General features: G+C 45.8%; 3 protein-coding genes and 1 long non-coding RNA gene across 7 annotated transcripts in view; 2 read left to right on the plus strand and 2 right to left on the minus strand.

Annotated features, from left to right (window-relative positions):
* The first annotated feature begins 18,364 nt into the window (after window positions 1-18,364).
* Window positions 18,365-46,849, plus strand: NFKBIE (NFKB inhibitor epsilon). Its single transcript, XM_068232646.1, has 7 exons — window positions 18,365-18,510; window positions 20,417-20,916; window positions 31,561-31,663; window positions 33,944-34,145; window positions 34,593-34,681; window positions 37,183-37,431; window positions 40,251-46,849. The coding sequence occupies exons 2-7, from the start codon at window positions 20,441-20,443 to the stop codon at window positions 40,314-40,316; spliced, it is 1,185 nt and encodes a 394-aa protein (XP_068088747.1). The 5' UTR covers window positions 18,365-18,510; window positions 20,417-20,440; the 3' UTR covers window positions 40,317-46,849.
* A 24,809-nt stretch (window positions 46,850-71,658) lies between these two features.
* On the minus strand, window positions 71,659-75,233 carry LOC137504349 (uncharacterized). The gene is made up of 2 exons (XR_011019468.1): window positions 75,014-75,233; window positions 71,659-72,092 (listed from the first exon to the last, which is right to left on the minus strand). It is a non-coding gene; the product is annotated as an uncharacterized lncRNA (long non-coding RNA).
* On the plus strand, window positions 72,356-108,719 carry SLC35B2 (solute carrier family 35 member B2). 4 transcript variants are annotated; one of them, XM_068232648.1, is made up of 5 exons: window positions 89,367-89,617; window positions 91,300-91,362; window positions 101,214-101,407; window positions 106,610-106,767; window positions 107,504-108,719. In XM_068232648.1, the coding sequence occupies exons 1-5, from the start codon at window positions 89,445-89,447 to the stop codon at window positions 108,440-108,442; spliced, it is 1,527 nt and encodes a 508-aa protein (XP_068088749.1). In that variant the 5' UTR covers window positions 89,367-89,444; the 3' UTR covers window positions 108,443-108,719. The 4 variants fall into 4 exon arrangements, with proteins under 4 accessions (XP_068088750.1, XP_068088751.1, XP_068088749.1 ...); XM_068232649.1 differs by lacking the exons at window positions 89,367-89,617; window positions 91,300-91,362 and adding an exon at window positions 72,356-72,421; XM_068232650.1 differs by lacking the exons at window positions 89,367-89,617; window positions 91,300-91,362 and adding an exon at window positions 75,137-75,249.
* Window positions 108,720-130,730: 22,011 nt separating this feature from the next.
* Window positions 130,731-144,179, minus strand: part of HSP90AB1 (heat shock protein 90 alpha family class B member 1) — a 15,135-nt gene continuing 1,686 nt past the window's right edge. Inside the window, exons 2-12 of the mRNA XM_068232652.1 lie at window positions 140,501-140,647; window positions 140,208-140,414; window positions 139,960-140,119; window positions 137,812-137,945; window positions 137,200-137,508; window positions 136,136-136,301; window positions 135,737-135,921; window positions 133,447-133,600; window positions 133,097-133,365; window positions 131,520-131,853; window positions 130,731-131,324 (exon numbers count right to left, since the gene is read on the minus strand). Of these exons, the coding sequence (XP_068088753.1) occupies window positions 131,215-131,324; window positions 131,520-131,853; window positions 133,097-133,365; window positions 133,447-133,600; window positions 135,737-135,921; window positions 136,136-136,301; window positions 137,200-137,508; window positions 137,812-137,945; window positions 139,960-140,119; window positions 140,208-140,414; window positions 140,501-140,647 (2,175 nt within the window). The 3' untranslated portion in view covers window positions 130,731-131,214. The remainder of the gene's footprint in view (window positions 131,325-131,519; window positions 131,854-133,096; window positions 133,366-133,446; window positions 133,601-135,736; window positions 135,922-136,135; window positions 136,302-137,199; window positions 137,509-137,811; window positions 137,946-139,959; window positions 140,120-140,207; window positions 140,415-140,500; window positions 140,648-144,179) is intronic.

Raw genomic sequence — 144,179 nt, forward strand, 5'->3', positions numbered from 1 at the left:
AATCATCATTGGACAAATGACAATCAACATTGGACAATGGACAATCATCAATGGGCAATAGACAATGGACAATCATCAATGGACAATCATTAATGGTCAACGGACAATCGTCAATAGACAATAGGCAAGCATCAATGAACAATAGACAATGGACAATCAACAACTGAAAATGGAAAATCATCAATAGACAATGGAAAATCATCAGTAGACAATAGACAATCATCAATGGACAATGGACAATTATCAATAGACAATGGACAATTATCAATGGACTATCATCAATGGACAATGGACAATTATCAATAGACAATGGACAACCATCAATGTTCAATAGACAATCATCAATGGACAATCATCAATGGACAATAGACAATCATCAGTGGACAATGGACAACCATGAATGGACATAAGACAATCATCAATGGACAGACAGAGGAAAATTGAAAATCGACAATCATCAATAGACAATGGACAATCATCAATGGACAATCATTCATGGACAATGGACAATTATCAATGGACAATCATCAATGGACAAAAGACAATTATCAATAGACAATGGACAACCATCAATGGACAATAGGCAATCATCAATGGACAGTGCATAATCATCAATAGACAATGGACAATCATCAATGGACGATAGACCATCATCAATGGACAATCATCAATAGAAAATGGAAAACATCTATGGACAATCAACAATAGACAGTCGACAATCGACAATCATCAATGGACAATTGACAATCTACAATGGACAATCTTCAATGGACAATCATCAGTGGACAATGGACAATGAACAGTGTAGAATCGACAATCATCAATGGACATTCATCAATGGACAGTTGACAATCGACAATTATTAATAGACAATGGACAATCCTCAATGGACAATTGACAATAGACGCTCATCAATGAACAATAAACAATCATCAATGGACAATTGACCATCATCAATGCACAATTGACCATCATCAATGGACAATGCACAATTGACCATCATCAATGGACAATGAACAATCGACAATCATCAATGGACAATCGATCATCATCAATGGACAATAATCAATGGACAATGGACAAACATCAATGGAAAATGAACAGTCATCAATGGACAATGGACAGTCATCAATGGACAATCATCAATGGACAATGGACAATCATCCATGGACAATAGACAATAGACAATCATCAATAGACAATGGAAATCATCAATGGACAATTGACCATCATCAATGGACAATGCACAATTGACCATCATCAATGGACAGTGAACAATCGTCAATCATCAATGGACAATCGACCATCATCAATGGACAATAATCAATGGACAATGGACAAACATCAATGGACAATGGACATTCATCAATGGACAATGGACAGTCATCAATGGACAATCATCAATGAGCAATGGACAATCATCAATGGACAATAGACAATCATCAACAGACAATGGAAATCATCAATGGACAATAGACAATCATCAGTGGACAATCGACAAAAGACAAAGGACAACCATCCATGGACAATCATCAATAGTCAATGGACAATCATTAATGGACAATGGTCAATCACCAATGGACAATAAGCAATGGACAATCATCACTGGACAAAGGACAATCAACATTGGACAAGAGAAAATCATCAATGGACAATAGACAATAGACAATCATCAATGGACAGTCATCAATGGACGAAGGACAATGGACAACCATCAATGGACAATAGACAATCATCAATGGACAATGGACAATCAACAATAGACAATCTAAAATTTAAATCAACAGAGGACAATCGACAATGGGCAATAGACAATGGGCTATTATCAATAGACAATGCACAATCATCAATGGACAATGCATAATCATCATCAATAGACAATGGACAATCATCAATGGACAATGGAGAATCATCAATGGACAATAGACAATGGACAATCATCAATAGAAAATGGAAATCATCAATGGACAATCAACAATAGACAATCAATCTAAAATTGACAATCAACAAAGGACAATCGACAACCATCAATGGACAATGGTCAATCATCAATGGACAATCAATAATAGACAATGGACAATCATCAATAGACAATGGACAATTATCAATGGACAATAGACAATAGACAATCATCAATGGACAAACATCAATGGACAGTCATCAATACACAATCATTCATGGACAATGGACAATTATCAATGGACAATCATCAATGGACAATGGACAATTATCAATAGACAATGGACAACCATCAATGTACAATAGACAATCATCAATGGACAATAGACAATCATCAGTGGACAATGGACAATCATGAATGGACATAAGACAATCATCAATGGACAGACAGAGGACAATTGAAAATCGACAATCATCAATAGACAATGGACAATCATCAACGGACAATAGACAATGGACAATCATCAATGGACAATCATTCATGGACAATGGACAATTATCAATGGACAATCATCAATGGACAAAAGACAATTATCAATAGACAATGGACAATCATCAATGGACAATCATCAATAGAAAATGGAAAACATCAATGGACAATCAACAATAGACAGTTGACAATCGACAACCATCAATGGACAATTGACAATCTATAATGGACAATCTTCAATGGACAATGTAAAATCATCAGTGGACAATGGACAATGAACAGTGTAGAATCGACAATTATCAATGGAAAATGTACAATGGACAATCATCAATGGACAGTTGACAATCGACAATTATTAATAGACAATGGACAATTCTCAATGGACACTCATCAATGAACAATAAACAATCATCAATGGACAATTGACCATCATCAATGGACAATGCACAATTGACCATAACCAATGGACAATGAACAATCGACAATCATCAATGGACAATCATCAATGGACAATTGACCATCATCAATGGACAATAATCAATGGAGAATGGACAAACATCAATGGACAATGGACAGTCATCAATGGACAATCATCAATGGACAATGGACAGTCATCATTGGACAATAGACAATAGACAATCATCAATAGACAATGGAAATCATCAATGGACAATGCATAATCATCAATAGACAATGGACAATCGTCAATGGACAATGGTCAGAGGACAGGACTATCATCAATAGACAACGGACAATCATCAATGGACAACAGGCAATTATCAATGGACAATCATCAATACACAATGGACAATCATCAATAAAAAATGGACAATCAGCAATGGACAACCATCAATGGACAGTCAGCAATGGACAATGGACAATGATCAATGGACAATCATCAATGGACAATAGACAATCATCAATGGACAATCCACATAGGACAATAGACAACCATCAATGGACAATGGACAGTCATCAATGGACAATCCACATAGGACAATAGACAACCATCAATGGACAATGGACAGTCATCAATAGTCAATGGACAATCATTAAAGAACAATGGACAATCATCAATGGACAATAAACAATGGACAATCATCATTGGACAAAGGACAATCAACATTGGACAATGGACAATCATTAATGGACAATAGACAATGGACCATCATCAATGGACAATCAATAATGGATAATGGAAAATCATCAATAGACAACAGCAAGCATCAATGGACAATCAACAACTGACAATGGACAATTATCAATAGACAATGGACAATCATCAATGGACAATCGACAATCATCAATAGTCAATTGACAATTATTAAAGGACAATGGACAATCATCAGTGGACAATAAATAATGGACAATCATCATTGGACAAAGGACAATCAACATTGGACAATGGACAATCATCAATGGACAGTCTCTGAAGAAGCAAAGTTCATCTTTGCGAAACAGCTGTCAGACATCACTTTTCCCCCCCACTGCTGTAACCACAGTGTCTACCCACCACAATAAAGGGTTTTTATGCAGCAGATGCCCATCATCTCCTTCTTTTTTCTTGGACAACAATGGAGAATCATCAATGGACAATCGACAATGGACAATTATCAAAGGACAATGGACAATCATCAATCGACAATCAACAATAGACAATCTATAATTAACAATCAACAAAGAACAATCGACAATGGACAAAAGGCAATTGACAATAGACTATCATCAATAGACAATGGACAATCATCAATGTAAAATGCATAATCATCAATAGACAATGGGCAATCATCAATGGACAATGGTCAGAGGACAATGGACAACCATCAATGGACAATCAGCAATGAACAATGGACAATGATCAATGGACAATCAGCAATGGACAATCCACATAGGACAATGGAAAACCATCAATGGACAATGGACAGTCATCAATAGTCAATGGACAATCATTAAAGGACAATGGACAATCATCAATGGACAATAAACAATGGACAATCATCATTGCGCAAAGGACAATCAACATTGGACAATGGCCAATCATTAATAGACAATCAATAACGGATAATGGACAATCATCAATAGACAACAGGCAAGCATCAATGAACAATAGACAATGGAGAATAAACAACTGAAAATGGAAAATCATCAATAGACAATGGAAAATCATCAGTAGACAATAGACAATCATCAATGGACAATGGACAATTATCAATAGACAATGGACAATTATCAATGGACTATCATCAATGGACAATGGACAATTATCAATAGACAATGGACAACCATCAATGTTCAATAGACAATCATCAATGGACAATCATCAATTGACAATAGACAATCATCAGTGGACAATGGACAACCATGAATGGACATAAGACAATCATCAATGGACAGACAGAGGAAAATTGAAAATCGACAATCATCAATAGACAATGGACAATCATCAATGGACAATCATTCATGGACAATGGACAATTATCAATGGACAATCATCAATGGACAAAAGACAATTATCAATAGACAATGGACAACCATCAATGGACAATAGGCAATCATCAATGGACAGTGCATAATCATCAATAGACAATGGACAATCATCAATGGACGATAGACCATCATCAATGGACAATCATCAATAGAAAATGGAAAACATCTATGGACAATCAACAATAGACAGTCGACAATCGACAATCATCAATGGACAATTGACAATCTACAATGGACAATCTTCAATGGACAATGGACAATCATCAGTGGACAATGGACAATGAACAGTGTAGAATCGACAATCATCAATGGACAATAATCAATGGACAGTTGACAATCGACAATTATTAATAGACAATGGACAATCCTCAATGGACAATTGACAATGGACGCTCATCAATGAACAATAAACAATCATCAATGGACAATTGACCATCATCAATGCACAATTGACCATCATCAATGGACAATGCACAATTGACCATCATCAATGGACAATGAACAATCGACAATCATCAATGGACAATCATCAATGGACAATCGATCATCATCAATGGACAATAATCAATGGACAATGGACAAACATCAATGGACAATGAACAGTCATCAATGGACAATGGACAGTCATCAATGGACAATCATCAATGGACAATGGACAATCATCAATGGACAATAGACAATAGACAATCATCAATAGACAATGGAAATCATCAATGGACAATTGACCATCATCAATGGACAATGCACAAGTGACCATCATCAATGGACAGTGAACAATCGTCAATCATCAATGGACAATCGACCATCATCAATGGACAATAATCAATGGACAATGGACAAACATCAATGGACAATGGACATTCATCAATGGACAATGGACAGTCATCAATGGACAATCATCAATGAGCAATGGACAATCATCAATGGACAATAGACACTAGACAATCATCAACAGACAATGGAAATCATCAATGGACAATAGACAATCATCAGTGGACAATCGACAAAATACAAAGGACAACCATCCATGGACAATCATTAATAGTCAATGGACAATCATTAATGGACAATGGTCAATCACCAATGGACAATAAGCAATGGACAATCATCACTGGACAAAGGACAATCAACATTGGACAAGAGAAAATCATCAATGGACAATAGACAATAGACAATCATCAATGGACAGTCATCAATGGACAAAGGACAATTATCAATAGACAATGGACAACCATCAATGGACAATAGACAATCATCAATGGACAATGGACAATCATCACTTGACAATCAACAATAGACAATCTAAAATTTAAATCAACAGAGGACAATCGACAATGGGCAATAGACAATGGGCTATTATCAATAGACAATGGACAATCATCAATGGACAATGCATAATCATCATCAATAGACAATGGACAATCATCAATGGACAATGGAGATTCATCAATGGACAATAGACAATGGACAATCATCAATAGAAAATGGAAATCATCAATGGACAATCAACAATAGACAATCTAAAATTGACAATCAACAAAGGACAATCGACAATGGACAACCATCAATGGACAATGGTCAATCATCAATGGACAATCAATAATAGACAATGGACAATCATCAATAGACAATGGACAATTATCAATGGACAATAGACAATAGACAATCATCAATGGACAAACATCAATGGACAGTCATCAATACACAATCATTCATGGACAATGGACAATTATCAATGGACAATCATCAGTGGACAATGGACAATTATCAATAGACAATGGACAACCATCAATGTACAATAGACAATCATCAATGGACAATCATCAATGGACAATAGACAATCATCAGTGGACAATGGACAACCATGAATGGACATAAGACAATCATCAATGGACAGACAGAGGACAATTGAAAATCGACAATCATCAATAGACAATGGACAATCATCAACGGACAATAGACAATGGACAATCATCAATGGACAATCATTCATGGACCATGGACAATTATCAATGGACAATCATCAATGGACAAAAGACAATTATCAATAGACAATGGACAATCATCAATGAACAATAGGCAATCATCAATGGACAGTGCATAATCATCAATAGACAATGGACAATCATCAATGGACAATCATCAATGGACAATCATCAATAGAAAATGGAAAACATCAATGGACAATCAACAATAGACAGTTGACAATCGACAACCATCAATGGACAATTGACAATCTATAATGGACAATCTTCAATGGACAATGTACAATCATCAGTGGACAATGGACAATGAACAGTGTAGAATCGACAATTATCAATGGAAAATGTACAATGGACAATCATCAATGGACAGTTGACAATCGACAATTATTAATAGACAATGGACAATTCTCAATGGACAATTGACAATGGACACTCATCAATGAACAATAAACAATCATCAATGGACAATTGACCATCATCAATGGACAATGCACAATTGACCATAATCAATGGACAATGAACAATCGACAATCATCAATGGACAATCATCAATGGACAATCGACCATCATCAATGGACAATAATCAATGGAGAATGGACAAACATCAATGGACAATGGACAGTCATCAATGGACAATGGACAGTCATCAATGGACAATCATCAATGGACAATGGACAATCATCATTGGACAATAGACAATAGACAATCATCAATAGACAATGGAAATCATCAATGGACAATGCATAATCATCAATAGACAATGGACAATCGTCAATGGACAATGGTCAGAGGACAGGACTATCATCAATAGACAACGGACAATCATCAATGGACAACAGGCAATCATCAATGGACAATCATCAATACACAATGGACAATCATCAATAAAAAATGGACAACCATCAATGGACAATCAGCAATGGACAATGGACAATGATCAATGGACAATCATCAATGGACAATAGACAATCATCAATGGACAATCCACATAAGACAATAGACAACCATCAATGGACAATGGACAGTCATCAATGGACAATCCACATAGGACAATAGACAACCATCAATGGACAATGGACAGTCATCAGTAGTCAATGGACAATCATTAAAGGACAATGGACAATAAACAATGGACAATAATCATTGGACAAAGGACAATCAACATTGGACAATGGACAATCATTAATGGACAATAGACAATGGACCATCATCAATGGACAATCAATAATGGATAATGGAAAATCATCAATAGACAACAGCAAGCATCAATGGACAATCAACAACTGACAATGGACAATTATCAATAGACAATGGACAATCATCAATGGACAATCGACAATCATCAATAGTCAATTGACAATTATTAAAGGACAATGGACAATCATCAGTGGACAATAAATAATGGACAATCATCATTGGACAAAGGACAATCAACATTGGACAATGGACAATCATCAATGGACAATAGACAATAGACAATCATCAATAAACAATCATTCATGGACAAGGGAGAATCATCAATGCACAATGGACAATTATCAATGGACAATCATCAATGGACAATGGACAATTATCAATAGACAATGGACAACCATCAATGGACAATGGACAATCATCAATGGGCAATAGACAATCATCATAGGACAATGGACAGAGGACAATGGACAATCATCAATGGACAATGGACAATCATGAATGGACAATTGACAATCCACAATGAACAATAGACAATGGACAATCATCAATAGACAATGGACAATTATCAATAGACAATGGACAATTATCAATAGACAATGGATAATCATCAATGGACAATAGACAATGGACAGTCATCAATGGACAGCCATTCATGGACAATGGAGAATCATGAAAAGTAAAGGAAAAAGCATTGGTACTAAATGCAGCAGGGAGGATATAACCACAAGCAGTCTTACCTGCAGCGTGCTCCACAAACGTTTCAAATTGCAGTCCAAGAAAAAAGAAGGAGATGATGGGCATCTGCTGCATAAAAACCCTTTATTGTGGTGGGTAGACACAGTGGTTACAGCAGTGGGGGGAAAAAAGTGATGTCTGACAGCTGTTTCGCAAAGATGAACTTTGCTTCTTCAGAGTCTCTGAAGAAGCAAAGTTCATCTTTGCGAAACAGCTGTCAGACATCACTTTCCCCCCCCCCCACTGCTGTAACCACAGTGTCTACCCACCACAATAAAGGGTTTTTATGCAGCAGATGCCCATCATCTCCTTCTTTTTTCTTGGACTACAATGGAGAATCATCAATGGACAATCGACAATGGACAATTATCAAAGGACAATGGACAATCATCAATTGACAATCAACAATAGACAATCTATAATTAACAATCAACAAAGAACAATCGACAATGGACAAAAGGCAATTGACAATAGACTGTCATCAATAGACAATGGACAATCATCAATGTAAAATGCATAATCATCAATAGACAATGGGCAATCGTCAATGGACAATGGTCAGAGGACAATGGACAATCAGCAATGAACAATGGACAATGATCAATGGACAATCAGCAATGGACAATCCACATAGGACAATGGAAAACCATCAATGGACAATGGACAGTCATCAATAGTCAATGGACAATCATTAAAGGACAATGGACAATCATCAATGGACAATAAACAATGGACAATCATCATTGCGCAAAGGACAATCAACATTGGACAATGGACAATCATTAATGGACAATCAATAATGGATAATGGACAATCATCAATAGACAACAGGCAAGCATCAATGAACAATAGACAATGGACAATCAACAACTGACAATGGACAATTATCAATAGACAACGGACAATCATGAATGGACAATGGACAATCATCAATACTGTCAATCAATCATCAGTGGACAATAAACAATGGACAATCATCATTGGACAAAGAACAATCAACATTGGACAATGGACAATAGACAATGGACAATCATCAATGGACAATCAATAATGGATAATGGACAATCATCAATAGACAATAGGCAAGCATCAATGAACAATAGACAATGGACAATCATCAATGGACAATCAGCAACTGACAAGGGACAATGATCAATAGACAATGGACAATCATCAATGGACAATGGACAATTATCAATAGACAATGGACAATCATCAATGGACAATGGACAATCATCAATGGACAACAGGCAAGCATCAATAAAAAGTAGACAATGGACAATCAACAATTGACAATGGACAATTATCAATAAACAACGGACAATCATGAATGGACAATGGACAATTATCAATAGACAATGGACAATCATCAATGGACAATGGACAATCATCAATACTGTCAATTGACAATCATTAAAGGACAATGGACAATCATCAGTGAACAATAAACAATGGACAATCATCATTGGACAAAGGACAATCAACATTGGACAATGGACAATCATCAATGGACAATCAATAATGGATAATGGATAATCATCAATAGACAATAGGTAAGCATCAATGAACAATAGACAATGGACAATCATCAATGGACAATCAGCAACTGACAATGGACAATGATCAATAGACAATGGACAATCATCAATGGACAATGGACAATTATCAAAAGACAATGGACAATTATCAATAGACAATGGACAATCATCAATGGACAATGGACAATCATCAATGGACAATCAACAATACACAATCATTCATGGACAATGGACAATCCTCAATAGAAATGGACAATTATCAATGGACAATCATCAATGAACAATGGACAATTATCAAGAGACAATGGACAACCATCAATGTACAATAGACAATCATCAATGGACAATAGGCAATTATCAGTGGACAATGGACAACCATCAATGTACAATAGACAATCATCAATGGACAATCAGCAATGGACAATAGGCAATCATCAGTGGACAATGGACAACCATGAATGGAGAATAGAAAATCATCAATGGACAATGGACAGAGGACAATTGAAAATCAACAATCATCAATAGAGAATGGACAATCATCAATGGACAATCATTCATGGACAATGGACAATCATCAATGGACAATCATCAATGGACAACCATCAATGGACAATAGACAGTCATCAATGGACAATGGACAATCATCAATTGACAATCAACAATAGACAACCTAAAATTTAAATCGACAATTGACAATAGGCAATCATCAATGCACAGTGCATAATGATCAATAGACAATGGACAATCATCAATGGACTATAGACCATCGTCAATGGAAAATAATCAATGGACAATAGACAATGGACAATCATCAATAGAAAATGGAAAACATCAATGGACTATCAACAATAGACAGTCGACAATCGACAATTATCAATGGACAATTGACAATCTACAATGGACAATCTTCAATGGACAATCATCAGTGGACAATGGACAATGAACAGTGTAGAATCGACAATCATCAATGGACAATGTACAATGGACAATCATCAATGGACAGTTGACAATCGACAATTATTAATAGACAATGGACAATCCTCAATGGACAACTGACAATGGACACTCATCAATGAACAATAAACAATCATTAATGTACAATTAACCATCATCAATGGACAATGGACAATTGACCATCATCAATGGACAATCGACCATCATCAATGGACAATAATCAATGGACAATGGACAAACATCAATGGACAATCATCAATAGACAAATATCAATGGACAATGGACAGTCATCAATGGACAATCATCAATGGACAATGGACAATCATCCAATGGACAATCATTGATGGACAATGGACAAGCATCATTAGACAATAGGCAAGCATCAATGGACAATAGACATTGGACAATCATTAATGGACAATCATCAATGGACAATGGACAATCATCAATGAACAATGGACAATCATCAATGAACAATGGACAATCATTAATGGACAATTATCAATGGATAATCATTAATGGACAATGGACAGTCATCAATGGACAATCATCAATGGACAAGGTACAATGGACAATCATCAATGGACATTGGATAATCATCAATAGACAATTATCAATGGGCAATGGACAATAGAGAATCAACAATGGACAATCTTCAGTGGCAATGAACAATCATCAGTGGACAATTGACAATCATCAATGGATAATGATCCATAGACAATGGACAATCATCAATGATCAATGCACAATCAACAATAGACAATCATCAATGGACAATGGACAATCAACAGTCATCAATGGACACTGGACAATCATCAATAGACAATCATCAATAGACAATCATCAAGAGACACTGGATAATTATCAATGGACAATGGACAATGATCAATGGACAATAATTAATGGACAATAGACAATCATCAATGGACAATCATCAATGGACAGATGACAGTCAACAATCATCAATGGACAATTGACTCATCAAAGGACAGATGACAATCATCAATGGACAATTGACAATGGACTTTCGACAATGGACAATTCTAAATGGATAATCATCAATGGACAATGGAAAATCATCAATAAACAATGAACAATCATTAATGGACGATTAACAATGGACAATCATCAATAGACAATGGACAATCATCAATGGACAATCATTAATGGGCAATGGACAATCATCAATGGACAATAGACAATCATCAATGGACTATCATCAATGGACAGACGACAATCAACAATCATCAATAGACAATTGACAATGGACAATAGACAATTATCAATGGACAATAAATAATGGACAATGGACAATCATCAATTGACAATGGACATTCGACAATGGAGAATCCTCAATGGACAATGGACAATCATCATTAAACAATGAACAATCATTAATGGACGATTAACAATGTACAATCATCAATAGACAATGGACAATCATCAACGGACAATGGACAATCATTAATAGACAATCATCAATGGATAATGGTCAGTAGACAATTATCAATGGACAATAGTAATTGGACAATCATCAATTGACAATGGACAATCATCAATGGACAATGGACAACCATTAATGGACAGTTAAGAAATCTGAGCCACACAGTCAGCGGGTCAAATCCACTCCGATCTTCACATCCGATAATCCTCATGACAGAAAAACACAAAAGAGCGCAATCTTCATCGCATAGACTATCAACTCAATGAAACCAATCTTCCACCAATTGTGGCCCATGCAAAGTTCTGTAGGATGTCACTACTTATTCGTGCTCCACCACCTATAGGGACCGCCCTCACCCTAGGCTATGGCTGCCAAGACCCACAGACAGCTAACACAGCATATGACTCCAACCGACCAATCCGTTTCTCATTTCTTCCAATACAATTCACAAGCGATTCTCCCATAAAACACAAATATTTCAAAAAATCATTGCGCAGGCTGCAACACTAGCCTTATGGAGGGAAACCACATGCCAGGATAAAATCACTGTGCTTTATTCATGGGGGACCACCTCTTATGCACACTGTGTCACCCAACATGTTCAGGGATCGTGCTCACCTTTTAAACAGGCTGCCCCAGTCATAGACAGCTTAACAGCATATGTGTGCACGATCCTGTGACTCCCAGCATTCCTTCCTCACTAGTGGTTATACTCTCCACAGCTTCAGCACAAACTGCAGCCCACTGCAACCACAAAGGCTCATATAGCATAAAACCTTTATTAAGAATCATAAAAAAATCATAAAAAATGGTAGTGCTACTCACAAACGTAGATAGAATATAGGCATATCATCAGTAAAAATAAAAGTCCTTTATTTTTACTGATGATATGCCTATATTCTATCTACGTTTGTGAGTAACGCTACCATTTTTTATGATTCTTAATAAAGGTTTTATGCTATATGAGCCTTTTTAGTTGCAGTGGGCTGCAGTTTGTGCAGAGATATTTCTCCCACCCAGCATGGGTATGTGTAAAAATACACCCCAAAACACATTATACTACTTCTCCTGAGTACGGCGATACCACGTGTGACACTTTTTTGCAGCCTAGGTGCGCTAAGGGGCCCAAAGTCCTATGAGTACCTTTAGGATTTCACAGGTCATTTTGAGCCATTTGATTTCCAGACTACTCCTCACGGTTTAGGGCCCCTAAAATGCCAGGGCAGTATAGGAACCCCACAAGTGACCCCATTTTAGAAAGAAGACACCCCAAGGTATTCCGTTAGGAGTATGGTGAGTTCATAGAAGATTTTATTTTCTGTCACAAGTTAGCGGAAATTGATTTTTATTGGTTTTTTTTTTCACAAAGTGTCATTTTCCACTAACTTGTGACAAAAAATAAAATCTTCTATGAACTCATCATACACCTAACGGAATACCTTGGGGTGTCTTCTTTCTGAAATGGGGTCACTTGTGGGGTTCCTATACTGCCCTGACATTTTAGGGGCCCAAAACCGTGAGAAGTAGTCTAGAAACCAAATGCCTCAAAATGACTGTTTAGGGGTATAAGCATCTGCAAATTATGATGACAGGTGGTCTATGAGGGGCCGAATTTTGTGGAACCGGTCATAAGCAGGGTGGCCTCTTAGATGACAGGTTGTATTGGCACTGAAGTGCAGGAAGCGCAGGATGTTCTCAAATCGTGACCTGGACATGGCAGCAGAGAACATAGGCATGTGATGTATTGGGTGCATAGACCAATAAGACCGCAATATATTATTTTTGACTAGACCCATGTTAAAGAGAAGGCCCCAAAAAATGTAATGTTAGGAAACTTGGAGTGGTTTCCACCAAAAAGGCTGGGCATGGTAGCTTCTTGGATTTGCGGTTGCGTTTCATGTGTCATAACGGTTGGTCTCAGCCACAATTAAGTCTTAGAGACCAGCAGTGATCAGAAAAAAAAATTCTGTCACTGCGGTGGGGCGGGTGAGGGTTTGGCCGGGTGATCAAAACCCCGCAGGGGGCAGATTAGGGCCTGATCTGATGGATAGGAGTGCTAGAGGGTGACAGGAGGTGATTGATGGGTGTCTCAGGGGGTGATTCGAGGGGCGAATAGATGCAATCAATGCACTGGGGAGGTGATAGAAAGGGGGATCTGAGGGTTTGGTCGAGTGATCAGGAGCCCACACAGGGAAAATTAGGGCCTGATCTGATGGGTAGGTGTGCTAGGGGTGACAGGATGGGGATTGATGGGTGTGATTAGAGGGGGGAATAGATGCAAGCAATGCACTGGAGAGGTGATCGGGGGGGGGGGGGGTCTGAGGGCAATCAGAGAGTGTGGGCGGGTAATTGGGTGCCCACAAGGGGCAGATTAGGGTCTGATCTGATGGGTAGCAGTGACAGGTGGTGACAGGGGGTGATCAGTGGGTGATTAGAGGTGAGAACAGATGTAAATAATGCACTGGGGAGGTGATCAGGGGAGTTCTGAGGGAAATCTGAGGGTTTGGGCGGGTGTTTGGGTGCCCGCAGGGAGCAAATTAGGGTCTGATCTGATGGGTAGCAGTGACAGGTGGTGACGGGGTGATTGATAGGTGAGCAGGGTGTGATTAGAGGGGAGAATAGATGCAAGCAATGCACTGGCAAAGTGATCGGGAGGGGGTCTGAGGGCGATCTGAGGGTGTGGGCGGGTGATTGGGTGCCCGCAAGGGGCAGATGAGGGTCTGATGGGTAGCAGTGATAGGTGGTGACAGGGGGTGATTGATGGGTGATCAGTGGGTGATTAGAGGGGAGAAGAGATGTAAATAATGCACTGGGGAGGTGATAAAGGGGGGGGGGGTCTGAGGGCAATCTGAGGGTGTGGACGGGTGTTTGGGTGCCCGCAAGGGGCAGATTAGGGTCTGATCTGATGGGTAGAAGTGACAGGTGGTGACAGGGGGTGACAGGGTGATTGATAGGTGATCAGGGTGAGATTAGAGGGGAGAATAGATGCAAGCAATGCACTGTAGAGGTGATCAGGGGGCGTCTGAGGGCGATCTGAGGGCGTGGGCGGGTAATTGGGTGCCCACAAGGGGCAGATTAGGGTCTGATCTGATGGGTAGCAGTGACAGGTGGTGACAGGGGGTGATTGATGGGTGATCAGTGGGTGATTAGAGGGGAGAACAGATGTAAACAATGCACTTGGGAGGTGATCTGAGGGCGGGTCTGCGGGCGATCTGAGGGTGTGGGTGGGTGATCAGGTGCCCACAAGGGGCAGGTTAGGGTCTGATCTGATGGGTGGCAGTGACAGGTGGTTACAGGGGGTGATTGATGGGTGATTGACATGTGATCAGTGGGTGATTTTAGGGGAGAATAGATGTATATAGTACACAGAAAGGGGGAGGGGGTCTGGGGAGGATCTGAGGGTGTGGAGGGGGGTGATCAGGAGCCCCCAAGGAGCAGTTTAGGACCTGATCTAAAACATAGCGTTGACAGATAGTGACAGGGGGTGATTGATGGGTGATTAGGTGCAAACAGTGGTCTGAGGGGGGGATCAGAGGGGGTCTGAGGGGTGCTATGGGTGATCAGGGGGCAGGATCAATGTGTATTGTGCTTATTAGGGGGGCTGTCTCTTGCCCTGGTGGTCCCTCGATCACTAGGACCACCAGGGCAGGAGGCAGCCTGTATAATACACTTTGTATACATTACAAAGTGTATTATACACTTTGTATGCGGCAGATCAGGGGTTAACAACCCGCCGGGGCTTCTAAACAGCCGGCGGGTTGACGTCGCGGGTGGGCGGAGCCTAATGCCGGTGGATGCGTGCGATCCCCGGCTACTTAGTCCACCAGGAGCCGACGCCTATGGGTTAGTGTTGTCCGGATCATGAACGATTTGGATCTTTGATCCAAATCTCTTTTGTGAGTCGAATCATCCGAATCATCAAAATGAGTGATTCGGATCGCAAAAGGGGAGGGGACAGGAGCGACACGCCCCCCTCTCAGCGGGGTCCTGGAAGCAGAGCAGAGATGGATTGCTCTGTTGGAGGGGAGCCAGGGACAGGTAGATGAGAGAGAGGGGACATGGGTGCCACTGCCAGATATGTGTAGAGCACACATACTGGCTATAACGTGCTGCTGATTATAGGCTGTCTGTTCCGTAGTGCTGCACAGTGAACACATTGGAAGCTTTTGGCTCAGCTCAGCACAGCTCAGTAACTTTGCAGGCACTGTGATTGCAGGGCAATATGATCCTTCTGCACTTGGCTCTAAACAGCTGCACTTCTGGGAATGCTTTGGGGAATGCTTTCTTTCACTGTGCGAGGTTTGCTTTCAAAGTATACAGATGAACATATAGGTGAAATATATGTAAAGCATGTGATTGCAGCATGTGGGTATTGTGTGCAAACAAACATTTCTGCTCTCTGCTCGTCCCTCCTTCCTTCTCTGTCCACTCCCTGCCCTCTGTCCACCATCTCCTCTTCTCTGTGTGTCCACCCCCCTCCCCTTCTCCTGTCCTGCTAGTCATTTCACCCCCGAATGCTTCCCTTGTAAAATGATCCGAGATTCGGATCAAAGATCCGGATCTTTTCAATGATCCGATTCGAATCATCCGGATCATTGAAAAGATCCGAACTTTGCATCTCTACTATGGGTGTTAGGCGGTCCTGGGCGTGCCATTTTGCCGACGCCCATAGGTAGTGGGCGGTCGGCAAGTGGTTAAAGTGCCAAACACTTGATGCAGCCGAGATAGGAGACTCCTACTTCAGCTGAATCAAACATTTGGCACTTAAACCAGTTGAGGACCACAGGCTTACATCCCCCTAGTGACCAGTAGATTTTTTACAATTCAGAGCTCTGCAGCTTTGACAGCTCACTGCAGAGCCATACAACTTTGCACACAAATGAATCTGCCCCCCTTTTGCTGCCAGCAACAGAGCTTACTGTTGGTGGCATCTGATTGTTACTGCCATTTTTTTAATTAATTTTATTTTGTGGGCCACTCAAGGAGACAGCTTTCTCACAAAGTTGTCCCCTTACAGCGCTGCGCATAGATCGCAGCGCTGTAAACAGAATACACTTTTTTTTTACCCGTGACCGCGGGCTAGCAGGCTGTTAGCATGGATGCGCACACATCGGCACGCACAATCCCCGCCCACCACTCTTGACGCCTTTTGGCGTTAAGAAGTCCTGGGGCTGCCACCTTCCCGACACCTATTGATGTTAGGCGGTCGGGAAGGGGTTAATCGTCTAAAAAAGTGGGCCTAGACCTACGAAACACATTACCAGTGCATAATAAATGTCCTTGATATATGAAGTTGTTGTTATTGAGGTAAGCCACCTCTTCTTTCTTTCATTTTTATTTGCTTTTAAATTAGTTTTATATACCTCTGGGCGCCTCTTACCCCCGTTGTCCTCATTACATAAGATTATTATCACTGCCTTATTACTGGGCAGATATCTGTTGGCTTGGTTATAGTGGAGCCCAGGTGTACTTAAGAGGGGCGGGGAATACTGTTTAGCGGCTGGGGTCGGCTCCCGTATCCCGGGAGAGCCTGTGATAGGCTCTGCAGCCAGCCACTGAGAACAATCACATAATCCGTCAGCGATTCCATCCTCAGTGCTTATCACAAGAAAAAACAAATATCCCTGTCCCGGCTACGCCTACAAACGTCATCTGTAACGCGCGGAGGGGCGGAGTTGCGTGCTGCGCGCTTCCTGCAGTCCCGGAAGAAGGGGGCGGGGTCATTCGGTGATTTCCCCGGAGAGGAGTCCGGGCTGCCGGGAGAGACGCCGCTGCCGCCTGGTGAGAGATTCCTTCCCCCTTTTCCGGTACACCGGAAGTGTTGATCACTAGGGGCCACACTTCCGGGGGTTTCTGCACATCTCTCCTGGGGGGAGGGTGTCACTTCCGGGGGTCTCTGCGCGTCTCTCCTGGGGGTGGAGTGTTACTTCCGGGGGTCTTTGCAGCTGTCTCTAGTGTAATTGCAGTTGTGTCCACAGCTGAATATTTTTATTGTACTTTTTCAATACAGATAGAAAGAGTTGCTAATGTGATGCTTTGGGAGACATCTCAAGCTCACTCCAACCTGAATTATCGGAAATTCTTTCTGTTTTAAGAAAGCAAACTTTTGTTTTTCTTAGCATTGTAATAAGGGGGCTTTTAGGACCATTGTAGTCCCTTACACACTCCAATGAGTTCTGGTTCAGCATGAGCTTGCTGGTTTTCTGTACCTAATGTGTTGTCTGCTGGAGAGAGCGCACAGCTAACGCTCCAATGTGACCCAGGCAATTACTATTGTTTATTAGTATTTATAAAGCGCCGGCATTTTCCGCAGCACTGTACGAAGTATTTTACTTGTTATCTGTCATTTAGAAGGACTCACAATAATGGGCTCTATTCACAAAACTTCTCATAAATGACTTATCTAATCCCTACCATCTTCGTATGTCTATATATGTAGCGTATTTATTGAAATCTAGGACCAATTTAGGGGAAAACCACTTATTTGTATGTTTTGGGGATGTGGAGTGCTCGGAGGAAACCCGCATAGAAATGGGAAGAACAAACTCTGTGCAGATAGTGCCCTGGCTGGGTTTTTAACCAGGGACCCAGTGTTGCAAGGTGAGAGGGTTAACCACTATGTCACCGGGCTAACACCTGTCAATGGTATCATTTGTAAAGTCTCCAAAATCACAAAAAAATATTCTCATGACAGAAAATCAGTAAGATTCTTCCTCTATATACCGGCAAATTTTGTATGAAAGTGTATGGAGCCGTTTAAAATGGACCATTCAAATCTTTTAAAAGTGGAACTTAATTGGTACATTTTCTAGCTGCATACATTTGTATAAAACGTTTGCATAAACCTGCATCAACACAGAATTATTTGTATTTTATTGACTATCCCTACTAGTGACACAACTACTCATTGGGCTTTATTCCTACAGTGGAAATGATATGTATTAAACAGAGGCGGGACAAGGTCCTTCAGCACCCAAGGCTGAGACACCAAAGTGCGCCCCTCCATCCCTGCCACCCCAGCCATCCCACACTGATTGCTATTAGACTAATAGGTGCCCCAAGGCCCCCAACCTCCCCAATACCTTAATCTCTAGTTATCTGGCTTGCAGTCACTGTCATGTATCCCCTTTTCTTATTTCTTTCTGCTTCAAACACAATTGGGAATGACAGCTGAATGAATTGAGCGCCCCCTCCTACACTGCGCCCTGAGGCTGGAGCCTCTCCAGCCTCTGTCTCGGCCCGGCCCTGGTATTAAAGATTACAGTGTGTATTACAGTATGTATATCTGATTTTAAAAATGGGTGACTGCTTTATTGCAGGAGCACAAGTAACGCTTTCAGTTTTGTGGACCATGCACTGTCTGCTATTACTGTATATAAAAGTTATTTATGTTGACTGTTATATGAAAAATAGAACATTTTATCATATTGTTTTTTATCATTATTGTTTAAATGTATAACTAGTTTGAGTAAAAAATATTTTTTTACAACTCCAGGTACCCACAAATTGCTCCAACTCAAGAGCCCTGGTGTTCACTACAGTAGAATTTCATTATAGTAAACTCTGATATAGTAAACTACTTGGCCAGGCACCCTGACGTTTAGAATAAAGGGATTTTACTGTTAATACTTTGTATACAGCTCTATGATGATGTATATTCAGACTAGCTGTCTCATTTCTCCTGCAGGTGGCAGTGTGGTAAGATTGGAAGATGTCAGAGGATTGGGAGGAGAGGAAGCTGTATCCAGAAGAAGGGCGCTATGATTCTGGGCTTGCGGATTCTGTCCAGTCGCTCCAGGATGAAGTGATTCCACGATTTCCTGGGCCCCACAAGCCAGACCCTTCCCACACTCATGATTCCAGGTCCATAGACAAGCTGTGTGAGGCACAGGACTCTGAGCGGATAGACTCTTCCTATGGATCTACCTCCATTATAGAGGGATTTCCCTCTGCTGAACTCTCAGAGAGCAGTACAACAGACACACAGCCCACCCCACAGACCTCTAGTGTCTCCCCAGACCCGGATGTTGTGGTAGCAGGGTTTGCCCCAAAGGTTGGCAGTCTACCCCCTGTGGAAGGCATTCCGGATTGTGGCACAGAGCCTGGACCAGACATTGCCAGCCTGCCGGCAACTGGCGCTGCACAGCAAATCGACAGTCTGGCTTACTTGTCAGAGGAAGGCGATACGTGAGTATATCCCGCATCACTATTCTATGCCAGCGAGAAAGATCACACTGCGCATGATTGTTTGAAGGTTGATAGATGGGCAGCTATTCAATTTTTCAAGATGCTAGTGATAACCGCTGCATCTAGAGACCCAAACACATGTCACATGTTCAACCACCATTGGAATAGAAACGAGCGATCTCTGCGGGTTAGCGACGAACGAATCACGTCAGAGCACATTGGCACGACGATGTGTGAAAATGAGGACCCAAAAGATTGAAATTCGACACACGTTAAGTGCTTTGAATGGTTCTGTTGTTTATTGTTCATTACGAACGACTAACCCTGATTATCATATGGACAGAACCGCCAGAACAGATCTGTCTAGTCTACTTGGATGATAATCGCAGCCTTTGGGACTATTTATTTTTTGTAAATGATTCTTAGCCTGTGATTCGTCATTCGTTTTGGGCGACAGCAGTCAAGCGTGTGTAATAAGCTTATTACCCCATAACATAGGTGTGTTAAGTTGGTGAGTGGGGCTGGCGGTGTGTTGGTGACATCAGTTTTCTGTGTAATTGCATCAGCATGGCCAGCGTTTCAAATCCATTATTGAGGCGTTAACCAGTAATAATTAGTGTATGTTCTTCATACAAGCTGCTAGTTTCTTGGCTTCCAGGAGGTCTGCTTTCTTTGGATTTGGTTACCTGGAACATGTGTGCAGATCAGGTGTTTTATCTTTTTTTTTAGCTACAGATGGAACAGATAGGGCTAAATCACAACGAAAACGCAACAGTTTTGCATTTTTGTGTACTTTTTTTTTTTTTTTTTAACCCATTCCTGGTACTCCACTACGTGCTGCATTTCTGGTAAAAGCACTTTTCCAGAGCGGTTTTAGCGCCCCTAGTGTGAACAAGCCCATAGTATTTTAAGGAGGAGGTCACAAATGATGGAATCCATCATGTTTTCATTATATGTTTAGTGATTTAAGAAATAACAACCCTCTATTAAAAGGAACCCAAGGTGAGCGGTATTTCAAAGCTGCAGTGTTTTTTTTCCTGTGTATAAACAATGCCAGTTGCCTGGCAGTCCTGCTGATCTCTTTGGCTGCGATAGTGTCTGAATCACACACCTGAAACAAGCATGCAGCTGGTCCAGTCGACTTCGGTCAGAAACATCTGATCTGCATGCATGTTCAGGGTCTATGACTAAAAGCATTAATCCTTGTACGCAAGCCTGACTGAAGTCGCCTGAGGCGCCCGATAATGGCGGCCTCAGTTGATAGTCAGGCGTGGGTACAGTGGCCGCTGATTTGCGACCCCCAACCTGCAAGCAAATGGCGGATCAAGAAACACCCTTGACCGACGATTCCTTTGAAGACGCCGCTCCCCTGCCCGCCACGTGATGTGATGTCACGCATGCACTGCTGCGTCGAACCTTGACCCTCCTGCATAGCAACAGAACCAGGCCAGCCCAGCAATGTCGCCCAAGAGGATTGGGTCCCGATCCCGGATGGGTGACATGAATCAAGTGTGTACACCTTTAGAAGCAGAAGATTAGCAGGACAGTCGGGCAATGTGCATTGTTCAAAGGGAAATAAATATATCAGCTTCCATTTGTCACCTCTGGTTCCCTTTTAAAGGATACTGCAGCCGAAAGGCTGCAGAGAGATAAAACCTGCATTGTGTAGGTAAAGAAAAAGACATACTCACCGCTCCTCACGCTCCCTGCCGTCGGGTCCCGCTCGTCAGCCACAGCTCCCGGTACTGGCCGACTCTCCTGACCCCTGACCCGGACGTACTGCGCCGCACATGCGCAGTATGTCCTGTAATCTTCGCTTCTGGCGTCGCATCATGACGCCAGAAGTACGGACACGCCCCCGCCTCCTGCGTGTGCGCTCCAGCGGCTCCACTATAAAGCTAGCATGCGAGTGATATGGAGGCTGCCATATTTATTTCCTTTTTAAACAATACCAGTTACCTGGCAGTCGTCCTGATCTTGTGTCTCTAATACTTTTAGCCATAGACCCTGAATAAGCGTTTGCAGATCAGGTTACTCTGACTCAGGTTTTACTGGATTAGCCATATGCTTGTTCCAGTTCTTTGACTCTACATATGCCAGAAGATCAACAGGACTACCAGTCAACTGGCATTGTTTACAAGTAAATTAAATATGGCCGCTTCCATATCATTCACATTGGAATCCCTTTAAACAATATTGGGTCACCTGTACCAGTGAGAGCGTCTTAGATGATGATGATGATGATGATATATTCTTGGCTGATAAAATTCTAGTGTGTACATCACTTTACATGAGCACATGTCTCAGCAGCGCTGCTGGTAGCAGTGAGGCATGGTGACACACTTCTGTAAGATGGAACATGGCTGCTGGACTCCATTGTGTGTTAATTCCCTCTAAATACCCCCCCCCCCCTCGCACTGAATATTATCAGCTGGCCGGATCAGCTGCTCGATACACGGTACAGAAACGTACCGGGTATACCCAGCATTAGGCCTGGAACCCACTGAAATCCGCAAACGCAAAACGCAACCGCTAGCGTTTTGTCTGAGCGGTTTGCAAGCGGATTCATGCGCGTTTTTGGTCGTGTTTTGCAACATTGTATTTTTTTGCCCAGCGGGTGCGTAGCGTTTTGCGTTTTTATCCTGATTGGTCCTGTGAATTATTTTTCATTTTGTTACAGTGTGCTGAACCGCAAAACGCTAGCAAAACCGCTCAGTTTAGGTTCTGCTGAGTGTTTCCGCTAGCGGTTCAATACTTTACATTGAAGCGCTAACGCTCCCAAAATGCTGCACGTCCTGCGTTTGCGTTTCTGAGAAACGCAAACGCTCCTGTGGAAGTTGCCCCATCCATTAATATTATATTAGCCCAGCGTTTTGGCAAACTGCTAGCGTATTGCAGTGCTGCCAAATGCTGCCAAAAGCGCTCCTGTGGGTTCCAGCCCTCACACAGCACGGTGTCCGTGAAGGTGCTTAGTGGTGAGATTAAGCCATACAAAGCAGTGTGAAGTGGCTTAAAGGACCACTATTGCGAAAATTGTAAAATACATGTGAACACATTCAAATAAGAAGTATGTTTCTTCCAGCGTAAAATGATGCATAAATTACTTTTCTCCTATGTTGTTGTCACTTACAGTAGGTAGTAGAAATCTGGCAGAGCCGACAGGGTTTGGACTAGTTTATCTCTTCATGGGAGATTCTCAGCATGGCCTTTATTCTCTATAAACACACTCCCTGAAAAGGATTTATACAAGAATGCTGGGCATCCTCCCTGCACACTTTTTTTTTTTTCTTTTTTTTTTTTTTTGACAGTTGGACAGAGCAACTGCCATTCACTAAGTGCTTTTGAAAATAAAGAAACCCTTAAAATCCCCCATGAGGACATGGGCTAGTCCAAAACCTGTGGATCTGTCAGATTTTATTATCTGCTGTAAGGGACAGCAACATAGGAGAAAAGCAATTTATGGCTCATTTTACTCAGGAAGAAACAAACTTATCTGTATGTGTTTACATGTATTTTACGTTTTTCACGATGGTGGTCCTTTAAACTGTAACTGTGTAACTCATCGCTCATTTAGAGAGATGAAGGTGCTGTAAGGCTTAGGGTCTTTTTCCACTGCAAATCACAATCACTAACATGCAAGTACAATTGTCTGTACGTTGCAATTTTTTCATACAATTGTTATCCATGGTGGGAATGCCATATCCCGAAGATAAGGGGAGGGGCTTTATGCAGCATAGGAAAATCACATAGTAACGTAATGCATTGCCATAACGTAATGCATTGCCATAGTAATGGGCGCATTATCCAAGTAGCACGTGCCAGACCTGCTTATGACTAGTTACGGTGGTTTGCAAAAGTATTCGGCCCCCTTGAAGTTTTCCACATTTTGTCACATTACTGCCACAAACATCAATTTTATTGGAATTCTGCGTGAAAGACCAATACACAGTGGTGTACACATGAGAAGTGGAACAAAAAGAGGAGTGGAACAAATCATACATGATTCCAATTTATTTATTTATTTATTTTTTTACAAATATAACTGCAAAGTGGGGTGGGCGTAATTATTCAGCCCCCTTTGGTCTGAGTGCAGTCAGTTGCCCATAGACATTGCCTGATGAGTGCTAATGACTAGAGTGCACCTGTGTGTAATCTAATGTCAGTACAAATACAGCTGCTCTGTGACGACCTCAGAGGTTGTCTAAGAGAATATTGGGAGCAACAACACCATAAAGTCCAAAGAACACACCAGACAGGGATAAAGTTATTGAGAAATGTAAAGCAGGCTTAGGCTACAAAAAGATTTCCAAAGCCTTGAACATCCCACGGAGCACTGTTCAAGTGATCATTCAGAAACAGAAGGAGTATGGCACAACTGGAAACCTACCAAGACAAGGCCATCCACCTAAACTCACAGGCCGAACAAGGAGAGCGCTGATCAGAAATGCAGTCAAGAGGCTCATGGTGACTCTGGACGAGCTGCAGAGATCTACAGCTCAGGTGGGGGAATCTGTCCATAGGACAACTATTAGTCATGCACTGTACAAAGTTGGCCTTTATGGAAGAGCGGCAAGAAGAAAGGCATTGTTAACAGAAAAGCATAAGAAGTCCCGTTTGCAGTTTGCCACAAGCCATGTGGGGGACACAGCAAACCTGTAGAAGAAGGTGCTTTGGTCAGATGAGACCAAAAGTGAACTTTTTGGCCAAAATGCAAAACGCTATGTGGCGGAAAACTAACACTGCACATCACTCTGAACACACCATCCCCACTGTCAAATATGGTGGTGGCAGCATCATGCTCTGGGGGTGCTTCTCTTCAGCAAGGACAGGGAAGCTGGTCAGAGTTAATGGGAAGATGGATGGAGCCAAATACAGGACAATCTTGGAAGAAAACCTCTTGGAGTCTGCAAAAGACTTGAGACTGGGGCGGAGGTTTGCCATCCAGCGGGACAGCGACCCTAAACATAAAGCTAGGGCAACAAAGGAATGGTTTAAAACAAAACATATTTATGTGTTAGAATGGCCCAGTCAAGGCCAGATCTAAATCCAATCGAGAATCTGTGGCAAGATCTGAAAACTGCTGTTCACAAACGCTGTCCATCTAATCTCACTGAGCTGGCGCTGTTATGCAAAGAAGAATGGGCAAGGATTTCAGTCTCTAGATGTGCAAAGCTGGTAGAGACATATCCCAAAAGATTGGCAGCTGTAATTGCAGCAAAAAGTGGTTCTGCAAAGTATTGATTCAGGGGGCTGAATAACCACTTTGCAGTTATTTTTTTTTTTCTTTAAATGTTTAGAATCCTGTATGATTTTCGTTCCACTTCCCACGTGTACACCACTTTATATTGGTCTTTCACGTGGAATTCCAATAAAATTGATTCTTGTTTGTGGCAGTAATGTGACATAATGTGGAAAACTTCAAGGGGGCCGAATACTTTTGCATACCGCTGTATCTGTGCTTGCTTATCTGCGCATGAAGTGAGGGGTGTTTTTCAGCCTGGTCACAGATAGCAGTGAAAGTTTGTGAACACAGAGCATGTGTGTGGCGTGTACATGATGGGATCACCGGGAACAAGGCAGCCTATCAAATGCCAAGCTTGCTGGAAGTGGGTGGAGTTATTTCCATAGGGGTCACAGACAGCAATAATAAACAGATAGTTGGTGATATTCTTCCTGCTGTTAGGACTTCCACTAAGGGTAGGAACACACTAGGCAGTGCAGAAAAGGTAGCGTGTTGCTGCATATGCATTTGTGCGTCCTCTGTGTGTTTGTATTGTACGGTTTTTTTTGCGTTTGCTTTTAATGCATTTGCGGTTGGCATATATAAATCGCATATGCGTTTTGTATGCGTTTTTTTATGCAAATCACTAGGAAGTCAACAGGAAGCAGAAATGAATAATCAAACTAAGTTGTTTTTTTTTTTTTGTTTTGTTTTGTTTTTAAACCATCATTATGTGCGTTTTGGAAAAATATGCAGCAAGACCAGCGTTATTAAAAACGCGTATTGCAGAACGCAAACACTTGTGCGCTTTTTTTTTTTTTCATGTGGCCCATTGTCTTGCATTATACACGTTAATGCTAGCGGTTTACCACCTTGGCTGGGGTTCCGGTGCTGTGACTCTCTTGGCAGTATTCATATTTGTATGTCTTTAGGTGGGGTGTGTTACCTGCTTGACTGCTCCTCTCGGAGGGATGATCCACCCCCACCCTGTGACTGCCACTCTCCTTTAAAACCAGATGCTGAGAGCTGTAGAAAGTTGCTATGAATAAGGACTGAGGTCCGAAACATGTCAGCATTGTGCTTTTACTGTATTGAGATATGTCCTGAATAAAACTTGTTACCTTGAGACAACAGTACGGACCATCTTCTCCTTTTGCATGACTCTGTTGGCAGTCAGGTTCAGCAGACACCTGTGGCAGGGGTTCCGGTGCTGTGACTCTGTTGGCAGTCAGGTTCAGCAGACACCTGTGGCAGGGGTTCTGGTGCTGTGACTCTGTTGGTAGTCTGGCTCAGCAGGCACCTGTGGCTGGGGTTCCGGTGCTGTGACTCTGTTGGCAGTTGGGGGTCAGCAGGCACCTGTGGCTGGGGTTCCGGTGCTGTGACTCTGTTGGCAGTTGGGGTCAGCAGGCACCTGTGGCTGGGGTTCCGGTGCTGTGACTCTGTTGGCAGTCTGGCTCAGCAGGCACCTGTGGCTGGGGTTCCGGTGCTGTGACTCTGTTGGCAGTTGGGGGTCAGCAGACACCTGTGGCTGGGGTTCCGGTGCTGTGACTCTGTTGGCAGTCTGGCTCAGCAGACAGCTGGGGTTCTGGTGCTGGGACGTCTGGGTCAGCAGACACATGTGGCTGGGGTTCCGGTGCTGTGACTCTGTTGGCAGTTGGGGTCAGCAGGCACCTGTGGCTGGGGTTCCGGTGCTGTGACTCTGTTGGCAGTTGGGGGTCAGCAGGCACCTGTGGCTGGGGTTCCGGTGCTGTGACTCTGTTGGCAGTTGGGGGTCAGCAGACACCTGTGGCTGGGGTTCCGGTGCTGTGACTCTGTTGGCAGTCTGGCTCAGCAGACAGCTGGGGTTCTGGTGCTGGGACGTCTGGGTCAGCAGACACATGTGGCTGGGGTTCCGGTGCTGTGATTCTGTTGGCAGTTCGGGGTCAGCAGACACGTGGCTGGGGTTCCGGTGCTGTGACTCTGTTGGCAGTCGGGAGTCAGCAGACACATGTGGCTGGGGTTCCGGAGCTGCGACTCTGTTGGCAGTTGGGGGTCAGCAGACACCTGTGGCTGGGGTTCTGGTGCTGGGACGTCTGGGTCAGCAGACACGTGGCTGGGGTTCCGGTGCTCTGACTCTGTTGGCAGTTTGGGTCAGCAGACACCTGTGGCTGGGGCCCCAGTGCTGTGACGTCTGTGTGGTTTCAGGTTGAGCTGTGCTCAGCATGTGATGTGCAGGAAGCTGGTGCTGTGCTGGGTGCAGGGAGTGAGTCACACAGCTGGTGCATCCAGCCATGTGCAGGGGAGATGAGGAACTTCTGCGTGTGATGAACTGCAGGCTTCTATCTAAACTTTTCATTGTTGTTTTCTGATAATGTTCCTCGAAGGGGCCAGTCACACTTGTAGCATGGTAGACAGTGGACAGCCGGTGGGCTTCATGCCGGGACCCCATCACACATATTCCTGACACATTGTTTATACAGTAAAATCTCATTATAGTAAACTCTGATATAGGAAACTCAGTCTTCCGGTCCCAGCAAAATGTATCTGTATGACAAAATCTGATATAGTAAACTTATGATATAGTAAACTACTTTTCCTGGTCCCTTTGTGTTTACTGAATGGATTCTACTGTAAAAAGTGTGTCTGCCTGAATGTATGTACACCAGCCACACATGCAGATAAAATCCTAGCCTGATCTAAAAGCTTTCATTCTCTGTACATAGTCATGTCATTGTCTGTCCTCAGTGTAGCTCAGTCTAATCCTCCCATAGTCATAGGCTAATGGCCTACCATATTATTATTATTATATATTTATATAGCAATGACCTCTTCTGCAGCACTTTACAGAGTACATAGTCATATCAGGAGCTCGCAATCGAATCCCTACCATAGTCATAGTCTCCTGTCCTAATATATTATGTATTTACATAGTACTGACACAGGAGATCAGGGACATAACTACCGGTATGTACTTTGTAAAGTGCTTCTGCAGCACTTTACAAAGTACATACCGGTAGTTATGTCCCTGACTGTCCTCGGAGGAGCTCACTCTAATCCTACTATAGTCAGTCTAATGTCCTACCATATTATTAGTATGTATTATTTATATAGCACTGATATCTTCTTCAGCAACACTGAGTACATAGCCGTGTCACTGACTGTTCTAAGAGGAGCTCACGATCTAACCCCTACCATAGTTATACTGCAAGCCCAATTTTGGGGGTGGGTGTTAATTTTATCTACATCTCCTTGGAATGTGGGAGGAAACTGGAGTTCCGGGAGGAAAGCCAAGTAAATACAGAGAGAACATCAAAAGTTAGTGCAGATAGTGTCCTATCCCACACTTGAACCAGAGACCACATATACAGCATATATGGGTCGGGTGTGTGAGCACCGCTGGTTCCTCCCCAGATGAATGTGCTGATGTTTGGCGAGGTGCGTCCGGGTATGTCTGGCCTCATTACCAGCATTGTGTTTTTTGGCGGTTGCATTTTGCTGCTGGGCATTCCACAACATTTCAGTGACCAGAGGGAAAGAACATTCTACAAGTCCTGCCTGTCACACTGTGCATTCTCCAAGCTGCAGGAGGTACACATTGTTATAAGTGTGTGTGCTGTAACTTAATAATCTGGCATGATGCCTGTATCAAGAAGTGTAAATCCCTTCTGTACATTTGGAGAGCAGAGACAAAGGCTTGGCACCCTCACAAACCTTGTGCAGCTCACAAGCACAACATCCCCACTGACTGCACATCAGGAGAATACCTGAGCTTCTCTCAGTCATCTGATCATTGTGGGCAGTTACACAGAGGACTGGGGATTTAGGGAAGGGGTCACACAGTGATTTGTAAGAGTTTTTGTGCTCTGCAGAAACCGGTCGGACCGCCTGCTGTGTATGAGAAAGTGAAATGACAGGAGGATGTGGTGACAGTTATTTCAGACATTGGAAATCCCCAGTACAGAGGCCAGTGTGTGATATGCAGGGAGGGGGTGTCTGCCCAACAGGAGGAAGTAGGAAATTCCCTGTCTTTGCAATATCTGAGCTGCCAGTCAATCTGTACACTATAATACTGTTACACTGTGTATATCCCAACATACTGCCCCAATCCCAGAGCATCTGTACACTATTTACTGCTACACTGTGTATATCCCAACATACTGCCCCAATCCCAGAGCATCTGTACACCATTTACTGCTACACTGTGTATATCCCAACATACTGCCCCAATCCCAGAGCATCTGTACACCATTATACTGCTACACCCTGTATATCCCAACATACTGCCGCCATCCCAGAGCATCTGTACACCACTATACTGCTACACTGTGTATATCCCAACATACTGCCCCAATCCCAGAGTATCTGTACAACATTATACTGCTACACCGTAAATATCTCAGCATACTGCCCCCATCCCAGAGCATCTGTATACCATTATACTGTTACACTGTGTATATCCCAACATACTGCCCCCATCCCAGAGCCTCTGTACACCATTATACTGCTACACCCTGTATATCCCAACATACTGCCCCAATCCCAGAGCATCTGTACACCATTATACTGCTACACCCTGTATATCCCAACATACTGCCCCCATCCCAGAGCATCTGTACACCACTATACTGCTACACTGTGTATATCCCAACATACTGCCCCAATCCCAGAGTATCTGTACAACATTATACTGCTACACCGTAAATATCTCAGCATACTGCCCCCATCCCAGAGCATCTGTATACCATTATACTGTTACACTGTGTATATCCCAACATACTGCCCCCATCCCAGAGCTTCTGTACACCATTATACTGCTACACCGTATATATCTCAACATACTGCCCCAATTTCAGAGCATCTGTACACCATTTACTGCTACACTGTGTATATCCCAACATACTGCCCAAATCCCAGAGCGTCTGTGCACCATTATACTGCTACACCCTGTATATCCCAACATACTGCCCTAATCCACAGCGTCTATACACCATTATATTGCTACACTGAATATCCCAACATACTGCCCCAATCCCACAGCGGCTGTACACCATTATACTGCTACACTGTGTATATCCCAAAATACTGCACCCATCCCAGAGTATCTGTACACCATTATACTGCTACACACTGTATATCCCAGCATACTGCCCCAATCCCACAGCGTCTGTACACCATTGTACTGCTGCCCTGTGTATATCCCAACATACTGCCCCCATCCCAGAGCGTCTGTGCACCATTATACTGCAACACCGTGTATATCTCAACATAATGCCCCATCCCAGAGCGTCTGCACCATTCTACTGCTACACCCTGTATATCCCAACATACTGCCCCATCTCAGAGCTCCTGTAGGGGCAGAGCTCTGTCTCCTAGGTAGAGGCCAGTGTAATGTATATGGAGGATATTGTACACAGCTGATGGTAACTCTCTGTTTTCCAATGCAGGCTTCTCCATCTCTCCATCATCCATAATATCACCCCATTGTCCCTCTCCTTCATCTCACTGGCTCCCCGGGAAGTACTGGACATCCAGAACGATCTGTACCAGGTATGTCACCAGAGAAACCTGGTTTGCAGAGCTGACTCAAGTTCCTGCATGAATGCTCCTCCCACAGCTAAGCCACACCCCATGGAGAAGTGGAAATAAATGGTTAAAGGGTATCTGAAGTGATGTGGGGCCTGACGGACAAAAGACCGGTAATTTTGCTATTGCACAGGCAGCACGAGGCAATACTGGCCCTTCACTCTTACTGCACACATATTGACATGGTAACGTTCATGGAGTTAATATAGTAATAGTTAATGCTATCTTGTCATTAGGACTAGCAAAATTGCTGTGCGCTGCCTGCACACTGCAAAATTACTGGCCTTTTGTGCATCAGACCCATGAGATAAACATGGGTACATACAGTACTAGCCCTACTTAGAAATTACTGGACCTTTCTATTTTCAACATCTAATTTGAATGTCGCGACATTAGGCAGTAGAGTAGAGTATTGTACTGTGTTAGCCATCAGTAAAAGCAAGAAGTTTTGAATCGGGATGATACCATGACGAAGGCTGCACAGCCGACAGCTTGCTTACGCTTATTCTGTTAAGTTAGCCAATAAACTGTATCCTTCTGATTCAAAACCTCTTAATAACAACACAAGCACACTTTTACCTCCCTGTCTTTAATTTCTGCTGGATTTCTGTGCAAAAAAACTGGTTCCATTTTTTTCATGAAATATTTGCCTGTAACTTACCAAAATGTGTCTAAAAATTAATTTAATTGAGCCCAACTGTCCTTTTCTGCACTCCATAATTTTCCCACTCTTCAGCTTTTTGGCAGAAAACAAGTTTTTTTCATATTAAAATTCTCGTTTGTGTGCAAATATCACCATGCAGGTTTCCAGAGCATGCAAATATTTGCATAGGAACACAAACTTTAGTGCAAAAAAACAAAACAAAAAGGGAACCCTGCCTTAGAAGTGCCGGACGAGTCTGACTCCTCCATACTGACAGATCATTCATACTGACCGTTTCTAGTACAAAAATGGGGCTCACCAACGTCATGCCCAGGGTCGGTTCTAGGCTTTTTGCCGCCTGAGGCAAATTTGTGGGGATGCCAACGATGCGTACCACCGCTCATCACTTCCTGTATTGCTGCCTACAGTACAGTGGGCGGCATTACAGGAAGTGATGAGTGATGGTACGCATCGCTTGGCAGGAAGAGGTGAGTAATTACCTCCTTGCCGGCTGCTGAAAGGAGCAGATGTCATTGGCTCCTGACCCTGTGACCGGCTCACAGACCTCTGCTGTCATAGCGACACCAGAGCGAGTGGGCTGTAGCGATGGGAGATCTGTGCGACCGGCAGTAGCGGCTGGAGTGCACGCCACGGTAACGGAGATCTATGCCTTAGCAGGGATAACTGGTCCCAAACCAGGCATAGATTCCAATTACCAAAGCCCAGAAGAGGTTAATGTGGACCTGAGGTGACAAAAATAAAGAAACAAATGCATACTTCAAGGGGTTCTGTGGTATTATAAAAATCAAACCAGCTGACACTTACCTGGGGCTTCTATCAGCCCAGCGGTAATGTCCCACGCAGTCCTCCTCCTCCAATGCTCCGTTCCCCGCTGCAGGTCCCGGTGTAATCACGCAAGTGATTACACTGTGGCTGCGTGGCCATGCGCGCTCCCACTGGCGTCATCGCTGCTGACGCGTCGGGAGTGAGTATTATTCGTCTGTTTAGACTAATATTAAACCTGGTGGCGGTGGGGAACCGGTGATCGGAGGAGGACGGCGCTGGACATTACCACTGCACGGGGCCGATAGAAGCCCCAGGTAAGTGTCAGCTTGTTTGATTTTTTTTTTTTTATTTTTTATTTTTTTAATACCACAGAACCCCTTTTAAGAAGAAGGGAACCTCTGAATCATGCAGACACTTCTCACATCCTCCTGGTCCCTACATTGTTGCATGTGGCCCTGGAAGAAATGTGACGAGCTTGTCTGATTTGTGACCGCGGCTGTGGACTTCGAGAAGATGCCAGGCAGCGGCTGGAGTGAGGATTATGCAGAGACTTCCCTGCTCCAAGATATATTTTTTTGTTTTTTGAGGGGGGGGGGTTCCTTTATTTTATTTTTTTTGTCACTATTCCCCGAGTGCACTTCATGTATAATATCTGGTCTATATGAAATGATGAGCTCTGGTAGAGAATCTTTCCCGGTTGGTTCCTCAAAGAGTTGTTTTGTAGTGTTAGTAGAAATCTGTCACTTTTACCCCTGGCTTGTACAGGGCTTCTCAGGCACATAACGTCACATAATTATGTCTCCACCCCCTGACAGTCGCCGCTGCATCTGGCAGTCTATCTGAATCAGCTGGAGGTGGTTGCGGCGCTGGTGGGAAAAGGCGTCAGCTTGGACCTGCAGGATCGGAAGGGGGACACGGCTTTGCACCTGGCTTGTGAGAACCAACGCCTGGATTGTGCCCGGATCCTGCTGCGGAGCCCTCGGGGCCCACAGAACCTACAGCTCCAGAACTGGAAAGGTGAGGTGGACAGTTCTGCCATATTACAAGCAAGAGAAAAAAAAACAGACTGGCATTGTTCAGCTCCCTGCCCTTCTGTTTCCCACAATACAGTGCAGGTGCTTCTGTGACCTGTAGAGAACCAGGTGCATTGCATTATAGGAATGAGAGGTGTGGCTAAGTTCTGTATTGGTGTACTTCGCTCTTACATTCAGGAGCTCTGGGATGCCAGACCTTTTTCTTTTTAGTGGGGGCATAGACATAAATAAAAAAAAAATTCTAAACAGAAAGAAATAATCCCTATTTTATCCCAGGAGTACTCCTTATTGGTACAATGTGTTCACACCCTGCAACAAAGGAAGGAGGGTGCCCTGCTGCTGGTCACATGACTGCTGTGCCTGGTTTTCTCTTGCAGACCTCACAGCTCATCTGTATTTGTTGTCACTGATGAGTCTCCTTTCTCTTCAGGCTTGTCCTGCCTACATGTGGCCACCATGAAGAGGAATCTGTCTCTCATCTCTATTCTGCTGGATAATGGGGCCGATATCAACAGCCAGGTAACAATTCCCTGCCCCCACTTCTTACATTTTAATGGGCTATAAAACTAGACTGCCCTCCTGCTGCCCTCGCTTACCTGTTCCACTCCCCAATGCCCGCCTGGATATCTTTCTTCCCGCTGCCTGCTTTCCTGTCCTGCCACCTGCCTTCCTGTCCCATTACTCACCTTCTTGTCCTGGCACCTGCCTACCTGTTCTGCTGCCCCTTTGCCTGTCTCATTGTCCGTCTGCCTGTCCCGCCGCCTGCCTGTCTTGCTGTGTGCTTGTCTCACCTGTCTATTTTGCTGCCTGCCTTCCTGTCCCGCCACCCACCTGCCTTTTCCACTGCTCGCCTGCCTGTCCTGCCGTGCGCCTATCTGTCCTGTGCCAACACCCATCCCCGCGTGCTAGCCTATATTGACACCCACCTGCTTGCCCCATTGTCACACCACCCACATGCCCCGCATGCCTTCCTGTCGTTTCACCCCCCGCATACCTTCCTGTCCTGCTGACTGCCTAACTGTTCCTCCTTCCTGTCCCACCTGCTTTTCCTGCCGCCTACCTTCCTTTTCCACCTGCCTTTTCCGCTGCTCGCCTGCCTGTCCCACTGCCTCTCTTGGTGCCCGCCTGCCTGTCTACATACCTGTCATTGACGCCCTCCTGCCTGTCCCGCCCTTCCTGTCTTGCCATCTGCCTTCCTGTCACACCACCCGCCTTCCTGTTCCCCAACATGCCTTTTTGTCCACTTGTCCAGCTGCCTGCCTAACTGTTCCCCCTTTCTGTCCCGCCGCCTGTCTTCCTGTCCCACCCGCCTGTCCTGCTGCCCACCTTCCTTTCCCACTGTCCACCTGCCTGTCCCTCCGACTGCCTTCCTGTTGCAATGACCTCTTGCTTGTCACGGCTGCCTGTCCTGTTAGCCTTCCTGTCCCCCTACCTTCCTTTCCCACCTCCTGCCTATTTGTCCGTCCGAAACCACACTGCCTGCTTTCCTGTCCCACCTCCTGCCTTCCCCCCCCCGCCTCCACTCACTTTTCTCTCCCTCCCCTTGCCCACCTTCTTGTCCCATCATCTGCCTTCCTGTCCTGCCGAATGCCTATTTGTCCAGCCACACAACTGCCATGATAATTCATCAAGTAGTCAATTGGCAGCAGATTTCCCGACAAAATGCAATCAGATTGGCAGCAGATATCCCCACAAAATGCAATCAGATTAGCAGCAGATATCCCCACAAAATGCAATCAGATTGGCAGCAGATATATCCACAAAATGCAATCAGATTAGCAGCAGATATCCCCACAGAATGCAATCAGATTGGCAGCAGATATCCCCACAAAATACAATTAGATTGGCAGCAGATATCCCCACAAAGGCAGGTCCCCAGTTAGTGGGGGCCCCCATGCTGGAAGGGGGGGCAGCAGGCACAGAGTGGCGGGGAGGGGGGAAGCCTCCCCCCCCCCCTCCCTCACCTAGGGCCCCCCCTTCCGCGCTCCCCCCTCCAAAATTGCAGCGGCAGCGAGCGGGAATCGCTTACCGAGAGAAGAGCTCTGCGTGCCGCTGCTGGTCTGGTCTCCTGCATTGCAATGTCCAATCGCGCTCTTACAGGAAGTACTGCGAGAGCGTGATTGGACAGTGTCAGTGCAGAAGACCAGACCAGCGGCACGCAGAGCTATCGCTCTCGGTAAGCCGTTCCGCTGGCTGCAATTCTGGAGGGGGGAGGAGCGCGGAAGGGGGGCCCTAGGTGAGGGAGGGGGGGAGGCTTCCCCCCCCCCCCTCCCCGCCGCTCTGTGCCCCCCTCAGCACTGGGGCCCCCAGGAGGCGGGGCGGCTGAGGCCCCCCGATGGAAAGATCGGCACTTCGGTGGCTCAGTCCGAGCCTGGCTGGCTCTGTCATCCTCCCTATCGCTGCCCGCCTACCTGTCCCACCGCCTGTCTTCCTCTCACACTTACCACAATGCAAAAGAGTGTCTGCGGGCTTCAGGCAATGAATGTATCACAGGGAGTTCCTATGGTAGGAAGGGTCACCAATCCTCCATATCAATCAGATCAATCCATGCAAATCCCATAAGGAACTCAACCCTCAGCGGATTCTAATCCAATGATATCCATTTATTTCAATGATAAATCGGTGATTACAGCATAATACAACCAACACCACACTCACACTTCCCACATGTCTGTCATGCCTGCCTGACCTGCTGCCTGCCTGCCCATATTCACCTCTATCCCACAAAGAGGGAGGCATTCATGTGGTTCATACAAGCTACAAATAGTATCAGGAAAGCTTGCTATTCTACCTCAGGCCTCTATGCAGACTACAAGAAAAGCCAAAAGCCGGTTACACAGGTAGAGAGCTGAAGGGTCATTTTGCTAAGAAACTACATACTCAGGATAAGGCTGTCTGGTCGGGATGTGATCCCTTGCTGATTGCTCTTCCTAGGCATTGAATATGTAGTTAGGTTGGGGGCAGGATATGCTGGGCAGCTCTGTCTGTCATGTGACCCTTACCCACTTCTCCCCCTCCAGGAAGGCACCAGTGGGAAGACTGCCCTGCACCTGGCAGTGGAGATGTCTGATGCTCAGCTAGTGGCTCATCTGTTACAGTACCGCCCTCATGTGGACGCCCTGATGTATAACGGCTGCACCCCCCTCCACCTGGCTGTGGGCCGGAAGGATGCGGACTTGGCTCGGCTTCTTTGCCAATCAGGAGCCGACATATTACAGAGGAACAGAGAAGGGGAGACCCCACAGGACCTGGCGGAGGGAAATAACCAGGTAGGAGCGTCAGATCTCCTTCCATAGAAGCAGCATTCAGCCAGGAACGGGGGGGGGGGGGGGGGGGGGAGGATTATATCTCATGGGAGGCATTTATTTCTGTTTGTCTCCCTGAATTTAGAGGGGTATGAAGGTGGCTATATGTATTTCCTTTTAAACAATACCAGTTGCCTGGCAGACCTGCTGAACTCTTTGGCTGCAGTAGTGTCTGAATCGCACATCTGAAACAAGCATGCCGCTAATCCAGTCAGACTTCAGTCAGAAACCTCTGATCTGTATGCTTTTTCAGGGACTATGGCTAAATGTATTAGAAGTAGATGAACAACGGGATATCCAGGTAACTGGTATTGCTTAAGATGAAATATGTCAGCCTCCATATTCTTCTTAAAGGTCTTACTTCAGGTGTGCTTTAGGCAGATTTGCCATCACTTCTTGCAAAGTAACTTCCACTAGGACAGCTGTCACTGGAACATTGGATGGTTACCCCGCTCCTGCTCTGTGACAACTGTTTTGGGAATTAACTTAAAGTGAACCTCCGGACTAAAAATCTACTCAGCAGAACTGAAAAGGCTTGGTTTTTCTTTAACAGTTTCACAGCATCAGAACTTTGTTTTTCTTACAAAAGCATCATTTTTAGCTGCATTTTTAGCTAAGTTCCACCCATCAAAGAAAACTGCCCGGGCTTTTTTTCCCTGATGCTGTGCAAAGCATGATGGGATTTCTTATGTTGTTGTTCACGTTGCCTAGCAACTGGGAGGGGAGATCAGCACACAGGACAGTTGGAACTGTGTCTCATGCTCCCTGTCACCTCCTTTCAACCAAAAAGATGGCTGCCCTCCATGAAATCAAACATTTGCCTTTTCTTTTAAAACAGGGTGGGTAAGAGATTATATTACCTATCTATTTTAATTAACATAACTAATGTAACTTAATGACAGTATGTTTGTTTAGGCTGAAGTTCCTCTTTAAGGTGGCCATACACTTATAGATTTACAGCAGATTCAACCATCAGATTTCTGTCAGATGCCTGTCAAGTCGAATCTGACAGGAATCTATCTGATGTGTGCCACACACTAGGAACAGATTTCCAATAGATTTCAGAATTAAATCTATTGGAAATCTATTGAAAATCGATCTAAATGCGTTATTGCACCATTAGATCCAATGCAACTTTATGGGCCATCGATCTGCTGCCAGCAGCAGACCGACCTAGATCTTCTATCCTGTCAGATCAAATCAAAATCGGCCACAAATCGATCGAATGGGGCATTTGACAGAATCGATTTCTGATCGATCGATTTTATAGAATCGATCGATGGCTAAAATCGACCAGTGTATGAGCCCCTTTACTTTGGCTTCAATTCAATAAGACACATTCTGTAAAAAAAAATTAAGAGTTGGTAAAATACCACATTCTGTCTAGATTTTCCATCCTGTCAGATCAAATCGATCTAAATTGGCTGCAAATCGATCAATCTGGGAATTTGATAGAATCTATTTATGATTGATTCTATAGAATCGATCGATGGCTGAAATCGACCAGTGTATGGGCCCCTTTAGACTTTTTTTTCCAAAATCAAGGGGCTTGATCCTCTAAAGAGTGATAACGGCTATCACAGCAGTTATCATGCGAGCGATCACGTGAAAAGCGCACAAACAATCGCTTATCACGCGAAGTAATGCTGTCCGGCAGCTCGCTTGATAACTGCTGTGAAAGCAGTTATCACGCTTCAGAGAATCAAGCCCAAGGGGTGATAGTTCGGTAATTTACTGAAAAACTGCATGACAATTCCCTAAGATTTTAACCTCATGAGGTATTTCATTCGGTATTTGCTGGATTATTGTAGTGCAGAGAAAATGGATGAAAGATGTGATACAGATTACGTTGTTTTTTGTTATATTGACAAGTAAAGAGGAAGGCCAAGCTGCATAAAATGAACAAAATTTATATCGGCTCAAAAAATTCTCATTTTGCAAATAGTTTAGTTTTCTCCCGTTTCTCTGTTCTGTTTCCTCCCTTCTGTAACGTTACCAAATGGCTGTTACTGACTGGCAGCTCCAGGTTGAAGACCCCAAACCTCTCACTTGGTTTACCCCATGCTCTAGTTCAGTGATTGCTAACCTTGGCACTCCAGCTGTGGTGGTGGAACTACAAGTCCCATGAGGCATTGCAATACTCTGACAGCTCTAAGCATAACTCGGGGAGGCAGAGGCATGATGGGATTTGTAGTTTTGTTACAGCTGGAGGGCCAAGGTTAGCAATCACTGCTCTAGTTTTCGTGAATTTACATTTATTAAGGTATCTACCTCACAAGTCAGTCATTTCAGTTTTCCCTGCGGTAACAGCCGGAAGGTACCTATACACTTGTTCAACTTTCCGTCAATATACAGCAGATTCGATCACTGTGATCGGATCTGCTGTGAAAAAGTTAACGCAAATGTCGACAGATTGACAATTTTTTTTCCAATCTGGCAGGGGTCGATTTAGTCAAGATAGTAAATTTTAGAGACATTCGATTAGGCGAGGACCGACGCAGCATAGCGGCAGCAATACTATCGCCTGTCCGCTGGCGCAAGTTCCCGGGTCCGTGCTGTCACTTCTTCCGGCTGGCCTTCTTTTCCATGTCTTCCTTGCTTCCTGTCCCGTCCTGTAACGAGCCGAAGTTTAAACAGTAGAGCGCCCTCTGCTGTTTGAAGTTTGGCTCAATCTATCAGTAATCAGTCAGAGAAATTGATGTGTGTATGGAGTGTTGATTGATGGTGGGCGGGGGGAGTGGCCTGCAACGTCTTAATTAATGGTTCTCCTTTCCCTCCCCCAGCTTCTGGCTCTTCTTCCCTTCGATGATTTGATGATCTCTGGAAAGCCAGTTGTGACCACAGCATGAGGCTGAGCCAGACGTCTCCCCCCTACAAGTGTGACTGTTCTGAAGCCCACCACCCTGGCCGTACAGATTGATACACATGGACTGTCTTTTTCACATAGAAAGAGGCCTCAGACGACGGCCACTAGGTGGCGCTGTGGAGCCAAGATGACCAAACTTTCTGCCTCCTATGGAATTATATAGTGCTGAACTGTGTTATGTAGGTGATAAGGGCTGAGGAAGTTTCTGGGTATCTCCAGCTCTCAGCTGTCACTATAAGCAGCCTATGACATCACACACCATTGTCACTATGCTCGTTCTGTGACATTACACACCACTGTCACTATATGTAGCCAGTGACATCACACACCGCTGTCACCATATGTACTCTGACATTAAAGCAAACCTGTAATTTTTTTAAAAGTAGAGAAAATCAGTAGAGGGAAGTGTCTGAATCTGCCAGCAGCTTCCCATGTCCTTCTCCAGACCAACACTAGACGCTGGGATTCTGTGGCGGCTGCTCTCCTGTACTTTACAAGTGTGGTTGCGCTGCATAGGATGCCCCGTGCCTGCTCAGTAGCACTGAGCCACTCGGGGTGGGCTTTTTCTGCTGAGCTGGTGTACCTCTGTGCTGCTGTGCAGGCGCGAGGCATCCTGTGCAGTGCGGCCCTGCTTGTTCACTGACGGGAGCGCAGCCGCACTCACTCTTAGACGAGCACTTGTTGAAGAGGTTCGGGGAGTCCCATAGCTGGTACAGAGGAGGCAAGGGGGATGGGGGAAGCTGCTGGATTATACAGAGGCTTCCCTCTACTGTGGTTAGTATCTTTTTATGGCACTTTATCCCCTTTTTAGCTTTCCTTTAAAGGAATACTTGAGTGAAAAAAAATATTAACTTACCTGGGGCTTTTTGCAGCCCCCTGGAGTCGTCCTGTGCCCACGACGTCCTCCTGATCACCTCCGGCCAGCAGCGGCGAGCCACGTAATGCTGGCTCATGGCCATCTTCTGCTCATGCGCAGCCTCAAGCCGCACACACACTTCGATCGTGTTCCTGGCAGCGATTTTTGCATACTGTGCATGTGCAGAATGCTCCTGGCCACTGGGCCTCAGGGAGATTGGGGACGCGCATGCACAGTAGCCGGCGACGGGAATCAGGACGTCGTGGGCACAGGATGACTCCAGGGGAGCTGCAAGAAGCCCCAGGTAAGTTCAAATCATATTGTTTTTTTTCACTTAATTATTCCTTTGAGAGAAATCCCCTTTGTTCTTTGCCTTCTATCATTTTATATAGTAAGACTTGTATGCGACCCCTTTATTGGGATGTGCCAATGTATTCTTTCAGGTGATTTGGAAGAATTTGGCAGCATAGAGCTGAGAGTTGGGAGAGGAGGAAGAGAGGGTTTTTTTTCCCCACGTAAGCCTTCTCCCTGTTTCTGTGTTATATTTCATGTTCCCATACCCCCTCCCCCCCCCCCCCCCCCCCAACACCCATACCCTCTGACACTGCAGCTGGTTCTCCTCTGTTTTCAATATGCCAAGGAAGCTTATGTTCTGAACGTGTGTACTTAATTTATTCCTTTAGACACGTTAAATTTGGGGTCCAGCTATTGCCAGCACCCGATTTCCAGAACATACAGGGCATCCGGAAAGCATTCACAGCACATCACTTTTTCTACATTTTGTTATGTTACAGCCTTAATTCAAAATGGATTAAATTCCTTTTTTCCCTCAGATTTCTACACACAAGACCAATAATGAAAACAAGAAAAAAGTTTACTTGAGGTTTTGGCAAATTTATTTAAAAAAACAAATTACAATGAAATCACATGTACATAAGTATTCACAGCCTTTGCTCAATACTGAGTTGATGCATCTTTGGCAGCAATTACAGCATTAAAGAGACTCTGAAGTGAGTCTCAATTTTCTTTTTTTAACCAGTATTAATGTTAAGCCCCATAAGCACAGCTAAACCGCTGCTATCCCGCGGCAAAACGAGGGGTTAATACCCCCAAATTCCCCCAGCAAAATCCACGACTTTCTTGGTCGTGGATTTTGCTCTTCCTGGAGGCAGAGCTATGAGCTGTAGCTCTGCCTCCATGCGCTTCAATCACCGCGTGGATCTCCGCCTCTCCCCCGCCCATCTCTGTGAAGGCAGATGAGAGAAGCGGCGATCAGCGGGGATTGACGCGCTTAAGGCAGAACTTATGGCTGTAACTCCGCCTCAATCAGAAAGCGCTCCCCCGACACAGGAGAGAGGATTTGGGGGGTATTTACCCCTCGTTTTGCCGCAGGATAGCGGCGGTTTAGCTGTGCTTATGGGGCTTAACATTAATATAGGTTAAAAAAGAGAATTGAGACTCGCTTCAGAGTCTCTTTAAGTGTTTTTTTGAATTGATGTCACAAGCTTGGCACACCTATCCTTGGCCAGTTTCGCCCATTCCTCTTTGCAGCACCTCTAAACCTTCCTGGCGGTAAGCCCGAGCTCAGGCTATGCCGCGCAGGAGGATATCTCAGCCCCCCGGTGGGGCGATTTGCCCTATTTAAAGTGCTGTACGCGCAGCTAGCACTTTGCTAGCCGCATGTACAGCTTGATCGCCGCCGGTCTGCGGCGATCGCCCGCACGCAGCGGCGGAAGAGGGCCCCCCGCCAGAGCCCTGCGCTGCCCGGACCAATGAGTTCCAGGCAGTGCTAAGGGCTGGATCGGAGGCGTCGGACGTCAGGACGTCCATGGCGTCATTCCGATCGTCGCCATGACGACAGGAGAAGCCAAACAGGGGAACGCGTTATATACGCATTCCCCTGTTTGCTATTGATGCTGACGACGATCGCACTAGAGCAGGCATGGGTAAACTCAGCCCTCCAGCTATTACGGAACTACAAGTCCCACAATGCATTTGCCTTTATGAGTCATGACTGTGGCTGTCAGTCTCCTGCAATGCATTGTGGGACTTGTAGTTCCTTAACAGCTGGAGGGCCAAGTTTGCCCGTGCCTGCACTAGAGGAACACATGCGCCCTCTAGTGTTTCATGTAGCTGCCACTCTGGTAGCTTTACATGAAACTTTAAAAAAAAAATTAATAAATGAACCACCAGGAGGGTTAAGCTCCATCAGGTTGTATGGGAAGCGTGAGTACACAGCCATTTTAAAGAAGCAGGGGTCAGCCATAATTTGCCAGAAAAAAATAACACATAAAACACATGTATAAGTAGATAACTACTTGTTCTACTTAAATAACAGATGTATTGTACTGTCCATGTTTTGATTTCAGTGAATTTTATATAGTAAATAAAGAGAATTCTGTTTCAGGTGTTTGCCATCTTGGATTTCCTCTAACTGAAGCCAATACTGATGTAATTTCCTCCCTTACTACTTTTTTCCTAGAATCTGCTCTCATAGCTAGCTTGCTTTGCAAGCATGTGGGCACAGCAAGATCATATTTCAGCTTCATGTCACATTGAACTGCCCTCAGCCAATCAGGAGCAGAAATGTAGGAGGGGAGATGACAAGCTTCCTTCTCGTCGGCAATGTACCAAATAGAGCCAGTCTGACTGAGAGAAGATTTATTACAGCAGAAATTTTTCTGATTAGTTTGGGATGCTTGCAAAGCAGGGTAAGGCTGCAGGCTGCATAATAAACACAGAGCAGTGGGTAAATGGAATTTGATTTTGAGGCTGACTATCCATCTTTAAGATCTCTCCAAAGATGTTCAATTGGATTCCAGTCTGGGCTCTGGCTGGGCCACTCAAGGACATTCTCAGAGTTGTCCTGAAGCCACTCTTTTGATATCTTGGCTATGTGCTTAGGGTCGTTGTCCAGAGCGCTCTGGAGCAGGTTTTCATACAGGATGTTTATGTACATTGCTGCAGTCATCGTTCCCTTTATCCTGACTAGTCTTCCAGTTCCTGACGCTGAAAAATATCCTCAGTATGATGCAGCCACCACCATGCGTCACTGTAGGGATGGTTTAGGCCTGGTGACGAGCGGTGCCTTGTTTCTTCCAAACGTGACGCCTGGCATTCACACCAAATAATTTAATCTTGTCTCATTAAAGTGAATCTCCAGACTAAAAATCTGCTCAGCAGCACTGAAAAGGCTTGGTGTTTCTTTAACAGTTTCACAGCATCAGAACTTTGTTTTTCTTACCGAAGCCTCATTTTTAGCTTCACAGAAGAAAACTGCCCGGGCATTTTTACCCTGATGCTGTGCAAAGGTGCAAAGCATGATGGGATTTCTGATGATGTTCTCCTCCTGCTGTTTTGGCGCAAATTTGTTTTTTTCTAATCTTGAATTTGAGATTTGAAGCCTAGCGCACACAGCTGGGAGGGGTGATCAGGACAGTTGGAACTGTGTCTCATGCTCCCTGCCACCTTCTTTCAATCAAAAAGATGGCTGCTTCCATGAAATCACAAACATTTGACTGTTCTTATAAAACAGGGTGGGTACGATATATCACCTATCTATTTTTAATTAAAGAGTAACTGTTAGGCATTAAATACAAAATTAATTTTCTAGTGCAGGCTGTTACAATAGTCAAGAGGATGCTAACCAGGCAATTCCAAACTTTAAAATCACTCTTACTGGGCTCCTTTTCTCCCCATGCCCCCAGGCTCTAAGATGGTACGCAGACTAACACAGACGCAAAAGAGAAGTGACGTGCTATGCTGTATCAGCCTGATTGGCTGAAGCCTCTGTCACTCACCTCTCTGCGCTGTGATTGGATGCCTGCCCTCCCCTTCACTCTCTGTTTCAGCTGCGTTAGTGCGCAGGGAGGGGGACCAGAGGCTGTCTCCTGTCACTGTCCTCTGCCCCCCTCCTCCAGAGGCATGTGGGCTCCCTCTCTTCTGCATCTGCCGCATGCTGCCCGCAGAATTCTCTCTTCCCCGTGCTGAATATTGGGGAAGGATAAAGGAGCTGCACACAGACTCCCTGAATAATGGTTCCAGGCGCTGCAGTTCCCTTCTATACTCTCTGCACTGCCTCCAGTGATAGTGCAGAGAACAGATGGGAACGCCAGCACTTGGATACATTATTAGGTGAGTCTGTGCCTGCTGCCTTTATCCTCCCAGCTGTGCTTTGGAGGAGGGGGGGATTCTTTAACCTGGAGGGCACAAGATGGCCCCTGCCAGGAAAATAATATACATTGAAAATTAAAAGAAACCAAAACGTGGACAGTGCATTACATCTGATATGTAAGTAGAGCAAGCATTTATCTTCTTACATATGTATTTTTTGTGGGAGGCATATGATGGCTAACAGTTGTTCTTTAACAGAACTAATGTAACTCAATGACAGTGTTTGTTTAGGATGAAGTTCCCCTTTAAACGAGATAATTTTGTTTCATGTTCTGAGAGTCCTTCAGGTGCCTTTTGGCAAACTCCGGGTGGGCTGCCATGTTCCTTTTTATTAAGGGGTGGCTTCTGTCTGACCACTCTACTATACAGGCCTGATGGTTGTCCTTCTGGGAGGTTCTCCTCTCTCCACAGAGGACCTTCCAGAGCTCTGACAAAGTGACCATCGGGTTCTTGGTCACCTCCTGACTAAGGCCCTTCTCCCCAGTTGCTCAGTTTAGATGGCCGGCCAGCTCTAGGAAGAGTCCTGGTAGTTTTGAACTTCTTCCACTTACGAATGATGAAGGCTACTGTGCTCATTGGGACTTCAAAGCAGCAGAAATATTTCTGTAACCTTTCCCAGATTTGTGCCTTGGGACAATCCTGTCTTGGAGGGCTACAGACAATTCCTTTGACTTCATGCTTGATTTGTGCTCTGACATGAACTGTCAACTGTGGGACCTTTATATAGACAGGTGTGTGTCCAATCAACTGAATTTACCACAGGTAGACTCCAAATAAGCTGCAGAAACATCTCAAGGATGATCAGTGGAAACAATGCACCTAAGCTCAATTTTGAGCTTCATGGCAAAGGCTGTGAATAGGGATGAGCTCCGGATTAATTAGCTGCACTAATTATCTGGATAAAATCCGAAGGCAACTCGTTCGGATTTCAACCGGAGCTCATGCCTGGCTGTGAATATTTGTGTACATGTTCTTCTCCAAAGCCTCAGTTTTTTTTTTTTTTCTATGTTGTTGTTATGTGGTATTTTGTGTGTAGAATTCCACAGGGAAACAAAATAATTGAATTCATTTTGGAATAAGGCTGGAGCATAACAAAATGTGGAAAAAGTGATGTGCTATGAATACTTTACTTTCCTGAAGCACTGTACTCAATTCGGGCTGCTCTGCTATTGCCGTAATTAATATTAATACGGCCTATGGTGGCACCTAAATCTGGCACCAAGTGGATGCCAAATTCACCTGTCTTGTCTGTACCCCTTTTTGTGCTGTTACGGGGGACAGAAATTGAAGGGGAAGCTCTGTCTGTGTCACTCTACTGACAGAGACAGTAATACAAGCTTTAGGCGGGTTCTAACGCTCCCCAGCTCTGTATATGGTGGTGGTGGCGGCATTGTTCTTGTATATATGTCATTCCCATGTTTATACTGGCCAATACCTCAACAAATACTGTGCTTATTTCCTGGAATAAAGTCAGTTGTAAAAGGTCACACTGCCGCTGGTGTTGCAAACCTTCTTAATCTTATTATTGTATTTTTTACCTTAGTATGTATGTAATCCACAACCAGGAAGTGCAGATGTGATGTAATTTCCTGTCTAGAAGAAGTTACAGCTCGCTGCAGCTTGGTGGTTTTGCTGCACAGGAGTGAATGAGTCTATTAATGTTATGTATGAATGGTCCACAGAGCTTACACAAAATCAGGGCTTTTTCAGGAACAATCTGTGATGCATTTCACCTCTAAGGGATACATTTTGTACTTTGGAAGTTCGAAAAACTTTACCTGTTAGTCACAATCTCTAATATAATTATAATACACTATCAGCCTTATAATATAGTGCAGCTCCCCCTGGTGGTCAGGCCTGTAGTATTGGCACTAAGGCATTAGCAGTGAACCTGTAACTCCTGCAAGCTGTGAGGTGAGGCCTCCTCTATCAGACTTGTTTCTCCAGCACACCCAAGAGATTATCAGACCAGGCCACCTTCTTCTATTGATCCACGATTCACAATGCACTTGAGATTTTGTAAATGTATTAAAAAAACAAAAAACTAAGAGATCACATGTGCATAAGTATTCACAGACTTTGCTCAATACACCTTTGGCAGCAATTACAGCCTCAACTCTTTTTGAATATGATGCAACAAGCTTAGCACACCTATGCTTGGTCAGTTTCACCTATTCTTTGCAGTACCGATCATGCTCCATCAAGTTCAATGGGAACAAACACAGAACATTTATATCCCACTTATCTCCTGGCGGACTTACGGTAACCTCCTTGCTGGTTATCCTGAGCTCAGCTCGGGGTAACCCGCCGCGGAGGATTGCTCTGGCCCTGCTGGGCCGATTTGCATAATTTTTTTTGTTACATGCAGCTAGCACTTTGCCCGGCGGATCGCTCAGAAACAGCCGTATCAGTCCGCCAACAGACTGTACACACGCCGTACTGTCTGCTGAAAACCCGCCCAGCGGGAGGTGACGACGGACCCGTCCTTGCCTGCAGTCAGGCGTGTGTACGCATCCAGCCTGCTCCCTGCTGCATTAAAGCTGTTTGGACTTCCTTTGCCATTATACGGAACCATTTGGTAGTGGCTGTTAGCAGAGTTTCACACCTAGCTGCTAAAAGAAAAATCCTTTTGTTCCCTTTGGCCTCCCAGGACAACAGCTGTAGTCATATGAATAGGATCTATTATCTCCTGAAATATACATACTCCGGAGGATTGTCTGAGTGGTCCCTAGACATGCTATGATAAACTGGAATCGTGCCAGAAAACCGATTGATTGCGTTTGTGACAGGCCAGGTCACACTAATCTAAAAAACGCTATGATGGAGGAGGGGAAAGCCAATGTGCAAACAATTGATATGTTAAGGATAGGATCCATTTACACTTCCTACTTAAAGGACAAGCAAAGTGAGAGGCACATGGAGGCTGCCATATTTCTTTCATTTTAAGCAATACTAGTTGCCTGGCTGTCCTGCTGATCCTCTTTCCCTGCTGACCCTGAACAAGCATGGAGCAGATCAGGTGTTTGACAGATTAGCTGCATGCTTGTTTCTGTTGTAATTCAGACACTTCTGCAGCCAAATAAACCAGCAGGACTGCCAGGCCACTGGCATTGTTTAAAAGGAAGTAAATACAGCAGTACCCATATACTTATTGCGGAACAGAGTGGGAGCAGAGTGCATGTTCGACAGACACAAGGGGCTTGATTCACTAAGACAAATAGCATGCCTTATCAGAGTTAAAACACCTTATCAGAGATAACATGCCTTATCAGAGTTAACATGCCTTATCAGAGAAGCATAGCAAGTGCTATGAACCCACAGGGGCTCAGGGCAGGATGAGTGGAGCTCTCGTCATTGCCAATTAGCAGGCATACGTTTTTAGCGCTCGCTATGCTACTCTGATAAGGCGTGTTAACTCTGATAAGGAATGTTCACTCTGATACGCCGTATAAACTCTGATAAGACATGCTATTTGTCTTAGTGAATCAAGCCCAATGTTTCCAGAGCCCGCATACGTGCGGATGCTTATGGAATCAGTGCAAGCCTATGGGAAAGCCTATGTCCATTCTCACTTATCTGCTTTCCTGTCTTCTGCTGCCATTCAAGTCCTCTGCTGTTGCTGGCACTGCTGCTGGGGAACAAGTGCCAGTATATATCTATCAGGAAAAAAGAAGCTCCTCATGATCGCTTGGCCAGAGGGTTGCTGCACACTTAGGAAGGGGCAGGACAGCTCCATAGTAGTTATCCGCCACACAGCTGAGTGTTGCATGCTCCTTGTATCCCCTTATCCGCTATATTAGCGGTAATTGGTGTTTATAGAGGGCTGGCTGCCATTGATCTTTTTAATTGTGTGTGATACAATGGAACTTTATATTTTACTATTTTTTTTTATAATAAAACCGGTATGCTTTTACGCTACGAGGAGCTTCTTTTTTGCACATACAGCCTTGGATCATCTAACGGTGGATTGCTAGTGAGGCTGCGGGGTGGCCAATACCCCGGAAGCGAAAACGGGCCCTGAAGGCTGTGGTATCTGGTGAGTCTTTTCCAGAAGGGGGGGGGGGGCTTTATTTCTATTGCTATTAGAGAAGAGTTAACACTTATGAGCGCTTATCCATCTACTTAAAAGACTCTTGTATCGATGGTGCATGCATCAAGGAGGAGCGCCCCCACAATTTAATTTGTTCTCACAAGGACTTATGTGTGGTTTAATGCTTAGCTAATTGATTTATTTTGGTCTATATTAGATCTCACTTGCAGAACTATAATAACTTTTTGCACACGAGTGCAGTATCTTAGTGCTAACTGCTGGTAGAAGCATCAGACTCCTATTGGATTGAAAAAGACCAATGGGAATCCTCGCTAGCACCAGGGAGGATACTCATTGGTCTTTTGCAATCCAGTGGCTCTGGCTCAGAGCTATATACCGGTTCCTGTCCCCCGAGCCCAGCAGTGGCGGAGGGCTCAAAACGGAAAATTGAATACTTACCTTCCGTAATTTTCCTTTCCTGGATCAAACGATGGCGGCATACCTATGGGTATTGGCTCCGCCCCCCAATCCCGATAGGACAGATCATCTATAAGTTTTTAGCGCCCGCCCCCTCCAGCCATTCTGGTCTAAATCAGTCCTCGAATGGACAAGAGGGAGGGATTCGTATGCCGCCATCGTTTGATCCAGGAAAGGAAAATTACGGAAGGTAAGTATTCAATTTTCCGTTTTCCTGGACCAAACATGGCGGCATACCTATGGGATATAACAAACCACACTTGAGGGAGGGAATGCTGCAAAATATACGTATTTATTTATACAGACAACACAGCTTTGCCAAACTCGACAGAAGACAAAGAGGCGGGATCAACATGATAGTGCCTCAAAAACGTATTCACAGAAGACCAACTGGCCGCTTTACAAATAGATTCTACTGACACTTTTGAGAAGCATGCCCAAGAAGCAGCCATGCCCCTGGTAGAATGTGCATGAATCTCTTTTGGGGCAGGCAGCCCCTTAACAGTATAACATTTCTGAATAATTCTAACTAGCCATGAAGCCACAGTTCGGGTAGTTACAGGAAGGCCCTTTCTTGGACCTCTGAAGTTGACAAATAAGCGATCTGAGTTTCTGAATGAAGCTGTAGTCTCTAGATAAGACTTAATAGATAGGCCAACGTCCAAAGGATGACATTCCCCCTCTGAGGTGAATGTGGGCAAGGAAAGCTCTTGGTTAATGTGGAAACCAGACGCTACTTTTGGTACAAACTGTAATACTGGCCTAACTACTACCCTATCCGGAAAGAATTCCAGAAAGTTATCCGAGCAACCTAAAGCCTGGAGGTCTGACACTCTCTTCCCAGAGGCTATGGACTGTAACGGAAAAAAAGGTGGAGAAGAGAGGACTTCCAACACCATAGGCAGATCCCACTTTGGGAAAAATGGCTTTCTTGGAGGGCGTATCTTAAAGACTGCCTGCACAAACTGTACAATCAAGGGATTGAAAGCCCATTTCTGATTTGTCAAGGCCGAAAGAGCTGATATCTGAACCTTGATAGCTGCCACACTAAGACCCTTTTCTACTCCTGACTGAAGAAAGTCCAGGATGTTCTGAACTTCAGGTAACATACTATCGAATCCGTTTTCCAATGAGAAGAAAATGAATCTTTCCCAAATGCGATAGTAAGTTGCGTTAGTGGAAGGCTTTCTTGCTCTTAGAAGTGTCTCTACCACCTGACTGGAACATCCCAAGTTTGCATATTTTTGCCTTTCAATTTCCAGGCCGCTAAACACAGGCCTTTGACTCCTGGATGAAGAAGGTTCCCCTGAAGTAGAAGGTTGTGAGTCGCTGGTAACTTCATTGGTTCCTCTATGCTCAGGGACATTGCCAGAGGAAACCATGGCCTTCGCGGCCAAAAGGGCAGGATAGCAATGATCGTGCATGATTCCCTGCACAGTCTTTGCAGAAATCTGGTAATCAGTGGAACTGGGGGAAAGGCATATCCTAGCAGGAAGTCCCACTTCTGAACTAGACAATCCACTCCCGCTGAGGTGGGATGATGGTAAAGTGAAAAGAACTTCCGAGCATTGTTGTTCTGCGGGGAAGCCCATAGATCCACCTGCGGCTGACCCCACATGACGACTATCTTCCTGAAGATCTTTTCGTTCAAGGACCACTCGTTTAGGACTTGCGAACTTCCTGCTCAACTGGTCCGCTAACACATTCATTTCCCCTGGAAGGTATGATGCCGTGAGGTCTGACAGATTTCTCATAGCCCAATTCATTATCAGGATAGATACTTGGAGCAATGACTGACTCCTCGTCCCTCCTTGCCTCCTGATATAAGCTACTGCCGTGATGTTGTCTATCCTCAACAAGACCGATTTCCCATAAATGAGATGACGAAAAGCCTTCAGGGCCAAAAAGGCTACCCTCAACTCCAGGAGATTCGAAGGTACACCCTTTTGTACAGTTCTCCACTTTTCCTGCACTCGGATCCCATTGCAGTGGGCACCCCGACCCTTCAAACTGGCGTCCGAGGTGATGACAACTGGAATCCCTGTCTGAATCTGACAACAGTTTCTCAAGTTCCGTTCCGTGGACCACCACAGAAGTGAGTCCCTCACAAGCAATGGGAGATGGAACTTTTGAAGCAAGTTCCTCTTGTTCCAACGATGCAGAAAGAATATCTGAAACTCCCTGAGCGCCCAATGGGCCCATTTCACCATTGGGATACAAGATGAAAAAGTCCCCAGCAGGCTCAAACACTCTCTGGCAGACAGGGACTGACAACTCAAGGCCCCTTGAACCTTCCTCTGAAGAGCTGTAATCTTCTGCTCGGGGAGGCACACTTGATTCTGGACTGTGCGAAACCTCGCCCCCAGGAAAACCAAGTCCTGAGACGGCACCAGCTGGCTCTTCTTGAAGTTGACTAGCCATCCTAGGTGTTGCAGTAGCTGAAGCAGCCTGAACTGGTGTTGGATCAACTGCTTCTGATCCTGGTGAAGTAGTAGAATATCGTCCAGGTAGTGGAATATCCTCAGACCCTGGATCCTGAGCTATGCGATGACTGGTAGAAGCACCTTGGTAAATGTCCGTGGAGCGGTCGACAGACCGAATGGCAGGCACTGAAATTGATAACCTCTCCCTTCTACCGAGAATCTGAGGAATTTCTGAAAACTGGGTTTTATGGGAATATGCAGGTAAGCATCTGCCAAGTCCACTGTTGTCATCCAATCGCCAACACTTATCATTGGGATGATGGATTGCAGAGACTCCATCTTGAAGTGATTCAACTTTATGTGTCTGTTCAAGTATTTCAGGTCGAGAACTGGTCTCCAACCCCCTGATGCCTTTTCCACCAAGAACAGAGGAGAAAAGATTCCTGCACGGCATTCTCTTTCTGAAAGTGGAATGATCGCCCCTTGATCCAGTAAAGACCGTACGTACTCTGTGAGGGCAAGGTTTCTTTCCCTGTGTTGCGGCACTCTTATTGGCATAAACTTGAAGCGTGGGGGTCTCCTTTTGAATTTCCAAGAATGACCCATCTTCAGGGTATTCAACACCCATGAATCTTCCACTATTCCCACCCAAGACTCCCAAAAGAGGCTCAGCCTGGCCCCCACTTGGCAATCTTGAGTGGTCGTCCCATCAAAAGCGCTTCTGATTTTGCTGCGCATCAGACGAGATCTTGGACTTCATCCCCTTTCCGAAGGTAGATTGAGTCCCTTTCCAGCTTCTGTCAAACTGTCTGCCTGGCCTGTAGGATCTTGACTGTTGAAATCTACTGCTAAAACCTCTCCTAGAGGTTTGTTGCCTGGAGGATCTCTGCTTCCTGTCTTGCGGAATTAATCCCGACTTTCCTCCTGTCACTTTCGAGATGGCATTGTCCATTTCGGGGCCGAACAAATGAGCTCCATCGTATGGAATCTTGCACCAATTTGACTTCGAAGACTGATCGGCCGACCAAGGCTTTAACCACAAGGCTCTCCTGGCTGTTACACTACATAGCATAGATCTGGCTGCTAGTCTGATTATGTCAATAGCCGCCTCTCCCATGAAATCTCCCGTCAGTTTTACTTCGTCCAGGGCCCTTATGATTTCCTCTTTATCTGCCCCTGAGTTCAAAGCTGTCTCTATGTTGTCCACCCAGACACGAGACGCTTTAGCTAATGAGGTTAGGGCAATAGCCGGTTTACAAGCAGCTCCCGCATCCAGAAAGGCTCTCTTAATATCAGTATCAATCTTCCTTTCAGACGGGTCCTTAAAGGCAATGGCATTCTCCATGGGCAGAGTCATGTGCTTAGTTAGTCTCATCACTGAAGCGTCCACCGCTGGTGCAGAGTCCAACAGCTTGCAATCCTCTTGCCCCAGTGGATAAAGTTTTGATAATCTGTTGTTCATGGAGGGCTTCTGCTCCACCTTACTCCATTCCTTAAGAATTACCTCCTTTATGACTTTCATGAATGGGAAAACCTGCGGTTGTTGGTCTAGGTTAGAGTTGGGCCGAACCTCCGATTTTAGGTTCGCGAACCTGGTTCGCGAACTTCCGCGGAAGGTTCGGTTCGCGTTAAAGTTCGCGAACCGCAATAGACTTCAATGGGGATGCGAACTTTGAAGAAAAAAAAAATTATGCTGGCCACAAAAGTGATGGAAAAGATGTTTCAAGGGGTCTAACACCTGGAGGGGGGCATGGGGGAGTGGGATACATGCCAAAAGTCCCCGGGAAAAATCTGGATTTGACGCAAAGCAGCGTTTTAAGGGCAGAAATCACATTGAATGCTAAATGACAGGCCTAAAGTGCTTTCAAACATCTTGCATGTGTATACATCAATCAGGTAGTGTAATTAAGGTACTGCTTCACACTGACACACCAAACTCACCGTGTAACGCACCGCAAACAGCTGTTTGTGTAGTGACGGCCGTGCTGGACTGGTGCGCACCATGGCGAGAGTGCAGGTTTTGGTGGCTTTACAGCCCATATGGTCGCCTGGCTGATGTAGCTGAATGACAGAACAGTGACTGTCCAGCTGATCAAATTTGGTCTGACCACAATGAGGCAACGACCTTATTATCATGGGTGTGCCCCCCGAGACACTCATCTAGGCGCCGGTCATTGCTTCATTGTGATACGCAAGCCCCTTCACCACGGCAAGGTAATGATCACAAAGGGGAATGGGCGCATGTACATGCCTTTTCTTTTGTTGTTGCAGCTGCCCGCAGTGCAGCCAGAAAAATTAGGCAGTCATGTACACGCACATGCAGTGGCGGGTTCACTAAACAGGTATACAGTGGCGGGTCCACTGAACAGAACAGGTATGCAGTGGCGGGTTCACTAAACAGAACAGGTATACAGTGGCGGGTTCACTAAACAGAACAGGTATACAGTGGCGGGTTCACAGAACAGGTATGCAGTGGCAGGTTCACTGAACACAACAGGTATGCAGTGGCGGGTTCACTGAACAGGTATACAGTGGCGGGTCCACTGAACAGAACAGGTATGCAGTGGCGGGTTCACTGAACAGGTATACAGTGGCGGGTCCACTGAACAGAACAGGTATGCAGTGGCGGGTTCACTGAACAGGTATGCAGTGGTGGGTTCACAGAACAGGTATGCAGTGGTGGGTTCACAGCACAGGTATGCAGTGGTGGGTTCAATGAACAGGTATACAGTGGCGGGTCCACTGAACAGAACAGGTATGCAGTGGCAGGTTCACTGAACAGGTATGCAGTGGTGGGTTCACAGCACAGGTATGCAGTGGTGGGTTCACAGCACAGGTATGCAGTGGTGGGTTCACAGCACAGGTATGCAGTGGTGGGTTCACAGCACAGGTATGCAGTGGTGGGTTCACAGAACAGGTATGCAGCCAGACAGGAACAAGTTAAGCCTAACTAATCTTTCCCTGAGAGACAGTCTGCAGCAGCTCGCCCTACTCTCACTAACGCAGGCAGCACACGAGTGACCGTAATGGCCGCCGCTGCCTGCCTTATATAAGGGGGGGTGGGGCTCCAGGGGCTAGTGTAGCCTAATTGGCTACACTGGGCCTGCTGACTGTGATGTAGAGGGTCAAAGTTGACCCTCCATGTGCATTATGGGGCGAACCGAACTTCCGCAAAGGTTCGCCTGCGGGAAGCGAACGCGAACCACGGAAGTTCGCATGGAACCGTTCGCAGGCGAACCGTTCGGCCCAACTCTAGTCTAGGTGCGGGTAATATTTGTCTGGCTCTGGGACTGAACCTCCCTCATCCTGCCACTCTATTGCCGACCTGATAGCCGTCAGGAAAGCAGGTACTAGAGCAAAACTAAAACCTGCTGCTGATACTTCCCCTTGCGCGAGGGCATCCTCCCCTGGCGCTTGCGGCATTGCCGCCGCCATAGGTTGTGGAGGAGTCCTATTCTGAAAAGTCTCTTTCACAGCTTACTGGATAAAGGCTAACACTTGCTGGTTATCCGTGTCTCTCTCTCTACCCAGTTCCGCAAAACAGACCTCGCAAACTCTTTTGCCTGGCAACGCCGGCTGAGTGCAAGACCAACACAAGTTCTGAACTGGCCTCTGAAAAGGTTCCAAAGGCTCAGATTCAGGGGAAATGTCCCTGTCTCTTCTGGCCCTCCTAGGGGACCTATCTCTTCCTCGATATTGTCTACGAGGGGAATAGCGCTCCGAAGACCGTCTTCTTCTCCTGTCACGGGAACGTCTATGAGAGGACCTGGACCTGGACCGGTGCCTTCTCCTAGAGGAGTCCCTGTAGCGTCTCCTACTTCGGGACCTGGATCTATAATCCCTTGAAGACCTCCTCTTGTCCCGAGAGCGATGACTTCTACTTCGTTCCCTTGATCGAGGACGGGACTTCTGTCTCCCAGTCGAGGAAAGACGTTCCTTAGGGACCGCCTGACCACTTCCTCCTTCCCCTGGACTGTGGAGACATAATATAATGTTCCACTGTCATATCCACCATATAATTTATAAATGGGGAACACTAGCACTCTTTTAAACTCCCACAGGGCCTGTGCAAAGGATACTTTTAACAACAGACACCAGGTGCATATGATCAGAGAAAGGCTGCATTTAGCCGCCTGTTACCTGACAGGGACCACCTCCTCCGCATGCTCAATATCCTCCATTCTCTATTTAAGAGAAAGATAGATAGAGCCATCAATACAAACAGAGCAACCGAGCTTCAGCCAAAAAGTCAAACCTTGCAGAGCAAGGAACATTACATACCTGCATCCAGCAGACCAGGACAGGGCACAGTAAAGAACAGCTTTCCGAGTAATTTCTGGGCCGACAGCGTGGTACCAGCGCGGAAAAACACGCTACCCACCGCTATCACGCCGGTAACAGCGTGCATCATCTCTCTGCTCTTCCTGGAGGCCTGAAAAACACTTCCCCTGGCCAATCAGCGCTTGCCAGCGCGAAATCTCGCCTCTCGCGAGACTTCCAGCGCTGCAATGCGCCGGACATGATGCGGAGAGGTCCGGCGGCGCCATCTTGCATAAGGGCAGCCACCACGCAGCCTGAAGGCTGCCATGCACCCTGGAGTCGCCGTTCGCCCTGTTTAAGGGCTAGAGATGCTCCAGCCACGCGGGAGAGGCTGAACCCGCACAGGTAACCCACACAAACGGGGAAAGAGGGAAACAAAAGGACCTAAAATAAAAAAGAAACCAAACAAAAATTAGCACTACTATATAGACGAAACTGTCCATTCGAGGACAGAAAAAAGAATGGCTGGAGGGGGCGGGCGCTAAAAACTTATAGATGATCTGTCCTATCGGGATTGGGGGGCGGAGCCAATACCCATAGGTATGCCTCCATGTTTGGTCCAGGAAATGTCAGCAGCTGCGAAGCAGAGGCACAATGGTGAGTAGTGAGACTATCTAGTGCACAGCCTATCCGCACTATTGTGCATCCGGCGTAGCCCAAATCCAGCCTGAGTGTTCCCAATGTGATCTGACACCATGCTGCCACACACTCATAGACTTCTATGGCAGCACAATCTTAGCCAATCACTCACCATTTTCTGCAGAGACGATTGATATCCCCTGAGCTGCTCAGTGAATGGATAATCAGGTCTTTGTAAAGATGTGATCCTTTTACCAAATCAGTTATTTCAGTGTCATTTCCACACCAGGAGTACAGAACGGAGATTTGTAACACAGAGGTGTAATATTGCCTGACATGATCATTCATATTGTCTGTACAGAAGCATAGACACTACCATCTTCAGTAGGCAGCCATGTTGGCTTTATGCGGCTGACTGCTGTTCGCTGGCCATTGTACACATGCTGAATTATCGGTAGAGGCAGTTGTTATTGGCCACCTTAGCTGACTTTAATCTAGCGGGTGTATGAGGCTTGAATGACCAACACGATAAAAAACACACAACCTGATGAACCACACAACCTGTTTAGATGGCTAAACAACCAACTCAATTAACATACAGCGCACACAAGAGGAATGACGGACTACACATTCAAAACAAGTACAAGTCTTTTAAAAAACTTGTACACACACCAACTAACTACATGGTATCAGACCACCATAGATCCGACAGTTGGATCGGGCAAACCGCCTCTTACCAGTTGCTCATCAAGTTGATTGCACATATACACATGCCTGATGATAATCAGGCTGCAGGTTGGTGTATGTGTATGTAGCTTAAAGGATACCCGAGGTGACATGTGACATGATGAGATAGACGTGTATGTGCAGTGCCTCGCACACAAATAACTATGCTGTGCTCCTTTTTTTCTTTCTATGCCTGAAAGAGTTAAATATCAGGTATGTGGCTGACTCAGTCCTGACTCTGTCAGGAAGTGACTACAGTGTGACCCTTACTGATAACAAAATATAACTATAAATCCTAGCAGAAAATGGCTTCTGGAGAGCAGGAAAGAGATAAAAAGGGTCAATAGTTCATAGATTTTTAGCTCTGGCATCCTTCAATGAATGTGTCGTTGAGCAAAAACAATAAAACAGTTAAAACTGTCATTTTTAGGAGAAGAAAGATAGATATCTCATTAGTCTATTTTTGCCCTGGGTGTCCTTTAAAATACCCCTGACCTCTTATTTAGATAAATTGTTGTTAATGCTTTTTTATTTGTTTTATTTGTTATGCTGTGACATATTAGCCACAGCACCATCCTCCCCCTTTAGTGTCCCCGCTATTAGTACACTATCATTCCCAGCTCATTTAACTCAAGGCCGCACACAGCGCAGCTCCCCAGCACACTGTGCACATAGGAACTAATAGTGGCGAGTGCAGGGGGGGGCGTTACTGATGACGGGCGGAGAGGAGGAAATACTGACACTTCCTTCCCGCCCATCCTTGACATACTGCTCCAGTCGAAGGGGGGTCGCTAAAGGGGGAGGAAAACACTGTGATTCATGTAATTAATGTAAAAAAAACTTAAAAGTGTGGTATTTTAAAGGGAGGTCAAGGGTGCTACTAGGATTTCATCATCTCTTATCTTCTGCAGCTCATCACAGCAAACCCTCAGAACATCAGGATATCTTTGGCCAGGATTATTAGTGTCATTCTGAAAACACACCAGTAGGTGGCGGCAGAGTCTGGGCAAGCAACAAGGCTGACACTGTACCTTAATAAATTGGCCACCTTATCAGCACCAGGACTACTTTACGCAGATGACGTCTAATTGTTATCACCGACAGAGAGCGTCCCTCAAGACAGCCTGGAAATCATGCAGAAATTTAACACAATTTGAGCACGACCCATTTGTCTACAGAAAACCAAAACCACGGTGCTACAGAGGAAAAACACAAAGCTAGCCCAGAGCCCACCATTTAGACACAATGGGGTCAATTCATAAAAGGCTGTGCGAAAAAAATATCTGGTCGGGAAAATACCGCATTCAGTATTTTAGACTATTGTGTGCCAATTCATAAACATTTTCACAGGTGCGGTAAATTACCGCAGCCCATTGAGCGGTAACAGCAGAAGAGAGTGGTGTGTCTCTGTGTTACAAGCTGTTCCGGGCAGTGAGGACAGTAAGAGGCATCCCAACCAGTGCAGTTTCTAGGCTAAAATGCACCCAGGGCGAGGGTGTAAAAATTGCGCCCCCCCCCCCCGGAGCAAGGTATGGGTGCCCGCAGTATAGGTTAGCCAGGTCTAGTTTCACTTAGTATAGGTCCCCCCAGTATAGGTAGCCAAGAATAGGTACCCCAGTATAGGTAGCCAGGCATAGGTGAGCCAGTATAGTTGCCCCCACTATAGGTTAGCCAGGTAGGTGCCTCCAGTATAGGTAGCCAGTATAGTTGCCCCCAGTATAGGTTAGATAGGCAGGCGCCCCCGGTATAAGTTAGATAGGTAGGTGCCCCAGTACAGGTTAGCTAGGTGGGTGCCTCTAATATAGGTAGCCAGAATAGTTGCCCCCAGCATAGGTTAGATAGGTAGGTGCCCCCAGTATAGGTCATTTAGGTAGGTGTCTCCAATATAGGTAGCCAGTATAGTTGTCACCTGTATAGGCTAGCTAGGTAGGTAGGTGCCCCCAATACAGGTTAGATAAGTGCCCCCAGTATAGGTTAGATAGGTAGCTGCCCCCAGTATAGGTTAGATAGGTAGGTTCCCCTCAGTATACGTTAGATAGGTAGGTGCCCCCCAGTATAGGTTAGATTAGGTAGCTGCACCCCCCCCCCCTTCCAGTATAGGCTAGATTACAGGTGCCCCCCAGTATAGGTTAGATAGGTAGCTGCCCCCCAGCATAGGTTAGATTAGGTAGGTGCCCCCCAGTATAGGTTAGATAGGTAGCTGCCCCCCAGTGTAGGTTAGATAGTAAGCTGCCCCCCAGTGTAGGTTAGATTAGGTAGGTGCCCCCCAGTATAGGTTAGATAGGTAGTTGCCCCCCAGTGTAGGTTAGATTAGGTAAGTGCCCCCCAGTATAGTTTAGATTAGGTAGCTGCCCCCCAGCGTAGGTTAGATTAGGTAGGTGCTCCCCAGGATAGGTAGCTGCCCCCCAGTGTTGGTTAGATAGGTAGCTGCCCCCCAATCTAGGTTAGATTAGGTAGGTGCCCCCCAGTATAGGTTAGATAGGTAGCTGTACCCCAGTGTAGGTTAGATTAGGTAGCTGCCCCCCAGCGTAGGTTAGATTAGGTAGGTGCCCCCCAGGATAGGTTAGATAGGTAGCTGCCCCCAGTATAGGTTAGATAGGTAGGTTCCCCTCAGTATACGTTAGATAGGTAGGTGCCCCCCAGTATAGGTTAGATTAGGTAGCTGCACCCCCCCCCCCTTCCAGTATAGGCTAGATTACAGGTGCCCCCCAGTATAGGTTAGATAGGTAGCTGCCCCCCAGCATAGGTTAGATTAGGTAGGTGCCCCCCAGTATAGGTTAGATAGGTAGCTGCCCCCCAGTGTAGGTTAGATAGTAAGCTGCCCCCCAGTGTAGGTTAGATTAGGTAGGTGCCCCCCAGTATAGGTTAGATAGGTAGTTGCCCCCCAGTGTAGGTTAGATTAGGTAAGTGCCCCCCAGTATAGTTTAGATTAGGTAGCTGCCCCCCAGCGTAGGTTAGATTAGGTAGGTGCTCCCCAGGATAGGTAGCTGCCCCCCAGTGTTGGTTAGATAGGTAGCTGCCCCCCAATCTAGGTTAGATTAGGTAGGTGCCCCCCAGTATAGGTTAGATAGGTAGCTGTACCCCAGTGTAGGTTAGATTAGGTAGCTGCCCCCCAGCGTAGGTTAGATTAGGTAGGTGCCCCCCAGGATAGGTTAGATAGGTAGCTGCCCCCCAGCGTAGGTTAGATTAGGTAGGTGCCCCCCAGGATAGGTTAGATAGGTAGCTGCCCCCCAGTGTAGGTTAGATTAGGTAGGTGCCCCCCAGCGTAGATTAGATTAGGTAGGTGCCCCCCAGGATAGGTTAGATAGGTAGCTGCCCCCAGCGTAGGTTAGATTAGGTAGGTGCCCCCCAGGATAGGTTAGATAGGTAGCTGCCCCCCAGCGTAGGTTAGATTAGGTAGGTGCCCCCCAGGATAGTTTAGATAGGTAGCTGCCCCCCAGCGTAGGTTAGATTAGGTAGGTGCCCCCCAGGATAGGTTAGATAGGTAGCTGTCCCCCATAATGGAGGGGGGAAGCACAGTAGCCGCGGGGAGGGCAACCCGACCTCTCCCGGGCCGCCCTCCGTGCTCCCCCCTCAGATGTATAGTGAGCAGCAGCAGCAGCCAGGGAGGGAGCGCTGTATACAACATACCTCCCTGGCTCCAAGCGCTGCTCTCTCGCCGCCGGTCTTCTCCCATCTGCCTACACGCGTATACATACGCTGCTTCCGGCTAAACAGGAAGCAGCGTGTGTATAAGCGTGTATGCAGAGAGAAGAAGACCGGCGGCGAGAGAGCAGCGCTTGGAGCCAGGGAGGTATGTTGTATACAGCGCTCCCTCCCTGGCTGCTGCTGCTCACTATACATCTAAGGGGGGAGCACGGAGGGCGGCCCGGGAGAGGGAGAGGGAGGGAGAGGTCGGGTTGCCCTCCCCGCGGCTACGGTGCTTCCCCCCTCCATTACAGCGCCCCCCTCCCAACAGCGCCCCGGGCGGTGGCACGCCCCGCACGGGGCTTGAAATGGGCATGATCCCAACATCCCTTTAGATGTACATGTTTTGTTGTTATACTGCCTCTGCTGGCTCTGAATCTCATCTGAATCTGTCTATTAAGCCCCATCAACACCATACAATTTTTTGTACGATTCAATTCAATCCGACATGTCTGATCAGGATTCGATCGGTAGTGTGATCGATTTACCATTGTTTTGCAATGACATTCGACCACACTATCGAATCCCGATCGGACATGTCAGATTGAATCGAATTGATGAATCGAATCGCACAAAAAGTAGTATGGTGTAGATGGGGCTTTAGTCTTTCTTGACATTCTATTTAATTGCCACAGCTTTGATTAACTTCCAAGAAACTTTACACATGCCATACTTAGGTGATTTTCTGTTATAGCTCCGCCTCCTACATCAGTGGCGTAGCTAAGGAGCTGTGGGCCCTGATGCAAGTTTTACAATGGGGCCCCCCCTAGCACTCTATACATAACAATTGATACAGTGCACCAAAACCTGCCAATGGCAACTACAGTGTCAGAGGTGCAAGAAGGGGATGGGGAACAGTGTGTTAATGATTACCACTAATAAAAGTATCTATAGAAGTGATTATTATGAGCACAGGACTAATAGAGAGCTAATACTGTAATTGAGGGAGGGCCCTTCGGGGCCCCTCTGGCCCAAGGGCCCCGATGCGGCCGCTACCTCTGCACCCCCTATTGCTACGCCCCTGTCCTACATATTTTCAAACAGGTACCCAAGAGGTTAAACAGACACACAGCCTAAGGTATTCAGGGGATGCCCGTTTAGTTCCAATCTCGTTCTGCTGCTGCCTGGAGGGTTTAAAAGCTTGTCCTGCCAGCGAAGGCTGTGGGTCCTATCAGATTCCATCATCCAGAGTTTCAGAAGACAGGAGCTGTTTATTTTGGCTGCCTGTTGCTGTCAGTCACAGCTGCCTCTGCTTCTGCTTGTGAGTCACGGCTCCCAGCACAGTCTCCTTGCACAGATACCGCATTCTTTTCACCACTTCAAAGCAGACAGTATTGCTTAGTGGCTTTACCGCTTGGTGTAGGCTTTATGAATTGACATTTACTGACATGTGTTGAGGTAATTACCGCACAAGTCAGTAATCTACCTCACTGATCGAGAATTTCAGCTTTTCATGCGGTAACTGCTTTTATGAATTGACATTTTCCTAAGGTAAAGTCAGCTGTTTTCTGCCTTACCGAATGCGGTAATGCTTTATGAATCGACCCCATAGACTGTGAAGTCTGTGAAGACATGTTGCATATTCATAAAAAACATCTGAGAGGCAATCTCTCATTCATGCTACTTGGAGTTACAACATCCATAGTATGTATCCATCTGCCTTCTCTTTGCTTTAAAGAGAATCTGTATTAGTGGTGCTCAAATACCCCTTTTCAAAATTCGAGTTAGGTCGAATTCGAATAGTAAATTATTCGAGATCAGTCGAATATTCGAGTCGAATAATTTTTACTATTCGATTCGACCTCGGAATTCGAGCTCACTATTCGAGTCGGTATTCAAGCTCATTATTCGAGCTGACTATTCGAAATGGCCTTAAATAGCTTCCAACACTTGTTTTGAGGGTGAATGATGCAAGAAACCTCTTTTTTTCCAAGTAACAACAGCAAGTGATTATGTGGGGATGTTCCTTTAAAAAAAAAAAGTTGAAAAGAGAAGTTGTGTCCAGAAATTTGTTCAGTACTGTATATACTTCTTCTTCTTCTTCTTTATCTTCTATATCTTCTTCTTCTTCTTCTTCTATATCTTCTTCTTCTATATCTTCTTCTATATCTTCTTCTTCTTTTATATTGTCTTCTTCTTCTTCTTCTTCATCTTCTTCATCATCATCTTCTTCTTCTTCATCTTCTTTTTCTTCATCTTCTTCATCTTCTTCTTCATCTTCTTTTTCTTCATCTTCTTCATCTTCTTCTTCATCTTCTTCATCTTCTTCATCTTCTTCTTCTTCTTCTTCATCATCTTCTTCATCTTCAACTTCTTCATCTTCTTCTTCTTCTTCATCTTCTTCATCTTCTTCATCTTCTTCTTCTTCTTCTTCATCATCTTCTTCTTCATCATCTTCTTCTTCTTCATCTTCTTCATCTTCATCTTCTTCATCTTCTTCTTCTTCATCATCTTCATCTTCTTCTTCATCTTATTCTTCTTCATCATCTTCATCTTCTTCTTCTTCATCTTCTTCATCATCTTCATCTTCTTCTTCTTCTTCATCTTCTTCTTCATCTTCTTCTTCTTCTTCTTCTTCATCTTCTTCATCATCTTCATCTTCTTCTTCTTCTTCTTCTTCATCTTCTTCATCTTCTTCTTCATCTTCTTCTTCATCATCTTCTTCTTCTTCATCTTCTTCATCTTCATCTTCTTCATCTTCTTCTTCATCTTCTTCTTCTTCATCATCTTCATCTTCTTCATCATCTTCATCTTCTTCTTCTTCATCTTCATCTTCTTCATCTTCTTCATGTTCTTCATCTTCTTCATGTTCTTCATCTTCTTCATCTTCATCTTCTTCTTCATCTTCTTCTCCTTCTTCTTCTTCTTCTTCTTCTTCTTCTTCTTCTTCTTCTTCTTCTTCTTCATCTTCTTCTTCTTCATCTTCTTCTATATCGTCTTCTTCTTCACTTATTTCTCTTTTCAAATTTTTTTTTTTAAAGAAATGCAGCTATTTTTGAGCGTAACAAATAGCTGGTGGCGCACGCATGTTGGAAGCGCCATTGTATGTGCTCCCTGGCAGTGGAAACACACAGACAGCAGGAGGTAAATTCAGCAGCAGGAGGAGGAGGATGAGTGTGTGGCAGCAGGCAGTCAATGAGGCAGGCAGCGTGACATAATAGCCCTGGTACCTAGCGGTGATACCAGGGCTGTAAATAAACACAGCAGGCAGGAGGTCCCAGACAGCGGTCGTGCAGCCCACATTGTGTCCAATACACAACTGGGACAACACAGTTTTCAACCCGGGCACCTCAGAAAAATTAAACCTTTTTTTTTTTTATGGTTTTGTAGTTTTGTTTTTACAACAAATTACACAGACAGATATAGCTATTTTTTGACGTAATAGCTGGTGGCAGAGTGGCAGCAGAAGGTAAATCTGTGTACCCTGGCGTTGGGAAACACAGACAGACAGACAGCAGCAGCAGCAGCAGGAGGAATGGAGAAGTAATGTGAGCAGCTATTGTTTGACGTAATAGCTGGTGGCAGAGTGGCAGCAGAAGGTAAATCTGTGTACCCTGGCGTTGGGAAACACAGACAGACAGCAGCATCAGCAGGAGGAATGGAGGAGTAGTGTGAGTGTGGCAGCAGGCAGGCAGCGTGACATAATAGCCCTGGTACCTAGCGGTGATACCAGGGCTGTAAATAAACACAACAGGCAGGAGGTCCCAGACAGCGGTCGTGTAGCCCACATTGTGTCCAATACACAACTGGGACAACACAGTTTTCAACCCGGGCACCTCAGAAAAATGAAACCTTTTTTTTTTTTTTATGGTTTTGTAGTTTTGGTTTTACAACCAATTACACAGATATAGCTATTTTTTGACGTAATAGCTGGTGGCAGAGTGGCAGCAGAAGGTAAATCTGTGTACCCTGGCGTTGGGAAACACAGACAGACAGCAGCATCAGCAGGAGGAATGGAGGAGTAGTGTGAGTGTGGCAGCAGGCAGGCAGCGTGACATAATAGCCCTGGTACCTAGCGGTGATACCAGGCCGTAAATGAACACAACAGGAGGTCCCAGACAGCGGTCGTGCAGCCCACATCGTGTCCAATACACAACTGGGACAACACAGTTTTTAACCCGGGCACCTCAGAAAAATTAAACCTTTTTTTTTTTTTTTTTTATGGTTTTTTGGTTTTGTTTGTAAAACAAATTACACAGATATATAGCTATTGTTTGACGTAATAGCTGGTGGCAGAGTGGCAGCAGAAGGTAAATCTGTGTACCCTGGCAGTGGGAAACACAGACAGACAGCAGAAGGGCAGTACACAGCAGCCCACTGTAGGTGTAAAATGTGTGGCTGCAGGCGACGTAATAGTCAAAGTGAACCAGGCTGGCTTAGTGAGCAGGAGCCAGGAGGTGGTAAAGGGTGGTAAGGCACATTAACGATGGTTCTTAGCCAGTTCATGTCCCCCTCTCGCCGACAACAGGGGCCAGGAACTCGCCTTCCACCCACGCCTGGTTCATCTTGAGAAACGTCAGTCTGTCCACAGACTTGTGAGACAGACGTGAGCGTTTCTCGGTGACCACACCACCAGCTGCACTGAAGCAGCGCTCGGACAGCACGCTGGAAGGGGGGCAGGACAGCACTTCCAGGGCGTACTGCGCCAGCTCGCTCCAGATCTCCAGGCGCTTGACCCAATACTCCATGGGATCAACAGGGGCATCGCTGTCAAGCCCGCTGTAGGACCCCATGTAGTCAGCCACCATGCGGGTCAGGCGCTGGCTGTGACCGGTGGAGGATGCTGCTGCATGCACCTCCTCTCTAGTCACTGCTGCCGGAGCCTCTACAGTCCTGTAGAGCTCGTGGCTGAGAGACAGCAGGTCTGTGGGGCGCTTGCTGCTGGATGCAGGCACCTGCTGCTGCCTCTGTGCTGGCTGCTGGACAGTGGGGGTGGAAGGCTGGGGGAAGGCTTCCTCCAAGCGCTCAACAAGGGCCTGCTGCAAGCTCCTTATTTGTTGCGCTGGGTCTCCTCCTGCAGGCGGCAGGAACTGGCTCAACTTCCCCTTGAGGCGTGGGTCCAACATCATGCTGATCCAGATGTCCTCCCTCTGCTTCATCTGGATCACCCTGGGGTCTCTGCGCAGGCACGTCAGCATGTGCGCTGCCATTGGGAAGAGGCGGGCCACGTCTGCTGGCACATCGACGGCAGTGCTGCTGTCCTCATCCTCCTCCTCTGCCTCGTCAGCCTCATCCTCTCTCCACCCCCGCACCAACTCAGCTGCACTGTGCTGCTCCCCCTCATCAGCAGCAAGGTCAGGGACCTCCACCAAGTCCTCCTCCTCCTCCCCCTCAGAGGTGGACTGTGCAGCTGCTTGCCGCTCCTGCTGGTCCAAGGCTGCCGCTCCCTGTTCCAACAAAGCATCGAGGGCCCTGTTCAGCAGACAAACCAGGGGCACCCACTCGCAGACCATAGCATGGTCCCTGCTCACCATGTTAGTGGCCTGCAGAAAGGGAGCCAGCACTAAGCACACCTGCTGCATGTGCCTCCAGTCATCATCGGGGATGATGGACGGGATGTTGCTGGTCTTGTCCCTTCTCTGAGCGGCGGAAACAGTGGCCAGGGCAAGGTACTGGTTGACAGCGTGCTTCTGTTCAACCAGACGCTCCAACATCGCCAGGGTGGAGTTCCAGCGAGTCGGAACGTCAAGGATCAGCCGATGGCGTGGCAGATCCAGCTCCTTTTGCACGTCTTCCAGGCTCGCACAGGCTGCAGCCGAGCGCCGGAAGTGACGCACAACGTTCCTTGCCGTTTCCAGCAGTTCGCCCATCCCCTGGTAGGTGCGCAAGAACTTCTGCACTACCAGGTTCAGCACGTGGGCAAGACAGGGAATGTGGGTCAGGTTTCCCCTGTCTATTGCGGCAACCAGATTGGCCCCATTGTCGGCCACCACCTCTCCGACTCTGAGGCCTCTGGGGGTCAGCCAAATCCTCTCCTGCTCCTGGAGTTTGGCCAACACATGGGTTGCCGTCAGCTTGGTCTTCCCAAGGCTGACCAAGTGCAGCAGCGCTTGGCAGTGGCGGGCCTTCACGCTGCTGCTGAGGCGGGGGGTTTGGCCAGGTGTGCCGGAGGATGGCAGAGGATCGGAGGAACCTGCTGCAGTTCCCCTGACCCTGCGGGGTGGCACCACCCACTGTGTTGCTGCTGCTGCTGTGCCCGCTGCTGCTCTCCCATCCTCACCCCCTTCCACCAAGCTGACCCAGTGGACAGTGAAGGACAGGTAGCGGCCTGTCCCGAAGCGGCTGCTCCAGGAGTCCATGGTGACGTGGACCCTTTCACCAACCGCGTGCTCCAGCCCTCGCTCCACATTGGCCATCACAAAGCGGTGCAGTGCAGGAATGGCCTTGCGGGAGAAAAAGTGTCTGCTGGGGAGCTGCCAGTCTGGGGCTGCGCAAGCAAGCAGCGCACGCATGTCGCTCCCCTCCTGCACGAGCGTGTACGGCAGGAGTTGGGAACACATGGCCCGTGCCAGCAAGCCGTTCAGCTGCCGCACGCGACGGCTGCTGGGAGGCAGAGCCCTAACCACCCCCTGGAAGGACTCGCTCAAAAGGCTCTGGCGTGGCCTTTTGCTGGCACGGGAATCAGCAGACACAGCGGAGGAGGCCACTGAGGACTGGCTGCCAGAACAGGCCTCAGTGTCGGCGGCAGGAGTTGCAGAGGGGGGAGGAGCAGTGCGTTTCCGCACTCCTGCTGGTGCTGCTGGAGGAGCAGGAGGGCGGGTGGCTGCTGTTGCTGCTGCTGCTGAAGGCTGTGCAGTGATGGGTGTGGTGCCACTGCCAGCACCAGATGCCTTCAGCCTCTGGAACTCCTGATGCTGGTGGAAATGTTTCGCAGCAAGGTGGTTGATGAGCGAGCTGGTGCAGAACTTTAAGGGGTCTGCACCTCTGCTCAACTTCCGCTGACAGTGGTTGCAAGTGGCGTACTTGCTGTACACTGTGGGCATGGTGAAAAAGCGCCAGATTGGTGACAGAAACATCCCCCTACGGCATGGAAGCGCTGCTGCCTGTCTCCCTGTGGTGGTTGGGGGTGGGGCTTGGGGGGCTTGGGTGCGGCTGGTGGTGGTACTGGCAGATGCTGCTGCTGCTGCTGCTGAGCCTGAGACACCAGCAGGCTGTGGGACCTGCCTACTGCTGCTGCCAATGCTTGCAATGATGCGCCTCCTTGCAAGGCCCACAAGAGCATCCTCCTCCTCCTCCTCAGAGCTGCTGAGGACGACATCCCCTGGAGGTGGTGGCACCCAGTCTCTGTCTGTCACCGGGTCATCAACATCCTCCCCCTCCTGAAACATGTCCTGCTGGGATGAGGACCCCCCAAACTCCTCTCCTGATGCATGGATGGGCTGCTTGACTGTCGCCACAGTCTTGCTGTCCAATCCCTCATCCCCCAAAGTGCCCATCAGCATCTCCTCCTCAAGATCGCCAACAACAGCAGACAATTTACTCATGATGCCTGGGGTCAAAAGACTGCTGAATGACAGGTCGGCGAGTGACGGTGAACTGGCCTCCTCCCCAGACCCTGCTGGGCGGCTGCTGCGAACAGGGGTGGTGGTGGTGGTGGTGGAGGCCTCAGATGCAGAGCTGATGGCGGGCTGCTCATCCTCCGTCATGAGTTGCACCACAGTGTCTGCATGCTTTTCCTCAATGGGACGTTTCCGACCCGGCTGGAGGAAAATCGGAGCAGGTGCTACACGCTGCTGCTGCTGCTGTGTCTCTGCAGCGTGAGTTGCAGATGCTCCTGCTGGGCGGCGCCCAAGGCGTCCACGGCCAGTGGCTATAGGAGGAATGTTAGCCACTGACGCTGCTGCTGCTGCTGCGGAACTGTGCATGGTGGCGCGCCCGCGCCTTGCCACAATGCTGCTCCCTCTCCTCCTGATTCCCTTGCTGCCCTTCCCCTTGCCCAAACCGCGCTGGCTGCCACTTCCAGACATCTTCGATGTTTTGGGCGTATAGACAAAAGTTTTTTAAAAGGGCGGGTGAAAAGTGGGGTACTTTAATGGAGTGGGTTGGTGGGTGAGGTGACTGAGTGAGTGTCCCTAGTACAGTAAGTAAGTAGTAACAGTCAGGAAGTACAACTAGCAGTTACAATAATCAGTAGTAATCACAAGTAAATTTAGTGTGTGTACACTACAGACAGTGAGTGCACGCACGCGCAAACACGCGCAGGAGCTAGCCTATGAACAGTGACTGAGTGAGTGTCCCTAGTACAGTAAGTAAGTAAGTAGTAACAGTCAGTAAGTACAACTAACTAATTACAATAATCAATCAGTTATCAGAAGGAAATAGAGTGTGTGTAGTGTGTACACAGACAGTGAGTGCACACACGCAGGAGCTAGTAGCCTATGAACAGTGACTGAGTGTCCTAGACTCCTAGTACAGTAAGTAGTAACAGTAAGTACAACTAACTAATTACAATAATCAATCAGTTATCAGAAGGAAATAGAGTGTGTGTAGTGTGTACACAGACAGTGAGTGCACACACGCAGGAGCTAGTAGCCTATGAACAGTGACTGAGTGTCCTAGACTCCTAGTACAGTAAGTAGTAACAGTGAGTACAACTAACTAATTACAATATTCAATTACAATAATCAATCAGTTATCAGAACTTGGAAATAGAGTGTGTGTAGTGTGTACACAGACAGTGAGTGCACACACGCAGGAGCAGCTAGTAGCCTATGAACAGTGACAGTGAGTGTCCTAGTACAGTTACAGTATATAACTACAATACTAATACAATCAGTAGTAAAGGACAGCAGAAATACTGGTATAGAATAGAGAGAAATAAACAGAGGACAGGAGGACAGCTGCCCACACAGGCAGGCCCTGAGGCCTAAAGCTGTAAGCCTGCAGCAGCTGGCCTGTCTCTATGTAACACAAAAGCTACTAACTAAAATACAATGTCTAACTAACTAACAACAATATAGGTGTGTATAGGAGGTGTATGTGAGCAAAAACGCTAGGTAAATGACCACAATAAAGCTCTTGCTAAGCCAAAGCACAAAGGAGCAACTCTCTCTCTATGCAAGTCTCAGGCAAGGACGGAGAAACGTAACATGGCGGCCGCTATTTATAGGGTAGGGGCTGGCCAGGGTCCCCCTCTGTGATTGGCTGCCGTCAGAGGGCCTGGGAGCCCTCTGATTGGCTCTAAGGACATCAATCTGGGCTATGACGCTATTCGAGCTCGGTACCGAGCTCGAATAGCGCCGTTTGCTCGAATAGCTCGAATAGTGAATGGGCTATTCGAGTGTACGCGAATAGCCCATTCGAATAGCTACAGCTATTCGGAGCTCGAATACCGAGCTCGAATAGCTGGAAAAGAGCTCGAATATTCGAGCTACTCGAATATTCGAGCTCTGCTGAGCACCACTGATCTGTATTGTTAAAATCGCACAAAAGTAAACATACCAGTGCGTTAGGGGACATCTCCTATTACCCTCTGTCACAATTTCGCCGCTCCCGGCCGCATTAAAAGTGGTTAAAAACAGATTTAAAAAGTTTGTTTATAAACAAACAAAATGGCCACCAAAACAGGAAGTAGGTTGATGTACAGTATGTCCACACATAGAAAATACATCCATACACAAGCAGGCTGTATACAGCCTTCCTTTTGAATCTCAAGAGATCATTTGTGTGCTTCTTTCCCCCTGCCTCTCTCATGCACTGAAGTTTCAGGCTGCTCTTTTCTTCCTGCAAACAGCTTTGCCCTTGTTTGTAATTCCTCAGTATGTGAAAGCCCAGCCAGCTCAGAGGACGATTTATCCAGCTTGTAAAAGATAAGAGAGAAGAGAGAAGCTGCTCTAATCCTAAATAACACACAGGCAGTGTGCATAGAGGGGAATTCATAGCAGAACCACAACACTGAAGAACTTGGCAGCCTTCCAGACACAGGCGACAAGTCTGACAGGGGAAAAATACATTGATTTATTACAGAGACTGTGATAGTATAAAGTGCTGCAGTAAGCCAGAACACATTAGAATAGCTTTTGGAACTTGTAGGATGATAAAAAACAGGATGCAATTTTTGTTACGGAGTCTCTTTAAAAGGACCCTGAGCGAAGCCGTGGGTATGTGTAACCCATCTTTTCAAAATCACCACCATTCTCAAGTGTGTTTACAGCCTCCGACACACACCATCTCAATTGTGCTGCATTGTGGCCTGCTTCTTTAAAATGCCTAGACACTGAAGTGCCGTAACTCTTTTCCCCTTTACCGTGCTTCATAATAGCTCTTGTTCCTGTATGCATGCCCTTACCGGACGGGTTGTTACTTGTGGTTGTATCCAGGACCGTGTGAGCAATCTGGTCGAGGCCTGGCACTGGCATATCCCAAGGTACAGCCTACCTGGGCAGCTGTTTCCGCAGAATCTTCTATTAGTATAGTTATGGGAAGAGTCTGGTGTGAGTCCCGCCTCTCAGTCCTCCTCTAAGATAAAGGTGACTTTTCGGGAAGGCTCTGCTAAATAAAAAGTTATATTTGAGAGATGTACTGAATAGTTCAGAATCACTTCATACAAAGATTTTTGTTTTCTTTGTATATTACCATCCTGGTAACTTTAAATGGCCTCTTGTATCGTGTGACAACAATTATCTCAAAGCAGATGCCACCCTTCATCAGCCAGCCTGTAGGAAGGGCCATTGGAATACCTGGGGAGGAGTGACATCCATTGCTTCCGCCCGACCTCCTGCTGGACTCTGAAGGTTTATATTGCTGGATGCAGGTCAGATGCAGAAGTGTTAGGGAATGTGTCCAAATTCAGCCATTCCCACAGAAGAAGCCAGCAGGTGAGTCCACTTTGGAATGGACTGGGCTTTTAAACCATAGGCTGGGCAAGGAAGGGGTTTGGACACCACACAGAGTGGCATGGGGAGTAATGCTGGGAATACACGGTTCGTTTTTGCCTTCGTTTAAACCTTCGTTTCGATTGTGCCTTTTGTCCTTTTCGATCCCGAAATAATCGGTCATACGGTTAATATCACCACCCACGGTTTCGTTTTTTTTTTCGATTCTGATGGTTTCGTTTTTCCAATGATCGAAGGCTGCAAAGAAACGAAACGAAAATCCCTTTTTACAGGGACGGACTAGCATAAACGAACATATAATCGATCTGAACAGCCATCAAGCCTACCAATGACTCGATTAGATGGATAAAGAGAGATAATATCAAACATGTTCGATCACTAGTCGTTCGTTTTTGGGGTCTATTAATCGAAACTATAATGAGATTATGACTATTTTCACATACGTTTTCAACACTCGATTCGTTTACCGAACGAATCGAAGGTTTAAACGAAGGCAAAAACGAACCGTGTATTCCCAGCATAAAATGGACCAAATTTCATTGTTCAGTAATCTCTCAAAGACTTCTGAAGAGGGTCGGTCACTCAAGGGCACCTGTACAGAAAGTGTGTACAGGAGGAGTCTGTGGAGAGGTCTTGATGGGTAGCCTCAACAGGTAAGAGTTTCCAGTCTTTATGGGTGGTGTCTCCTGAAGATATGTACAGAGGGTCTTTTAAGCTAATCCCTAGAAGGGTTCCCTACAAGTGATCTATATGGGGAACGTTATACTGTAGGTGGCTTTGACGATCCCTGTAGATGCTCACGATAACCCCATTATATAGGCTGTCCGAGGTGAAGGAGACCCTCCCTTTACTGTGATGTGACTGGTGTCTCTGTATGGGGTAATAGAGACCCCCTCTGCACTGTAATGGGACCGGTGACTCTGAATGGGGTAATAGAGACCCCCTCTGTACTGTAATGTGACTGGTGTCTCTGTATGGGGTAATAGAGACCCCCTCTGCATTTGTGATGGGAGTGGTGGCTCTGTATGGGGTAATAGAGACCCCCTCTGCACTGTGATGGGGCGGGTTGCTCTGTATGGGTTAATAGAGACCCCTCTGCACTGTGATGGGACTGGTGTCTCTGTATGGGGTAATAGAGACCCCCTCTGCACTGTGATGGCACTGGTGACTGTGTGGGGTAATAGAGACCCCCTCTGCGCTGTGATGGGACTGGTGTCTCTGTATGGGGTAATAGAGACCCCCTCTGCGCTGTGATGGGACTGGTGGCTCTGTATGGGGTAATTGAGACCCCCTCTGCGCTGTGATGGGACTGGTGACTGTGTGGGGTAATAGAGACCCCCTCTGCGCTGTGATGGGACTGGTGGCTCTGTATGGGGTAATAGAGACCCCCTCTGCGCTGTGATGGGACTGGTGTCTCTGTATGGGGTAATAGAGACCCCCTCTGCACTGTGATGGGACTGGTGACTCTGTATGGGGTAATAGAGACCCCCTCTGCACTGTGATGGGACTGGTGACTCTGTGTGGGGTAATAGAGAGCCCCGCTGCACTGTGATGGGACTCTGTATGGGGTAATAGAGACCCCCTCTGCGCTGTGATGGGACTCTGTATGGGGTAATAAAGACCCCCTCTGCGCTGTGATGGGACTCTGTATGGGGTAATAGAGACCCCCTCTGCGCTGTGATGGGACTCTGTATGGGTAATAGAGACCCTCTCTGCACTGTGATGGGACTGGTGACTCTGTGTGGGGTAATAGAGAGCCCCGCTGCACTGTGATGGGACTGGTCGCTCTGTATGGGGTAATAGAGACCCCCTCTGCACTGTGATGGGACTGGTGACTCTGTATGGGGTAACAGAGATCCCCTCTGTGCTGTGATGGGACTGGTGACTCTGTATGGGGTAATAGAGACCCCCTCTGCACTGTGATGGGACTGGTGACTCTGTATGGGGTAATAGAGACCCCCTCTGCACTGTGATGGGACTGGTGACTCTGTATGGGGTAATAGAGACCCCCTCTGCGCTGTGATGGGGCTCTGTATGGGGTAATAGAGACCCCCTCTGCGCTGTGATGGGACTCTGTATGGGGTAATAGAGACCCCCTCTGCGCTGTGATGGGACTCTGTATGGGTAATAGAGACCCTCTCTGCACTGTGATGGGAGTGGTGGCTCTGTATGGGGTAATAGAGACCCTCTCTGCACTGTACTGTGACCGGTGGCTCTGTATGGGGTAATAGAGACCCCCTCTGCACTGTGATGGGACTGGTGGGTCTGTAGTGGTCAATAGAGATCCCTCTGCACTGTAATAGAACTGGTGGCACTTTATGAGTATAGAAATCCCTCTCTGCAGATTATCTGTAGAGATCTCATGTACAACCATGAATGGTAACCCCCATCCACGAATGACAATATTGGATGTTCCATAGATAGAAGAGAATTTTCGACCCTGCAGAAAGGTGCACAGAGGAGCATAGAATACTATAGAGACTACTGTAATAAAATAAAGTTCCACAATATTTTCCTTCCCCTCATGTGTCAAGAATTGCTAAAAATGAAAAGTAGCTTTCCATTGCGACTTACAGTATATGCTCTATCCAGAGACGACTACAGAGAGTCTCCTTATATACGGTATTTACAGACACAGAGCTCTCTCTCTCTATAGCTCAGCTGGCTTCCCGACAGGGGGCGGGCAGCTCCTGTGCTGACGTCTCTCCTCCCCCCTCCCGCTGCACCGACCCCTCCCATCCACCGGGGGCGCCAGCCGCACAGGAGCCGCTGCTGCACGGAGGAGACATGAGGAGCTGCGACCGGAGCCGGTGAGTCCCGACCGAGCATTACCGATCACTACCGGCCAATCACCGTCCGCCGCCTGCACGAGGCAAGCAGAGGAGATACAATGTAACACCCATATCCTCTCTCTGCCCGACCGCTCCCCCTGCCGGGGGACCCCCAGCATCCTCCACCCCTCCCCCATCCACTGTGCATGTCTGCCTGACCCCCGGAGCTTACACTCTGATGCCCTCCCTGCAGGCACACTCTATCATTTGTATAGCACCGACGTATACCACACTGCTGTACAGAAATAACTGATCCATTCCCATCAGTCTCTGCACCTGAGGAGCTTACACTCCAATGTCCTCACAGTCACACACTATTATTATTATTATACATTTATATAGCTCTGACATTCCACAGCGCTGTACAGAAATAACTGATCCATTCCCATCAGTCTCTGCACCAGAGGAGCTTACACTCCAATGTCCTCATAGTCACACACTATTATTATTATTATTATACATTTATATAGCTCTGACATATTCCACAGCACTGTACAGAAATAACTGATCTATTCCCATCAGCCTCTGTACCAGAGGAGCTTACACTCTAATGTCCTCAACACCGTTGTGATGAAAGAAATAGCAACCCATTACTTTTTGCAACTTGCCATACATCGCCTGTAAATATTTGCAACCGCCAGTGACCTGCAATTAAACGGGGGGGGGGGGGGGGGGAGGGATAGAGAGAGAGAGGTGTTTATTAGTTGCCACCAAAAATGTTCACCACACCGTCACACACTATTAATATACATTATAGCTATGACATATTCCACTGCGCTGTACAGAGTTCACTGCTCCATTCCCATCAGTCTCTGCACCGGAGGAGCTTACACTCTGTCCTCACCACAGTCGCACACTATTATTATGATACATTTATATAGCTCTGACATATTCCACAGCTCTGTACAGAGATCACTGCTTAATTCCCATCATTCTGCACCAGAGCGCTTACATTCTAATGTCCTCACCACGGTCACCCACTGTTATTATAATACATTTATATATTTCTGACATATTCCACTATGCTGTATAGGGATCACTGATCCATTACCATCAGTCTCTGCACCAGAGGAGCTTACACTCTAATGTCCACACCACAGGCACACACTACTGTTATGATACATTTATATAGCGCTGACATATTCCACAGTGCTGTACAGAGATTGCTGATTCATCTCTAGGAGGAGGGTTTGCTCTGGGACAGTGTTTCTCAACATGTTATTGGTATGTACCCCTTTTAAAACCCTGTACTTACCAAGTACCCCCAGCATAGTAAACATCATCACAAGTATCCCTTGACAAATATCGTATTTTCCGGCATATAAGACGACCCCCCAACTTTTCCAGTTAAAATATAGAGTTTGGGATATACTCGCCGTATAAGACTACCCCTCTTCCAACTCACACCAAATAAAAAAAAAAAAATCATATACTGGTTCTATGTATGAACAGATACTGGTGCTGTACTGTATGTGGTACCCAGTATATAGGCGATTGACTGGTTGGATTGGTCAACTCTCCCTAAGTGGATTAGTCAGCTCTCCTTATATACCTGTTTATCAGAGCAGTATGGAAGAATAGATCGCGCCGTGCCCATAAAACATGCCTATTTACCTCCTTCTCTGCCTCTAAGATCTCGATCATATGCATCTGCGGCGCTTCACTACAGTCCTCAGCAGCGAGATCTGAGAGGCGGTAACAGGATAAGGTGTATCACCCTGCATCAATGACACCCGCTTTATAATGGCCCATACTCATGAGCTACAAATGCTAGTCGCTAGCACTCGGGAGGGTGCGCGCGACAGATCGGCGACAGCTCGTCGCCGGGTCCCATCCGCATACACACTGCGGAAGAAGGATTAGTGGTGCGATGGAAGCTGTCGCCGACGTTCATCCCCCCCCCCCCCCCACCGGAAACTCCGTGCACTGCCTATCGGTTGCTGTCGCTAGTCCGCATACACACGCGGACTAGCGACAGTTGTGGCAAATTTGCGGTGGCAACTGTCGCCAGGCGATTGACCACGCCAATCGTCTGGCGACAGCAGCGACAGGCAACGGTTTGGGGCTTAAGACAACCCCTTACTTTTCAGAAGATTTTCAAGGGTTAAAAAGTAGTCTTATACGCCAGAATATACAGTATATATTTAATCGTAATACATGATAATTGGTTCTAAGCAATGTACAAGCATTTACTACTGGTTTTAATTCACTAAAACACTAATTTGGTGTTGTTTAAATAAGATCATTTTCTAAAACTCTAAATTAGTTATTCTTGGTTAAGTAGAATAAGCCCAAGTATCCCCTGGGGTACGCATACCACACGCTGAGAACCTAGGCTCTGGGAAATAGTACTCCCTTTAAGAACTTTATGGACGTTGTAGTACGGATCAGGCAGAAGAGTTGTCCTGGTTTTGGGAAGCAGTTGGTGTTTGGCTTTGGAGATGGATCTCCTTTGGGATAGACTCGCTGGTCTGTAGGCACTGTGTATGGAGGTTAGGAGACTGTGCATTGGTCAGTTGGCAGACGGTTTGATGGACATGGATGTTTTATCATGTAGTGATGGACAACCTGAGCGTCGATTTATTTTGCAGAATATTTATTTTGTTTTTGACAATTTTCTTTTCTCAGGAGCTCGTTACACAATTGGAGGTGAACACTATCAAAAAGTGATGCATTTGTTTACATTATTGAAATCTTATCTCAGAGGTTGATCCCGAGGTTCGTGTGTTGAACTTAGAGATGTCTTGGAATCATTGCAGTACATCATGAGATAAGAAAAAAAATATTTATATAGAAGCCTTAACTGGTATTTGAAAGTACTTAAAGGGCACCTGTGACTCAGTGCTCGAAAACTGAAAATGTATAAGGTGACCATACTTGGAGCTTCTTTATTGTCTCTATAATCTCTGCGACCCCTCAGCTTCACAGGCCTCCTCTCTTTCTGGAGCTGTGCGCCCTCCCCACCCCATTCAGGGCTTTGAGTTGACCCAGTTGAACTGCGATGCATGCTCAGTTATCTCTGCTCATCCTCTCCTATCGCACTTCCAAATGGCTTGGCGCAGCAGTCATGGCTGGAAGCATTTAGGGCATTGGCTGTACGGAAGCATTTGTAGCCACGCAAGCCCATGACACGCCTGGCTGAGGCTCCTACACATAGTCAGGGAGGGGGCTTAACTCGCTCAAAAAAAGTTGCGATCAAGGCTTTGGAGTCGGTTAAAAAATCCTCCGACTCCTTAGTTATTGAAACCTCCGACTCCAGGTATCCAAAATTGCTTCGACTCTCCGACTCCACAGCCCTGGTTGTGGTCACATACAGAACTGTTAATTACCCCTATCAAATATATCAGTATCGAGTGGCACATAAGATGTTATTACCCACAACGGGGACACTTTGTTCCACCTTTCATAAATGGGTACAAGCTATGATAATGTTGATCATTGGTGTAGGACATCATTGGAAGCCAACTTAAGAAATACAACACAATTGGTCATCAGGTGTGGTACATGGGGTGGTGCATTGTCATTGCTGATGTTCTGCGTAGTCCAAGAGAGTGGACTAAATGGGAAGAACAAGATGCCCACCACAAGCCTGTATACCCTGCCAGTCATCAAATACTCTGCCAGGTATGGAAAACTGTCCAAAAATCAAGAGCTATCTAATGGGATGTACCATCAGATAGCAGAGGAGGTACCATAGCAAGTCAAGAGCTGTGTGATGGGTTGTACCATCAGATAGCAGAGGAGGTACCATAGCAAGTCAAGAGCTGTGTGATGGGTTGTACCATCAGATAGCAGAGGAGGTACCGTAGCAAGACAAGAGCCTGCATTATTATCATGATGTAGTACTTATATAGCACTGAAATCTTTCTCAGCACTGTACAAAGTATATAGCCTTGTCACTTAAAGAGGAACTCCAGTGAAAATAATGTAATAAAAAAGTGCTTCATTTTTACAATAATTATGTATAAATGATTTATTCAGTGTTTGCCCTTTGTAAAATATATTAAATCCCTGATTTATATTCTGACATTTATTACATAGTGACATTTTTACTGCTGGCAGGTGATGTAGCTGCTGCTTGCTGTTTTGGCAGTTGGAAACCGCTGTAAACAGCTATTTCCCACAATGTAACAGGGTTCACAGACAGGAAACTGCCAGAAGTACATCGGTACTCAGAATTTCTTTGTGGGAGGGGTTTCACCACAATATCAGTCATACAGCGCCCCCTGATGGTCTGTTTGTGAAAAGGAATAGATTTCTCATGTAAAAGGGGGTATCAGCTACTGATTGGGATAAAGTTCAATTCTTGGTCGGAGTTTCTCTTTAACTGTCCCTCGCAGGACCTCACACTCTAACCTCTACCATCGTCAATGGGAAGTCCTACCAGAGCCTGGAAAGTTCTGGGCTCACTAGCACACTGAGGCATTGATCATGGCAGCACAAAAACTGGCACTAAGCACCAGATCTGCATAGAAGCAGGAATCTCCCGCAGAGAACTGTGCAAAGAGGCCTCAGAGGCAGTCCAACAGTTAGTGTCGAGGTAAGTTGCAGGCAGGAAAGGCTGACTCAGTGACGTAGCAATAGGGGGTGCAGAGGTTGGGACCACACCAGGGGCCCTTGGGCCAGAGGGACCCACCCACCAGGGTTCTGGAGTCGGAGCAATTTTGGGTACCTGGAGTCGGTGGTTTTATAAACTGAGGAGTCGGATGATTTTTGTACCATGCTAAGCGGCTCCGTGCTACTGCGCTGGTGTGGACTGTTTTGTCCCTTCACAGCGTGACTGCACACTTTCACATGCTGCCACGGCCACGCAAACCTATTCGTCAAGCCCTTGTTGAACAGGTCCAGGGGGTCCCAGCCCTGGAATGGCTAACTCGAGGGGGTTGGGGAGCCCCAGGGTTATCCAGAGTCTACCCTCTACTGAGGCAAGTATCTACCTTTTACTGTATTTTTGCCTTCAGGTGCACTTTAAAGTGGACCTGAAATTAGAACGCTGCTCTCAAAAATAAGCAACAGCATAATAACCTTTAAAGAAAAAAAACTTTTTTTCTAGCTCAGGGGTCTGCAACCTTTAAGACATAAAGAGCCACTTGGACCCGTTTCCGAAAAGATAAAAAAACTGGGAGCCGCAAAACCATTATAAAACAAATCTAACACTGCATATATTGTTTCTTACCTTAATGCTATATACAGGATCAGATATGACCCCAATATGCACAAATCGTTAGCAGATATGACCCCAATATGCACAAATTGTTAGCAGATATGACCCCAATATGCACAAATCGTTAGCAGATATGACCCCAATATGCACAATCCTTCAGCAGATATGAAAAGAAAAACCCATTTACTCACCTAGTCAGAAGACCTCCTGTCACGATCTCCTCCTGTCCCGACCTCCTTGTGGCGCGCAACTCCCACGATCCTCTTCCTTCCCGACGTCACGTCCTGCCTGCATTACACTGCAGGGCTACGGGAAAATGGCCGCCCTAAGCCCCGCACTGCACCGGTCCGGCGGCCTCTCTGATAGGCTGCCGGCCAGCGGCAGCACACGTCACACGCGCGCCGCAGCCACTGACACACACTACCTGAGCCGCGGCCTAGGAGCCACGGCAAAGGTGAAAAAGAGCCGCATGCGGCTCTGGAGCCACAGGTTGCCTACCCCTGTTCTAGCTGATACAAATCCTGCAATGAATCTGCAGTGTGTCCACTTCCTGCTTTCATGGAAGCAGACATAATGTTAACATCCAGTGTTCACAAATTAGTTGCTGTGCCGTGGCAGAGGAGATTCCTGAGCTGACACAGCTTAGAGATCACAGTACAGTTGTGATTAGAATTAGACTGGATAAACTCTCTAAATACATACAGGGTGTATTTCTCTCTGTTTTCCTTTTGTCCTGTGCAGGTGTTCAGGTCCACTTTAAAGCAGGCCACACATTTATAGCACAAGATGCCAAAATGGATTGTAATTTTTATCCATTTTTGCCCAAAATCGGTAGAAATGATTGGATGGGAAATATCAAGCATGTAAACATAGCATGTTCATCTGGGGGAAGGGAAGTTCCACCCTACAGACACGAGGAATGAAGTTGAAGTGAGGTCATCTCCGCCCGTGTGTCGCAATGAAGCATAGAGTGTCAGCTCTTGTGGTTATAAGTATTTAGTCATCCCTGTAGCAGATACAAGTCCGCGTTGTTAGCTGGTGACACGTCTGCGCTGTATGCCCCCCCTCCCTTCCCCACCATCCTCTGAATCCCCCCCTTATTCCCCCACCTCTCCCTGGCTGAGGACAGAGCATCCATTGTCACCTGACCGGACACCATTCCTGAGGTGTAACTCCATCCCCCTGCGAGCCCAGCCAAGCACGCCAACCGTCTGTGCTGAGAGGGGACACCGAGAGCACAAGAAGTCATACTTGTGCAGCCCCCATATACAAATACTGAGAATTACACTCAACATACAGGACGAGAGAAGTGATACTGTGCAGCCTCCATATATACAGCATAAGAGCAGATGCTGAGAATTCCACCCGGCATACAGGATAAGAGAAGTCCTACTGTGCAGCCTCCATATATACAGCATAAGAGCAGATGCTGAGAATTACACCTGGCATACAGGATAAGAGAAGCCATACTGTGCAGCCTCTATACATACATAATAAGAGCAGATATTGAGAATTACACCCAACATACAGGACAAGAGAAGTCATACTGTGCAGCCTCCATATATACAGCATAAGAGCAGATGCTGAGAATTACACCCAGCATACAGGACTAGAGAAGCCATACTGTGCAGCCTCCATACATACAGAATAAGAGCAGATACTGAGAATTACACGCGGCATACAGGACAAGAGAAGTCATACTGTGCAGCCTCCATACATACAGAATAAGAGCAGATACTGAGAATTACACTTGGCATACAGGACAAGAGAAGCCAACCTGTGTAGCCTCCATACATACAGAATAAGAGCAGATACTGAGAATTACACCCAGCATACAGGACAAGAGAAGCCATACTGTGCAGCCTCCATACATACAGAATAAGAGCAGATACTGAGAATTACACCCAGCATACAGGACAAGAGAAGCCATACTGTGCAGCCTCCATACATACAGAATAAGAGCAGATACTGAGAATTACACCCAGCATACAGGACAAGAGAAGCCATACTGTGCAGCCTCCATACATACAGAATAAGAGCAGATACTGAGAATTACACCCAGCATACAGGATAAGAGAAGTCCTACTGTGCGGCCTCCATACATACAGAATAAGAGCAGATACTGAGAATTACACCCAGCATACAGGACAAGAGAAGTCATACTGTGCAGCCTCCATACATACAGAATAAGAGCAGATACTGAGAATTACACCCGGCATACAGGACTAGAGAAGCCATACTGTACAGCCTCCATATATACAGAATAAGAGCAGATACTGAGAGTTACACCGAGCATGCAGGACTAGAGAAGCCATGCTGTGCAGCCTCCATATATACAGAATAGGAGCAGATACTGGGAATTACACCCAGCATATAGGACAAGAGAAGTCATACTGTGCAGCCTCCATACATACAGAATAAGAGCAGATACTGAGAATTACACCCAGCATACAGGACTAGAGAAGCCATACTGTGCAGCCTCCATACATACAGAATAAGAGCAGATACTGAGAATTACACCCAGCATACAGGACTAGAGAAGCCATGCTGTGCAGCCTCCATATATACAGAATAGGAGCAGATACTGGGAATTACACCCAGCATATAGGACAAGAGAAGTCATACTGTGCAGCCTCCATACATACAGAATAAGAGCAGATGCTGAGAATTACACCCGGCCTACAGGACTAGAGAAGCCATACTGTACAGCCTCCATATATACAGAATAAGAGCAGATACTGAGAATTACACCCGGCATACAGGACAAGAGAAGTCATACTGTGCAGCCATCATACATATAGAATAAGAGCAGATACTGAGAATTACACCCAGCATACAGGACAAGAGAAGCCATACTGTGCAGCCTCCATACATACAGAATAAGAGCAGATATTGGGAATTACACCCAGCATACAGGATAAGAGAAGTCCTACTGTGCAGCCTCCATACATACAGAATAAGAGCAGATACTGAGAATTACACCCGGCATACAGGACAAGAGAAGTCATACTGTGCAGCCTCCATACATACAGAATAAGAGCAGATACTGAGAATTACACTTGGCATACAGGACAAGAGAAGCCATACTGTGTAGCCTCCATACATACAAAATAAGAGCAGATACTGAGAATTACACCCAGCCTACAGGACAAGAGAAGTCATACTGTGCAGCCTCCATACATACAGAATAAGAGCAGATGCTGAGAATTACACCCAGCCTACAGGACAAGAGAAGTCATACTGTGCAGCCTCCATGCATACAGAATAAGAGCAGATACTGAGAATTACACCCAGCCTACAGGACAAGAGAAGTCATACTCTGCAGCCTCCATACATACAGAATAAGAGCAGATACTGGGAATTACACCAAGCATACAGGACTAGAGAAGCCATGCTGTGCAGCCTCCATATATACAGAATAAGAGCAGATACTGAGAATTACACTTGGCATACAGGACACTATAGATAATGGGAATTACACCCAGCATATAGAGAGAAGCAGGTACTCTGCATGGCCCGCTGTAAAAACAGTGCAGGAGATTTGGGCGCAGCCGGCGCCACCATAGACCGTAATAGGAATTACAGCTACAGCGTCGCTCAGTGAGTAATTTCGTCGCCGTCAAAAGATGGAGCTCAAATTACTATTAAAAACACTGTAATTCGGCTGCCAGCAATAACTGGAAGCAGAATTGCATCATTCCCCACCATCCATTGTGATTCAGGCTATAATAATTTGGAGCTGAAGTCTCAGCCAAGAAGTTTATTAGCAGTAAAAATTTTATTAAAGTTCATTATATGTGACATTGGTGGCACAGTGCCCGCAGTCTGTGAGTTTACACAACACTCAGTTCAGGTTTTCCCTCTCCAGGCGCTGCAGTCAGCACCACATCTGAACAGTCATTGGCGATGGTTTAGGCCAGTGATCTGCAAACTTGGCTCTCCAGCTGTTAAGGAACTACAAGTCCCACAATGCATTGTGGCAGTCTGACAGCCACAGTCAGGATTCATAAAAGCAAATGCATTGTGGGACTTGTAGTTCCTTAAAGGGACTCTGAGCTCTAAATAAAAATGAAATCGGTACTCACCTGGGGCTGTCTGCAGCCCACCGTAGGTCGGGAGGTCCCACGGCGTCCATCTGGCTCTTCTCCCAGGGCCTGGCCAGAAATGGCTCCCCGGCGGCTCCCGGCAACACTGGGCCCGAGTGTCGGGCTCCTTCTTCCTGAAACGTCACGTCTGTCGTCACCACGATGGCCGGTGTGACAGTACTGCGCATGCGTGGTTTAATCGCGCATGCGCAGTACTGTCACACCGGCTGCCGTGATGACACGAGGCGGCCGCCGTGGTGACGACAGACGTGACGTTTCAGGAAGAAGGAGCCCGACACTCGGGCCCAGTGCCGCTGGGGAACCATTTCTGGCCAGGCCCTGGGAAAAGAGCCAGATGGACGCCGTGGGACCTCCCGATCTACGGTGGGCTGCAGAAAGCCCCAGGTGAGTACCGATTTCGTTTTTATTTAGAGCTTGGAGTCCCTTTAACAGCTGGAGAGCCAAGTTTGCAGATCACTGGTTTAGGCTACGTCTCCTAGCCTTAAGGTGCATACACACATCGGACTATAGTCTTTGGAAAATGAAAGATCACAGACCAATCTTACCACCCTTCCTGTAGTATGAGAGCCATACTTTACACAGTCTATTCTATGGAGCTGAACTCCCCATCAGAAAAAAATCTTTGCAAGATGCTGCACACACAGATGCTGTACAGACACAAAAGATCAGTATCTGCAAAAGATCTGTTCCTGCCAAAAATCCGTTCCAGCAAATTGCAATGATAGTCTATGAGATCTGCAGATCATCATACACACATGATTTAACTGACATTCATCTGCAGATCAGACAATCATCTGCAGATCTGAAAATCCATCCTGGTGGATCTGATCTGCAGATGAATGTCTGTTAAACAAGGTGTGTATGAGGATCTGCAGATATCATAGACTATCATTGCAATTTGCAGGAACGGATCTTTTGCAGATACTGATCTTTTGTGTTTGTACAGCATCTGTGTGTGCAGCATCTTGCAAAGATTTTTTTCTGATGTGGAGTTCAGCTCCATAGAAAAGACTGTGTAGGTATGGCTCTCATACTACATGAAGGATGGTAAGATTGGTCTGTGATCTTTCATTTTTCAAAGACTATAGTCTGATGTGTGTATGAGCCTTTAGTGAAGAGTGCCGATTCCCATCATTGATCCCTTATCACTAAATACTAGCTATGATCAACCAGATGCAAATATTTCAGAGTTCATGCAGAAATATGTACTTTTTTTATGCAAATATAGTCACCTTGATAAATGGACCAATTATTTATTTCTTTTTAAACAATGCCAGTTACCTGGCTATCCTGCTGATCATCTGCCTCTCATACTTTTAGCCATAGACCCTGAACAAGCATGCAGCAGATCACGTGTCTGACAAGATTAGCTGCATGCTTGTTTCTGGTGTTATTCAGACACTACATCAGCCTAATAGATCAGCAGGGCTGCCAGTCAACTCGTATTGTTTAACAGGAGATACATATAGCTGTCTCCATATCCTTCTCACTTCAGTTGTCTTTTGAGTCCCACCAAGGATTAAATTGTTTCCATTTTTCAAGATGCTCAGATTTGCATGCAAATTTACATAATCCTGCATGAACTCGGAAATATTTGCATCTCATTGATCATTCCTACTAAGCACAGCCCCTTTATTGGGGATTTCTGTCTAATAATCAGTATATTTGTGAATCCATAACTAAGGCAGTATATAATATAGCCCTCCCACAGGTTAGAACAGTTACAAATCTTGCAATAAATCTAATAAAAATAGTATCAGCTGCTACAAAGAAATGTTTTTCTTTAACGTTATTAAGCTGTTGCTTTTCTTTTAGAGGAGAGAGGAAGTTCTGAGTTCAGGTCCGCTTTAATGATTGAAAATATTTTAATAAAGCGTTCATGAAAAAAAAAAACTGTCGTAAAAATCTATGTGAAAATTAATTTTATTTTCAATACTGTTTTCCAATAGGAGAAATGGTGATGCAAGTGGCATGATTCGCTATAATACCTTAGTTCGTGATTTCTGTATATATATATATATATATATATATATATATATATATATATATATATATATATATATATATATATATATATATATATATATATATATATATATATATATATATATATATATATATATATATATATATATATATATATATATATATATATATATATATATATGCCACTGGATTGTGGTGTTTTATTTAGGCCCACATGTGTGTAGTTCAGTGGTTCCCCCAGTGGTACTCATCTGCCCATTTCTGCAGTAGTCTCACTGGAGCAGTGTCTGTAATGGTATTTACTGCGCCCAGTCCAACACTGGCACCCATGTAACCTCTTATGCTTACTCTGCCTCTTTGAGCAACTCTTGCCCTGCCTCTTGTGCCCAGTCTGACTCTGCCCACCCTGTACTCAGTCCAGCTCTCACCCTGTTCCCAGTCCAGCATTGCCTTCATGCGGCCAATTCAGCAGTGCCCCCAGGGATACTCGTGCTTATTTTAACAGTGGCCTCATTTCAAAGCCCCCTTTGTGCCCATTTTGGCAGTGTCCACCATGGTATCCCAGTGCTCAGGCCAGCATTGCTTGATGTGTGCTCTGTGCCCATTCCAGCAGTGTCTGCATTGTAATCCGTTGTACCCATTCCAACTTTTGCCTCTATGCCCAGTCCAGCATTGTGCCCACTCCAGCAGTTCCCCGTCCCATGTTCCTCCCTTGTCCCTTCTAGCCGTGTCCTCCATGTGCCCCATTTGTCCAGTGCACCCATGTCCCCCATGGTAGTCCCATTGTCCAGTTTAGCATTGTCCCCTGATATCCATCTAACAGTGACATTACCTTTATAATGTTGCACCGTGTTGGCCTCTCACTGTACCTCCTCTGGTCACAGAAACCCAAGTGAAGGTCACGGTGTGTTCTAGGGAAATGTGCTCAGTGCCAAGATGGCAGCTGGCCAGATCTAACAGGAAATTGTGGTCTTGTAAATAATGTGGAACTTCGCAGCTTACTCCGCTGCTGACTGCGGACGAGAGCGCAAACATGCAACTCTCATACGGAGATCAGGCCAGCCGGCCAATCGGGTAACACATTGTGGGCTTGGAGGAGAGTTCCTTGTTATCAGTTTTGTCGAGACATTAAACATCACGTCTGAAAAAAGCATTGTCTGTATTACTTCACAGACACCAGTGAGATTCTCAGAGCTGAATGTGATTGGTGGTGGGATAGGGCAGGTGGGTCAGTGGGGCAGTCTTGTTGTGAATGTGATTGTTGTTCACTGGAGCTTCCAGAGAGGAGCCCCCCCCCCCCATAGGTCAGTGTACACTGGAGGTTCTAGAGAGAAGGCTACCCATAGGTCAGTGTACACTGGAGGTTCTAGAGAGGAGGCTTACCCATAGGTCAGTGTACACTGGAGGTTCTAGAGAGGAGCCCCCCCCCCCATAGGTCAGTGTACACTGGAGGTTCTAGAGAGGAGGCTACCCATAGGGCAGTGTACATTGGAGGTTCTAGAGAGGAGGCCACCCATAGGTCAGTGTACACTGGAGGTTCTAGAGAGGAGCCCCCCCCATAGGTCAGTGTACACTGGAGGTTCTAGAGAGGAGGCTACCCATAGGGCAGTGTACATTGGAGGTTCTAGAGAGGAGGCCACCCATAGGTCAGTGTACATTGGAGGTTCTAGAGAGGAGGCCACCCATAGGTCAGTGTACACTGGAGGTTCTAGAGAGGAGCCCCCCCCATAGGTCAGTGTACACTGGAGGTTCTAGAGAGTAGGCCACCATAGGTCAGTGTACATTGGAGGTTCTAGAGAGGAGGCCACCCATAGGTCAGTGTACATTGGAGGTTCTAGAGAGGAGGCCACCCATAGGTCAGTGTACACTGGAGGTTCTAGAGAGGAGGCTACCCATAGGTCAGTGTACACTGGAGCTTCCAGAGAGGAGCCCCCCCCCCCCATACGTCAGTGTACGCTGGAGGTTCTAGAGAGGAGGCTACCCATAGGGCAGTGTTCACTGGAGCTTCCAGAGAGGAACCCCCCATAGGTTAGTGTACACTGGAGGTTCTAGAGAGTAGGCCACCATAGGTCAGTGTACATTGGAGGTTCTAGAGAGGAGGCCACCCATAGGTCAGTGTACACTGGAGGTTCTAGAGAGGAGGCTACCCATAGGTCAGTGTACATTGGAGGTTCTAGAGAGGATCCCCCCCCCCCATAGGTCAGTGTACACTGGAGGTTCTAGAGAGGAGGCCACCCATAGGTCTGTGTACACTGGAGGTTCTAGAGAGGAGGCCACCCATAGGTCTGTGTACACTGGAGGTTCTAGAGAGGAGGCCACCCATAGGTCAGTGTACACTGGAGGTTCTAGAGAGGAGGCCACCCAATAGGTCAGTGTACATTGGAGATTCTAGAGAGGAGGCCACCCATAGGTCAGTGTACACTGGAGGTTCTAGAGAGGAGACTACCCATAGGTCCGTGTACACTGGAGGTTCTAGAGAGGAGACTACCCATAGGTCCGTGTACACTGGAGGTTCTAGAGAGGAGACTACCCATAGGTCCGTGTACACTGGAGCTTGCACAGAAGAGGCTTCCTATAGGCCGGTGTACAATGCTCTGGGCCTTTGCCAGGCTAATGGCTTGCCGAGGCAATGAGGGGGATCGGGGTCTGCTGTACACATGCTAGACACTTGGCACAGGTGAGTCAGAACCATCTCCAGTACAAGTGCTGCACATGACAGCTATCACACAACCACTAATTCTTTCCTCAGTCTGATATGACTCCGGTGAGGGCTCTATGCTCCTCCCACCTGTTAGAGTGTAATAAAGTCAGCGCATGTTGTTTAGATTGGTGGTAGGAGGAGGATATGGATGGTGTCAATACACCTGCTGGCTCCAGTCTGCTGTGTGTGACTTTGTGACCTTACTGGGTGATGGTTAATGGGTGATATATCTGCCACATGCTTTATGGCTGCGGGGAGTGCTAGGAGAACAAGGCAGACGTCACTAGAGACACACCTGGAATGTACCTCCTCTGTCCTGCCGAGTAAAGCAGCTACACATCTGCCTGACAGCTCACTCCGAGGCTGCGGGCTGCTACTTACTACATGTATGTATCCTTACTACATGTATGTGTGTCATATACGTGTAACTGACTACATGTCTGTATATGTATGTGGGGGACTGTCTATAGCATACGTGTGGCTGCGTATACCATATACCAGCAACTGGCTACATGAATGTATGTGTGTGCGTGTCATGTACCTGTAACTGACTACATGCATGTGTTATGTGTGTGATTGCCTGTATCCTTTGTGTGCATGTCATATGTCTGTATCATGTCCTAAGTGTGTGTGTGTGTGTGTGTGTGTGTGTGTGTGTGTGTGTGTGTGTGTGTGTGTGTGTGTGTGTGTGTGTGTGTGTGTGTGTTAAATAGATAGACAGACAGACAATATCACAGAAGTGGTGTGTATATATATATATTTTCATAGGGCTACAGGGAAGTTAATACACTGTGTTTCAATACTTTTTATTGTTTGTTTGGTTTTCCTGAGGTACAAGCAAAAAAGGAGATTCAGTGTTCTCCCCAGAATATTTTTACAGCCGGGTGGCATGAAAAAGTAGCTGGGTGGGGTGAGATGAGAGAATGCAGGGCCGGTGCTTCTCTGCACAACTCTGATTACAGAATAGGACGTGGTGAGCTGATGACAGCCGGGTGCTCACCAAACTACCCGGGTGGAGCACCCGGCTAAATGAGCCGGGGGAGAACACTGCGATTGCAGGCTTTAAAGCGCATCTGAACTCAGAACTTCCTCTCAGTTCTAAAAGATAAGCAACAGCATAATAACATTTTTAAACATTTCTTTGTTACAGCTGATACAAATTCTGCAATACATCTGCTGTTTGTCTACTTCCAGCTTTCATGGAAGCAGACGTATTGTTAACATCCATTAGAAATGAGCTCTCTGCCATGGCAGTCAGGTGACACAGCTAAGGGATCAAATTACAACTTGTGCTTAGTCAGAGATGAGGGGGAATTAGACAGGCTTTCTAAATACATGCAGGGTGCTTTTCTCTATGTTTACCTTCTGTCCTGTGCAAGAGTTCAGGTCCACTTTAAATTACATACACACTAGATAGAGCCGTGTTAAATCATGCCATGCACTAATGAGGACCAACCAGTCTGAAACAGTCAGTATGCATGGATTATTGTGGCTCTGTAATATTAACAAGCTGACACATCATTTGCATTCCAACAGTTCTGGAGGTGTGTTATCTATCAGGGACAACAAAGGGATGATTTGCATATTCAGCAGTGATGCATTGTGGGAGACCTCATATAATCACTCCAAGCTGAGTAATCGCAAATCCTGTATCTCCACGATTCCTTCAGCAAAGAGAGGAGGAAGCTGCTTGACAATGGGCCAACTTCATCCGAGTTATGTACCATTGCAACACAATTTTTAAGTAATTATTCAATGCGAAGCAAAATGGGATATCTGACTTCTCTAACTGCAGCCTTCTGGAGAGCGCTGAATCTGAAACGCCCTCTCCCATGAGCTGCGTTGCCAGTTAGCAAATTGTCGAGAAGCGGTTGTTGAAGTAATAGTGTAACTGAGAGACACCCGAATCTGATGCGACTGATGGGAGTTTAGAGATACTGCAATATCAATAGGGAGGAAAATAGGGACTAATGTTTCACTGTATAATAAATGTCTGATCTGTAGATATTTGTACTGATCCTGTTTACATCTAGCAAATGAATGCCAGAGATCCTTAACAATTAACATAACAGGTTATTTATCCTGCAGTGGAGAAACATCTTCAAAGTTTTCAAAGACTTATGCTGGGAATACACGTTGAGTTTGCTTTTTTTGTTTTTTTTGGGGGCAAATGTACTTTCCCATCAATTTTCCAATCATTTTTCTGATCGATTTCCATTCACTTCTATGTCAAAATCGATCAGAAAAACGATTGAAGGTTTTGGAATTTTTTCAAGAAAAGTGACTGTTATTGAGTACTCTGAGGGTGCAGTGTTTTGCCCTCCAAATTAGGGTAGGATCTGATTAAAGGACAGCTGAAGTGAGAAGAATATAAAGGCTGACATATTTATTTATTTTTAAAAATACCAGTTCTTGGCAGCCCTGCTGATCTATTTGGCTGCAGTAGTGTCTGAATCACACCACAAACAAGCATGCAGATAATCTTGTCATATCTGACAATAATGTCAGAAACCTCTGATTTAAATATCCAGGGTCCAGGGTTCATGGCTAACAGTATTAGAGGCAGAGGAACAGCAGGACAGCCAGGTAATTGGTATTGCTTAAAAGGGAATAAGGGCCAAGGATAAGCTCTGGATGAAATCCGCAGGGCTGTGGAGTCGGAGTCAAGGAGTCTGAGCAATTCTGGGTACCTGGAGTTGGAGTCGTGGTTTTTATAAAGTGAGGAGTCGGATGATTTTTAAACCAAATCCATAGCTTTTGTAAAAAATAATTAGACTAAGGAGTCGGAGTCGAGGAGTCGGAGCAATTTTGGGTACCTGCAGTCGGAGTCTGTGGTTTCATAAACTGAGGAGTCGGAAGATTTATGTACGGCCTCCACAGCCCTGGGAATCCAATTGAGTTTCATTCAGATTTCATCCAGACAATTAGTGCAGCTGACCTGGTGAGTGATGGGGGGGCCTTAAACGTACCCAGAAGCCGTCTTCTTTAACCCGTCTCATATCGCGTCCCAAGCCGCGTCGCGTCACTACTATGCTTCCTCCTCCTACCCGGGAGGAAGAAGCAGTGGTAGTCACGTGACCGTGAATTGGAATGCGGCGTGAGACACGGCGTAGGACGGGTTAAACAAGACGGCTTCTGGGTAAGTGTAAATCCCCCACCCGCTCAGCTGTACTAATTATCTGGGTGAGATCCAAATGAAACTCACTTGGATTTCATTCGGAGCTCATGCCTGCTCAGGGCCCGTCCTCTATTTCCAGCATACACATGGGCACATGTGACGTCACACTCGCCCTTACGTTACTCAATCAACCACGTGGGGCGCCTGTATGGATGGAGGACAGCCGTGAGCCAGCAGCGGACACGGACAGGTAATGTATACTGCACTGGGCACCGGAGGGGAAGCACATTGTACATTAGGGGGACAGCATCAGGGTGGCGAGGTGGCGGATGCAGTGTCACAAGGATGATTACAGATGGATTTCAGCACGAAATTGATCAGGAATTGGCCTGCAGTGTATGGGCAGCCGACAGATCTCTCTCTATTCAGTCTGGGTTATAGAGAGACGTGTCTCTTGGTCGAATCTGCCCACCATTGCTAGATGTACGGCCACCTTTACTCCAGTGTGAAGCAGGAGATATTTCTGCAGTGGGACGTATCTTTAGTGTTGGATGGGTTATCGACAACACTTTGTACTCGCATAAGAAAATTATATGACAGTTGATCCTTTTTTTTTCCCGGACTGGACGGGAAATGTGTCCAATGCAAGCCTATGAGAACAGACACTGGGCTTGATTCACAAAGCGGTGCTAAATGTTAGCACGCCTGTGAAAACCGCCTTAGCACGTCTAAACAAGCTTTACGCGCGCAAAACTTTACGCGCTTAAAACTACGCACGCACTGCACAGAGCGCAGGGTGCTCCGTGCGAAGTGCTTATTAAAGCCTATGGGACTTAGTGCGCGCATAGGACTTTGCGCGCGTAAAACTTTACGCGCGATGTGATTGAGAAAACTGGTGCTAACCTACTTAGCACCCTGGTTAGTGCGCCTAAAGACTTTAGACGTGCTAAGTAGGTTAGCACCACATAGTGAATCAAGCCCACTGTCCACTCTCACTAGGCTAGTCGCCGCATCCGCGTCGCCCGTTTTGGCCGCATCTGGTCGCCGTCGTGACGTCATACTCACACGTCCTGCTATCCACGACCGCCGATCGGTCCATTCTAAAGAGCCCAGAGGCCGACAGAAGCATGTGGATTCTCCATTGGGCTGCAATAGACCAATGGGAATCCTCAGCAACAGAGAGAATTTTTATTGGTTCATGTTGAACCAGTGAAAATTCTCCCTGTTGCTAGGCAGAATTGGCCTCCAGGATGTGGAAGTGACAGAGCGGTGAGGGACAGGTGAGCAGTCGACGTGTACGTACCGACATGCGGAACGTGCGTAGCCATCCAGATCAGATCCGTGTCAAACGGATCAGTTTTTCAGTAATACGGATCTGTTTAACACGGATCCGATCTGGAACCGGACAAGTGTGGACCGGCCCTATTTCCTGAGTGGATATGCTGTGCTGCATCGCAGCGTCCGGCAATGTTTACACTACTTGCCACCATTGTGCTTCTGGGCTGCCGCCGTTGTCGCTGCCACCATTCGTGACCTCTGTGCAGCTGACACCACTGCTGGAGTCCTGGCAGAAGCATGAGCCGCTCCTGTGGAGAGAGGATTCCCATTGGATTCCCATGCGAATGTAACTGAAGACAGGTGAGTAAAGTGGCAAAAGGCATGTAGTGGCCAGCCAAGTGCGGATGGACACTGTCTCTTCTCATAGGCTTCTACTAATTCCGTTGCCATCCGTGGTTTCAGCAGTTCAGAATTATCGGGCACCGCACAACGTTCAGTTCCACTTATCGGAACTCAATGAACAGATGTGTGTTGTTATTAATATAGACAAGCTTCAGTTCTGACTTTTTTAATGCAAATTTACAATTACTTATATCTCCCAGTCTTTTATGGGCAGAGCTTTTTCTCCTTTTGTATCTTGGTAGACACAGCTCCATCTTATGTACAACTTACTGACTCCCCTTACCTCTCGTGTCTTCCCATTATCCCCAAACACTGTAATCTGGCATGGGCATAGCTCTCTCCCTATTGTATCCTGCTTGACACGCAGCTCCATCTCTCCTTACCTCTTGTATCCTCCCATTATCCCCTTACACTGTAATCTGGTATGGGCACAGCTCTCACACCTATTGTATCTCCATTTTATGTACAGCTCACTGACTCCCCTTAACTTTTGTGTCTCCCCAAACACTGTAATCTGGTAATGGCAGAGCTCTCTCTCCTATTGTATCTTGGTAGACACAGCTCAATCTCTCCTTATCTCTGGTGTTCTCCCATTATCCCCTTACATCGTGGTCTGGTATGGGCAGAGCTCTCTCTCCTATTGTTTATTGGTAGACACACAGCTCCATCTCTCCTTATCTATTGTGTTCTCCATGTTATGTGTATATATATATATATATATATATATATATATATATATATATATATATATATATATATATATATATATATATATATATATATATATATATATATATATATATATATATATATATATATATATATATATTATATATTATATTTTACTGACTCTTGTGTCCTCCCTTTATCCCCTTAAACTGTAGTCTGGCATGGGCACAGCTCTCTCTCCTATTGTATCTTGGTAAAGCTGTATTTGCTCAATCTCCCATAGATGTTCCATACAGCTGTGTTTTGTCACTTGGTTTGCCTTGTAACTTGTTGACCTAATTTGGTTAATTTTATGTATATAGGTTACCCTATGAGGCTGGCATTTGAAGTGTGGTTATAATCTGCGTAGTGCAGGCTTTGATGTTACACAGTGCTGGTTATACTCACATTGGATGGCAATTAGATTTTTGGTGGGACTGCCATACACTCCCTATTCTTCATGGTTGTGCAATGAGTGATGTCAAGAAACAGGCTAGTGCAGTTACACCACACAGTGAGATATGATCTGGAGATTGACTTAATGGAAAGCAACCAGCTGGATATAAATGAACTTTTTCAGGCATTGTAATTGAATGAAGTGTTTGGATAAGAGGTACTCCCCATTGTTAGTGTAGCTCAGTGATTGCTCACCTGACACGACTGGTGATTTATGGACTGGTTAATGGTTAGAACAAGAATTAGAAGTTTTAATTGAATGGAGAAAGGATTGGAAGAATGACTGCGGATTTTCACACTAAGTTTATTAATTACCGGCGTACACATCATGTGATGGCTTTTGTTCTGGCCACTCTTCAGTGTACAGCTTACCAAGGACAGGTATTTCAGTCTCTGGTGTGAAACTCTGCAACTCCTGTAGTGTTAAAGTGAACCAGAGACAAAGCACCCTCATGTATTTTACCATATACATCAGTGGGAACATTAGAGAAAACACCTACCCTGCTCTCTGTTTCATCCTTCACTGCTCAGCCTGCTTGTTATCAGCCCTCATAAAATTCCCGACTAAGCATTCAGTCTGGCTTTGCTCAGGAATCATTATAGCTGAGTCCGTCTTCGCTGATGTCTTTTCAAGCCCAAGCCTGCCCCCTTGTGGCTCTGCTATAATGATTCCTGAGCAAAGCCAGACTGAATGCTCAGTTGGGGATTTTATCAGGGCTGCTTAGAAGCAGGCTGAGCAGTGAAGGATGAAACAGAGAGCAGGGTAGGCGTTTTCTCTAATGTTCCCACTGATATGTATGGTAAAATACATGAGGGAGCTTCGTCTCTGGTTCACTTTAACCTCTTGCCGACCGCGTCACGCCGTTGGGCGTAGCCCCGACGGCAGCCCCAGGACCTCCTAACGCCGATTGGCGTAAAGTCCTGGAGCCAGCTAATACAGGTGATCGGCCGCAGGATGTGCGCGCATCTCCTGCTTGGGGGGCGGAGCTCCGCCCCGCCTTCAGTCTACGAGCAGCTGTTGCCACTCGGGAGACTGTTAGACGGCGTGATCGCCGTCTATTTAGGTGTACAGCGCTGCGATCGGCAGCAGCGCTGTACTGGGGACAGCCGTGTGATACGGCTGTCCCCCTGGGACACTGTAGAGCGATCGGCTCTCATAGGCAGAACCCTATGACAGCCGATCGCCACAATTGGCTGGCTGTGGGGAAGGAGGGAGGGAGGGAATCTATTAAAGCAACATACTTCTTTTTTTTTTTTTTTTATAAAACCAGGAACAAAAATATTTGTAAAAAAAAAACAAAAAACAATCTGGGGGCGATCAGACCCCACCAACAGAGAGCACTGTTGGTGGGGGGAAAGGGGGGGGGGGGGAATCACTTGTGTGCTGTGTTGTGCGGACCTGCAGCTTAGCCTTAAAGCTGCAGTGGCACATTTTACTTAAAATGGCCTGGTCACTGGGGGGGTTTAGCACTGCAGTCCTCAAGAGGTTAAGGTGGCCATACATTGGGTGACGTGGCAGCCGATCGACCATCCGATTTGATCATTATAATCAAATCAGATGAAAATCTGTGCAGGATGTGCATGCCCAATCGACAATGTGACCAATTTCAGGCCGAAATTGGTCGCATTAATCGATTGGACATGCTGCAAGATGTAGGGTCGACTTGATCGATCAGGTGCGCTGTGGTAACGGCGAGCGATATCTGTTCGAGCAACGAAACCCTCAACACTGTCCCCCGAATGTGGAATGTGCTTCCCAGTACACTTATACATTACCTGTCCATGGTTGCCGGAGTAACATGGGCGCATGTGATGTCACGTGAGGCGTCTGTATGGGCCAAGGACAGAGCCAGCGGCGGCCACGGACAGGTAATGTGTAGTGTACTGGGAAGCACATGAAGGGGACAGCATCAGGATTTCGAAATTAAATTGATCGGGAATCGACCTGCAGTGTATGAGCAGCCGTCCGATCTCTCTCTAATCAAATTTGATTAGAGAGAGATTTGTCTCTTGGCCGAATCTTCCCATCATCGCCTGATGTATGGCTACCTTTTAACTTTGTTTTCTGTGCTGCCTCTCTGATTAATGCTCTCCTGGCCCGGTCTGTGCGTTCTGGTGGGCGGCACTCTCTTGGCAGGTTTGTTATGGTACCCTGCTCTTTCCATTTGAAGATGATGGATTTGATGGTGCTCTGGAAGATATTCAAAGCTTTGGATATTTTTTATAATTCAACCCTGACCTGTGCTTCTCAACAACTTTGTCCATGAGAGAGAGGCTTCAACACCACTAAGCGCATCACACCATGAAGATGAAGACCAATGGGTCTTCATGGTGTGATGCGCTTAGTGGTGTTGAAGCCTCTGGGGCCTTTCTGAAAAGGTATGTTTATACTGACAGATCATGTGACACTTACCGTATTTTTCAGACTAGAACACGCACTTTTTCTTCCCCAAAAGTGGGGAAAAAATTCACTGCGTCTTATATTCCAAATACAGGGAGTCCCCAACTTACGAAGTCCACAAAAACGAACCGCCGACCCACCGCAATGTATTGTCCTGTGTTTGCCACGTGTCCTCCACTCCCCACTGTGCAATGTAATTACAAGCAGCGCGTCTCTCACCTGATCCAAGGGAGCCTGCAGTGATAGCTGCATCTCCTCTCCCTCTCTCTTCCCCTAGTGCTGGCTTCTGCTGTGCGGGTCGTTACACGTGACCAGCGCTAGGGGAAGAGGGACCTCCGACCTCAACTCCGACTCCTAATCCACAGCCCTTGCATGACTATGGAGTGGGTAAAAAAATCATCTGACTCCAACTCAGACTGCTCAGTTTATGAAACCTTCAACTCTGACTCTAGGTACCAGAGAATTATCTAGACTTTGGAATCGCCACCAGCGTGAAATTATGACTATTTAGTGCAGATTCATCACATAAAATAAGGCTAAAGGTGGCCACACACCATACAATTTTTTAAATATCTGTTCAATTTAAGAATTGCAATCAGTTTTTCAGACTGATTGTAACATTTCAAAAATATGACCAATGTACCACACACGTATGTTCAATTTTTCCCCAATTATCATAAAAATGATTGGAAACTCTGAAAAAATTGCTTGGGTGTGTATATTAATAAAATGACAATCTAACACACACCATACAATCTTTAGAAAGATTGAAGAAAAATATCTGGCATTCCGGATCGATTAAAATCGAAGAAAACGGGAAATCCGATCGGATTTTTCAGTGGAATGAAAAAAAAGCTTTCGAATTTTTTTCGGGAGATCTGATCGCTTTTATCGAATTGCCGTAAAATCGATCATTTTATTGTATCATGTGTGGCCACCTTTAGACACATTAAAATTGCGGGTTGGAATGCAACAAAATAGGTACGGGGGGGGGCTGTGTGTGTTTGTGTATAGGGGTGCCCATTAGGTAGATCGCGATCTACCAGTAGATCACAAGGACCTCATGGTGGATCCCGACCCCACTATATTATCCAATCTGTACATACAGTTGTGCTCTTAAAATTGCACATAGGTAGATCGTTTTGACATTGCTAATTTTTAAAGTAGCTCACAAGCCAAAAAAGTGTGTGCACCCGCACCCCTGGTATAGAACATGTCCTCCCATGTGATGGGGGTCGGGTACACTGACAGAGTGCAGGATGGGGTCAGGCCGGATGGTGACAGTTTGTTGTATCGGGAGATCACTGCACTCCTCACCAGCTTATCTCTGAGATTCCAACCGCCGCTCTTCCTCCCCATACCATTATCTGCCTCTCTCCCTGTGACATTATCTTCTGTTAATGGTTGTCACAGTGACACTGTGGCACTCGCACCCCCGTCCTGTGCACAGTCATTGTGTCAGGAAAATACACTTATTCTGGGTCAGATGCTGAAGCTCATCAGGGAACAGAGACATGAGGATTCAGTAACGGAATCTCCCAAAAGCCGCGCAATGTTCCGACAACTGAAGGAATCTGCGAATTTCACCACCACGAGCATTATGGGAGTAACGCCTCAGTTCCGGTCAGTGAGTGATATACAGATTATTCCTTTATGTGAAAGGTCGGCCGTACATGCAGAGCCGCTGATATATAGCACGTCTATAGTCTATTTATCACATAGCGCCATATTCATGCAGGCCGCTGCTTCTGGCTGTTTGGTCTCATTAGTGAAAGGTGTGGACTAATAGGACTTTGTGGTAGTACCCAGTTACCTCACACAGAACCACAACCACTAGCATTTATGTGTAGAGCTAAAAGGAGCCACTGCTGAAAAGTTATGCTAAATCCAAGTTTGCCTTTGTGAAACAGAAGGTATCTGAAAATATCTAGCTTCATGTGAGCAAAAAGTAACTCCAATAATACTGCATGAGGTGAGGACAGTGAATGGCCTGGGCACATCGTTCCTTCATGCTCTGGGAAGCCAGGCATTATAGATGCAGAGATGCCAGTTTATTGGACACCGATAGCTGTCCTGCACTGATGCATTGCTTCTTGCTAATGTGAAGATGGAATCTGCAAATGTCCTTGTGTTGTGATATTGCAGAGTGCATCTCTGAAGGACATATGGAGTTGGATCGGTTTATATGAAGGAGTGGTTGGTAATACTGTAGGCATCTCGCTGCGTCACCTCTGCACAGACACCCCTGAGAATCGATGTGGTCACATGACTGTGGGAGCGGTAGAGCTATGCATAATCACCTGTATTTCAGTGCTGGATTGTGTGGAGAGGGGATAGACCCTAACTCTTCTTTATTGCTGTCTGGGTCCCTATACAGGTATGTGAGGACCGCCGCTTCTTGTTGAGGAGGCAGACTGCAAGGTTACTAGTGTCTGTGTGACCAAGGGGGACGTCTCCGCTCACTTTCTGTCCCTGGAACAGTCAGGGCTGTAATATAAGCTGTGTTCTGTGGACAGGTAATTACATAATGCAGCCATAAACAACGTATGGGAGATCCAACAAGGGCCTCATTCACACCCCAGAAGCCCCTCTCCAGCCTGTGTAAAACTGTTATGATCTGGTTTCTTGGTGTGAGCTGTAATAAGACATGATGATATGATATCATACAAGCAGCCATCCTGTGCAGACAGACGCTGCTCTGCGGGGGTGGGGCTCTCGACTGCAACAGGCACTCCCATAGAAACAGTTTGCATACACTGATTTGTTTAATCCCATTCTTGTATTTTCTTACAGGTGGTAGATATTCTCCAGAGACGTTCTGAGCACCAGATTTAGGCCTGGAACTCACTAGAGCGGTTTTTTTTTTGAGCATTTAGGGAGCGCTTTCAATCGCTAGCGGTTTCCCCAAACGCTCTGCCAATGTAAATGGATTTGACAGATTCCACTAGAGCGACTGCGATTAAGGAAACCGCGATCACAGGACATGCAGCATTTTGGGAACGTTTCCATTCTAATGAATTGCATAGGAGCAGGGAAATCGTTCCCAAAATCGCTTGCAAAATGCTATCACAAGTCGCTCGAGATTGAGGTGCGTTTTGCACTTTCTATTGGGTTCCAGGCGAAATACTTCAGTCTACCTATCAAATTGCTTGGAGTTGCAGCAGATTCCAGTCGATCAGGCTTGCTGGCACTTGTAATAGCTGGATTCTGGTTAGCAGGCATGCTGGGAGTTGTAGCATCTTGATTTGGTTCAGCAGGCATGCTGGGAGTTGTAGTATCTGGATTTGGTTCAGCAGGCATGCTGGGGGTTGTAGTACCTGTATTTGGGTCAGCAGGCATGCTGGGAGTTGTAGTACCTGTATTTGGTTCAGCAGGAATGCTGGGAGTTGTAGTACCTGTATTTGGGTCAGCAGGTATGCTGGGAGTTGTAGTATCTGTATTTGGTTCAGCAGGAATGCTGGGAGATGTAGTCTCTGGATTTGGTTCAGCAGGTATGCTGGGAGTTGTGGTATCTGGATTTTGTTCAGGCTTGCAGGGAGTTGTAGTATTTGGACTCTTGAGAGATGTAGTACTGATGTATGGATGATGCGTAGATGGTGATGATGTCTCTTTTATCTCCGCAGGTCTCTGCTGCTTCTCCTTGTCATCCTCTGGGGTGTGTCCGCAGAAGACCCGCCCCCAGGGAACGCTGTGCAGGACCCATGGGGGGATTTCTGGTTGGTGCGCTTCTTTATGAACGTTGCTGGATATGGGACAATCCTGGTTCCGGGGTATCTGCTCATACGGTACTTCAAACGCAAGAACTACCTGGAAACGGGTGAGTGCCGACTTTTGCCCCAGACTCTGTATAAAGGAATTTAAGATTTGTAAATGTGCATGCATAGGTGAAATCTAAAGCTTTCCATAAAAGCAAACCAAAATTCTGCGCTGGGAGTACTCCTATATTTGGGAGTGTCGCTGTCTGCCACAGACTCGTGTTTCGCTTTACGGCACGTAATATATGCCAATGCCATACAGCAGCCCACAGATCAGCATATGATATATGCAGTGTTAACCCTTCGCACGCACAACTTGCACTTTCAGCAAAGCATAACACACAGCCATACACACTGCAAAATAAAATGGGAGGGTCTTACTTCTCCAATGAAGCCAACCCACCAAAAATCAGAAAGGACCCCTCCATAGGACTGGCGCACTCATAGCAGCATACAAGCAGACAATGGTCATTGGTCAGTACTCACAAAGACAAGTCACAGCGTTACTCACATCTGTACGTAACAGTTCCAATACCTGCTAATGCAGCTGCAACTCAATGTACAAGCAAGACATCCAATGCATCGATTCCACAAAGATTCAGGCGCATCACGTTGCTTGCAGGTCAAAACACAATTTTATTCCAATGCTTTTACAATGCTTCGCCAACACAGACTGTGCACACATTCAGAAACAGCAATTACGGGGGTTGTTACCATACAAGAGCTGCCTCTTTAAAGTGGGCCTGACCTCTTTCACAATTCAACAAGGAAAACAGAGAAATGCACCCTGTGGGTTTTTAGAGACAAGAGCCTGTCTGATTCCCACTCATCTGTAAGTAATTACAGGTGTAATTTGATCTCTCAGCTGCATCAGCACAAAAATTCATCAGCTGCCGGCAGACACAGCTAATTTGTAAACACAGGATGTTAACCCTTTGTCTACTTCCATGGCAGCAGGAAGTGCACAATGCATATTTATTGCAGGATTTCTTTCAACTGTAACTAACAAATTATTTTCTTTAAAGGTTATGCTGTTGCTTATCTTTTAGAGCAGCTTAAAGCGGACCTGACCTCAGAAGTTCCTCTGATCTAAAAGATAATTAGTGTTTACAAATTAGCTGCTCTGACCAGGCAGCCAGCTGACACAGCTGCGTGACCAAATTCCACTTGTGATTAGTCACAGATAAGGGGTAATTAGACAAGCTAAACTCTCTAAATACATACAGGGTGCATTTCTCTGTTTTCCTGTGCAAGGGTTCAGGTTCACATGAATCTGAGGATGCTGCTGCATTTTTGGAGTACTAAAGACCCTCCATTTTAACTGGCTTTGTGTTATGTGTTGCTGTGAGTGCAAGGGTTAATACGGATTTGCATTGATTTGGTCACATCCCTCTGCACCGCCCTGTATTTATGGTCTGAGTAGGCTGAGCACAGTGTATAATATAAGCACAGTGTAACCATTGAGCCCCTCCTCACACATCAGCTAAGCTAACACAGATGTATTAGCTTGCATAGAAACTCCCTCTAGTGGTCAATATATAGTACATCAGCTCTTATTACAATCCTTTCTCAACATTAGTAGTAGCAGTAGGGTATTGTACCGTGTTAGCCATCAGTAAAATCATATAAGCTGTCTGTACCACCAGTTTGCAAACTAACAGGATATAAGCCAGACGAAGGCTGCAAGGCCGAAAGCTTGCTTATTTTATTCATTTTTAGTTAGCCAATAAATGGTATCATCCTGGTTTAAAACTTCTTTCTCAACATTATGCATAGTACATGCATAATGTACTATGGACTTACTTCCTTGACATACTGTGCTCACGTACATCCAGTACGGAAGTAAGTCCACCTGTAAATATTTTATTATATCTTTTAATGGGACAACACTGCAAATATGAAACTTGAATACAATGTAAAGTAGTTAGTGTACAGCTTGTATGACTGTAAATTTGCTGTCTCCTCATAATTCAACACACAACCATTAATCAAAGGTTAATATTTTGCAGTCTAGGTTCTCAGAGGGTTAATAGTCTAACACAGGCTTTCTCAACCAGGGTTCCTTGAGTACTCTGCAGGGGTTCCTGGGCATTTTCCCCCATCGTGGGGGAAGTATAATAGAGCACATTATAATAGGTGGTACTTCAACAAGAAGCACTACATTGGGGGGTCAGAAGACAGTATAATGAGTGGCAGTGTAATAGGGGTAGTGAAATAAACAGCCACACATAATTTTAAAGGGAACCAGAGATGAACGTTTCACACAAAATAAACATATCAGTTGATAGCTTGTAAAAAATAAATGCTCTACCTGATAATTTTGCCGCTCTGGTGTGCCTTTTTTAGTGTTTTTTTATCCATTATTGCTCCAGGAAAAATCAAATATGGCCGCCGGCTCATATCCCTTCTCCTTCTGGGTTATCAGTTGTTCTGGATGTGCTGTCTAGGCTATATGAGACTATGCTGCTATCTAGGCTAAATGCAGCCTTTCATCTATGTGCTTTCATTTTGGTATGATATCTGCCTGTAGGAAGTGTCTCTCATAGGAATGAAACTGCCGTTATTATCAGTATCTAGTGCACACAGAGCACACAGGGATCATATTACAGCCACAGAGCTTCTCTCTCAGGAGCAGCAGCCTCTCCCATATCATCACAGCTCTCAGTATGCAAAGCATGAAATCTAAGCCAGGAGGGGAAGGCTTGGGCTTGAAAAGACTACACAGAAGAGTGACTCAGCTATAATGATTCCAAGTCAAACCTCGACTGAATAGTCGGTGCATTCTTATCACAGTTGCTAATAGACTAATTAAGCAGATAACAATGAAACTAAAAGCAGGGTAGGTGTTTACTGTCATGTTCCCACTGATAAATGTAATAAAATACATGAGGGTGCTTCATCTCTGGTTCTCTTTAAAGACCATGCTTCCTTCAAAATATATGCAGGGGTTCCTCGAGATCAAAAATTGTTTGCAGGGGTTCCTTGAGATCCCAAAGTTATTTGCAGGGTTCCTCCAGGGTAGAAAGGTTGAGAAAGGCTGGTCTAACATAATATAGCCAATAGTATTCCAGTCCGCTGCTCACAAGGTGTCACTCCAAGGCCTTATAATCCACTGTATACTCGTGTGTGTGTGTGTGTGTGTGTGTGTGTATTGGACCATCACGTTAGATACAAAAAAGGATAAAAAATACAATAGTGTAAACCTGCGGACAGCAGGGACCCAACACCGCTTCTGTTGATCAGTCCATTCAGTTTATAGTGTCCCTCACTGATAAGGAATTACAGCCCAAAAAAACAATTTCCTGGCAGAGAACTGGGCTTTTGAGAGCAGTGCATGGAGCAGTGCATGGATTGAAAGGGTCAGTAGTTCATATACAGGAGCTTCTCAAAAAATTAGCATATTGTGATAAAGTTCATTATTTTTTGTAATGTACTGATAAACATTAGACTTTCATCTATTTTAGATTCAAATACACACAACTGAAGTAGTTCAAGCCTTTTATTGTTTAAATATTGATGATTTTGACATACAGCTCATGAAAACCCAAAATTCCTATCTCAAAAAATTAGCATATTTCATCCAACCAATAAAAGAAAAGTGTTTTTAAAACAAAAAAAGTCAACCTTCAAATAATTATGTTCAGTTATGCACGTAATACTTGGTCGGGAATCCTTTTGTAGAAATGACTGCTTCAATGCGGCGTGGCATGGAGGCAATCAGCCTGTGGCACTGCTCAGGTGTTATGGAGGCCCAGGATGCTTCGATAGTGGCCTTAAGCTCATCCAGAGTGTTGGGTCTTGCGTCTCTCAACTTCCTCTTCACAATATCCCACAGATTCTCTATGGGGTTCAGGTCAGGAGAGTTGGCAGGCCAATTGAGCTCAGTAATACCATGGTCAGTAAACCATTTACCAGTGGTTTTGGCACTGTGAGTAGGTGCCAGGTTGTGCTGAAAAATGAAATCTTCATCTCCATAAAGCTTTTCAGCAGATGGAAGCATGAAGTGCTCCAAAATCTCCTGATAGCTAGCTGCATTGACCCTGCCCTTGATAAAACACAGTGGACCAACACCAGCAGCTGACATGGCACCTCAGACCATCACTGTGGGTACTTGACACTGGACTTCAGGCATTTTGGCATTTTCCTCTCCCCAATCTTCCTCCAGACTCTGGCACCTTGATTTCTGAATGACGTAAAAGTTGCTTTCATCCGAAAAAAGTACTTTGGACCACCGAGCAACAGTGTAGCCCAGGTCAGGCGTTTCTGCCGCTGTTTCTGGTTTAAAAGTGGGTTCATGCTTCCTCCTGCTGAAAAGCTTTATGGAGATGAAGATTTCATTTTTCAGCACGACCTGGCACCTGCTCACAGTGCTAAAACCACTGGTAAATGGTTTACTGACCATGGTATTACTGTGCTCAATTGGCCTGCCAACTTTCATTACCTGAACCCCATAGAGAATCTGTGGGATATTGTGAAGAGAAAGTTGAGACGCAAGACCCAACACTCTGGATGAGCTTAAGGCCGCTATCCAAGGCCGCTATCGAAGCATCCCGGGCCTCCATAACACCTGATCAGTGCCACAGGCTGATTGCCTCCATGCCACGCCGCACTGAAGTAGTCATTTCTGCAAAAGGATTCCCGACCAAGTATTGAGTGCATAACTGAACATAATTATTTGAAGGTTGACTTTTTTTTGTTTTAAAAAGTTTTCTTTTATTGGTCGGATGAAATATGCTAATTTTTTGAGATAGGAATTTTGGGTTTTCATGAGCTGGATGCCAAAATCATCAATATTAAAACAATAAAAGGCTTGAACTACTTCAGTTGTGTGTATTTGAATCTAAAATATATGAAAGTCTAATGTTTATCAGTATATTACAAAAAATAATGAACTTTATCACAATATGCTAATTTTTTGAGAAGATCCTGTAGTTTAGCACTCTGAGACGTAGGACAGGCTGTTTCATTGAGCACAATAAATGTACTTTAAGTTTTTAAACACAACATAAAACTTGGGGATATCTAAAAGTCATTTATAGGAATAGGAGGATAGTTAAGTTTCACTTTAAGGTGGTGGAATGTTTTCTTGTGGGAATAATATGCCGGTAAATATGGCTGTGGAATTTAGATCTCTACTCTACTTTAGGGAGAAAACTGAATTGGTCAGATTATGTGCCAATTCCTTCTGGAACCCTTTCTCCTTTTTTCTCTTTTGTGTCAGGCTTGGCAATGTCCACTCTTATTTCTGTTCCATCTCTGGACAGGTCGAGGCGTCTGTTTCCCTATGATAAAGTCCTGCGTGTTTGGACATGAGTCAAAATCGGCAGCTCCTGACGAACCATCATCCACCGCCCGGGTGGAAGGAGATCCCAGCACCACCCAACAGGCTCTAAGGCTGCTCTTCTGTGCAGCAGGACTGCAGGTAAGAGACAGGAGACTTGAAGGCACGACTTGGGGGGTCTGTCAAGGAGGTGTTATCTACTCTTAATGGTAATACTAAAGCTGGCCATACTCTGGCCCGATTTCCCGCCGGGATCGAATCTGCTGTCAAATCGTTCACACAACACGTTAATTTTCGATCTATTTCGGCCTGAAATATATCGGTCCCGTCGATCGCCGCGGGTAAGGAGCGCATCGTTAGCGGCGTACGACCGACGCAGGTATACATTACCTGAAGCTGGCACCCGGCATCTTCTCCGCATCACCTCCCGGCTGGCATCTTCTCCGCATCAGCTTCCGCATCCCGGCATCAGCATAACTTCCTGTGTCACTGCAGTGACAGCGGAAGTACAAATAGAGGGCGCTCTATTTGAACTTCCGCTGTCACTGGAGTGACAGAAAGTTATGCCGGAAGCCGGGATGCGGAGAAGATGCCCAGGACCAGGCTTCAGGTAATGTATGCGGGGGCCCAGGGGGCGACAGTGGCAGCTCAGCAGGTTGTGATCGGTTTCAGGTTGAAATCGATTCACAATCTGTTTGCAGTAAAGGCAGCCATGCGATCCCTCTGATCAGATTCGATCAGAGAGGGATCTATCTGTTGGTCGAATCTGATGGCAAATCGACCAGTGTATGGCTACCCTAAGGAGCTTAGTTGAATACAGACAATATGTCAACAATCAGCTGCTTTCTCTAAAGTATTCCTTCTCATCTCTCCTCAGGTCTCATACTTGACTTGGGGTGTTCTCCAGGAGAGGGTGATGACTCGTATCTACACAAGTGCAGATCCCAACATCCCCGGAGAGAAGTTCAGAGACTCTCAGTTCTTGGTATTCATGAATCGAATCTTGGCACTAACCGTGGCTGGAATCTTATGTGGTCTCACCAAGCAGCCCCGTCATGGTGCACCAATGTATAAATACTCCTTTGCCTCTCTGTCCAACATACTCAGTAGCTGGTGTCAGTACGAAGCTCTTAAGTTCATCAGTTTCCCCACCCAGGTCCTGGCCAAAGCCTCCAAGGTCATTCCAGTCATGCTGATGGGGAAACTGGTCTCGCACAAGAGTTATGAGTACTGGGAGTATTTCACTGCTGTCCTCATCTCTGTTGGGGTCAGCATGTTCTTACTGTCCAACGGTGGAGGCTCTCGTCCTTCTGGAGTCACAACCTTCTCTGGCGTCATCATTTTAACTGGCTACATCGTCTTTGATAGCTTCACATCCAACTGGCAAGATTCGTTGTTTAAGTACAAGATGTCCTCGGTGCAAATGATGTTTGGGGTGAATCTGTTTTCCTGCCTCTTCACAGTCTTTTCATTGCTGGAACAGGGTGGACTCCAGGAGGCCGTCCACTTTATGACTCGTCATCCAGACTTTGCCTTCCATGCCGCCCTACTATCTGTGTGCTCCGCATTCGGACAGCTCTTCATTTTCTACACCATTAACAAGTTTGGGGCCGCCATCTTCACCATTATAATGACTTTGCGTCAGGCATTGGCGATTCTTCTGTCGTGTCTACTGTATGGTCACCCGGTCACACCCATTGGCGCAGTGGGGGTAGCTATAGTCTTTATAGCATTGTTCCTACGTGTCTATGCTCGCGGACGGATGAAGAGGAAGAGCAGGAAGGCAGCCGATAATCCTGTAGTGCAGAAGGTTTAAGGTCCTGCTTTATGACCATTAATATTATGCCTGGCCCGCTATGTATTATTACCCATTTACTGGGGACTCTTTTCTCTCACGGACTGACTGACAGACAGTATAAAGGCAGCCAATGTGCTGTGGCACAGCTACATGAACTTTGTGCCGGCAGCCATGTTTTCTGCTGACCAAACATTTCTGCAAATGCAGAGATAATGGGAATTCAACTTTTTTGAATCATTTTTTTAATTTTAATTTAGAAACGTAATGCATTATTAAATGATGCATTTATATTGTGCTTTGATGTGTTCTTTGTAGATTGGTCCAAAAATCTCTCAAAATCTTCACCCGGATCAGCCAATAACAGAAGGTTGGGAAAGGAGGTGGTGTTGGGAAGAAGGGTTGTGGTGGAATGTCCTTAACAAGTAGGAAGGGTGGGTGGAAGCAGGGCTGTGGAGTCGGTACAAAAACCATCTGACTCCAACTCCGACTCCTCAGTTTATGAAACCACTGATTCCAACTCCAGGTGCCCAAAATGACTCTGACTCCTCTACTCAGACTCCACAGCCCTGGGAGGGGGGAATAGGGATAGCAATGCTTAGGAGAAATCATGGATAAACATGGGATCAGCTGATGGATGTAAGGTTCCGATGGTTGCTGCGGTGATGACTGCACGTGATCACGAACAGCAAATCAGAACCCTACACATCTATCAGCTGATCATACTGATTACATGCTTCTCCATGAGTTCTCGTAAGCACTGCCATCTCTATTTTCTACATAGGAAATCTAAAGTATCTGGAGGGGCACAGAAGAGGTAATTGTCGGGATGGTGGCCCCGAAGTGTTCAGAAGGGAGATTGGGGGAAACTGGACCTGTGTACAGTGTCAGAAAGGATTGGTGGTGTAACAACTGGATTTATGCGCACAACAGGACATGTCTGGTTAGAGCCTGGTACACACCATGCAATTTTCACATCAGATTAGTAAGATGAGTGCCCTGAAGCAGGAGGGAGAGTCTGTCTCCCAAAAATGCAAATCTCCTTATGCCCCTGAAAGTCAGGTACACATTTAGAACCACTGGTGTATAGCACGCCGACACCAGTGCAGGAGACCTGGGCGCAGCCGGCGCCACCATAGGCCATAATAAGAATTACGGCTATAGCAAGCACAGGGAGTAACTTCAGCGCCGTCAGAAGACTGAGCTGAAGTTACTTTTAAAACAGAATTCGGCTTCCAGCAATCGCTGGAAGCTGAATTATTTCATTCCCCACTATCCATGGCGGTCTGGAGGGGGAATAGTATTTAATACGGCCGGGACTTGTGCGGCAGCAGGATCAGCCATATAGCCATATTGCTGAATCCCACGCCGTTCTCTCGTACGCTAGCGAGCCTATAGCTTATACATTTTACCGAGCCACAGCAATCGAAGCGGAATGATCGGAATTACCTCCTTTTCTTAAAGGGAACCTTAACTGAGAGGGATATGGATGTTTCCTTATAAACAATACCAGTTGCCTGGCAGTCCTGCTGATCTCTTTGGGGTAGTAGTGGTTGAATCACACACCTGAAACAAGCATGCAACTAATCTAGTCTGACTTCAGTCAGAGTACCTGATCTGCATGCTTGTTGAGGGGCTGTGGCTAAAAGTATTAGAGACACAGGATCAGCAGGAGTCAGGCAACCGGTACTATTTTAAAAGGAACAATCCATATCCTTCTCAGTTTAGGTTCCTTTTAAGTGTACCTGAGACAAGAATAGGCCCCATGCACATCTGCAAACCGCTAGTGCTTTTGCTAGCATTTTGCTCTGGCGATAAAAATCACCATTCACACTTTGCGATTTTTCCGCGATTGTGATTAGCGCTTTTATAGCACTAAACGCGATCGCCAGGAAATTGCCTGAAAATGGCGCAGGGTACAAATTTGCATTTGGCGATTCATGCAAATCGCCCAAGTGAGAATGGGCCTATAGGGTATTATGGCACCAGTGCTTTAAAAAGTTCTATTGCTTGATTAAAGGGAAGGTTCAAGCAAAAAAAAAGAGATTCACTTACCTGGGGCTTTTACCAGCCCCATGTAGCCATCCTGTGCCCTCGTAGTCACTCACTGCTGCTCCAGTTCCCCGCTGGCAGCTTTCTGACCTCGGAGGTCAGGGCCACATTGCATACATTTTTACGCATTCCAGCTAGTGCAGGAACAAAAATTTACGCGTTTTACCACTAACGCGTAAAAATGTATGTGTTAATGTTCCTGCACTAGCAGGAATGTGTAAAAATGTACGCAATTTGGCCCTGACCTCCGAGGTCAGAAAGCTGCCAGCGGGGGACTGGAGCAGCAGTGAGTGACTACGAGGGCACAGGATGGCTGCATGGGGCTGGTAGAAGCCCCAGGTAAGTGAATCTCATTTTTTTTTTTGCTTGGACCTTCCCTTTAAGCGGTTTGCCGAAATCACCAGCAAAACGTTCAGATGTGAACAGGGCCAAAAGAAAGATTTGATAGTTTCCCGGGGCTTCCTCCAGGCCCATAAGCACAGCTGAGTCCCTCGCGTTCTCCCGATTGCCTCCGTACTCCGGCTATGATATGATAGAGAGAGAGAGAGAGAGAAATTTTCCTAAAAATTTATCAGAAAATCCACTATTCCCGATCAACTTTTATTGAATGGAAACGGGAAATGCTCGAATAATTACAAAAAAACCTTTTGATTATTTGGGAAACCTGATCTTTTTTTTTTTTATTGACTTGCTGTAAAATTGGATCATTTAATTGTATTGTGTGTGGCCACCTTTACATGTAGAAAGAGGTGACCAATGATGGCAGCATACCAGTAGGAGCTGTGTAACGTTAGCCGATCTTATTCATGCATAAGGCCTTTGTTTACACAAGCCTGCTGTTGTCATTTATGTATATATTGCAATAGTTATTAGACTTCCATACTTGTTTCTAGAACACAATCATGGTGTAAATGGAATTTTACCACTTCTGTGAGAGCTTACCTACGCAATATGCTTATAGTACTTAAAATCTGTTGGTCCTCATACTACATGGAGGTGGTAAAATTGGTCAGTGATTGGCCAATTAAAATTGCATGTGTGTATACATCGTTACCAGGAATATTATTTCTGGAAGCTTACCTGAGAGATACTTAGCTCCACCCACAAAGCTTTAAAACCCAACCTCCACCTGTGCCTCATTGCAGAATAGCATGCATTTTCCACCTAGTGGAAATGGAACATAACTGCACAAAAATCACATTAAGATGCATTTTCCAATGCAATTTTATGTGCATTTTTAAATCACACAGCAATTTCCTTCTTACTGCATGCAATGCTATTCTGTGTTTTTTTTTTTTCTGGTTAAACTTTATGGACTGATGTCTTTTTCAACCAAACCAACCATGGAATGTAACAACTATTGAATAGGATTTTTTTTTTTTTATGCAAATGCAGCAGCAAACTCTTGGCTTTCAGCACAGACAACTGCACTCCCAGCCTGAATGTTACCAGAGAAAAATTACAAGCAGCGAGTCCAAAGATACGTGAAATACAAAAACTTCTCCAAGACTTGGTTCAATCCGAAGAATGGCAGGTTTGACATCCAGGAAATGCTCTTTTCATTATAAGGATCGTAGCAAAATAATGGGCCAGTAATAGTGCGAATACGGTGAAAGGAAGTGGAAACTTAGTATTTCATCTGGCTCCATCAGATTTAGCAGTTTTTCTGGGAAAATAATCATACATGGAACCATAATATACAAGGAAAGAATGTCACTCTTCTAGCTGATGTGATGGAGGAAAGGCTACTTGAGTGTTAAGAACTTATCAGAGATTTCAAAGGGAAGCTTGTAGGACCAGATTCAAGTCTCACAGGTGAACAATCTTAGGAACAACCTGTTTGGTCGTAGAGTGTACCTGAGGTGGCAATATAAAAAGACTTTATACTTACCTGGGACACAGGCATGAGCTCACAAGTCCATAGGAACTCCAATTCGTGATTTAAATGAGGTGTAATTGCCTCATGTGTGTGGCTGAGAGAGGGTTACTTACCCACAAGTCCGCTGTCTGTGTTTCAAACATCTTGCACGGTTGCAAGACTCACTACTGCACTTCCTCCTTCCAGCTTGAAGGAGGAAGTGCGGTAATGAGTCTTGCAACGCGTCCACTAGGACATGTGCAAGATGTTTGAAGTCAGCGCAATGAGCACTGATGCATCCCTCGACATCCTCCCGAGTGCCTCCATTCAGCCGCAATCAGGCAGGTAATCTGGCTCAATCGCACCAGTCGGCTCTACTGCACATGCACAACTGAGCGAGATTACTGTGCCTGATTGCAGCCGAATGGTGAGTGATGTATCAGTGCTCATTGGGCTGGAGGAAGCCCTAGATAAGTATAAAATCTTTTTATAGTGCTTTTTTATAGTGCCATCTCAGGTACACATGTCCAATTTTGAGTGGCCAGTGATTGGAAAATGTTACCACCCCCATGTAGTATGGTATGCAATAGGTAAGCTTACCTACACAATCTATTTTCAATAGATGGGTAGATTACTGTCACCAGACTGTCGCTGGAAATGGACACCAACATGTGCCAAAGGTGGCATACTCCTCAAAAGTGGATACATTTCATGGAGAAGACAGCAAGGGCAGTGCTTTATTGTGGCTGCGGTCAGTACAATCAGTACAGGGGGGGGGGGGGGGGGGTATAGCTGTTTCACAACAAGTGTTGCTTCTTTGGAGGCAGTAGAACAGTCACAAAAACAGCTGTCAGATCCCACCCCCATCTGTACTGACCCAAACTTGAATAAAGCTCTTTTAAAGGAATGGTGCTCTCACCTCGCTGTCTTCTCAAATTTCCTGCACAATCTGTTCCTAGTATTCTTAATCTGTTGGCGTTCATACTACATGGAAGTGGTAACAGATGTGTATGTAGTCTTAAAGGATACCAGAGGTGAATTTATTGGCAAACATTTCCAGTATTCTCCTGTAGGTTGGCACCCTATGACCGAGACATACTTGGCTGCACAGTATGTCAGGTTAGCGCCTTGTGACCACGCTCCCCACTCATGCACATAGGAGACAAGTAGGGATGATCAGATATGCAATTGTTCCTTGCTGATGCAAATATATGCAGCTTGAAAATGGACCAATTGATTTAAACCTGGGTTTAAATTGATTGGTCCATTTTCAACCTGCATATATTTGCATTATCAGAACAATTTGTTTCTCATTGATAATCCCTAGAGACAAGCAGGAAGCATGGTGAACCTGACATACTGCGCATGTGCAGCCATGTCCGTCCAGGTTAAAGGACATCAACGTATAGAGAATACCGGAGACTTTCACCAATAAACAAAGGGGGCACAGCCACAAGGGAGGTGCAGGTTAGAGTCTGCACACCACTCTACACACTAATACAACATCCAATTTTTTTAATAAAGATTCACCTCTGGAATCCTTTAAAGTTGCCATAAACTTAGATTGATCAATTTTTTTTACATTGTATGCCAATCACATTTTGATTTGAATCTGCTCAGAGGGATTGAATCCACACACAGCACACAGATTTCCAAAAGATATAAAAAGATATTGAACTGCAGTGTAGCAGTGCAACACTTTGGGGCTTCTGGTCTATTGCAGCTCCCCTGCCATTACTGATCAACTGAATTTTACTGTCCAATTGTAAGCAATTATTTTTTTTTCACTGCAAATCTTGAACTTCTATCGGTGTGCCTCATTGATTTTTACTGGCAGATTTGATCACTGATCAAATCTGCCAGCTATCTGTGAAGCACTGTGTATGGTCAGCTTTAAAAACCTGATTTTACAAATCTATTGAGGATCTCTGGCTAAAGGTCTTTTCTTGCTCTTGGTGTTTATAGACATCTGCAGACCTTAAAGGGGCAGAGAGACAACCCAACACACTAGACCTGACAAACTCAAATCCTGACTGATGTCTGTCAGTTTGTTGTCGCACCAGGGCCCATATAGAGTTAACGTTCTAAGATATTTTCACCTCCTTTTGGTATTTTCAATTTCAAAGTTAATTTTCACCTTTTTGCATTTCAGGGTTGGATTTTTTTTTTAGTAGTTAGAAAAAGTGAATTACATATGACCCCAGGAGGAAAATACCTCCCAGACTTTGAGGTAAATTTGAGTGACTGGTTTTCTACTCCCCAAGAGTTAAAGGGTCCCTGAGCAGTCAAAAAAAGAAATTGGTACTTACTTGGGGCTTCCCCCAGCCCAAGGTAGGCTGCGAGGTTTTCTGGCATCCTGGCTCCTCCCCCAGTCCAGCTGGCAGCTCAGTTACTGGCAACTTTCGGGCTAAAGGTCGGCAGTACACTTCCTGGACGGGAACGCTATGCATAACAGTCCTGAGCATGGGCGGTTTTCTAACTCTGGACCGGGCATGTACACAACTGTCACGCCAGCCAGCATGACAACACATAGCGTGCCAGTCCAGGAAGTGTACTGCCGACCTTTAGTCAGGAAGTTGCTGGTAACAGAGCCGCCAGAAAGATGCCGAGGGACCTCGCAGCCTACAGTGGGCTGGAGGACGCCCCAGGTAAGTACCAATTTCATTTTTTGGCTGTTCAGGGTCCCTTTAAAAAGGACAACTGAAAGGTACCCTGAGCTGTGTATTAAAGAAAACTGGACTTACCTGGGGCTTCCTCCAGCCCACTGTAGCCACATGCGCAGGGCTCTCACGGCAGCCGTCGTGATGGGACAAGCGAGCACACCCAACGGTGCATTACTGTAGCCACTAGCAGAGGGGGCCAGGAGGATACTGGGAACTTTACGTGTGGGCTGGAGAAAGCCCCAGGTAAGTCCGGTTTTCTTTAATACACAGCTCAGGGGGTTCTGTTAAGTGAGAAGATTATGGAGGCTGCCACATTTATTTCCTTTTACACAATACCAGTTGCTTGGCAGCCATGCAAATCTCTTGCTGCAGCAGTGTGTGAATCACCTGAAACAAGCATGCAGCTAATCCCATCACACTTAATTTACAAACCTCATGAAACCTTTATCTGTATGCTTGTTTAGGGACTAGGGCTAAATATGCAGAAAACAGCACCGCTGAGAAGTAAAAAAAAAATGTTTTCACATAAAAAACAATATATTAAAACACACAAAAAACACAAATCAGTCATCCCTTGACCATACCTCATAATGATAAATAGCTGATGACGTACTGGATACAATGCCTATGTAAATAAAGTATATAAATTGACAAATGGTTGTTCAAAACAGACTCCACCAGGGTGAAATACCAGGTTCACAGTGCATAAAAAAAAAAAGTATCCTGCAAACGGGCATCTCTAGCCATTTTGTCACTCCCGGTGAGAAACCATGTGGTGCCCCCGATGAAAGTAATCGTAACGCAGCAATCTTTCACCGTAAAATCGTAACGCAGCAATCTTTCACCGTAAATCGTAACGCAGCAATCTTTCACCGTAAAATCGTAACGCAGCAATCTTTCACCATAAAATAATGCAGCAATGATTCACCATAGAATAATCGTAATATGGCCAGCGTTCACCAGAAAATCATCGTAATGCAGGCAGCGTTTCACTAAAAATGTATAATTACCTGTAAAAAGAAAAGCATTTACTCACCCGCAGAAGACTCCTCTCCCTGGGCACAGCTCCCCCGATGATTTTGCCTCCAGCCTCCGAAAGTCCCGCGCTGACAGGCAGAGCAGGGCTACAGGAAGATGGCGCCCGAAGCCCTGTACTGGATACACAAATAATCTCCAGTACAGAGCTTCGGACGCCATCTTCCTGTAGCCCCTGCCTGTCGGGAAGACTATGCAGGCTGGAGCAGTGAGCTGCGGGGATGAACGCCGAGAGCCGTTCACCACAGGGGTCGCACTTCCTCCCCCATCCAGCGCTCCAGGCCACAGTTTGGCCTTGCCTGGTGGCTGGGACGCCTCTGCCTGCAAACAACCCCCCAAAAAAGTGCAATATGCTAATACCAAGAACAGCAAACAAAACCTATTAAAATCACAAATCTAGATAGAGGAAAATCATGTTCAAAGTGCACTAACAAGAGTGAAAAGGTCACAAGTCTGATTTTACCGGTTGTTTGAACGACAGTTGGATGTACGTACATTCGATCGTTAAGACTGATAGCAGCGGTTTTGACTGATCCGTGGAATAACTAATTCAAACGACAGTTAGGTCCTTACATGTCTACAACTTGTTTGAAAGTCTATTAGTTAGACACTAGAGACGCATATACACGCTGGATTCCTGCAAACGACTGGTCCATCAGACCCTCCCTCGTGGCGGTCAGTTTGCAGACATCAGTAAAAAAAATAGTCTTCAGTCTGCCGACAGCCTATACTCACGTACTACTGTCGGCAGAACGATCGCTCAGCGGAGGGTCTGACGGACCAGTATTTTATAACAATACAGCGTGTGTACCCGCCTTTATAGACATTCAAACAAGTTGTTTGGTCATTTCATCTTGTCCATTGTTTTATCCAGTCCATTATCAAGTTGGTTAAACGTATAACTCAGCATATCAAACAACTTGTTGGTCAGTGTGTGCATGTCTGAACAACTTGTTTCAACTTCCAGTCGTTCAAACGACCGGTTTAAACGACAATCAGGTGTAAAGCCCAATCTACACGATAAGATTCTATTTACTTTCCGATTAAATCCAACATGTCTGATCGTGATTCGATTTGCCGTTGAATTGAATCCCAGACATGTCTGATTTAATCGGATCATAAATAGAATCGTAATCGAATCATACAAAGAATCGTATCGTCGTGTAGATGGGGCTTAAAGTTGGATGAAGGACCTAGCAGCTCTAGGTCTTTGTTGTCTAGATCCTTACCACCACCCCCCCTACTGACCACTGCAGTCTGATTGCTGTACTTTACTACAGGGCTGTGGAGTCGGAGTAATTTTGGGTGCCTGGAGTCGGGAAAAAATGCACCGACTCAGACTCCTAATGAATTTGTAACTAATTAAAATAGAAAATCTAAAATGTTCTATTTCACATAATAGTCATTAAAAAGAATGTATATATACAGTAATAGCTGTGCTCAGTCCACAAAAAATGAAATAAACCAATCAAAATTAGTTACTTGTGTTGCTTCAATAAAGCAGTCCCCGTATTTTTAAAGTCAGATATACACATCTGATTGTGACTGTATATATGTGTACACAGGAATCTCTTACATAGGTTACGGCCAGAACCTGAAGTTTGGCCACTTCGGGTTCTGGTCGGCCAATGTGCGAAGAGGCCGCTGCGCTGCGGCCAATGTTAGAAATTGAATAATTCCTGTAACATTAATGTATCTTCTGGCCGCAGCACAGCGGCCAAATGTATCACAACTTAGTTAATTTAATGTAATTAAGCAGGCGGCAATGTAACAGATCAAGCCACCGGCTTTTTCTCTGCCTCTCTCTCGCTCTCCTATGGGCAGCCGGTGGGGACACGCATGTCCCCCCGGAGTCGTTTGTCGCGGCAGGCAATCCTGCCGTTCTTGCAGAGCGGGTGCTGGCAGAAGCAATGTCTGCAGCCTCCCCGCTCTGCTTTCCTGGCGCGACGAACGACTCTCGGGGCCAGCTGCCCCCATAAGAGAAGGAGAGAGGCGGGGAGGGGGTGGAGAGAGGCAGAGCAAAAGCCGGCGGCTTGATCGGTTACATTGCCGCCGGCTTAATTGCATTAAATTAACTAAGTTGTGATACATTTGGCCGCTGCGCTGCAGCCAGAAGATACATTGTTACAGGAATCATTCCATTTCTCACATTGGCCGCAGCGCAGCAGCCACTTCGCACATTGGCCGGCCAGAACTAGAAGTGGCCAAACTTCAGGTTCTGACCGTAATATATACGAAATAACATCTATGCTGTAAGTATAAAGCCTGATGTGTAACCGTGTCACTAATAGAGATGGTCAATGAGATGGAAATCATTCTGCGCTGATGCTGGTTTATGCAAATGTATGCACTCCCTTTGCTCATGAAATCCAATAATTTGATATGTTAAAATTTGGTTTGGTGACTACAAATTAAAGGGTACCTGAGACAGATGAAAAGTTTTATACATACCTGGGGCTTCCTCCAGCCCCCTTCAGGCCAATCAGTCCCTCGCTGTCCTCCGCCACCTGGATCTTCTGCTATGAGTCCTGGTAATTCCGCCAGTCAGCACAGTCCAGCCACTTGCCGCTCCTACAGCCAGGAGCGTTCTGCACCTGCGTAATAGTGCTGCGCAGGTGTAGTACACTCCAGGCAGCGGAGTGTGTGCATGCGCACTACACCAGACTGGCTCAAGTACCTGGACTCGTAGCAGAAGATCCAGGTGGGGGAGGAGGACAGCGAGGGACTGATTAGCCTGAAGGGGGATAGAGGAAGTACCAGGTATGTACAAAACTTTAATTTCATGCACTCCCCACAGAGCTTCAGGTAATCCACTGAGAATGTTGTGCACATTTAACACAGAGGTGTTGTCTATCACCCATTAACCTGGTTCAAATTGTACATGAAGAATGTGGAAGAGAGGAAGAATCTCCTCATTCTCCTGCAGAGTACCTGCACATCACTCTTACATGTACCTAGAGTTACATTGCCTAGGGCCTGATCCATGTTCAGATTGTGCATGAAGAATGTGTAATAGAGGAGAGGAAGAATCTCCTCATTCCCCTGCAGAGCACATGCACATCATTCTTACATGCACACACACTTACATTGCCTAGGGCCTAATAGATGTTCTATGTTCCGGTTTGTACCTTTTACAAGTACTCTTACCAAGGACTCGTTTTAGTCTAAAGTGAATAAAAATAGTAGTCTACATATATTCTTCTCACTTCAGTTGTCTTGTAAAATTCCTAAGCGTTGGCAGTTAACCCCCCTGGCGGTATGACTCCCGCGGCTGCATGAGGGTTTTTTTCACTTTTTTTCAGCATGTAGCTAGCCTAGCGCTAGCTACATGCTTCCCCCCTCCCTGCGGCGTCCCCCCGTATGCCCCGATCGCCGCTTGCCCATAAGGAAATCCCGTTCTGAACGGGATTTCCTTGAGGGCTTCCCCATCGCCATGGCGACAAACGGAGTGACATGGACGTCACAGGGAGTCCCGATCCACCCCATAGCGCAGCCTGGCGCCGATTGGCCAGGCTGCGCAAGGGGTATGCGGGGGGGCCTGTATCCGCGGCGGGTAGCGGCGCGGCAGCAATCAGACCAAACATGCAGCTAGCAAAGTGCTAGCTGCGTGTTTGAAAAAAAAAAAATTATGTAAATCGGCCCAGCAGAGCCTGAGCGGCACCCTCCGGTGGCTTACCCAGTGTCCAGCACGGGGTTACCGCTAAGGAGGTTAACCTGAGCGATAATCCCGAGCTGAGCTCGGGGTACGTCGCGCAGGAGGAGTTCAGGCCCTGGTGGGCCGATTTACATATTTATTTTGTTACACGCAGCTAGCACTTTGCTAGCTGCGTGTAACTTCCGATCGCCGCCGATCCCCGCCATGATGCGCAGCCCCCCCTCCCCCCTGCCCAGCCTGGCCAATCAGTGCCAGGCAGCGCTGAGGGGTGGATCGGAACTCCCTCTGACGTCACGACGTCCATGACGTCATCCCGCCCCGTCGACATGGCGACCGGGGAAGCCCAGCAGGAAATACTGTTCTGAACGGGATTTCCTGCTTACTCTGATCGCTGAAGGCGATCAGAGTGGGTGGGGGGGGGATGCCGCTGCCCTGCAGCTATCATGTAGCAAGCCCAGGGCTCGCTACATGATTTAAAAAAAAAAAAAAAAAATGTAAAAAAAAAAAAAAAAAGTGCTGCGCCCCCTCCTGGGCGATATAATTGCATCGCCCAGAGGGTTAAAGAGACTCCGTAACAAAAATTGCATCCTGTTTTTAATCATCCTACATGTTCCAAAAGCTATTCTAATGTGTTCTGGCTAACTGCAGCACTTTCTACTATGACAGTCTCTGTAATAAATCAATGTATCTTTCCCCTGTCAGACTTGTCGGCCTGTGTCTGGAAGGCTGCCAAGTTCTTCAGTGTTGTGGTTCTGCTATGAACTCACCCTTCCTGGCCCCTCTATACACACTGCCTGTGTGTTATTTAGATAAGAGAGAAGCTGCTCTAATCAGCTGGATAAATCGTCCTCTGAGCTGGCTGGGCTTTCACATACTGAGGAATTACAAACAAGGGCAAAGCTGTTTGCAGGAAGAAAAGAGCAGCCTGAAACTTCAGTGCATGGGGGAAAGAAACACACAAATGATCTCTTGAGATTCAAAAGGAATGCTGTATACAGCCTGCTTGTGTATGGATGTATTTTCTATGTGTGGACATACTGTACATCAACCTACTTCCTGTTTTGGTGGCCATTTTGTTTGTTTACAAACAAACTTTTTAAAACTGTTTTTAACCACTTTTAATGCGGCGGAGAGCGGCGAAATTGTGACAGAGGGTACTAGGAGATGTCCCCTAACGCACTGGTATGTTTACTTTTGAGCGATTTTAACAATACAGATTCTCTTTAAGAGACGAATTTCATGTTACATACTTTAAACAAAATTGTAATATGCAAATTAGAGGAGTTTGAGTCGGAGGAATACTAAACTGAGTCGGAGTATTTTTGGACCAACTCCACAGCCCTGCTTTACTAACCAAACTGGGGCAAAGCATCACCAGTTTCACCTCATTAGTGCACTTGGCTTCCCTTTATTTTCCTCTACAAGCTGTTCCACTCACACTCAGTATTTGCATCTATTGCACAATTTATAGATTGTAATTTGTTTGCTGTTCTTGGCATTTGCATATTGCACCTTATATACACTTTCTTATTGACAACTGATTTTTATGCAATGCACTCTATGTGCACGGTGAACCCCAGGATTCTGTTTTGGGAACCATGCATGTTTTTTTTTTATCTCTATACTGATTGTCTCCAGTACTGTATCTGTAATAGGAGGGATGCAGGGGATGACTGATTTGCATCAAAGTATACCTGAACTGATCAATGCATACGTTTGTATGCATGGGGTTTCATGAGTTTATGTGTGTTGTGATGCGTTGCACTGCAATGGGTTTGAGTTTTAACGAGTTTTCAATCCTTCACAGCACACAGGAAAACAAGCGATTGTATTTTTTTATTTTCCAACTGTAAATGCTTGCGTTGAAAGTTTTAAAACGCATGCTCTTCTCTTGAGCTTGTTTTATATTGACTGTCATTGTAAGGCAAGCGTCCAGAGATTAAAAGCTCTGGGAAGAGTTGAACGGTAAAGCACAAAAATTATGTAAAGAGGTTAGATGTGAAAGGTAAATGAAGTCTATGGACTCATTTTACCTTGGAAAAACACACTATTGCTGTTGCGTCAAAACGCACAGAATTAGCTCAGATGTGGAAGAGCCCTTATTGCTCCCGATACGGTCACTGCGAACAGTGCGCAGGGGAGCTGAGAGTGGTGTGCACTTCAAGATCATTGTAAATACTTATGCAGCTTATAAAGATCTATCCCATGGTGCACGCACACCTCAGCTCTCATGCACACTGTATGCAGAGACTGTATCAGGAGCAATAAGCGAGGAGTGAAAGAGGTATTCCTAGGGACAGGTGAAGAGGAGGGGGAACTGCCACTTCCTCCCCACCCATAAGCAAGGTTCTGCTCAAAAAAAAAAAGTCTGAGCAGTGCGGGGGCCACTGGAGGGCAAAAATCCTGCACAGCACCACACAAACCATTACAAGAAAAAAAAAATCTATACAGGGGTATTTTGTTTTTAATACACGTTATATAGGTATGTCATTTGGGAAATATTTTTCACGCTCCTAGTGCGGTTGTCAACATTTTCTGGGAAAAATCAGTTTATGCCCGTCAGGATCCATGTTGTGAGGGATCATAAATGGGTAAGGCGGGTGATCTAGTCCCTCCTAGATCATGTTACCTGTTAGTTTCCAGAGATCCTGCACCACAGACCAGTAAACCATGCTAGTCTAAACCAACAAGGGGTTATTAAAAAAAAAAAAGATACATGGCTGACCCCTATCTAATCTTCCTGACCACTTAAATGGCAACTGTAGTGAGCAGTACTAGGAGGCAGCCGTATTTACTTCTGCAATACTAGTTGCCTGGCTATCCTACTGATCCCTTGCCTCTAATACTTTTAGCCATAGACCCTGAACAAGCATGCAGCAGATCAGGTGTTTCTGACATTGTCAGATCTGACAAGATTAGCTGCATGCTTGTTTCTGGTATGATTCAGACACTACTGCTGGCAAATAGACAAGCAGGGCAGCCAGCCATATACCAACTGGTATTGCTCAAAAGGAAATAAATATGGCAGCCTCCATATACCTCTCACAACAGCTGCCCTTTAAATTAAAGAGAACCCTAGGCAGAATTTGTAAATCCTAACCTGCCTGGCGTTCTGATTCCTGCTGAACTTTTTTTGCAATTTTTTATTAAATTATGTAGCTAGCCTAGCGCTAGCTACACGATTTCCCCTTCCTGCAGCGTCCCTCCCTGTTCTCCGATCGCCGCCGAAGCAATCACCCGTCCGGAAATCCCGTTCTGAACGGGATTTCCTGGAGGGCTTCCCCCGTCGTGACGTCGACGTCACAGGGAGTCCCGATCCACCCCTCAGAGCTGCCTGGCACCAATTGGCCAGGCAGCGCACGGGGTCTCGGGGGTGTGGGAATGGGATGGGTCCTGTATCGTGGCGAAAAAAATTCAAACTGGCCCAGTGGGGCCTAAGCAGTGACCTCCGGCGTCTGACGAGCCTAGCTCGTCCAGAACGCCAGGGAGGTTAACGAGGAACTGTAACGACAAAACGGCCCCTGGGGGGTACTCACCTCGGGTGGGGGAAGCCTCAGGATCCTAATGAGGCTTCCCACGCCGTCCTGCGTCCCTCGGGGGTCTCGCTGTAGCCCTCCGTACAGCTGTGACGCAATATTTACCTTCCTGGCTCCTGCGCAGGCGCTCTGATGCCTCTCGGCGCCGAAGTAGGCGGAAATACCCGATCACCGTCGGGTCTGCTCTACTGCGCAGGCGCAAGTTTCCGGCGCCTGCGCAGTAGAGCGGACCCGACGGAGATCGGGTATTTCCGTCTATTTCCATGCAGAAAGTCGCCACAGCGCCCCCGCTGGAGCCAGCAAAGGTAAATATTGAACTGACAGTCGGCACAGTCGCCGGCTGTTCAGAGGGCTGCGGCGAGACCCCCGTGGGACAGAGGACGGCGTGGGAAGCCTCATTAGGATCCGGAGGCTTCCCCCACCCGAGGTGAGTACCCCCCAGGGGAGATTTTTAATGTTACAGAGTCTCTTTAAGACCCAGAGGCATGTCATGTGCACAATGACATGCCTCTGTTCTGGTGCACTGCCAGTCAACCCCCCCCCCCAGAAAATACCCCCAGGCCAGCGACAATCTGCTTGTCGCTAGCCGTTTGTTTACCTGATGCTTGTCAGCCTCCTCCATTACAGGCCCTCCCGCCTCTGCTAGCTTCCTCCAATAGGAAGCCAAGCCGCAACTCAGGAAATACTAATGGGTCGCAGCTTGGCTTCAGATTGGAGGAAGCTAGCAGAAGCATAATGGAGGCAGCGATGCAGAGGATGTTTTGGGACAGCAGAGAGCAGGGGGACTGGCAGTGGCAATAGAACACTGACACATATTGTGCACATGACATGCCTCTGGGTCCTATTAAGATTTACAAATTCCACCTCGGGTTCTCTTTAAATCACTTTGAATCTGCCAGTAATCTATTGCTCATACATGTCCAAGTGATTGCCTGATTGACCAGGTTGGAAAAATGTGGGATAGGGCAGGAGTAATGGTGGTCAATGGCCCATAGTGTTGCCCAGTATTCAGCAGCGAGACAAACACTAGCCGAATGGGATACCAGGGAAATAACGACATACAAACAATGTCTAAAAGAAGACAAGCCCTATAGGTAAAACACCAAAATACGGTGTATTTTCATGAAGGGACCAATTGGTCAAATGATAAACCTCCTAGGTTAGGAGGAATATCAGAGGTACACTCCCCTGATGGGGATGATTTGCTTAAGATGTGTGCAGCTAGCTGCGGGGGTCTTTGCTGATCCCCACCACTCGATGTGTCGACGTGGGGTGTAGCTATCCCGCATGCAGTGCAATAGTGTACCAGGCCGATGGGTGAGGTCAAAGGGCCATAGAAACTACCTTTAATCCATTAGTAACGGATAGGGTAGGGCCCAGAGTGCTGCCTCACACCACTGTACCCAAAACAGGGATAGGATGGAAGGAGAACTGTATTAGCAAGAGTGCCTAGTGCTGTACATATAAAACCTTAATATGAACATATTTCGCCCATAAACAGGGCTTCCTCAGAAGGTGCTGTACAATATATACAAATTTACATAACAGTGGTTAAAATAACTACACAGAACCCCCCACCACCATCCCTCAAAGCTTAAGTCAAAGCTACCCGAGCCATGTTAGGCCTCTGTTTAAATAGGTGGTGGGAGAGGAAGTGGACAACACCCATTATCTGGGGTGTGTCCCAAGGCAACTGCCAATCAACAATACATATATCCTCTACACAATGGCTAAGTAACTCTGTAGGATGTCTACCTTAGATAGATCAGGCGCTGTGACTGGAAGTGAATACCGCCATCACGATCGCCCCAAAAGGGTCCCCCATCCTGTACCTCCAGATCGGGCTGTTTCCATATGTGATCAGCAGAGCAGCCCGTTTCCGCTCGGCGCACACGTAAGGCGCCGGGTGTAACCATAGTAACAGGCACGGCCGATGCCGGCGTAACTTCCGCCTGCTACTTGGTTGTCAGGGTGACCAGATGCCAGCAACCCATTGGTCCGCATGCGGCACAAGGGGGGGGCGGGGCTCCAAATGTAAATAACGGAGCAGGCCGTTTCCACCCGGCGCATACACAAAGCGCCGGGTGTAGTCATGGTAACAGACCCAGCCAAATGAGATGTCACATCCGCCTCCTGCTGGTTGTCGGGGTGACACAACGCCGGTAGGCCATTGGTCCGCATGTAACCCGCAGGGCAGAGCTGGTGGACACACCCATCTACGGGCTGCGTGTTGCGGAGGGCTGGTTGTCACGGTAACATGATGCCATCTAATCACAGACAGTGTATAAACTGTCTGAGGGTAATCTGCCACGGTGGAAGCATTCTATGCGCATACTGTATGGGTGCAAAAAATGCATAAGATAAGGATCAACCTGTGGCTGGTGTGCACAATATTATGAATGTACACATCACAAAAAACGTATATATATCCAGGAGGCATAGGAAAAGGGGGAAAAACACAGAATAGGATATAAATAGCCATTCCACCATAAACAAAGCAATGAGGTGGGAGGGAAGAGCCTGACTGGCCAGATGCAGGGAAAACCAGACACAAGGGGAACACAATGAAAACAGCACAGGTAGCAATTCATGTGTATCATAGGAAACAGGCCAGATTAAAATCCTCGTTCAATCCCTTAGGGGCAATGGTTTCAAGACGGAATATCCATTCAGACTCGATCTGTGTAAGCTTGCGATCGAGATTGCCTCCTCTCTTATCCCGTCTCCAGCATTGGATCCCCCAGAAGGAGATGTCAAAACGATGCCCACCGTGACATTCATTCATATGCCTAGCAATTGGGGTGCTGCTTTTGTGTGTGATATTGCCCACATGCTCCAACACCCTTTCTTTGAATTGTCTCGTGGTTTTGCCCACATACCAAAGATTGCACGGGCATTTGGCTCCATAGACCACACCGCGTGTCTCGCAGTTAATAAATGATTTGATAGTAAACATTCTTCCGCTATGTGGGGCTGTGAAGCTTTTCACAGTGGGTACATATTTGCACGCCTTACAGTGCCCACATCTGAATGACCCCACAGGTTTGGGGGGCAGCCAGGTCTGGATGGGTGTAATGACACTCGAGAATGTGCTATGTACAAGCATGTCTCGGAGATTCGCCGATCTTCTGTAAGTGATAGCTGGGAGGGGGGATAGATGTTTGACGAGGTCCTTATCCTTTTGCAGGATAGGCCAATAGTGTTTGATGATTTCAAACACATCATGCGAATGTTCAGTGAAGGTGCCAATCAATCTTGGTGTATTAGCTGATAGTGGCCTATTTGGGGTGCCTAATGTTGTGCCACCTGTGGGTCTCTTTTTGTCAACCAGGGTCTCTGCCCTAGGTGTCTGCAGAGCCCTTCTATATGCCCTGTCGATCACCTCGTCTGGGAAGCCTCGCTGTTTGAAGCGTTTATATAAGAGTTCACATTCTCTCTTAAACGCAGGTTCCGAAGAACAGTTTCTCCTGTTCAGTGACAGTGTGACTCTAGCACCCCCCAGTGGAACGAAACCAAAAAGCACATTCTGCCCATCTATAAGTCAATATCCCCAAATCCACACTTTTGTGGATATGGTGACACGTGCTCTGCGTACACTAGAGACCAATACAGCACGTGTTCCAGTTCGGGACAATTTAAGTTGTGAGGAAAGACAGGCCTTGAACACACTCAGAAATGACGATCGCCTCATCATTAAACCTGCAGATAAGGGGGGCAATGTTGTGATATTGGACAGGGAGATGTATAAACAAATGTGTCTCACCATTTTAGGTAACAGGGAACAATATGCGATCTTGAGCAATAACCCCCTAAAAACACATTGTGAACAACTGCGCAACATCTTGAAAAGGGGTAGAGATAGAGGCTGTTTGGATAATGACGATTATACTAGGTTATACAGATCCACAGAATTTCCAGTTCTATCGGTTTTTTATGCCCTACCTAAAATCCATAAAAACACTTCCCCCTCCTCCAGGTAGACCCATTGTATCGGGGAGGGACAATCTGACCGATTTGACCAGCCAATACATTGACAGATTTTTGAGACAGTTTGTCGAGGCCCTCCCATCATATCTGAAAGACACAAAAGATGTACTACTCCGACTGCAGGATATGGAGGTACCCCCCCAGACTTGCCTGGCCAGTCTGGATGTTGAGGCCCTCTATAGCAATATTGAACATCAATTAGGTCTGAATGCTGTAGGTTTTTTCCTTAATACAAGAGGACAGCATTTATATGAACATAATGGATTGCTCTTGGAATTGCTTGAGTTCATTCTCACACACAATGTGTTTATGTTTGAGGGACACCTGTACCACCAGCTCAGGGGCAGTGCAATGGGGACGGCGTGCGCACCGTCCTACGCTAATCTGTTCCTGGGCTGGTGGGAAGATCGCATTGTATTCACAGAAGACTTGTCTTTCTTTACGTCACATATCCTGTATTGGGGGAGATTTATCGACGATGTGTTGATATTGTGGGAAGGTCCCACCTCTGTTTTTCATGATTTCGTGAGTATCCTGAATGACAATAAGATAGGGATGAGATTCACCCATGAGATCCATCCCAATAACATTAATTTTTTGGATCTCAAGATATCAATGAAAATGGACGCATTGAAACAGAAATTTATCGCAAACCAACATCAACCAACGCATTGTTAAAATGGGAAAGCTCCCACCCCAGTTCTCTCAGACGCAGTATACCGGTGGGACAGTTCCTGCGTGCCAGGAGAAACTGTTCTTCGGAACCTGCGTTTAAGAGAGAATGTGAACTCTTATATAAACGCTTCAAACAGCGAGGCTTCCCAGACGAGGTGATCGACAGGGCATATAGAAGGGCTCTGCAGACACCTAGGGCAGAGACCCTGGTTGACAAAAAGAGACCCACAGGTGGCACAACATTAGGCACCCCAAATAGGCCACTATCAGCTAATACACCAAGATTGATTGGCACCTTCACTGAACATTCGCATGATGTGTTTGAAATCATCAAACACTATTGGCCTATCCTGCAAAAGGATAAGGACCTCGTCAAACATCTATCCCCCCTCCCAGCTATCACTTACAGAAGATCGGCGAATCTCCGAGACATGCTTGTACATAGCACATTCTCGAGTGTCATTACACCCATCCAGACCTGGCTGCCCCCCAAACCTGTGGGGTCATTCAGATGTGGGCACTGTAAGGCGTGCAAATATGTACCCACTGTGAAAAGCTTCACAGCCCCACATAGCGGAAGAATGTTTACTATCAAATCATTTATTAACTGCGAGACACGCGGTGTGGTCTATGGAGCCAAATGCCCGTGCAATCTTTGGTATGTGGGCAAAACCACGAGACAATTCAAAGAAAGGGTGTTGGAGCATGTGGGCAATATCACACACAAAAGCAGCACCCCAATTGCTAGGCATATGAATGAATGTCACGGTGGGCATCGTTTTGACATCTCCTTCTGGGGGATCCAATGCTGGAGACGGGATAAGAGAGGAGGCAATCTCGATCGCAAGCTTACACAGATCGAGTCTGAATGGATATTCCGTCTTGAAACCATTGCCCCTAAGGGATTGAACGAGGATTTTAATCTGGCCTGTTTCCTATGATACACATGAATTGCTACCTGTGCTGTTTTCATTGTGTTCCCCTTGTGTCTGGTTTTCCCTGCATCTGGCCAGTCAGGCTCTTCCCTCCCACCTCATTGCTTTGTTTATGGTGGAATGGCTATTTATATCCTATTCTGTGTTTTTCCCCCTTTTCCTATGCCTCCTGGATATATATACGTTTTTTGTGATGTGTACATTCATAATATTGTGCACACCAGCCACAGGTTGATCCTTATCTTATGCATTTTTTGCACCCATACAGTATGCGCATAGAATGCTTCCACCGTGGCAGATTACCCTCAGACAGTTTATACACTGTCTGTGATTAGATGGCATCATGTTACCGTGACAACCAGCCCTCCGCAACACGCAGCCCGTAGATGGGTGTGTCCACCAGCTCTGCCCTGCGGGTTACATGCGGACCAATGGCCTACCGGCGTTGTGTCACCCCGACAACCAGCAGGAGGCGGATGTGACATCTCATTTGGCTGGGTCTGTTACCATGACTACACCCGGCGCTTTGTGTATGCGCCGGGTGGAAACGGCCTGCTCCGTTATTTACATTTGGAGCCCCGCCCCCCCCTTGTGCCGCATGCGGACCAATGGGTTGCTGGCATCTGGTCACCCTGACAACCAAGTAGCAGGCGGAAGTTACGCCGGCATCGGCCGTGCCTGTTACTATGGTTACACCCGGCGCCTTACGTGTGCGCCGAGCGGAAACGGGCTGCTCTGCTGATCACATATGGAAACAGCCCGATCTGGAGGTACAGGATGGGGACCCTTTTGGGGCGATCGTGATGGCGGTATTCACTTCCAGTCACAGCGCCTGATCTATCTAAAGTAGACATCCTACAGAGTTACTTAGCCATTGTGTAGAGGATATATGTATTGTTGATTGGCAGTTGCCTTGGGACACACCCCAGATAATGGGTGTTGTCCACTTCCTCTCCCACCACCTATTTAAACAGAGGCCTAACATGGCTCGGGTAGCTTTGACTTAAGCTTTGAGGGATGGTGGTGGGGGGTTCTGTGTAGTTATTTTAACCACTGTTATGTAAATTTGTATATATTGTACAGCACCTTCTGAGGAAGCCCTGTTTATGGGCGAAATATGTTCATATTAAGGTTTTATATGTACAGCACTAGGCACTCTTGCTAATACAGTTCTCCTTCCATCCTATCCCTGTTTTGGGTACAGTGGTGTGAGGCAGCACTCTGGGCCCTACCCTATCCGTTACTAATGGATTAAAGGTAGTTTCTATGGCCCTTTGACCTCACCCATCGGCCTGGTACACTATTGCACTGCATGCGGGATAGCTACACCCCACGTCGACACATCGAGTGGGGGGGGATCAGCAAAGACCCCCGCAGCTAGCTGCACACATCTTAAGCAAATCATCCCCATCAGGGGAGTGTACCTCTGATATTCCTCCTAACCTAGGAGGTTTATCATTTGACCAATTGGTCCCTTCATGAAAATACACCGTATTTTGGTGTTTTACCTATAGGGCTTGTCTTCTTTTAGACATTGTTTGTATGCAGTATTCAGCAGCACAGAGCCTGCAGTTTGATTTCTGCTGAAACCGCAAAATTCATTTTGCTGTGCAGTCAATCGCTGTGCAATTGAAAAATAATGGAACAGCAATCGCTCAGCTAAGCATACTGACCTCTAATGGGCTAGAAGGGATGAGCAAGTAAAATGGACAAGCTGGGGGCCTCGTCTACCGTGGGGGGTGCTGGGAGACACTATTTGTGGGTATTTATCAATCTAAGTGTATATTTAAGTTCCCCTATTCCATCCAACCCAACTCCTTTTTATGCCACCCGGCTAGAATACACATTACTGGGGAGAACACTGCACCATCCATACCTCACCTAAGGGAGTACCATTTTATAAAGGCGCAGAGCACTGTAAAAAGGACTTTATTTTGCATGTTTTCAGGTTTACAGACAAAAAAAAAAAAAAAAAAAAATACAAAATAAAGTATATGGACAAACACAACACTGAAGAGACTGCAAATCAACATGAGCATTCTGGACTTCCTGAGGGGGACAATAGGGCATCCGTGTTACGGGGGGAGATTCATACACTGGCCAGAGGGGGAGGAGCATTCCAGCAGCTGAGGGATCCAGTCGCCATGTACAGAGGTGTCACTACGAGGTAAGTGGGGGGAGGGGCTGCATAGGTGACAATGGTTTGGGGGGGCATCACTGGATATACAATATTGGGAGTACAGGATAAGTTAGAACTCCACCACCCCACAGGAAATACCGCGGTGCAAGTGAACCGGGGAGAAGCGTCAGCCTTTATCACACCTCTGCGATATGTATCGTTTAAAGTCCAGAGTCCGAGAAGCCGGCGTCCCAGGGACACAAGGGGCAGGATGGCCTTTAATCCACTTCCTCCATACGGGATGCATCTTCGTCACCCTCTAGAGGTGGGATGTCGTCGGGAACTGCTGAAGAGGGTTCCTCCACTGTGGGCTCTTCCTCATCAATACCTGGTGGATGAGATGAGGCAGAGATAGGATTAACAAATGCAGATGGATTTCAGCTCACCTGTCATTACTGCCACCACTACTGACCATATACAAGCCCCAAGTCACAGTGAAGGATGGTGCAAGCCTTGTACCCCCCACCTCATTAGAAATACTAAGCACTGATTTTCATCCAATTCAAGTCTTGTCTACACTCACCCAGGCCCAGCTTGATCATCCTGTAGATCCTGTTAGAATGTGTCTGAGGGTCGTCCAGGGAGAAGCCAGAAGACAGGAGAGCCGTTTCAAACAGCAACACCACCAGGTCCTTCACGGCTTTGTCGTTCTTGTCAGCCTCTGCCTTCTGCCTCAGGGTCTCCACAATGGGGTGTTCGGGGTTTATTTCCAGATGTTTCTTGGCCATCATGTAGCCCATGGTGGAGTTATCCCTCAGAGCCTGGGCTTTCATGATACGCTCCATGTTGGCTGTCCACCCGTAGGTGCTGGTCACAATACAGCAGGGGGAGGAAACCAGGCGGTTTGATACGGTGACCTAACAGGAAAAACAAACTAAAGTTTAATCAAAAAGGCAAGGAAAGTGTTCTGCAGCATCAAAATCTAGAGGAAAATACACATTTGTTGGTGTTCAATACCTGGTAACAAAAACTCTCATCTCTGGGCACACCGCTATCCTTCCATGCTGCTCTGGTAGCCATGCTTTTTTTGTTTGTAAACACCACAAAAAAATTGGTAATTAAAAAGGCAGGATCGCGTTAGGGAGCAGCAGAAATGGCAAAGAGGGATCCAGGAGATCACAATGACTCGACTGGTATGTTTTTTTTTATTGTACAGATTTTCTTTAAGGGCTTATATCCACTGGGAGCAACAGCAGTTTCAGACTTTGCCACAGCTCCCGTTCTGCTTTGTAGCTACAGCCCAATTCACTAAGCTATACCATGCCCAGCTTGTGATGCGGCTGCATAAATCTGTGGCATGCCGTCCAATTTCGAACTGAAGTGCGATTTGGATGGCAAGCCATGTTACGGATAGGCAGTTTACTCATGCAGCTTACATGTAGTGAAAACACTGCTGAACTGTAGCTAGTGGAAACTGGCCCTAAAGGGAACCTGAACTGAGTGATATGGAATAATAACAGTAGCCTAGCAGTCCTGCCGATCTCTGGCATCAGTAGTGTGAATCACACCAGATACAGGCATGCAGTTAATCTTGCCAGATTTCAGTCAAGGCATCCGATCTGCATGCTTGTTCAGGGTCTGTGGCTAAAGAAAAGTGATAGAATGGAACCCAAAGAAAATAATTCCATTAGTGCGATGCTTTTGTTTCTCCCAATCCGCCACCCCTGCTGCATTTTTCATGCAATTGAGCAGGAAAAAAAATGCATACAATAGCACCGCTGTCATTTTTCCACAATTGGAAATTCCAAAATATTTTCCTGCTATTTTTTTTCCTCTGTCACAAACTGCAATTGATGCAATTTTGTCAGAAGCCCTTGCCAAGGTGCCCATTAACCATACAATCTCGCAAGCCCAAAATAAACGGTATGATCGCATGCAGTTAATGGCAACGAACCATTGTTCAGTTGATCCAAGTATCAGAATAATATTTTTGGTCTGACCAGATCACTCCTTTTCCCTCTGTTGGGGCCAAACAATCGTTTCCGATAAAAATGGATGGATGTGACAGTTCAGGTATTTGGATCGTTAGGCACCTTTAGACAGGCCTAGTATTGATTTACAGTGTAGCACAATCAATACCAGAGTTATCAGTTTTCTTACCTTCTCCACTTTCTTGTCGAGGATTTCCTTCATGAGTTTGCACAGACCCTCAAACTTGGTCTTGTTCTCTTCCATCATCTTCTTCTCTTCTTCATCTTCAGGGAGCTCCAGGCCCTCCTTGGTGACGGAAACCAGTGTCTTGCCATCAAACTCCTTTAGCTGCTGGACACAGTACTCATCGATGGGCTCAGTCATGTAGACCACCTCAAAGCCGCGCTTCCTCACCCGCTCCACGAAGGCAGAGTTGGCCACCTGCTCCTTGCTCTCTCCTGCAGGATGGGACACAGGGGTGAGTCACAAAATCCAGCCTACCTGTCCTCTGTCTCAGCAGTTCAGTACAGTAGCCTCACCTGTGATGTAATAGATGCTTTTCTGATTCTCCTTCATACGGGACACATACTCTGTCAGGGAGGCCATCTCATCTCCGGTCTGAGAGGTATGATACCGCAGCAGCTCGGACAGCCTCTTCCTGTTGGTGGAGTCTTCATGAATTCCAAGCTGTAGGTATAAAAACATGTTAGACTGCAGGACAGTTTGTGACGCTGCAATAGGCCCACAATATGTATTGCCAGTTTACTGCTGCACTGTAACTTATCACTGTTCCCAAGTCATAAAGAAGCACTGTGCAACAAGGCTAATCCCTGGATTACTGTAGGTAAAGGGGGCAGAGACTGACACTGGTGTCCCTGCACAGCCCTGAAACAGTTTGCATGATTGCAGGTCACTGATGGAGAAAAACTTCATTTGCAGTCAGATCATGTACAGCCAAGCAGGAGTGGACAGCGTAGTGTCCGCTCTGATGGTTCGTTGTGGTCTTGCTGGAGCCCAGAGCAGATGTGTTTGAATCATAGGCTGTATAGGAAAGCAGCATGGAAGGCACAGAAGTGCGATCCTCTTGCTGCAACTGGTGCAGACTGAGTTATAAACTAGGCTCCATTCATTGTTCGTTTTGCAATTGTTAAGAGTGACAAGTCAGTTTACCGCCCAAATGGGAATACAGGCCAACTCTGGTGTGCTCTCTGCTTTGGACGTTGTACACTTATGACATGAAGTACAAAGTACAAGAGCTTGCTCTGCCTCTACTCTGAATGTTTCTACAGCAGGAGAAAGTCCAGATAAGAGATTTCTAAGGGATTAGATCTGTGTGTCAACCCCACTTCAGGAAATGCTTCTCTAGTCACAGAAGGGCCCCTTAGGGAATTTGTATTTTACCTGAGTCAGAACACAAAGCTTAAGCTACATGCACATGCTAGATTACAATCAGAAGAGTCAATAAAGACTACCTCAGGCGATAATCTAGAGCAGGGGTCTCAAACTCAATTTACCCGGGGGCCGCAGGAGGCAAAGTCAGGATGAGGCTGGGCCGCATAAGGGAGTTCACGTGTCCCCGCCGCAAAACGAGGGCTGCAGAGCCCCCAAATCGCCCCGGGGGCAATCCGCCGGCATTTCCTGGAAGGGGCAGAGCTTTCAGCTTCAGCTCTGCCCCTCCTGACGTCAATCGCGGCGGATCGCCGCCTCTGCCCGCCCACTCTAAACATAAAAAAAAAAATTGGGAAAATAGGAAAAAATGCCCGGAATCTTCATACAGCCATATTACGGCTGTATAGCGATCCCTGGCCAAAGCGCTGCGGCTGCATATGGACCCCCTGGAAACTCTGTCAGGAAATGTATTGCTCTTTCTTTTGATACATGTAAAATTACACTACCGTTAGGCTTGCTACTAAAAGTGACATTTACCGCATTTAAAAGTATACTATTTTCCTTCGAAACTTTAAAATCGATTTTCTCAAGAACTATAAGGTCTTTTTGAAAAATTGTTTTTTCCTCTTATTCCTAATGATCTCCTTAACATATCCTGCAAATTTAGGGTTTCTAGCATTTAAGGTGGATTTGCTATTAACCATTAAAGTCGGCGGGTTTTTAAATGTGTATTTTTTTCCTTTGCAACTTTAAAATCGATTTTCTCAAAAACTATAAGGCCGATTTGAAAATTTTTTTTTTCCTCTTGTAGCCACTGGGGGCCCCTACAAGCTCTGGGGCCCTGGGGCCACAAAATATTGTATCCCGGGCCGCAAATGGCCCGCGGGCCGCGAGTTTGAGATCCCTGATCTAGAGTGTTCAGTGGACCCAGATCATAGACACCCCCCCCCATTGTAACAAAACAGTTTTGTCTATATAAAGCCAACCTGTACTGTTTCCTGAGGGTTGTGTATCCCTGTCCCTCCCAGGCAATAGTTAAGACATGTGCAAGTCTAGGTTCAGTGCCATAATGTGACAGCAATAAGTTTCCAGCTAACAGATCTGTGACTGAGGTAGGTCAGGTGATCTGAACCACATCCTGTCCATCAAGCAGGCTCAATGCCATAATCAGGACAGTAGGGGGGAGTAAGGCACACAGATGGTGAAAATAGTTTTGGAGTAAGACCAGATTCACACTGCACATAAAAATGTTCCTTTTAGCAGAGTAATATGAAAGGACACGGCACTCTGAGGCTGAAAGCAGCAACAAGTTGTATTGGAGCAGCAAGGTAGTGCACACTAGCAGAGTATAAAGGAGCTGATCAGCACTGATGCAAGAAGATCCTATGCAAAGCAATAGGATTGTACCACAATCACAATCCACACTGTACTCGCCTTTAGATTTTTGGAGAAGCCTTCATAGAACTTCTTGTAGTTCTCCTTATCCTCTGATATCTCAGAGAAAAGTTCCAGGCATTTCTTCACAATGTTCTTACGGATGACCTTCAAGATTTTACTTTGCTGAAGCATTTCTCGAGAGATGTTAAGAGGGAGGTCCTCAGAGTCTACCACACCACGGATGAAGTCTGAGGAGAAAGATAATAGTATGACATCTACTGAATCAGACAAGGGACAGTTAGGGACAATCCACCAGAGATCTGTGTAGCTCAGTACCAGGCCATCAACAGGTCAAGGGACCCCATCCATGCGGTTCAGCCCTGGGGACAGGCCACCATCAGAACATGAGACATCGGTGTGCCTCAGCCTGGGGACAGGCCACTAACAGAGCAGGACACTTACTCAGGTACTCTGGGATGAGCTCGTCACAACTGTCCATGATGAACACTCTGCGCACGTATAGCTTGATGTTATTCTTCTTCTTCTTGTTCTCAAACAGGTCAAAGGGAGCGCGGCGGGGGATGAAGAGGAGTGCCCGGAACTCCAGCTGACCCTCCACAGAGAAATGCTGAAGAGGAACAGAAGATCAGCATGAGATGGAGATCTTAGTCCCATCATAGCAAACTTATGGCACAGAAATCATGGCATAGGCTAGATAGGCACATAATCACGCCATACAGAACAGTTTATGTGTATAGATTCCCAGAGTACATATGCAGAAATTACAGCCAAAATACTGCTTGCCCCTGAATAGTCACACGGCTTACTTATAGGGCCCTTAAAAGAATACCAAGGTGGAAAACTGATGAGAAAAAAAATTGTATCTAGCCTCATTCTAAAATGACTAGATATCCCCCAATTTTTTATCTACTTTTTACGTTATTACTGTTTCATGGTCTCTGCTCAATGATAGGCCATAGCTAAAATCTATAAAAAGTTAACCTTTCTTTCCTGCTCTCAGAAGCCATTTTTCTTCCAGGAAAGTGTTAAGACTGCAATTCCTTAAAGGATGCCATCGGCTCTAGACAACCTCCAATATTAGTTCAATTTTACCACTCATGTAGTATAAGAGAATCAAAAAATCCTTGCAAAGTATTTTCAATCTGTTTATACTACATAGATTTGGGGTAAATCTGTACAACAGATTATAAGGTGTGTTGAGCCATAGTCTGACCAGGTCTCACTTGCATTTCTGATAAACTTTCAGGCAAAGGGGAAAAAAAAAAAAAAAAAAAAAAAAACAACATGTGTGCTTGGCACTGTACATACTTACACATGCCTATTCGTGTCACGTCAGTATTCCTTAAAAAAAAACCAACAAAAGGCAGAGAAGAGCCATGGCTAGAGCGGTGAGGGAGGGGGAAGACAGGTCAAAGCCAGAAAAAAAAAAATTAGACATCCTCCAGAAGATGGCAGCAGAGTGATATTCTCTGCTCCACATGTCACTACAGCACACGTGACCTCACCTTTACAGCCAGGTGGTCCTCCCAGTCATTGGTGAGGCTCTTGTAGAACTCGCCATACTCTTCCTGGCTGATGTCGTCAGGATTGCGGGTCCAGATGGGTTTGGTCTTGTTCAGCTCTTCTTGGTCAATGTACTTTTCCTTGATCTTCTTCGTCTTTTTCTTTTTGTCTTTTGCTTCCTCTTCCTCATCAGAGCCCACATCCTCTATCTTCGGCTTGTCTTCACTGGCTTCCTCTTCTTTCTTCTCTTCCTCCTTCTCCTCCTCCTCAGCCTCATCATCGCTGATCTCCTTTTCCCGTTCCTTCTCCAGCTGTCAGGAAAGAACATGCTATTACACAAATCTAATCAAATTTCCTAGTCTCCAGAGAGCAATCTATAATACACGGCGGGGGTCCCTGAGGGATTCTGTAGGAAGCCGGTAACCGATCACTGAAAACTCCCATGCAACTCAGGAGACAAAAAAAAACAAAAACTGATGGGTGAAGGCAAAAAAAAAAAGTGCTGATTTTAGGGGTTCTTCTAACGTCACAGAGTTTTAACTGTGTAACAAAAATACTTGGTTGCTCTATTACATCTAACCTGGCCATACAAAAACTTTTCCAGAGATACTTACATAGAGGGTGATGGGGTATCCAATGAACTGGGAATGTTTCTTCACCACCTCCTTCACCCTCTTCTCTTCCAGGTACTCTGTCTGATCTTCTTTTAGATAGAGGATGACCTTAGTGCCACGGCCCATGGGCTCACCTGCAAAACACACCACTGTCATTCAACGTTCCAGACAGAGCTGAAAATTCTTAATGGCAAGTTCTATGTATATCAGCCATCACTGTATTTGAATGGATTGTACAGGTATTGTTACATCTCTAGAAGGAATGTCACAGAATTCCAAGCTGATGCCAATTTCATGTAGTCTCTAAATAAACCAAATTACCCTAACTACCCCCAATCATGAGTTACAGTTCTATGCATGCTTAAAAGCAGACCTGAACTCAGAACTTCCCCTCTGCTCTAAAAGATAAACAGCATATTAACCTTTGAGGAAAAACATTTGTTACAGCTGATTTAAATCCTGCTATAAATCTAGTGTTTCTTCCTGCTTTCCTGGAAGCAGACAATGTTAACGTGTTTTTACCAATTACCTCTGCGGTGGCAGTCAGCTGACTCAGCTGAGGAATCAAATTAAAAAATGTGTGCTTAGTCACAGATAAGGGGGTATTAGAAGGGCTAAATTATTTAAATACATACAGGGTGCATTTCTATAGGTTTTCTGTCCTGTGCAATAGTTCAGATCCACTTAGAGGGCCTTTTGCTTGCATACATTTGAAATTGGCGCCGGTAGACTTGGGCACAGGCTACAACCGGTATATGGCTGATCCTGCTTCTGCACAAGTCCGGCCCGTGTTAATTACTATTCCCCCTCCAGGCCGCCATGGACAGTGGGGGAATGATATTCGGCTTCCAGCGATTGCTGGAGGCCGAATTATTGTTTAATTAAATTCGGCTCAGACTTCTGACGGCGCCGACGTTACTCACGGAGCCGATTCCTATAATAGTGTATGGTGGCGCTGGCTGCGCCCAAATCTAGCAGCGCTGAAAAGCACTGCTCCCCTTTCACACAGGTTCAGCAACTTCAGGCACTGCTACCGCAGAGCAATGAAACTATGGGTGCGCCAGAAGTGCTCAATCTGACGCGCTTCCAAAACTATGTTAGCGTGCATATCTGCATCAGACCGCAAGTCATGTAAGTCTATGGCGATGCATGGATTTAGAGGCGGTGCAGCAACGTTGTGGCGCGCAGGCATATTTACAATACTCTTACTTGCACTTCCGTATTTACAAAACAGGAAACGACTTCCGTTTGGATGAGAGCCAGACTGGGAATTACATATAGTAACAGGATATTCCCTGAAGGCCTGTTTTTGGCAGTGCGTGCGCCACAGCACTAACGCCAATTTGCAGTGTGAAGCTGGCCTCAGGAAGTTGCCTTGCCTCAAGGAAGATCTGATCGCTATATGGGCTCACAAAGCATGGCGGATCCCTCACACAGCAGATATTACAGTGAATTTGTGAATTTGCCAATAATGAGTTTTCCATATCAAGCTACATACTTGTCAGTAACAGATCAATAAGATACCGTATATACTCTCATATAGGCCAAAGGTTTCAGCACACAAAAAATAAGTGCTTAAAAAAAGTCACCCCCTCAGCCTATATGTGAGTCACCTATTTGTGGAGCTTGTGTCTATAGTGAGGGGTGTGCAGACTGAGGATCAGAGTGCAGCGGTAGTGTGGCAGTGATGCTGAGCAGGCTTGCAGTGCCATGCTTTTCAGATCTGGGCCGATGGAAAGCGCAGAGCCCAAACCTGAGTGATTGGATGCCCAGAAGAGAGCAGCGGTTGGATGCACGGGGTAGAGAGCAGAGCAGAAGAGATTGATGGCCACCCAGAATCACAGCAGGAGAGTTCCTCCGTGAACATAATCTCGCATTTCCTGCTGTCTCTGCACAACCCGTTAAATGTCAGTTCAGGTACAGCTAAATGTGAACTGTATGCAGTTTGGATTGGGCCAATCAAAATCAATGGGAAGTGAATTTGATTGACCCATTTCCGAGATGCGTACAGCTTGTATTAAATCTGACTGCAAGCTGGACTTTGGGAAACTGTCCCTAAAGAGACATGACTAATCACACCAGACCTCCCCACAAACAGCACACTAGTCAGCAGCACTTTCTGTACATGAAGACCAACATTAAACTCACCAACATCGACCTTGACAGTGAAGGAGCCACCAGCTGAGGATTCCCAGGCGTACTGTTCATCATCGTTGTGTTTGGTGATAACCACAACCTTCTCTGCCACCAGGTAAGCAGAGTAGAAACCAACACCAAACTGGCCAATCATAGAGATATCAGCTCCAGCCTGTGGGGATGAGAGACGGAGGATTTGGTTGTAATAGGCATGTGGTATACAGTTACCATCATGTATGAAAATCCACCAGCCCACTTACCTGTAATGCCTCCATGAAGGCCTTTGTGCCAGACTTGGCGATAGTTCCCAGGTTGTTGATGAGGTCAGCCTTTGTCATACCAATGCCAGTATCCACCAAGGTCAACGTACGCTCATGACGGTTGGGGGTGATGCTAATTTTGAGCTCCTTTCCGCTGTCTAGTTTTGTTGGGTCTGTTAGGCTCTCATAGCGGATCTTGTCTAGGGCCTGAAAGGAAAGATTTGTTACTGCCCAACCAGAGACAACAGTGAAGCCTCTTTAGCTCCTATGTGGAAGAAGTCCAGCAGACTTACATCAGAGGCATTGGAGATCAGTTCTCGCAGGAAGATTTCTTTGTTGGAGTAGAAGGTGTTGATAATCAAGGACATAAGCTGAGCAATCTCAGCCTGGAAAGCGAAGGTTTCCACTTCATCCTCACAATGATGGACTTCTTCTGGCATCTGGAAGTCAGAAATCCAATTTATGAATCTTATATTAAGCAAATACTATAGTCTAACAGCCAATGCAAATTACTACTTGGCACCATTTTATACCTCTAATTAAGGAACTAAAACTTTGGAGGACAGTTAAACCAAATATTTGGTTTTGTTTTTGTGTGCCAGTGCTGGTTGGGCCTGAAAGAATTCTGTTTTTATAGATTAGCGATTCAGACCAAACAGTAGGGAGCAACTAGTACAGTCCAGTCTCACAGAAGACTCCAACTCACCAAATATTACATTTCATAACGATTCGGTCAATATATACGGGCCCATTTCCACTAGCCGCGATGTGATGATGGGTCACCACCCCATTGTATAAACCAAATGAGGAGGCACTCCAAAGACTCAATCTTCGCAAATTCCAGCTATTACACAACAAGTTTCAGGGTTACCCCCTTCCTCAGGTGTTTGCATGCGGAAGGTGGTAACCCCATAACATACTGTATAATTGCTGAAAATTGATAAATGCAAGTTAATGAGCCTTTAATGGACTTCCTTTACATTTATTTGGCCTTTTGTCCAGTCAAGGGTAGAGGCTTTACAGAACAGACAGCTCTTCAGAAAGGGCAACCTGCCAGAAACATTGGGCTGGTTGTGTATTATGTAACTGCAATTATATGAGCAAAATAAAGTGAAAATTGGAGATTTATCCTGCAAGGGTTGAGTCCTGTCGAAATAGTTTGCCCTTAGATGACTTCACTCAACAGCCCACATCCCATAAATGAAGGGTAGAGGCTTCACCCAGCAGCTTCCTTCCAGCCCCCTTCAGGCTAATCAGTCCCTCACTGTCCTCCACCACCTGGATCTTCTGCTATGAGTCCTGGTAATTCAGCCAGTCAGGGCAGTCCAGCCACGTGCCACTTCCACAGCCAGGAGCATTCTGCACCTGCACAATAGTGCTGCGCAGGTGTAGTACGCTCCCAGCAGAGGAGCGTGTGCATGCACACTACGCCCGACTGGCTCAAGTACCTGGACCCATAGCAGAAGATCCAGGTGGCGGAGGAGGACAGCGAGGAACTGATTAGCCTGAAGGGGGCTGGAGGAAGCCCCAGGTGTGTATAAATCTAATTTCATCTCAGGTTTACTTTGTTACATATGCTCTCCCCATGGAGCTGCAGGGAATCCACTGAGAATGTTGTGCACATTGAACACAGAGGTGTTTATCACCCATAAACCTGGTTCAGATTGTACATGAAGAATGTGTAATAGAGGAAGAATACCCTCATTCCCCTGCAGAGTACCTGCACATCACTCCTACATGTACCCACAGTTACATTGCCTAAGGCCTGGTAGATGTTTTGTTCCTGTCTACCTTCTACAAGTACTCTTACCAAGGACTAGTTTTAGACTATGACTAAAAGTATTAAAGGCAGAAGATCAGCCAAATAGCCAGGTAATTGGCATGGTTTAAAAGTGGAATAAATATGGCAGCCTCCATATCCCTCCAGTCTTAAAATTCCTAAGCGCTGGCAGTTAAGCGATGCATTTTATGTTACATACTTTCAATCAACAAGATTGTAATATGCAAATTAGAGGTGTTGGGGGAATCCAAAACTGAGGAGTCGGATGGATTTTTGTGCCGATTCCACAGCCCTGCTAAATTGATCAGTGTCGTACAGGGCAGTAAAACCATCAATACCCCAACAAACTTCTGATCAGGGAGTAATCAGCTGCAGGTCATTTTGGCCCACTGGTTAATAAGGCATGGTTAGATTAATCTGTTGAGTGTATTATGGTCAGAGGATAACCAGTCCAGGCAGGAAGCCACCATGTCTCTCTCGTGTCTGGGTACAAAGAGGCTAAGAGATGCTCTCCCATAATTCAAAGCGCTTATCCGTCAATAGGATGACAATACGAGACGCAAGCACAGGTGGAAAGTGTCCGTTATATGAAAGCCCAGCCATCTGCTCCAGGTAACTCCCACTTGAAATCTGACAATGAGAACAGCTGCAGGTCACTGGGAAGGGGGGAGGGGGTTAAAGATGAGGTTTCAGACACAGAACAGCTTCTGGACACAGAGAGGATCAGTACACAGGACAAAGATGGACATCGCTCCAGACACGATGAGAGAGGAGAGGATGGTCCAGGCACACGAGAGGGGTGCAATGGTGGTCCATACTGGTGCTTTATTACCATTTGGCACTCTAATTTATGAGGAGTCATTTTTGGTGACCAATTAGGTCACCCAAACTCTTACAAACAGCCCCCCAAATTATGGACTCAAGTAACAAAACACTTGCAGAGTAATGGCCAGTACATCACGGAGCACAGGGTGACTCCCTGCACCAATCCACGTCAATCTGAGTGCCAAGTAGCACCGTGGACTGGCCCATCTTGCTCTGAGCGCATAGCAACACCCCAGACAGACCCATAGCACAGAGCAGCACCCTGGACAGAACCACCTCGCTCTAAAGCACAGAGTGCTACAGAGTAGCACCCTGGAAAGGGAAACACTTTTTTGGACATTTTATTCACTTTGTAAATTTAAGGGATGGAAACCTAAAATAGCTTGACCTTAACCAGATCTTGAGTCTAATGAAATTCAGATGCTAATGATTAACTAGCACCATAACTTACTCTTCTGAATTAGATTAGCTGCATGCACATATACCAGCTCAAACTTGGACTACTGCAGTCTATAAAAAAACTGAACAAAATCTATCTGTATTCCTAGCTAATGTATTCAGGGGCTCGCTCATAGCAGCTCATTCATCTGGGAATTACACAGCATTTCTGAGCACAGGCAGTAAACAGGACTTGCTTTTGGGGAAATCACTTTCTTTCTGAATGATCTGCATTCCCCCTAATCTACTAAATGGCATCCCGCACAGCTTGGTGAAGCTGCATACATGTGCTACTAGTGTGCTCGATCTAGAGAGGCGGAAGCCCCGACATGGAGAACACAAAGACAGGAAAAGGAGGGGGATCAACTGCCGAGAACAGAGGAGGAGGATCCAGTGACAAGGTGCAATGACATAGGAGGAGGATCCCAGCAGTTACTCAGCACACCAGGAAATGGTGGACAGAATTCACACTAATCTATATAATGGGGCCTGCAGGCAATCAGGTTGGGAGTATTACTGTACATGTCATACATTATCCTGTTATAAACCAAATCCCTAAACTGCATATACATCATGGTCAATCCAAACAATCCAAGTCAGCCAGCCAGTCACAGCACTGATCACAGGGTGCAAGGATGGGCAGAGGAGGTCCAGGTTTCAGAGATCACCCCAATACCCTGAGCCTGGGAAGAAATCCCTAAGGGCCTTTTTACACTATATGCTATACAGATTTTTGAGGAGGGAAAAAAAAAGCCCTGCAAGCAGCGTTTTTCTGTGTTGCTAGCATCCATTGAAAATTGCAAATCGGAATTGCAATTTACAGTGTAAACGAAGCCTTAGGCCTCGTTCAGACTATACGCGCTGCCGTGCGCATTTTGGCAGCGCGTATAGTGTGCGACACGCAAGAACGGTAGAAGGGCATAGACAGC

Source organism: Hyperolius riggenbachi, chromosome 4, assembly GCF_040937935.1.
Source record: "Hyperolius riggenbachi isolate aHypRig1 chromosome 4, aHypRig1.pri, whole genome shotgun sequence".
In the NCBI taxonomy this organism is placed as follows: domain Eukaryota; kingdom Metazoa; phylum Chordata; class Amphibia; order Anura; family Hyperoliidae; genus Hyperolius; species Hyperolius riggenbachi.

Bases quoted from the DNA above. Each gene is read 5' to 3' on its own strand.
- NFKBIE (XM_068232646.1), top strand. From the start codon at position 20,441: ATGTCAGAGGATTGGGAGGAGAGGAAGCTGTATCCAGAAGAAGGGCGC. The intron at 31,664-33,943 runs GTATGTCACCAG...ACCCCCTGACAG, and splicing joins TCCAGAACGATCTGTACCAG to TCGCCGCTGCATCTGGCAGT. The intron at 37,432-40,250 runs GTAGGAGCGTCA...TCCCTCCCCCAG, and splicing joins TGGCGGAGGGAAATAACCAG to CTTCTGGCTCTTCTTCCCTT.
- SLC35B2 (XM_068232648.1), top strand. From the start codon at position 89,445: ATGGGTGATATATCTGCCACATGCTTTATGGCTGCGGGGAGTGCTAGG. The intron at 89,618-91,299 runs GTATCCTTACTA...TTAACATAACAG, and splicing joins CTGCTACTTACTACATGTAT to GTTATTTATCCTGCAGTGGA. The intron at 91,363-101,213 runs GTTGAGTTTGCT...TTATCTCCGCAG, and splicing joins GACTTATGCTGGGAATACAC to GTCTCTGCTGCTTCTCCTTG.